At 39.3% G+C, this 113,723-nt stretch overlaps 4 protein-coding genes across 8 annotated transcripts; 2 read left to right on the top strand and 2 right to left on the bottom strand.

The window, feature by feature from the left end:
- Positions 1-637: 637 nt before the first annotated feature.
- On the bottom strand, positions 638-46,311 carry greb1l (GREB1 like retinoic acid receptor coactivator). 4 transcript variants are annotated; one of them, XM_068339940.1, is made up of 34 exons: positions 46,213-46,311; positions 26,269-26,377; positions 22,155-22,302; positions 20,709-20,882; positions 19,700-19,876; positions 19,397-19,573; positions 19,164-19,286; positions 18,224-18,346; positions 16,797-16,937; positions 16,549-16,674; positions 15,584-15,718; positions 14,824-15,009; positions 14,340-14,639; positions 14,082-14,210; positions 13,277-13,411; positions 12,725-12,922; positions 12,381-12,561; positions 11,684-11,873; positions 11,103-11,239; positions 10,552-10,894; positions 10,092-10,207; positions 9,713-9,945; positions 8,918-9,483; positions 7,293-7,398; positions 7,031-7,177; positions 6,817-6,956; positions 6,532-6,693; positions 6,171-6,375; positions 5,168-5,330; positions 4,821-5,048; positions 4,590-4,731; positions 4,301-4,501; positions 3,099-3,237; positions 638-3,007 (listed from the first exon to the last, which is right to left on the bottom strand). In XM_068339940.1, the coding sequence occupies exons 3-34, from the start codon at positions 22,297-22,299 to the stop codon at positions 2,844-2,846; spliced, it is 5,832 nt and encodes a 1,943-aa protein (XP_068196041.1). In that variant the 5' UTR covers positions 22,300-22,302; positions 26,269-26,377; positions 46,213-46,311; the 3' UTR covers positions 638-2,843. The 4 variants fall into 4 exon arrangements, with proteins under 4 accessions (XP_068196041.1, XP_068196044.1, XP_068196043.1 ...); XM_068339943.1 differs by having other exon boundaries at positions 11,103-11,236; XM_068339942.1 differs by lacking the exon at positions 46,213-46,311 and adding an exon at positions 29,607-29,789.
- A 2,032-nt stretch (positions 46,312-48,343) lies between these two features.
- rock1 (Rho-associated, coiled-coil containing protein kinase 1) lies at positions 48,344-83,283 on the top strand. Of its 2 annotated transcripts, none has more exons than XM_068340418.1 (33): positions 48,344-49,172; positions 62,629-62,710; positions 66,428-66,528; positions 66,682-66,819; positions 67,387-67,562; positions 68,215-68,299; positions 68,491-68,635; positions 68,724-68,862; positions 69,492-69,583; positions 70,455-70,614; positions 71,845-71,920; positions 72,032-72,120; positions 72,397-72,445; positions 72,630-72,765; positions 73,167-73,258; positions 73,351-73,597; positions 73,928-74,034; positions 74,174-74,324; positions 74,885-75,045; positions 75,138-75,322; positions 75,941-76,010; positions 76,135-76,238; positions 76,388-76,553; positions 76,646-76,739; positions 76,825-76,913; positions 77,009-77,200; positions 77,294-77,459; positions 79,056-79,126; positions 79,260-79,348; positions 79,441-79,519; positions 79,672-79,933; positions 80,402-80,609; positions 80,814-83,283. In XM_068340418.1, exons 1-33 carry the CDS (start codon positions 49,080-49,082, stop codon positions 80,863-80,865), a joined length of 4,146 nt encoding a protein of 1,381 aa, XP_068196519.1. In that variant the 5' UTR covers positions 48,344-49,079; the 3' UTR covers positions 80,866-83,283. The 2 variants fall into 2 exon arrangements, with proteins under 2 accessions (XP_068196519.1, XP_068196520.1); XM_068340419.1 differs by having other exon boundaries at positions 81,300-83,277.
- A 3,917-nt stretch (positions 83,284-87,200) lies between these two features.
- usp14 (ubiquitin specific peptidase 14 (tRNA-guanine transglycosylase)) lies at positions 87,201-94,707 on the top strand. Its single transcript, XM_068340661.1, has 16 exons — positions 87,201-87,354; positions 88,135-88,280; positions 88,657-88,689; positions 88,785-88,889; positions 89,823-89,926; positions 90,057-90,115; positions 90,205-90,335; positions 90,824-90,904; positions 90,998-91,077; positions 91,253-91,367; positions 91,641-91,706; positions 91,804-91,896; positions 91,981-92,109; positions 92,795-92,855; positions 93,533-93,640; positions 93,755-94,707. The coding sequence occupies exons 1-16, from the start codon at positions 87,339-87,341 to the stop codon at positions 93,898-93,900; spliced, it is 1,473 nt and encodes a 490-aa protein (XP_068196762.1). The 5' UTR covers positions 87,201-87,338; the 3' UTR covers positions 93,901-94,707.
- Positions 94,708-94,743: 36 nt separating this feature from the next.
- Positions 94,744-103,208, bottom strand: thoc1 (THO complex 1). Its single transcript, XM_068340466.1, has 21 exons — positions 103,123-103,208; positions 102,822-102,895; positions 102,653-102,713; positions 102,478-102,547; positions 100,114-100,232; positions 99,978-100,026; positions 99,781-99,876; positions 99,059-99,141; positions 98,903-98,976; positions 98,682-98,790; positions 98,460-98,594; positions 98,107-98,207; positions 97,947-98,013; positions 97,715-97,765; positions 97,531-97,601; positions 97,343-97,438; positions 97,186-97,251; positions 95,719-95,802; positions 95,484-95,631; positions 95,303-95,390; positions 94,744-95,156 (listed from the first exon to the last, which is right to left on the bottom strand). Exons 1-21 carry the CDS (start codon positions 103,168-103,170, stop codon positions 94,879-94,881), a joined length of 1,968 nt encoding a protein of 655 aa, XP_068196567.1. The 5' UTR covers positions 103,171-103,208; the 3' UTR covers positions 94,744-94,878.
- Positions 103,209-113,723: the final 10,515 nt, after the last annotated feature.

The following is a 113,723-nucleotide window of genomic DNA, read 5'->3' as shown; positions in this document are numbered from 1 at the left end:
TGTTATATTGTCAAATGTCTTGAGTAGGCCTGGAGGGAGTTTTTCAAAATTTGATGACGTGAGAAATATTGTTTGTGCTTGAAACTAAATTTCAAATGTTCAGTCTCTGCTTCGTAGGTAAGTTGTCACCTATTTCTATATGCCACCAAGGACAAGAGAGGGGTCTCAAAGGGGGAACTTGAAATGCAAGTAATATTATAGATTCATTTCACCTTTAAAATAAAAAAAAATTAATCTGTGTTTCTTAGCATGGTATGAAATTTGTCATGAGGGAGCAGAATAAGAAACAGCTGAGTTGCATTCACGTAATAAACTTGTCTATTTCCCCTTACATAGTCAAACTGAAGTAAGTAAAATCACCTAAATTAATTTTCTTGCATATCTCTACACAATTTGATGGTTAGCGTGAAATATTCTATTTTCCACCAAATGAATCAAATTTCATTCCTCTGCATATTTTAGTACAAGCATCTGACGACAGAAATTTAGAAATTCTGCAAGAGATATCCAAATTATGAAAGTCTTTTTTTCCCAGTGCCAAACGAAATTTGCACTGTTATTGTCATACTGTCATGTTTGAGGGTCCCAGGTGAAAACTGCAAAACATCAGAATAAAACAAAAACAAAAACAGACAAATGATTTTTGTAGTCTTGTTTTACATTCATACAATTTCAACAACAACAGCATGACTCTGTCATATATTCACAGCCTGCAACCATAATGATAAACATGAGGTAGATCACCCGGACACCAAAGCTACCAGTGGGCTGTACATGGTTATTAAACACTTCAGTGAGGATTGTGAGAGCAAGTTGCATATTACATGTTAAATTATTTTAAGAAAGACATTCTCTGGGCTATTGGAGATTAAGGTACAGTTGGTCACTTGTCATATGTTTGGACTTCTTTTGGGGTTCCTTTAATAGTGAGAAATATTATCTTTCTGCTGGCAACTTGAATAGTGCAAGTTCACTTTTCCTACCCCAATGACATTCAGTAGATCTAAGAATCATTTGTTTGGATCTTGTGCAAAGCCGTCATGAACGTTTAGAAGGGGACACACTTCCTCTGTTTAAGCGAGCTTAGCATGCAATCAAATACTACACTTTACTATGATTATCAGTTCCAAATGCTTATCAAATAAATAATAATCCCTCATGGACCTGATTTTCATTTTCAACAAAAAAATCCAACACAAGAACAGGAGGGAATACAGACATATACGGACACATCTAGGTAGATTCTTCTTGCCTTTGCGACATCACATAGAATGCAGAAAGACATCATGACCAAAATATACTGTTAAGAGTTACACAAGATTAAAATAATACCTGTTACCCTCAGCGGTTAAAGGGGTGATATAATATATTACTAATGTAAACAAAGTTTTCAACAGTACAGTAGTCTAAAATCCAATTATTTCATTTTTCAGACAAAATACAAGTTTCACCTCACAGTTAAATGGTTTTCTTCATTCTTATTGGTCAAAATGACTCGGGCAGTGACTATATGACACATCACTTAAGGCATATTCTTTGGATGACCCTGTGCAGAAACATACAAAAACATTCTAATTTCAAGTACAGTATATGAAATGATCTGGCCAGCTGCTTCTGTCAGTGTCTAACTTCTTCCATTATTAATTAGCTGTCAAAAGATGGCGGATTCTAACTCTAACGTGTGGATAGTAACTCAAATCATTGGACAATCAGCCTCAGAGCGTCACAACAGGTCAAGTCCTAGGCACACAGCGTAGCAGGATATTTGGCAGTGATTATTATGGAGCATTTACTAACAATGTGATTATGTTTAAAATACCCAACGCTAAAGTCTGTAGATGCCTGAATAGAAAACACTTCATTTCTTGGATGTCTGATTGGCATTACACAATAAAAGATGGCTGAAACCCTGTTGCATGTCAGGTGGGTCTGTCCTGCACCACAGACACACTCCATATACATTCAAGCCATTATAGCAATCTTTCTTGAAATGTACTTTTCTTTGGTTGTGAACTAAAACTTTGGATAAATCGACATTTGTAATCGAAAGACTGCAAGCTCTTTGTCATACGGATTATCGATGCCACAAAATAAATGTTTAAGAAGCACAACAGAAAAGAGATTCCCATTTATATTTATCTAAATGTGCTCAATTAGCCCCCTACTGATTGAGTCACAATGGCATTATTATAGAATTTGACACTTAGTGATAGAAAGTCAATATATGCTATATTTTTCTATGTCTTATGGTAGTCAACTGTCTATTAGCTTCAAGGAATTTGAGAGGCATAGCATGATAAGAAGGAAAGTGGAGGTAAAAAGCTACTGATGAAGTCTTTGGTGCCAACTTGGGATAAAAAAAAAACAGCAAACAAAAAAACGTATTACCCTAATGCTAACCCCTAACCCTTCGATCCAACTTTAAAACCCTGAGATAAACAAAATATGTCCAGAAAGAGACATATTATCAAAGTCTATGTTAATATACAATCTTCATTTAGTCACATCATTCATAGGAGAACCTCCATTTCTGAAAAGAAAAAAAAAAGTTCAGTTTAAGATTTGCTTTCTTCCACAGCCATTTTGTTTCTGTCAACAGAGTACAAGTTCAAGTGGAGACAAGCTCAGCAAAGAGCAAAACTTAAAACAAGTCAGCCCTCAGAATCATAGTGCACTGTGGTGGTTCTGAAATAGGGAAAACCATATTTGGTGACCATGCGAGGAAAGATGTCCGAACTTCCATTGGAATGGCGGGAATTGCGATGGCTGGCTGGTTTTGAATCAACTGTATCTTCATTTCTGATTGCGTTTCAGCAGCACACTTGACCCACGATGTCTCTGATTCAGACGTGGCGGCCAGTCAGAAAGTAGAGAGGCCGGTCCTCGCTGCAGTTGGCCGTCTGGAATTCATCACGAAGGCGGAACTGCCACTCGTCTTCCAGCTCCAGTCTGACGATGGTCTGACGCAGGGAACTTCGATCCTGGCTGATCACACAGAGTGTGGCACCTGTGATGACAAGATCAGAACTGGACTATTAATTCCTAAAGTCCTATCCAGCATAAAATTGTTCACAGTTGCATATGCCCACACAATGTACCTTTGAGAAAGCGGAATTTTTTGAGGAGTCCGGAGGCGACGAATGAGTCACAGAGGTAAAGTAGAAGGCCACTGAACAGCAAGCCTTGGTGGTTCAGGTTGATGGAGTGTGGGCGAGAGTTGATGTAGCACACAGGGATCTGTGTCACAACATGCAATAAAACGCACTGCATAAATAACTCTCAATAAAGCAAAATAAAAGAAACATGATGTTCATAATTACATACCGCTTCAAAGCGGTAATGTATTGTAATTGTCAGCGTTTGTTGTGTTCGTTCATTCGTTCGTTAGTCCACCAAATATCTTTGCAACCGTTGCAGATAGAAACAAAAACCACATTACTCAGGCAGCAAAGAGGATAAAAATGAGATGATGACCTTGACTTTGAGAAAACTAGATCAAGGTCAAATTTTAACTTTTGTACACTCAGAAACTGGATAAGATAGAAAGACGAGGGAAAGGCCAGCGTTGAGTAAGACCGTAGATCAAAGCTACTGCTTCGATCTAGGAAAGTAGGTCAGGGTAAAATTCTAAATTAACGGGTGTCGTGGGATGTTGCTGTCTCTGACTGCATTGGTTTTTGTTTTTGTCTCGCAATTTGTCAAACAATATTGAGCTTGAGGGGCTCCTTTCTGGCCAAAGATGAATCTGCTGCATTTTCTGCAACAGTGCTCATAAAAGCAGAAAATGGGCAAGAAATGTGCTGAGTTGTACAATTAAGAAGCTGTGCAGTGAGAATGGACAGTTACGAGGTCATATGCACAAATGTACAGCATGAATATGCACTAATAGCATTCATTGTATCTTTGAAAACAGGTCAGAATGTTCTGAGTAAAACAGATGGGAGAAATAGAGCAGGAGGTGTATCTGATCTACAATCATTTTTGTTATGACTGTACAAAGTCAACAGGGTTTTTGTAAAGTTAAGTTATTCCCTCAGACACTGTACAAATATATTTAAAAAAAACAACAAAATCACGATTTCAGATATTCCTCTGTTAGTACCACATTGGGGTACTAACAGTATAGTCATGAAGAAGTGTCGGGCCACTGCATCTCGTTTGTGTGCCACCACTTAAGTGGTGGAGACGAGTAAGTGGACGGGTCGTTTTAGTTCACAAACGAGGTTAACCATTAAGTAGAAGGTTGGATGGTAACTGTTTCCACTCCAAATTTCAGCTACAACATCCCGTGAGCTCTCACCTCCGGGCTGATGTTGAGGTAGCTGTCGATGGAGAGAACTGGGTTGTTTCTGTTCTGAACAGCCTTCGGGAAGAGTCTGTGGCTGCAGTTTTGTAGGAACCTCTCCAAAAGAAACTGAGCCGGGGCATCCAGAAGGGTCTGCTCGCTGTCTGGGGCACAAACATACTGGGATGGGCTAATAGGAGCTGTGTTTTCTATTTCCTAAAGAAAGAAGAAATCAGTTAAGTGTGTAACAGAGTGTTTCACTCATTAGAGACACACAAAAATGTTTAATTACCACGTCACCCACCATAAGTTTAGGTTTGACCTGGAAGTCTTCACTTCCCCCAACTGGAATGTATTTCTTCATGAGACTGAAGTAGTTAAAGCGGCACAGCAGCAGACCACTGCTGTTCACCCTCAGATTGAAGTCCACCTCCTCACAGCTATACCTACAAAAAAAAAAAACCACAGCAATGCCAGAACATCAGGACACCAGATAAATTAATAGGATGACAGATACAATCTTCTACTAACTTACCGATTGAGATCATATTGAACGTTCTGCGTCAGGTCCACATTAAGCATGACTAAGTCGTGGAGATGACACCGACTGAAAGGTTGGCTGACAGATCTACGTGCCAGGCCGCTGCTCCACTTGCGTGTACCACAGAGAGCATACAAGGAGATCTTAGGTGTGGTTTCCATATGCTGCAGGATCATCTTTAGAGACACGTCGGACTGGGTCGAGCTTCCATCTGACATCTCACTGAGGCAAAAAACAACAACAACAACAACAACATGAGAATGCTTTGATAAAGCAACAATCAGCGAATAATTATAACAATAAATATCTTCACAGCAGATTTTATAAATCAAAACAATTACCTGCTGTCTGCTGATGGGTGGCTGTTCCACAGCACACAGGAATCGTCCATCATGACAATGAAGGGCCATACATCTTGCCTCTTGACACCCTGCTCCTCCAGCCGGTTTCTCTCTAGTTCAAGGTTGTGGTATGACAACTCTTTGATCATGAAGCGGGCGGCGCCTTAAACAGACAGGAGCACTTTTTCATGTCACGCTTTCTCAAAAGTGTTACACTTACAATGTCAAAATGTTTCAGCACAGTGCTGGAGGAAGCTATTAAGATTTCGGGCCAAACAAAAAATTTGTATAAAAGGTATAGGCATTATGTATATAAGCAAACCTTTAAAAATCTTAGAATGCACGATCCACATACAGAACAATGATCTGAACAGATATATTGGTTGCTATGCTGACAGTGGTGCAGTGAGACAAAATGGGCAAAAGGGTAAATAGCTACTTTAAATGAATGCTGACTGCTGCCATCTTCCCTTATTTCAAAAGGCTTATTCACCTGATTTGCTCACGTACATATCAAACTATGGTGTTATGCTTATTTTAATACGACGTCGCTCTCTCATTGTCGGATGGTTATGCACAAAGAAGGGTAATAACATCACACAGCCAAATACAAAAAGAAAGATAATTTTATAAATAATGCAAGATGGACTTTGTGAATGGAAACAGGTTGTGTGTATCCTTGATACTTTCAATCACATCCACTGGTATACATAATGAATGTTACTATGAAACACTGAATGTTATCATAACCTGCTTTCAGGAAATCATCACACGGCACCTTCAACCTCGTTTAAGTCCAACATTAGATAAATCGCTAAACCACTGGGGATATGCTGTTATTTAATTACCTACACAAGCCTTTCTCTAACTCGATTGAAGCACCAATGCAATTATAGCACCTTTCAATTGATCCTAATAGTTAAAGGCTGTTGGCTGTGGTAAAATTAGACTATCTATCCACAATTAAAAAATTACAGTTTAATTAATCCAATAAACTGCTCACCAACTCCTGCATTGTTGAACATGGCAGGCAAGACAAGCAGAATGTGGTTAGGCCAGTATTTCCTGTAGTGTGGCATCTCAAATTGTTTCACCACCAGAATGTGCAAATGGGTGGCGCCCTCTGTAGCATGGAAAATATTTAGCAGGCCATGCTCTTGGCGTCCAGTTGTTGGGGTGAAAATTGGACTCTTTATCAGTGTAGGCTCCTGGAGACAAACAGAACAACAAATGAAGAACGTTTAAAACGTTTATTTGGGATTTAAAGTTCAGCAGGAATAAAAGAGCAAACCCATCGTCTCTCCATTCATAAACGCATGGACACAAAAAACACATGTATTCCTTTATGTATAGACTTAACCAACCTTAGTGGAGACCAGGGGCAACCGCATGCTCTCCAGGTGGTTCCCCTGCTGACTGAAGACAAAGTGCTGCTCCTTTGTTTTGGGAATGACAAATTGAAGCTGGACCTCCTCTCCCAGCATAGATGAGCAGAAGGTGAAAGCATGGATTATGCAGTCCGTCAGCTGCAACACACATGCATAGATGCATGCATTATTAATCAAGACAGATCCCCATTAAGCCCAACTGTAAAGCAAGGAGTCAGCAGAATAGAAAAATTATATTATGAGCCTCTTTGCTGCACTCACCTGTGTGGCAGAGTTTGCTTCACAGTAGTGGTGACACTGCTCACAATGGTGAAAGGCATTGTGTGCAGCAAACTTGCTCAGACGTATGGACATGGTCTCTCTTTTGGCCGGTGTTTCACTCTCTCCTTCTTGCTTGAAATCTGCACATAACAAAGACAGCAGATTAGAACCTCTAGTCGTGCCGATGTTGTACATTTTGCATGCTTCTGCTGACCTTTAAAGTACTTTGGCATCTTGTCAGTGTAAACAGGGCTGGCCTTCCTGAACTTAGGGTCACGGGGGTGAGGGTCAAAGGGCAGCTTTCGAATTTCTTCAATGTCAGGCCACTGGGAATTTGCTGGAACTGTAAACTCTGATATTTCTGAAGACGACAGGATCAGAAGATGTTCTTCGTTAGTTTCTCATTACACCAATGATGTATTGGTGGTGTGTTAGAGATCATGAGATCAAAACAGATGAGTCTCATTGATTTTCACCTTCATCCTCTTCCTCATCCTCGTCATACACATCTACCTCCAATAGTCTGATGAGCATTCGAAAGAGAATACGAAGGAACTGCAGATAAGCACCAGTCTTTCCCACCTAGCACAATTAGACAAAAAAAAATCCCTTGTATATCAAGACACATTTTATGACATTATTCTCAGTTAAAAACAAATGAAAATAGTTGGTGTTAATATTCCACTCAGGAAAAATGTGAAAACTATCCAGACAGGCCTTTTTTAATTAGTCTTGCAACTGCACATACTTGCAGTGGTCATTTGTTATTGCAGTGTGGAAAACCTCGGTGTGGTCAAAATAGGATCTGAGGATGATTATTTGTTTGACTGCATGGTGCCTGTGTGTGCAGCATTGGAAATGACAGCGCGGTATGTTTGTGGGGTGTCACAGTAACAAGCAGCTACACTGAGGGGATACTACGGATACTACAGTGTAAATGAAACTGCACTGACGAAAAAGTGAGGTGAGTAGAGAAGTGAAGCAAGGTGAGCCAAGACCACCTGTGCAAAAGGGCCATAATATTGCCCTATCAACATGCAGTAAAAGAAGCTTGATAGTCTTATTTCTCAATATTATTTAAGAAAATATTACTGATAAATAGTAGCTGCCACAACCCAATGTTTTTTTTCCCCCAGCAGTGAACTCAGTATTTGACTCTTCTGTTGTGGCTTTCTTCCAGCTCAATCAGCCAAACCCTGAGATCTTCCTTTTGGCACTACAAACATAACTGATAACCTGAACGAGAAACCTTGGAGATCTGTCCTCCAATGTTACGTACGCTGCCCGGAATCTGAGTGTGATCTTCGTCTTGTGTTTTTAATATGAAAATCTCCAAAGAACTAGTAATGCTTTGGAAAAATGGAAAAAATGTTTTACAAAGCAGACCTTGTAAAAGTTCATGCTCATTTTGCAATGTCTGGATTGTTGGAACTTCTCAAGGCAATCTCCTGTTTGCTGACTCCTAACAGATTCTGCCAGACCAGACCATACACCATGACTCCAATCTTCACAACGCAAAACTGGTCTACCATGCAGAATGGATTTTAAACCTTTACTTATAAGATTGAAAGAACTACATGGCCTAGACCAGACTTCCTTCAGCCTGACTCACTATGAAAGAAACTCAGGCATTTTCCATTCAACTCTCCATCTGAGGAAATCAGATATGCAAAGTCATTTCCTTCTGTGAAGTCACTACTTAATTATTAGAAAGACTTTATAAACAGTTGCTAGCCCACTTTAATATTATTACATGCAATGATAACAAACTCAATTTCTATTGAGTAAGGTTTATCAGGTTGTCTTCATTTATGTTGATTGGGTACATTATTCTTTGAGTGGTTATTTTAGGCTGTTTGTCTTATTTACTTCTCTGTGTTTATAACCTTGTTTTGAAAAATGCCACACAAATTTAAATTCACCTTGACAACTTCTGTGTTTTTTCCTGCTTCGGAAAAAACCTACATTTGATGGACTGCTGGCTCTAAATTGCTTGTAGCTGTGAGTGTGATTGGTTGTTTGACACTCTATGTGTGTCCCTCTCGTCTCTCGCCCAGTGTCAGTTGGGACAGACGTTGATGCACTTCTAAGTGTATGTCACCTGTGGGGGGCCACTCAGGAGCAGACGTCGTGGATGTGGCACAAAAGGAGCTTCATAATCAGCGTGATGTTGCCTGGCGATGGTCCACTGGCGATAATAGGTGCTCTGCTCTGCCCCCTGCAGGTTTTCAGTGACAAGGGGTCTTAGTGGGCTGCTCCAGGCCACATCTGCATGAGGCAGCAGGGAGAAGGAGCTCAGCGGACACCCTGACTCAAATGCGAGCAAGCTGTATGCCGCCCGTGACATAATGACTGTCCGCGGTGAGACCCGGATGGGCTTTGGCTCTCGACCGCACTGTGTGGACTGGCTGGGCTTCTGGGTGGAGGATGAAGATGGAGAGGGGGAGGAAGAGGCTGAACTGGAGTAAAGAGAAGGAGGGGCCTTGGAATCTTTAGAGGGATTGGCAGAGAGGCGGTTTCCAAAGAAATCACACTCCTGCTTGAATCCTTGTGTTAGTGTGCCCATGTCTGAGGTAGTGGTGCCATCAGGGGGACAGTTTGAGGTAGAGGGCTTCTGGACAGAATCAGCAACATCAGATGAACTGACACCATTCTCTGCTACAGAACCTGAGCAGAGACACAAATAAATACATACAAAATATTTTGTTACAATACTTTCCAAGCAGTACTCTTATTATTAAAAGGCACAAATGAATAACAATAATAGCCGTTAATTATGTCATGACTCATTTCAATTATTCAAAAGTGTCCCTTTTCTAGTTTTTGCATTGTCTTTAAACACCGTCAATTACATTCAACTGACAAGTTACGAGTCAGACAGAAGCCCAGGACTCACCAGAGGTTCTGGTTGCTGCGCTTCCATTGCTCTGAGGTCTTTCCAGGTCTTCTCTATCATTCAAGACAATGGCGACCTTCTCCCCATCTGATTCCCGAGGAGCCATTGCCTTGTTGGGCTCCTGAATGATGCCCATGGACACATAAGTGCAGGCCAAGCCCACCTCCTGCTCCAGAGCTGTACGAGTCAGGTAGCTGGAGTCAATCAAACGCAGGTCACTGTATTTTAGAGACCTAGAAGGGTTAAAAAAAGAGGATTATTGCTGAGGTGATATATGTGAATTTCAATGTCCTTCTAGATTACGATTTTTGAAAATTAATTCTAAGCCAGTATGATTTATTTGTAAATTGGGTGAAAGAATAATGCAAGATCATCTCACCTGGGGAATGTTTCTCCGAGAGGATCCTTTCCTGTAAGGATCACAATGCAAGGCAGCCCTTCCAGATCCTCATAGGTGTGAGGTGCCCAGTCTTCATTCTCACAGCCTCTCCACGCCTACAGAAGAGCAGTCTCATTTGTTTATCATCATGTCAACTAGAACTTGATCAGCAGCGAAAGACTGGACTTAAACAGGATTTACGTCAAATTCAGAGATAAAGTCAGTCTCTGCTGCACTATAGATATAACTCTATTAAACTATTTTCCAAAATTTCTTATTTTGACATATTGGTTGAAAACATATTTTTTATTTAACTTAAAGGAGATTATGAAGTACCTCATGTCTGTGTAAATAAGGCATGAAGTCAATTTAAATCAAATATCTTTGATTTAGCAACTCTGCAAACATAGAAACACAATTGAAAGTGACTTGTATGACATTCTTTGGGAGTCATTCTCACCCTGAGGCGGTTGATGAAATTTCTGGGCAGGCTGAGTTCGGTGGCTGGGCTTCCGAGCAGTACGGCAAAACAAAGCCCCAGTCCCAGTTTGTCCCTCACATCCTCTAGTCGTTCCCGGGCCAGCATTGCCAACTGCAGCGACGGCACCCGAACAAGTAGCATGTGGCCCCGGCCCTGGGAGCCCTCTCTGCTAGGGGCGTTGATCAGGTCCTCTACCATGGCCAGGGTCTCTGGGGTTATGTGGTCTCTCAAGGATGGGGAGGAGGTCAAGGCCATCATGGCCTCAGTATACTGCTGAATCAGGAGGTAGCTGCGGATCACCATACTGTGCAAGTGTGGATGCCTGGGACATCAAACAGAAGAAGATATAAGTGTTTGTGATGCTTTTCTTTTTATCAAAGTAGACACATTTTTAACATGCATGTGTTTTTCAGGTTGGAATTTTGTTGGTGCAAGTAATTTGAGAAAGACAAGCAGACACTCCTCACATATATAATGGATGATAGTGAACTTCTCTTTTGGTGGTTCATGAGTGATGTTACCGTACTGACCTTTCTAGCAGAGTATGGACCATCTTCTCAAATGCATCATCATAGCGCAGAATGGGACTGGCCACTCCCCACTGCAAGGAGTTGCTGTAGTCCCTCAAGCCAAAGTACACCAGATCACCGGGAGCCTGCTCCCCCTGCTGGAGGAAAGTACACCTGACTGAGGGTGGCTAGGTAACATTTAGAATAAATTCTGTTAAATGTTTGTGTGTATTTTTCTGTTAAATGTTTGTGTGTATTTTTTTATCCCTCTGTAATACTGTCAGATTAAGTCAAAAATGGCAAAAAAGTATCTTAATATCTCAAAAGATAAGATTGAAGTCCTCCTCAATGTTAGTGCTCTTTAGGTCCAGCAGATGGAACCATTAAACCAGAACTGGAGGCTGCATATATCATTAAGTTGAAAATGAATAGCTCAAATGTCAAATAATGGCTGTATAATTTTCATTAAATTAATGCCATGTTTCTCTATAGAGATGTGTTGTTTTCGCACAATGACTACACTGTACGACAACCTGTAACAGTTTTTTTTTTTATTTCTTCAGAATGGAGGGGGGGGGTGTCTGGCTTTCAGAAATACTCACCAGACTTTGACCGGAAGGCCAGTGAACTTCATTGTGGATGCTGATTCGGGATTGGCGGGTCTGTAGTGTGTATGGAAAGCAGCTGACCTGCAGGACCAAGAGGTTCATGGCATCTAGGACTTCCTGGCAGTTCACCACCCGGTCAGCCAAACCCTGTAGCTCCCCATGGCAAACAGAACCGGACAGTGCACTGTAGAGGGAGTGTAGAAGAATGTTTGAAACCTGTGACTGGTAATCTAAACTACACAGGTGTTGTGGGAAAGCTAATGACGGACATGTTTTGGGGATGATTTTGCTGCACTAATGTCAAAAATGCTCTCTGGAAAACAGGAAATGATTTATTCCATGTGGTGCCAGTGACAGCAGCAGTTTTCTTAGGATAGCCAAAAGATCTGGGCAGCTGTATTTAGTGTTTAACATTTAGAACCATTTTTGAATACTAAAAAGAGAAAATAAAAAACCCCAAAAAACAAACAAAAACAGTAACTCAACGTTCTCGGCTTACATTTAACAAAATTCAAGGTAATAGATATTCAATTGTTTTTCAGTTGCTTGCAGCTGTTCTCTGTCCATTCTCCACTAACTGGTGAACTGAAAAGGTCAAGGCTAAAGTTACAGCCACAACAACTCATGTTTTCAATCACTTTTAGATTATCAATAACGCAAAACAGAGTCAGTGTTCCTGATGCCGTTTTACCTTGTGAGGTCGACGTGTGAGTTGTCGTGTATGAGAACAAACAGGGTGTAAGGGTTCTGCCGGACTTTCTTCATGAAGGCTTCCACCTTGGTGTGAACGTCACTGTCCAAGCGCACCACATACTTGTCTGATTTCTGGTGGGCTGAGGGATTGTCTTCTAATCCCAGATCCACAAGTACCCCTGAGCAACATAAAGCATAGATTTAGCATAAAAATGCATAAAAAATAGCATATGTGCATAAACCCCCCCCCCCCATAATATTAGAGTCAGCATCTGCTGAAAAAGTCTGTACATGGTTTCCATCCATGAATCTCTGTTGATGAACGTGCCATCAGACACAAACCTGATTGTCGGATTCGCTGAGCTGTCTGGTGCACCAGAATGTGAGATGGAGGGACCAAGACAAGAAAATCCACTTTACAAAAGCGTCCCAAATCAAGATTCTGGGTCCCTGAGTCAGCAATGGAACAGACTTGAGAGAGGAGGCTACGAGCCACGCTCAGCTGGGTCGGATAGATCTGAAAGACCTTATGCAACATTTCTTAAGAGGGACAAAGCAAAATATATGCATCAACAAAATTGTTGGATGAATGTGGAAGAAAATAGTAATAACCTATATAATGACATTTTAAAAATAAACACTATTATTATCAATGGCAAATACTGTAATTTATAGACAGAGAGAAAGTCCACGAAAGGAGATCAACTGCTACAAAGCGCTGGCAGCAAATGAGTTAACACTGTCATGCCAGTAAAAACAGAGTACTCATGATTCAGCAAATAGCTGAAAAGCATATTAATTTAAAATACATGTAGACTAGTCATTGTTGTGGTTGGCCCTACACAGGTGAGCCCTTTTAGTTTAGCCAGTGAGACAAACTGAGAGCAGTCTAACCTCTGTCTGAGGGCGCTGACATGCTGGCAGCCTCCTGGGAGTTAATGTAGTCCGTGACATCTCCCTGAAAGGGCTGGATGACCTGTCCCTTTCTCCTGCGCTGGTATCTCACCAGCTGTTTGTCCAGATTGTCCCCTAAAAACAACCAATCACCATAGTCACACAACAACACAGAGCCAGGCCGTTGCAACACACAGTTGTGCACAAATATTGCTGAACACACAATGTAATTATTTTTTATTAACATCTGAATCATTTAAAATCAAGAACCAATGCAGTCACAGACTGCAACATCCCGCGACACCCCTGAATTCAAAATTTTACCCTGACTTACTTGCATAGGTCAAAGATCAAAGCTAGTGCTCTGACCTACTTTCATAGATCAAATCACTAGCTTTGATCTACGGTCTTACTTACACTGGCCTTCTCCCTCGTCTTTCTATCTTATCCGCTTCCTGAGTGAAAAAAAGTTGAAATTTGACCTTGACCTAGTTTTCTCAGGGTCAAGGTCATCATCACATTTCCATCCCCTTTGCTGCCCGAGTAATGTGCTTTTTTGTTTCATCTTTTTATCTGCAACGGTTGCGAAGATATTTGGCGGACTGACTGACGGACAGACGGACAAACACACAAACGCTGACCATTACAATACATCACTGCTTTGAAGCTGGATTTAACTAATATATCCTTGAATATTTATAAAGTAAAATATTTGTTTCCAATCAATCTAAGGACACGTACTGTATAGACTTCAGATAATTGACATTCTTTTTGTTGGTTATTTTGAACAGTTGGAACCACTCACCTAGTGACGTTGTTTTGAAATGAGAAGCCAAGACGCTGACTTTTCCTGTGATGAGTTCATAGCTGATTTCCTTCAGAAATTCATTAGTTGTAAGCATGCCTTCTGCTAAGGCCCGTGCCTGGTACTTTCCTGTGTCCAAAACAGAAATCCAGATTAGATTATTGAAAATTTAACAAACATAATGTGCAGACTCATCAATGTAAAAACTAGTTTCAATTGTTTCCAGAGACTGAGGTAAGACTTAATTACATCACTCACCCAAAACAAGCACACAGAACTCATTGCCACTCATTTTAGAGGTGCATATAATGACAACATAGTTGGGCAAGCACTGCTGGTGTTGAGGACCCTCACTGAGAGAACGTAGGGACTCAGAGATGCCTTCTCCCAAAGAGTTATGGGTAACCACAACTTGGACACTGCCTCCAGAGACGCTGGCCTCCAGCCGAGTCAACCAGGGAAGCTGGGATGGGGAGATGGAAGGAACCCCCGGACAACAGAGCATGGCTTTCAAAACAATCTGCTCCAGCTCTTCCCTCAGAGGAATCTGCTCTGAGCCTGCAAGGAATTTAAAAATGAAACATCATGTCTTAAAAATGTAAACTCTAGTTAATCTTAGCCATGATGAATGTGCAGAGTTTTTATAAGAAGCTATGAAACTTTTGTATGTTTGACCCAAGCATCTCACTCAATACATCAGTGAGGTTTTATTTGAATGTCCAAGCTTATGATAGCTGCTTACCTAAACGTGCAAGATATTGTAAAGTGAGCAGAATCATCGTCTCCACTGAGAGGAGCTGGCTCCTGTTGATGCCCAAAATCCCCAGAGTTTTGTCTGTCAGCTGGCTGCTCTTATAGCAGCTGACCAGCAGGGGGCTCACCACTATATCACCAACGTTGCCGTAAAAATATGGTAAAGTGCCATGTCCTGAAATAAGGTCATCATTAGACAAAATTAAAAAATGTGTGGTATTTAAAAAGTACAAGATGCAGAACAAATTCATGTTTGCTTACAGATGAATGGTAACACGGAGAATTAGCTTTTTAGACTTTGTATTTCCATAATTGCAGCGAACTGTGATAAAGGATGTTCAAAGTGAGATGAATCACATTTTTTTTTTCAAAAAATATTTGCAGAAATACAAAAAAAAAAGGAAATTGGAAAACTGGGTATGTGCTTACAAGACTGATTTTCTATTTACATTGTGTTACATTTGAAAAATATTTTTTGACAGGCCTGTCTAATTAAGTGGTACCTACCATGAAGTGTTACCAAGACTAGCATTTATCATTTGAAAAAGTGCATTTTTTTGTATTTATTCTAAAAAATATCTGCTGTTTCACTTGTTTCTTTTTACATGTTTTATTCTTCTGATGATAAAACAGGCCCTGATTGAGTTTCTCTGTTCACGATTAATATTATTCTGACATTCCTTAAGGGTTGATACTTAATTTGCAGTATGAAGAAGGCTTGGATCACTAAAAAAACAACAAATTTGTACCAATTAGGATGACAGGCCGAACTCCCGAGTAGTTGAGCAGGTTGTCAGGTACGATGACTGTTTCTCCAGCGCTGACAGGTTGGGGCTGAATGACTCCTGTGACAGGTGGATGAGGGGAGGACCTTAACACAGAACCTGGAGGGAAACACATTACATATAGATGTAAATATTGGGTGTCTGCAGCTATATTATAATATGAGGTCAACTTTAAACAGTTAGTGTTTTAAATTTGTTTTATTCAAGTTCATGCATGTGTGCTCAATTTAGACTGGATAATTCTTCATCAGATTTGGGATATTTGCCAAGTGTGAACACTGGTTTAGTCATGTAGTCATCCCCGTTAAAAAAGAACTTATTTTTATTCCAACTCATAATATCTATATTGACAAATTTCCATGTTGTTTTTATTTTTTATTTCAGGTAACTCAAATATTTGTGACATCTTCATTCTGGATAACTTGTAGTTCACTATAATAGCTTGGTTTTAACATCATATTAGCTAGTAATACCTGTAAGTGCACAAACCACATTGCTGGTACAAATGAAAAAAAAAAAGTCAAGGGACACAGTTTATTTTAAATGAAGGCAGTATACAGTATGTACCACAATTACGTGATGTGGCTGAAATCTTCCTCAATCATGCAATTTTTAAAATCACTTCTGTAATAAATACACAGCTCTATCTCCATGGCAATACTGTGCGAGTCATTCTTAACAAACAGAGGATGTCAGGGAAGGGGTATACCAATCCCTGATCCGGAGGGAGGACAGGCTTATAAACATCTTTCAACCTATGTTAACACAAAGCAGAGACACACACTTTTTTTGCACACAGGGTTTGACACACATATGCACACAAATTTTAATTTGCAACAGAAAAATCGTGATAGAGGGTCAACTTCCAAACCAACTTATGTCAAGTAGATCATACACTGTTTCAAGGAGGTGTCCTACGAAGAACTGACCTGGAGAACAAACTATAGGCCGAATAGCAGGTACAGGGACGGCTGTCAGTGGGACGGGTACTACTGTGTTGGGATGCCAGCTTCGGTGGCGCTTCTTTGGAGGACCGGAGTTCATGACAGTGGATACTGATCATCAAAAACAGATACAGAGAACAGTTTCAAGACTGAATAAAATGATAGTGCTTATAAAACATATGCAGTTCTAAAAATACATGACTTTTCCTGTATCTTTGGAGAGAAAGACCCACCGGGGCTGTCTCCTAAGTCAGGAGTGCGATATCCCTGACCTTGGGCCCCTAAAGACACCTGGGAGGAGGGGCTCAGTAAGGGAGGGTGCCCATCAATACCCAGACCATTAGCTGGACCATTCACCCTCAGCGCTGTGGGTACTAGAGACACATATGTACACACATAACTACAGACTGTAATGCACATAAAATTTTAGTACTTAACATGTTGTAGATTTTGCTGATTCACCAATTGTAGAAACAGTACAGGCAGCTGTAGCAGCTAGTTGATACTGTACGTGTTAACAGGCTAGCATCAGCATGCTTACTTGCTCACAGTGACAACACTAATAGATGGTGAATACACTGTCGTAATTGTAGTCTGTTATAATAATCACACACGTTTTTTTATAATTAAAAAACAGCATGGATGAGGCTGACAGGAATATAAAGTAACTTAATCTTTTTTAATAATACATAAATTCAATCAAGTGTAGCTTTTATTTGAAATGAATAATGAAATTATATTATGATTATTGTTTTGTTGCTTTTTTGGATTGATGGTGACACTCCTCGTCTTCTATTATATTTAGTCTATTTGTTGCCCGTCTTTGGACTCTACCTTTGCCTTGTATTGAACTGTTTGCTTGTCTCTTACCTGTGTCCCAGCCGAACTATGATTTTTATCTACAAGCCCAGCGTCAACACTGGAGCTTTTGATGCCTGTTTCCTTATGGTTTTGACCAATGGCCCTTGAAGAGAATTCATCTTCAGGGGACTAGGTATCAAGAACTCAATCAAAATTCAAACTATTACTTATTAAGATATTTTCGTCTGACCAGTGATTGCATCTTGACAGCCCCTTTAGAATTAGCAACTATTATAAAGGTAAAACGTAAACATAAAAAAATGTCACTGCCTGACAAGGTTGACCAACACATAACATGAATCAGTTGGAAGAGAGGTTTATTGATTTCCTATGCATGAAAACCTCGCCAATGGCTGCATTGGACTTCTTCCGATCTTACATCCACTAGGCTTTCAATACGGTAAAACATTGATTGTATGAATAGCCTTTTCTTGTCAATAACTCAACCTTGTAAAAGGGATAATGGATAGAAAAGCCTTAAAAAGTCATTACAGCATTCTTTTCTTCAAAAATGATTTGTGTGCACATGCAAGTGCACACGCATGTATTTATTTGCAGATGTGCTCTTGGGTTCATAGCAGTGGCTTTATTTTATTAAACCATTTACAAAAGGCAACCTGAAAAGGCAAATGGTTCCTAAGCACCTTGGATGCAAGAGGAATGTGATTAAGATGTGTGTGCTGCATGCTACTGCTGAATTAATCCTAAATATAAGATAAATTATGCAGCCAAAGAAAATGAGGTAAAATAAACCAACAAGGTAAAAAACTGATGAGGTGTAATGGAACAAGAGCTTTACCTATTGGTAGAGTCTTGTTTCCAGGTGTGGAGGCCAGAGGTTTGAGGAAACTGTAGTCTCTCCCAAGATCCTGGCTCCCGAAAAAGACTGAGGATGCTTGTGTCATTCTAGTGGGTGGAGAGTCTGGAGAAAACATTTTTGAATTTATCGTTAAAATATATGTACCAACCATCGGTGATGCTGGTGCTTAACTGATGTCCACCAATGAGCTACACATTTTTCAATTAAAACAGAACTAACTACCTAATTGCCTTTGCCTTTGATCAAATAAACATAAACTGACTGCTCCCATTTCTCTATCAAATACCTGTTGCACAATATAAACAAATCATAGCTCCCCTTTTCATGACCCATGCCAGGATAAACTCTTATTCAGAGGTCAGAGATGTATGCTGTCAACCTTTTTTGGGAGCAGGATGTACCTGACTGTCACAGTCAGGAGATTTTAAACAAGAGTAACATCAATGAGCCCCACAACTCGCATTAATGTGTGTGATCTGTGCTGAAAGGCTGTTTACAGGTTTAGAACAAATCAATACAATAAGCCCAGGAGCCTTTTTTCAATCAAAATGGGAACAGGCACTCTTGTAGTGAGAGATCACGTAAAAACAACTGCCAAGGGGGAGGCAGGTTCTGCCATTTATGGGTTTATTTGAAGAAAATAATACAGTCTTTTATTTTATTATATTTTTGTAATTTTTATTTGAATTTAGTTGATCAAAAGTGATCATGTATGTGTTGTCTGCTTCGATCTATGTATTTTTTAAGCTAAAAAAACACTTGTTACACTGATTGTTGCAAAAATAATGGAATGGAAAGGTTATTTTCCCTGATGGCAAGTAGTTAGAGTAAATAAATTAAACCAAAACAGCCCCACAAATATACTTCTATGTACATATAATCATCATGCACTTGTCTATCTGTGCTGTTCAAGTCTAACCTGAGAGGGAAAAAGGCGAGGAGCTGTGTCCACTGGTGCCTCCATTTTCTTTACTACTCAGAGAGGAGGATGAGCTGGGCTTGGATGTTGGTGCACTGCAGGAGAACTGACGAGTTTTACAGTCTATGGAGACACAGAGAATAATGACAGTCTCGATGAGCAAATCCGCAGAGTGTAAAATGGAAATATGTGAATACAGAACTGAAAACCTGCTGTTTCTGTGGTGTTATTACCTTTCCAGCAGATGAAGGATCCTTTAGACAGAGCACCCTGAGAATTCTTCACCAGGTAGTATTTTAAGTGCTTCTGCTTCTTAGGCTGGGTGGACAACTTCAGGTTGATGTGGTTGGAAAATTCAGTGAAGTATCTGAAACCCTTCTCCCCACAGCCCACACAATTTCCTGAAAAACCTGAAAGTAAGAATAAATATAGAATAATCCTACACTTTACAATGTTTTCAGCTTATGACCAGCAAAAGCTAACAGCAGCATATCCGTCTCCTTCATTCTTATCTCCTGCTGCCAGAACACACTCACCTAAAAGTGCATTTTTCCCATTCTCGTCAGGCAAAAAACGGCGGTCCACAGCACACACAAGGATGTGTTCAGGGACACTGGGGGACTTGGCGCCTACCAGCTCAAAGCCTGCTGGGACTTCAATTGGCTCTGTTGCTATGGAGACCAGGCGGATATCCTTGCCGGCTTGACAGAATCCTGTTAGAAAGGTAAAAACAGATGTATATGCAAATAATAACAAATAAAGGACTTTTGTTTTGTATATTATGTGGAGAAAATGAAGAAATGATGTTCTCCAAAAGCTGTTTTAAGTCAATCCACTGGACGTTAAGAAAGTTCTTGAAGACGTTTCGTCTCTCATCCAAGAGATTTGTTCAGTTCTGAACTGAAGAAGACGAAACGTCTTCAAGAACTTTCTTAATGTCCAGTGGATGGACTTGAACAGCTTTTAGATAACCATGACCTGGATAACTGAGAACCTACACAGACATCATGAAGAAATGATGCTGTAATCTGATCATCTGAATTACCCCACCCACTGGGGGGTGCACAACCAAGTAGTGGTTGTTTCCACTGGTGTTATTTTGCTGGTAGGACTACACAAATACCACAAGACAGACTTTCCTGTAACCCGATAGAATGGTTGGACGCGGATTAAGGAAAAGGAGTGGACCCTGATAAAGCAGCACAGGAATTATTTTTCCGCTTTTATCAAACACTGCAAGACAAGGCTTTAAGTGACTTGATGGACAACTATAAAATTGGTGGAAGATTAGGACTTATGCAACGGAAGAAAAAAAAATTAAACCAATCTAACTACATGAAGGACAGCTTATGCATTTCTTTCACAAACAGATAAATTACTTGATGTTTTTGTTCATGAAAACTGATGCACATATATTTCCAAAATAGGGATTAGGTTTTAATTTCATCATTTGGGAGTGTTAGGGTTAAGAAGGTGCACTATTCTGATTGGTTTGCTGGTTATAAATGTGTTTTTGAAATAAAAAATGTTTGGTATGTGAGTTACCATCCAGTGTGCAGCAGCCATCAGGTGCTGGGGCCTGCAGGTAGGGAAGTGGAGGGCTGCTGCTGTCTGAATCATCATCTTCCTCCAGCTCCTCCAGATCATTGGACGAGTGGCCATTCATAAGCTCGTGGCCTGGCGGTTCCCTACCATGGAGGTCTCGTTTGGACTTCATGTCTGATAGATATTTTAAAAATCAAAATTGTCATGAGGGCCGGATTAGAAACATTTATTTGCAAATTCCACAGAAAAGTTTAGAAATACTTCTGAAAAGAATCGTCATCTGATGCTAATTATGGTGAAAGAGTCTTTAAGTCACTTCAGCAGGTCAGCTGAATATCACATGTGTATAAAGGTACAAGCTATACAACTACAGTGATACCTCTACTTACGAATGTCTCTACTTACGAAATTTTCTACTTATGAAATTTCTCAGCAGGAAAATGTTGCCTCTACTTACGAAAGAAATGTCGACTTACGTAATGTAAAAACACAGTATTGGCTGATACTCGAATCTCCCACAGGTTCCCGAACGCAACATTCTCATAGCTGCTCTGCCATTGGTTATTACCTATTACGTATCTTCCTGGCATCCCATTGGCTAAGACGGATGCCACTCCACCTCTGTGTGGAGCTAGATTGGTGCTTATGGAGTGCCTCGGCATTCGGCACTCGACCCGTGAGGTGTTCTGATAGTTTTGCGCAAATATAATAACTTTTTGAGTATGTATTCACTATGGACCCCTAGAAAGTGACGGAGAAAAGAGGAAATGAAAGACAAAGAAAAGAGTTTTTTGTCTGTACAAACAAAGCAAGAGATCATAGAAAAGCATGAGAAAGGTATGCGTTTGGTTGAACTCGCAAAAGAATATGGCCAAAATGCATTTACAATCACCACGTTATTAAAACAAAAGGAAGTTTAAGGAGTTTAAGGCATCGCGTGGGTGGTTGGAGAAGTTCAAAAGGAGGTCTGGAATTCACTCTGTTGTTCGGCATCGTGAGATAGGTAGCGCATGAACCAAAGAGGGCAAAAAACAATGGGGGCAGCAGTTAAAAGGTAAATGACCCTCATTATTATTCTTTACTCTATTCTTTGTTTTTTACATTATGCACAACTCTCATTTATTGTGTAATAATCTAATCGTAACATGTATTTGTTACATGTTTTGATGCATTTTTATGCTTTATAAAACATTTATGTCAGCATTTTTTGGGGCTTGGAATGGATTAGGGCATTTGCATGGAAAACGCGTCTCTACCTACATAAATTTCTACTTACGTAATTTCTTCCGGAACCAATTAATTTCGTAAGTAGAGGTACCACTGTACGCATTAATTAAAAATAAATAAAATGGTAAACTAATATTAAAGTATGTCTGCTTTAACCTTGCTGGATTTCTGTCATGTTAACATCAAACAATCAAGTTGTAGCATATTATAGCATATTACCAGGATATGTCTCTGGCTCAAGGTAGAGCTGTGTGAAGATGGGCTGTGGATCTCCACTGCTCGAGCGTAGTGACGCCTCAATAGAGTTGTGAAGAGCCTCTTCAAATCGAGCAGACTTGAGCTGCCCGGCATATGAATTCCCCATTATCTGTAGGAACAGAGAGAAAATGGCAAAATGCAAGGTCACTGTTCTCACAATCTCCACTTATTGATTAGCTTGTTACGTTATCAAAAACTGCAAATCCAAAAACAGATTTTCAAATGAACTCAATTATTTCATTCCAATGATTAGGTCTATAATTCGATATCAAGTACTTATTGAAAGTTGTTTGAATAATTACTGAATAAGCAACAGCTCAGTGATTGACTATTATAGCAAAAGATTTAACCTTTTAATCGCTGTTACATCGATGCAACACTAAATGCATGTGCTCACTTACAGGGATTGCTATGCATTTAAAGAAGAGGTAATCATGCTTCATGGCTTGTAAAGATCAGTGGGTTTCCCAGTGGGTTTGCTTCTACATAGGGGAGTAAGATCCTGAAGTACATGTACACAAATTTCCCCACTGTGGGACAATAAAGGTTTTATTATTATTATTATTATTATGTTTGCCCTATATTTATGAAAAAGAGAACTATCTGTGCACAAGTGCACAAAATAAAACATATATGCCCAATTTTTGAAAGCAACAGCACCTCATACAAGTCCGTGGTACTGAAGATGACACATCAAATAAAATATTGAACCATCTCTTGTCTCAAGTGTGCAACCTGAAAGGATTTGTCAGGGGATAATAAAGTGGATCAATGAGAAGTTTTACAGCTACAACAGCTCAAATGTGCTTTATTCAGTTTCCAAGAGCTGTCAAGTATTTCTGCTTTTCCTTGACAGATACGATAGAAGATGGAACATCTTAAGGTCTCAGATATTTGGACTGTTGATCAGACAAAACAATTGTTTTAGAGACACCACATTGAGCTTTGGGTACTCCTAGTGGGCCATTTTTATAGACTAAACTATTAATCAGTAAGACAGAGTAAAGAGCTGAGAATGCATTTTTTGGTTATTTGTCCTTTACTGCCTAATTGAAAAAAAAAAAAAGAAAAGAAAAAGGGAGGTGCTTCTGGTGAGCATGGAGGCAAAAACAAGTCAAAGGGCGCATCAAAAATCCACAGTGCCTGGAACACATGGAACGACACCTAGGTGCTAGCATTTAAAACAAACGAAGCTGAACGATTAAACCATTGAAAGCAAAGCTTTAATTATTTAGCCCATTGAATACAGCATTTACAGACTTTACTTTAAATCGGCACACATGCAGTTTGCAACTCCCTCCCTCACCGACAGAAGACTCCCTTTCTCTTTTAAACACTTTGATTTATGTATGCCCAGTACTGTATAAGGAACTTCAAATTAAATCACGAGTGAAAGGACAAACACAATGCCCAAGGCCAATGACTTTTTCCATTTTTGTTTCCTCTCCTTCTGTGCCCTTATGCCCCCTCCAACCCAATGTCCACTTCTGGACATCTGCAGGGGTCGGCTGTGTGGGCCTGAGGTTGGCTGGCTCTCTAATGGCAGGTGGCAGCTGGTCAGAGGACTAAGCATGTTGTCTCAATGAAGAGTGCAAAGAAAGAAGCAGAGGGAGAAAGAAAGATTAAGAGAGAAAGAAAAAGTCAGAAGGTGGTGAAAAGGCAGGCCTGCACTGAACCGAGTCTATTTTCTAAACCATACAGCTTCATACTTAAAATATTCTTTTTTCAGACTGTCACAACATTTCACTGGATCTGCTTTTAACACCAAACCAGTCATCAGGAGTGTTCAAACTGTATGGGGTGAGAAGGCTGAAAAAGAAAATGGGAGTTTTAGCTCAGTTTGACCTGAATTGCCTTCCATGTTTGTCCTTGGACTAAATTCAACTGCTGCAGACCACTGTTATGGTTCATAAACACTAGAGCAGCCAAGTAGGGGCCAGGTTGAACACTTCAGATGTTTTGGAACAGCTCAAACTCCTCATTCTGGTCTAAGAAAGATCCTACACAGCTGTTACATGAAGGTTTAGTTTAAACAATAGTTAGATGTTGAACCGAACTAAACCTGAATTCAGGGATATGTAGTGATTAATAATTGCATCAGACCTGACATTCAGATTGTGTTTTTCAACACAGCAAGAGCCCTGTGAATATGTTTTGTATGCACGAGTTCTGGTCAGGCAGTTCTTGGTCAGAAATGCAAACTTGTGTGTGTAAATTTTGTGAGGGACAAAGAAGCAAAAGGGACTGAATAAATACTTAACCACACCAAAATTATTAAATTAAATGTAAACATGATACAAAACCTTTATAAATACCAAATTAATGTAAGTGAATGAGAATTAAACATATGAGAGATGACACAAACATGCACCAAAAACAATGCAAACACTATAGACATTTCACTCTACCCATGCCTAACTAGGCCTTTTTATTTTTTTTTATTTCTATGCCTATTTATGATTTTCTATTTGTATATTCTTGATGGGTTATTTATTACTCTTTCTATTTGGTGTTGGTACTACTTTGTATGTGCTGGTGATTTCTGTGTGCTTTTTCTGTGTTTTGTGCACTCACTGTGCTGTGTGCAACGGAGAAATTAATTTCCCTGATGGAACCTCCTTAAGGATAAATAAAGTTATACTCTACTCTCTCTACTCTAACTAAAAACCAACCATGTGTCAGAGGTTTGTAAACAAAAAAACTACTATTTAAAATGAATTTAAGTTACGACGGGACAATTAATTTTAGTAGGAATATATCTTTACAATATTTTATTGAACATACCATGTTGTTTAGTCTATGAAATATAAAAAAGCAGTGAAAACTCTAATACTCCAAAGATGTTCAGTTTTCTACTACACGTGTGAGGATGGCAGCAAAGCTTTATATGTCAGTGAAAATTTGAGTCCCTTGCTCAAAAACGACTGTAACTTTCATTCGGGACTAATACATAGTTGTCAGTTTACCTCCCACTTATCCAAAAGTTTGTCAAAATGATTCACCAACCCATGTATTGTATGTACAAAACTGATGAATACACTTGATAGGCAAAGTCCAAATTATGTGCAATGAGCCACATCTTAATGGTAACTCAATAAAATACACTTCTTGCTTACCCAAGACTGTAAAAATGCTTGCGCACTGTAAAAACTATGCACCACAGACTTAAATATGTACGTGGTTCACAGTGGATTCTTGCCAAATAGCTACTCTGAGCAGTATTATTTTGTTAATAATGGCCACTGCAGGAATGAAGTGAAGGCTCGTTTTGTCCCTACCCAGATACGTTTTATTCCCCTTGTTTACTGAACAATCTTCCTTGGAGGGAATCTGACAACCCGAACAAAAGACATTAACAGTGCCTGACTGTGTCATAGAGATAAGAGGCTTAGCTGAGTGAAGCTACAGTATTTCTTGCTTAACTGATGGAGGAAGGTTCCTGCCCCAAGAACGAAAGACAAAAATGCCAGAGGGGATTTTTTAAGCAGTGCCTGTTTGATTGGTAAGTCACAGGAAGCTTTTGAGACCTCTTTAGCTGGCTGACCCTCAAGCTTCGGTGGACAGATTTGTCATTAACCTCATACAAGCCGGAGGTGGACACAGACACGACCTTTTGTCAACTGCACAACTTGAAACAAAGTGTGACCATGGCAGAGGTCGCTTAACGGGTCTTTCGGGGGAATGACTCAGGTGGTTGCTAAGGTCAGCTGCAGTGGATGGGAGGTGTTGGGGGGGGGGGTATTTGAGGTGAGTCCATGGTTGCAGTTGTCTTGATGGATGGTCAAACACTATGAATGAACTCTACTGTGGAGAAGCAGCTTGATGTGAAGAGACTGAGCAAAAAGGATGCTTTCATGTCACTTAGTGGTGACTTATAAATTGCTTTTCAGCCAGTAAGATGGTCAGCCAGTGCCATTGCTCGGCTCCTCTGTGGCATCAACAGATTGTATGAATGTGACCTGAGGTCAAAAGCTAGTCTGGTCTCCACTCGGTTAATTTGAGACAGAGGAAATATGAGAACACAAACCAGAACAATTGAATTGAACACTGAAGCATTAAAAACAAGGTGACTCACGTTGACAGATTGTTCCCAGCTGTGAAGGGACTTCACCTCTGCTACATGCTGGATTGCTACCCTTCAGTGGAAACTTTGAGCAATGACATTTCACTCAGCGCCCCGAGACCTGAGGGAGAGAAGGAAGATCTTTACAGTAAAAGACAAACATTTTTCATCTTTTGAAATATAAGCTGCAGCATACTGACGTACCTCAGTAAGTTTCTATTATCAGTCTGATACATTTCATGACCGTGTTAATTACTGTACATATGGAACAGTAATTACTGTACATTTGTGGAACAGTTTGCCTGAGGACCTGAGGAAAACAGTCTGTGGACATTTTTAAAAGCAAACTCAAGACCCACTTTTTTAACTTGGCTTTTAACTGAAAATGTATTTATCTTTTTATGTATTTATGTATTTATTTATTTTTACTTTAAAGTAATACTTTTAACCTTTTAGTCTACCTTGTGTGTGTTGGGGATGAGGGGGGGATTTTACCTGTATAAACTGTTTTTATATTGTTTTTATGTAAAGCACTTTGGGCTACACACTTTGTATGAAAAGCGCTTTATAAATAAAGTTTGATTGATTGACATTTCATTTCTAACCTTTGTTTAACCAGGAAAAAAATATTAAAATCTTTTCTCAAATGCTCTTGATTAATTCAGTATAAGCTCTGAGACAGAGAGTAAGAATAAGTCCTACGAGAGAACACAGTAATTTCCTCCCTTTTTTTTAATGATGTAAATCTGGAGACAGGAAGGAAGAAGACCAATAATAGCTTTGTAAACAAGAACATGCCAAGGGTTATTCCATGGGTGGGCAATGATGACCATCCAACTACAGTGGACAGTAAAAAGTGGTGGGTTAGGGCTTAAAATTTAGTATGCGTCTGAATGCTCTGTACGTAAGTATCCAGTGTGTATAAGCATTGCAAAAAAGACATTAATTATAATTTCAGAAAATGAGACACAAACGAAAGACAATCTTCCGTTATGAAAACTATATTCTTGAGTCGACACACTAATTCGATTACAGAGCCCCTAAAGGTAGTGATGGGTTTAAGGTCAATAGGTTCTTGATTGCCTCGAAGAACATTAGTTATTTTTTGCCGGTATTTTAAAACATTTTTTAGTTGTACATGCTGTTATTGTACAGTATTAAGTGCTGACTGTAGCTGAAAAAGAGCTTCATTTTTTTGTTAATGCGGCACCATGAACACTATCATCTGCAAAAGTGGAACCTCAATGGCAACATTTAAAAAAAACTACTACTACAACAAGATGAATAGTCCCAAAATTCTTGTCTGGTGTACACTCTTAGGTATAATAAGGGAGCTGAATGTACACACTGAGATCTATCTGTTTGTGTGTTTGCTTATTTGACAACATCCAGGCACATTGTGCTGGCAAGACAGGGTTATCGCAAAAAAAAGAGCTGCACAATATCACTTGTTGTTTCAAGATTCTATAAGATCATTTACTACCTTTAATGCAGTGTGAGCAACACAAGTCAAAATCACAAAGTCAATTCATAAAATGAATTAGGGAACTTATGCCCATGCAAACATTAACCACAATGTATGTGCTCAATATTACAAAGTAAAATAGGTTGTTATATGATCCTGAGGCCCTGGGGATATTTTCGGAAAACACAATTGGTATCTTAGTTTGCAGTTGTCGTCACTACACACAAGCACTGAATGGCTCTGCCACCTACTTTGACCTTTCTGATAAAGTGTTGCTTAGCAACACAGTCTCTAATTTAACATATGTAAAGTTCTTGTTAAAACCCCAACAATATACTGTATATCATCATCTTTAAACATGTGGTGCTGTTATGTAAGAAAAAAGCTGGGGTCCAAGTCCTGCAAATAGCAAGTGTACATAAACTGTTTCAGCTTGTATTCACTCACCACACTAGACCCTATTTTGTAGATTATTAGCCAGTATGACACAGCCACTCCAAGTTAAGAATTAAAAATGTCAACGTGCAACAACTGAACTGCACAGATTATGAAAAATCTTCAACTTTCACAAAACAAGTTCAATGAGAAAACTGGGTTTTCTTATATACAGTATACAAGAATTTCAACCAAAGGTCTCTCATTATGCTAAATACTCAAAGAGCACAGTCTTGAAATATCTTATCCTTATCTGGTCATGATGGATAGACAAGACAGACAGCATACTATATTTGCAAGTCAAGATGCTTAATAGGGTCCTGTTTTTCCAGTAATGACACCTTAGCAAATGTTTAGACTGTCATAATGTTTAGTTTCTCAGCCATGTCAGATTCAACAGGGTAAAATAGACAAACAGTCTCTCACACAAGTGTAAATGCAATAATAAGACTTCATCACTATATGTGGGGGCATCATTGAGATTTTCTGATGAAAACTATCATTAATAAGCCCATTTTTTAAATTATTTGCTTCTTATATTAATTTTGAAATTCCTAAAAACAAACATAAAAATTATATTTGAATGTCCTATCCTATACTTACTGAGAAAAGTAAAAACCCAAAACTAGATACAGTATCTTCCATGTATGTTCCTGAATTAGTATGTATTTATTCATTATCAAGTTTACTTTTATTATTATTGCTATTTTTATTAATACTACCACTACTAGTGCAGACCTGGTTTGGGTAAAGTGATTAAAATCTTTACTTTGATTATTTCAGCCTGAATCTTATATTTAGTTCTTGTCAGTCTTATATCAATTTTTAGCAAAACTTCTTTCTCTCCGTTGCTTTACAACTGTATCATTAGATTACAGAGTTCACAATAGAAGCAGAAAGCCAAGATTACACTTATGTCTCCCTTTTTATTGCTGCCTTTCAAAGTCAATGTCAGTATATTTCAAAACGTGTGAAGTCCATTCTTTATTTAAATCACATTAAAAATCAGTGAAATTGTGGCAGGAAAAAACTGTCCATTAAGTTAAAATTTACACTTAGGTATTGGATGAAAGCAGCTGACTAGTATTGAATACTAGAACATTTACTTAAATCCATTACTATTTTTTTGTATTTTGTATATGCTGTTAGTGAAAATTTACAAATCTTCTGAATTTTTTCCACCTGATTATTATGTTTAAAGTTTAAAACTCCATACCAATTGCTGAAATGTGGCAAAATCGTCAACATGCTACTAATAGTTGAAAAGATGTGGATGACAGGCACTGCCTATCAGATAAGAGGAAAAAAAGGAGGATGGGTTAAGAAACAAGGGGAAAAAGATATACATCTCCCCACGCCCTCTAAATTAGGTGCTAAATGGCATCTCACTAATGCTACACTGGGGTCACTGACAACAAATGGCAAGCAGTTTAAAAGAATTTCTCTGTACCTTCCATGAAAGCTTTACTGGTGCATCTTCTAATCCAAATGAAATGCCGTTAATCCCAAACGTTAAGGTTGTTTTTTTTCTTCAAACATAGTCCATATTTGATAATGAATCCTTGTGGGGAAAAAATGCTGACATCCAGGCTTCATATGGGGTTTCACAGTCCTCTGGTATGTGTCAAGTCACCTATGTCATGATAGGAAGAAATGAAAATTCAACTTCTCCCCTCAGTACAGCAGATACCCACTGTTCGCCCCTCTCTCCCTCTCTCTCTCTCTCTCTCATGCAAACAAACAGCACACACACAACTAAACCCCTCCCCCTAGTCCCCTATGCCCTCCACCGGCCCATGCCATTTGCCAAAGAGGGAGGGAATACACCGGGGGCTCATTCATCTCAGCCCTGCTGACCCCCTATGGTGACAGATGTTCTTGGAGGCCTGCAGAGCTGTGGGATGAAATTGAGGGGGGGGGCTAAGAAGAATCCATAGTATTTCCCCGCAACTACGCATCAATAGCGCCCTGCCACGCGTGACCTCCAGCATGCCAAGACATCTGCTCTGGTGGTGTCAGGTTGAAGTTGTGAATTTTTTGGCTCGAGTGTTAGTGGAGGGTTTTTTTGTTTGTTTTTGTTTTGTTTTGTTTTGGGGTTTTTTTGGGGGGGGGGCAAACTCTGCTAAAACTTATTAACACTTAAAAAAAAAACAACAACAACTTGATTCAGTCCAGAAAAGTCAAAATGCTGAAATAAACTTCATACAGCATGTCTTTGCAGTCCAGCCTACACTGGCCCCACACTGGGGTTTTACTCCTGTTATAAATACCAGAGGCTCATCTGGTCAAAATAAATAAACAAAAATGCACCGCAAATCCACAGGCACAGGCAGATGTTAGGGGTGGTGCATCTCATAGGCTGGTGCAAATGTAGAGGGTACTGGGAAACAACCATCAGGTTTGAGAATGATTATACTGTATGGATGTGCTAAATTATGCGCATCTACACTTAAGTTCAGTCCGTAACTTTAAAATTTTAGATCATTTTCCATATTGAACCTCTTTTCTCATAATGTTTGCATTACATTTTAAAACATTTTTTAAATAAAAAATCTTGAATGGTATGGCCAGGATATTGTTTAGACTAAAGATTTATATTTCTGACATGAATATAAAAAATATCACACGCATCTTTTACTGTGCTCTTCCACATGAGACGTTACGTATGAATTGTGCGGCATACCTCTATTTCCTGGATGAATAATTAACGTCAAATAGTCAGCAAGAATTTGTCAGGTAAATAGTAGGTCTGGGTAAACTCACATGTACTTGATGGTAGGAAAGATGCATTCACCATTTGCCTCTCCAGCGCTTCAGGTCTGATAGATTTAATTAAAAGGTTAAAAATAATTAAAAATGTCTGGGAATGTGGTGCTGATTTTACAGAAAATTCTTAAAGCTTTTAATTCTAATTTTATTGTTCACAAATATTAATGAATGATTACAAGAAATATCAAGTTTCCTTAAAATCTGGTTAACTTGGCTGAGGTTTCCTACTTTAAGAAGCTGTGTGAGTGATGTTCCAGTTCATTACCACAGACACAGTCTATAGTTGTTTTAATCAAGTTGTGTGCAGTTCTTCACACCTCTCCTCCAATGGTTATATTATAGCAACAATCAATGTGACGGCCGTTATAAACCACTGCATGACCCAGTCAGGACCTCCATTCGTCCTTCTTGTAATCATTTCTACCATTCAGGCACATCTGTCAAAGTGATGGGCTCAAATTTGACTACAAAATCTGTCCAGTTATTTTTTATTTCAATGACACACAACAGTGTGTCAAGCAGCGTCAAAATTTGTTAATTAACAGTAATGATCTCCACAAAGACTCAGCAGTATGGCCACAAGTTCAACTAAGGAAAAGAGCCATCATGTGTTTTACCTCTGAGCCACTGACTTTGACACGGCTCATCTTCAATAGCCTATGTAAAATAGAGCTAATGAGTAAACCCAGCATTTTCTTTAGTCTCAAAGCACACTGCAAAAAAACAAAAAAACAAAAAACAAAAGAATGTGGATTGAATGCTTGCCCGCCCCTGAGCCCATCCCTCACCACTGCATTGAGCTCCAGCCTAAGTCTCTGACAAAAGGGAAGTATTCTTACCACCACCACCTGAGGAAAGACACATTATCAGCTGAAGGGGGGGGGGTGTTCTTGAGCCGAGGGTTCTTAAATGGAAGGGGAGAGAGGTCCATAGGATTCCCAGAGGAGAACCACAGCTTTGGGTGAGCTGACTCATCCAAAAGTAACAGCTACAAGGAATGAGGATGACTTCTTCTCATTACTCAAAATGGCAAAGTGAAGACTGGGTTGTGTGTCTGCTGAGCCTGCACAGTCATGCTTTCAATTATTTCGGTGACATCTGTACTGCTGAACTGTCAGTCACCATCGCTCTACCACAAAATGATAAAATGCTTGAGGTGTGTCCTATTTGGAACTGGGGTTGAAGTTATTGATTACTAATACCCAGACACAGCTGAGGCGCTGATGTTTCAAGAAAGAAGTTCAAATGAAAGGTGTAACATGGAAAGAAAAAGCTCAAGGTGCTCATTCTTTTAATACGAAAACAATCCTACAGCTGAAATGTTAAAAAACAATGCAGAAAAAGAATAAGCAACACAGTTATGTGAAAATTCCCGCAACAGAATCTCCTTTTCCATCTACCTTATGTGGGCTACCTGACACCATGGGTGTCAGGAGTCGCACTGTTATTTACTATCCGGGTGGCAGTCTTCAGCTCTAATTTCCTTATAAAAGCCCCACAACCTACTTTAACAACACCCCACCCACCCACCCAATCCTCACCCCCCGTTGGTGACCTGCTGGGCCCTGAAGTGCAAATCGGAGCTAGTGAGGATAGCAGAGGAGCTAAGATCATTCATGGCTTTCCAGCTGAATGCCATTGCTGAAGTCGGCAGTAACAGAGAGAGGCAAGAAAGAGACAGCAAGGCTCAGAGGAGATAATGGCTTGAGGTGTGTGTGTGTGTGTGTGTGTGTGTGTGTGTGTGTGTGTGTGTGTGTGTGTGTGTGTGTGTGTGTGTGTGTGTGTGTGTGTGTGTGTGTGTGTGTGTGTGTGTGTGTGTTCTAGAGGATTATCTGTGGAACTATAAAGTGGGGTGAACCAGGGTTTAAGACCTGGTGTGACCAGAGGGAACGGGGGCAGGGCCCAGGCTCTTAGGAGCAGTGGACAAAAGGAGCATTTGGGCAGATGAAGAAGTCATCATCATTAAGCCACTGGAAGTTTACTGTCCAGTTATAAAACTCATTTCAAAATTAGAGGCTAGGGGGTGCGTGTGAAAGGGCATAGAGGCTGGGAATGCCCATGAGGGGCTGAAGGGCATAGCAACTCACCCAGGAACTGTAGCGTTAATTCATTAGATCACAAGCAGCCTTTGTGTTAACACAAGGCTGATGGGTGTGGTGACCTTGCCACACACTCTGTCCCATCGGATGAGTTTAAGGGCAAGGTGTTTAACCTTAAACTAAATCGCAGCCACGGACAAAGGCCAGCCGCATTTAACGGCACCGCGCTCATCGAACATATGAGTGATGTAGCACCAACAGAACACAAGCTTTTCTAAAAGGTAAGGAATTACACGATTAAGGCAGGAAAGTGAAAATATAAGTCCAGTATTTTACATCTTAAGATTGCATTCCTTATTTTTTTTTCTAAATAAGAAATCATCTACTCCTGCACATTTCCACTCAGGAAGCATCAGTAAATACAGAATTTAAAATAACAAATTAAAATCAGCCCTGAGTTCACAATAGATATGCCTGTTTAAATAAAGAAATTACCCATAAAGTGCTGAAGCTGATTCTTCTGTTCTTCAAAAAAACAAAGATGTGAAACTCAAAATAATTTCACATAACTCCTATTTTTGTCTGACCAATTATCAAGTTCAGCTAACTAACATGCATGACATTAACTTCCTGCCCAAGTAAACTAAAACAAAAGAAATGGACAATATTATTCAAATACTTTACTTTTTAAAAAAAAAATTATTATTATTTTTTTAATCAATATCATCCATAAATATACATTTTCAACCAATTTCATCAGCCAATAGTATTTTTAAATGCTATTCCTTGGGCCATCTTGGCCTGAAATTACAATTTTGTCTTTTCAAACAATAGAATTGTTTGTTTATGAGAAATCGGTTCTCAGGGCTTACGGCCCCAACAGAATTAGTGAATGAACGTGGAGAACAAGTAACCATTTACAATGCTGTTCATGACTGTGCAATAAAATGGAGGCCTGTCAGTGAAATCTATCTGCATTTTACAATGCTGTCGGGTTGAACACCAGTTCACACAATTTGAAAAAAACAGTGAGGGACCCAGGAGCCTAATGCATTTATAGACTTTTTCAGGGAAGCCACACTGAATAGCACAACAATGAGTTCTATTTCATACTGTAAAGCTGTCACTGGCAGTGGTCAAACATCGGTCAATGGTAAAGGGCAAGAAAAGGGAAGGGAAGGAAAACTCAGCTGAAACTTCATTTGTTAGAATAATGTTTACCCTTGCAGGGGATGTATCTCAGAGGTAGAATGCTTCACATGCCTGCTGCCCGGGGTTCAATCCCTGGCATTTGCAGCCCTACAGGGGCACAAGCCAGTGTCAACTGTAGACCGGTCCCAAGCCCAGATAAATCCAGAGGGTTGGGGTGGGAAGAGCATCTGGTGTGAAAAAACTTTGCCAAACAAAAATGAGTGTTCGTGCAAAATGGACAAAGGGTGACATGCGATGGCAACCCTTAACAGGACAAGTTGGAAGGAAACTTGTAATTTAATAAAATTATTTAATTCAATTATATAGTTGCATTTCATTTTATTTTGAGAAAGACATTTATTATCCAACATCACTGTAGTTTTCTCAAACATCTGGTCTTCACCTAATGACTCATCTCAGCATAGATCTTTGATGATGGCTTACCAGGCCTTGTTTGGGCCATAAACTGTTGTTTAGACAGGCCTATTTGTTATGGGGTGTAAAAAGAGAACCATGGATCATGGTGAGGGGGTCAACTCTATCAAAACATTGAGTCTTATCAAATGACAGAATGAGCAAAGGGGTCAGGTCTTGTTTCCAGGAGCTGCCTTGAGCTGCACTCCACCTTTGCACTGCATCACACTGATAATGATGGAACATGAGAAATGAGCATCAAAACATCAAAACTTTTAGCTATGGAAAAAAAGCTCCAGTTCAATACAACAACAGCAACGAAAACAGTAAAACATTTCCCCCCAAAACCTCCTATTACCTTTCCTAAAACAAAAACAAGTTGTCAAATAAATCAAACTACCAAAAGTCATATATGAATAAGAAAACAACTTGAAAAGAATGAATAGACAAATATGACCAGATTGAGTGTTACATTTTTGTTTCAAACCGTTAATACATTCAGCACTATAAACACAATAGGAAAGATGTATGTATGAGCCAATTAACAAATGGAAAATCAACAACTCTTCTGATAATTACAATTTTAAGTATCATTGATTATTCTATTTTCAAGTGCTGACTTCACAAATAAATTTGAAAGAAAGAAGCTGAGAAAAGTCTTTTTTCATTATTATTTGACAATTTGGAGACATCTAGAGATATACTAAAAAAAATTAATAATAATAATAAAGAAAACATCCATTAGTTGGAGACCTTCCCTGCTCTACAAATTGCAAATGCTGAAAAACATTTTAAAGGTAAATGCTTTGAACAGTTTGAAAGAGAAGTGATCCACTCAAAGTTCTGTTGAAGCGTTTTCCTGAAAAGGTTCCCACAACGAACACACTAACTCAATTTAAGCACACAGGATCACTCATGGAGAGGACATAAGAAAGAGGTCTGTTGTGTTTATCAGGCATCCAGAGAGACATCCACCTTTCACAGTTGGATCCCTCTTTTCTTTTCCTCCCTGAAAAAAGTCTTAGCCACCTTGAATCCATTTGAGTGACACCGTGACAAAGAGGCTTTTTAACGTCCCGACGAAGGAGCCTCCTCCCCTTTCCCTCGAAACTTCCTTACCAGGCGATCAGCTGTATCCATCATGCCCCGTCTTCTTGACCCCAGGTGGCACTGCTGCATCATCAGCACTCCACCCCCGTCACTCTCTCACCATATCTCTCCATCACCCCCTGCTCTCTGGATTAATAAGCACCAGGTTGCCGTCGGTGACAGGACCCACACTTAAATCCCATCAGTCCTCCATACAGTGGAAAGACCCATGGCATCAGCAGGACTCTTTTTGTCTTAATGGGACAATGGAAGCAGGGCCATTCTTTGTTGGGGGCTTGACCCCACACACAAACACTGCTGATGAAAAAGAAGTGACAGCAAACCTATTCAGGTCCAGTGCACTTCATCCAGCGCTGATCCCCCTGAGAGATGAGATACTTGTCCAAATGGCAGATGTGATAGTTAACACAAGACCCAGTGGACAGGGTAGTGAAGTAGAACAAATTAATGGATAACAGAAAGAATAAATTCTGAACAAAAATCCACAAGAAAATATTAGGTTGGTCCAATACTACCTCCAGTATCAGGAAATACCAGTTTGTACAATATCAACATGATGATAAGGACCTTCATCAAGAACTCAATGATAATGTTGAAAACAACCCCAGAGGCCATTATTAATCCAAATGCCCAAGGTAATGTCAAGTGCAATATATCAGATGCACTGTCACTACCGATATTCTGCATAGGCTTGAAACTCTGTCAAACAGATCATCACAAAGAGTGGCTACGGACAATAATGGAACCTACAAGGAGGCCACAAGGAGGTGAATCACAGCCAAATACCACCAAAGAGTAAGGCAAGTTCTGACAGGTCAGCTGATTGGTCAGAACAAGGTCTGAGCCAGTAACCTGTATGCCATGCCAGTCATCAGATACCTGACTGGGATCATAATGTGGTCAAAGGAGGAGACATAAATCAAGACAAAAAAAACCCCCTTCTCATCATACATGGTGAGTTTCACTCCCAACTCCTGTACCCTGACATTGTACATGAGGTGGAATAATAGGCCCAGGACATCAGAGCATCAGGTCCTCAGTCTGGGATGAAACATCAAAAGTCAAACAGAACATCAAAAAAGGTGGTTCCACAGGATGAACTGCTGAGTGAATGCCTCAGGAAGCAGAACCCTGAACAGTGTGAAGACAAACAGGAGCAGGCAACATGTAGGGCCAAGCCCTTACATGGCATGTAACACTGTCGGATAGAGGAAGGGGCTGATATCTAGAAGACATACCAGTGGCTGAAAACAAACTAACAAACAAAAAAACAAACAGCAAAGAGACCTTAATCGTGGCAGCACAAAAACCGACCCTAAGCACAAATGCCATGGAGGCCAGGATCTACCAGAGTAGATCATACCCAAGATGCAGGCTGTGCAAAGACACCCCTGAGATGATGGTCCAATACATTGTAGCTGGGTGTAAGATGTTAATATAAATCAATTTCCTTTCATTCCATATATTTGAGAAAATGCTACTGCTGGGCCGCACGGTGGCGCAGTGAATAACGCTGTTGCTGCACAGCACAGCGGTTCCCAGTGTCAGTCCCGCTCTGTGCGGAGTTTGCATGTTTTCCCGGTGTCTGCGTGGGTTCTCTCCGGGTTCTCCGGCTTCCTCCCACCTTCAAAAAACATGCACTTTAGGCGAATTGGTCGGTTTCCAATTACCCGTAGGTGTGAGTGTGCGCACGAGTAGATGTCTACATGTGGCTCTGCAGTGCACTGGCATCGCGCCTGGAGGGTATCCTGCCTAACACTCCCAGTAAACTGGGATAGGCTCCAGTACCCCACGAAAGTGGAAGAAGTGGATATAGATAATGATGGATGGCCTACCCTGCTGACCATCTGTTGCAATTCTCGTCAGGGTGGCTAGTATAATCTTTATTCTTTTTAATGAATCTAAATAGCTTCAAAAAAGAGCTGCAGTTTTGCTTAGAAGTAAGCACTGGTGTCTCATAGCTTGAACCCTTGGTTCAAATCCAGTGCATCGAGCCTGTGCAGTGGCTTTGTGACTCTAAAAATCCACAGCCTTAAACATGCAAAATGGTACATGAACTGCTCACTTGGTATTTCCAATAGGTGCGAATGGGTGAGTCAATTTGATGCAGTTGGTATTATTAATTCTAACAAGTTAACGTTATAGGTATTGAAGGTACTTACAATTTTTTTTAAAGTTAAATTTATTTGAGTTAATAAACTTCAAAGAAAAACTAAAGTTAGACAAACGGTATCAGTTGAATTTCCTCACCAGGTATAATAGTGTAGAGCTCGTCAATTACTCTGAGCTTTTAGAAACAAATGGGCTTCAGTTTCTACTATGTTCTTTAATCAATTTTTAGTACAGCATAACAGCAACCAAACATACGTTCACTCATTGCATTTGACTCATCACAACCCTATAAAACAGAAGTATGCAGCAGTTACATACACCTTGAAGAATTGTCAGCATTGCTGCAAGTGAAACCAACTGCTAGAGCAATGGTAGTTCATTTTATTTCAGGAACAATCTAAAATAGTGAAGTACAAATATTTAAAATGGAATGTACTTAATGCACCAGATCTTATTAAACTGGCATGTAAATGAGTATCATAAATTCAAAGGTATAGATGACCTTCTGGGTCTTTTTTTGGGGCGGGGTTCATTTTGTTGCCGGAAGGTAAATGAGAAGATCCATATCAATCCTGTATAAGCCTGTTCAATAAGGCTCCTGCCTGTAGCCAATTAGCTTACCAGGGGGGTCAGAAAGCCTGGCTCTAATCATAAATAACAAATCTCCCTACAAACGCCTCCGAAGCTCTTCAATTTCTTATCTCATTTGTTTAGTCTTCAGAAAAAAGCAATGTGTAAAATTGACAAATCATCATTTTAAGGGAAGAAAATATTTAATGTCCTTCAGTCCACAAAGCACATTAAAACAGGATAATTTAGTGTGTTTCCCCACTCATATTCAATTTCCTGTCATTTTCATGACATCTTGCAGAAAGGACTACTGTAAATGTAAATAAAAGTCTGTGTTGCCAACTCATATATCCTGTTCTGTTTGTGCTGGGTCTGTAAATGTGCAGAGAGAGAGAGACTGAAAAGATGTAATAGACAGCACGCCCCCCCACCCCCCACCCCCCCACCCCTTTAAAAAAACAGAGGAACGCTGAGTCCTAGCAGCAGAGGGCCGGGTCTTGGTCACCGTATCCTTGGACAATCTGTGACAGCCTATGGAAAAGCCTTCTGCAACAATACCCTCTCCCCCACAAACATTGGCAGCATCAACTCAAGCTGACCTTGTGTTCCAATATGATGACGGTAGGAGGGTGAGAGAGACTGAATGTTCTTGGTTTGTGTGTGTGTGTGTGTGTGTGTGTGTGTGTGTGTGTGTGTGTGTGTGTGTGTGTGTGTGTGTGTGTGTGTGTGTGTGTTTGTGTGTGTGTGTGTGTTGCTGTGTGTGCAAAAGCTATACTAATATTATTGGACAAAAGATGCTGTTGAAGGTAAAGATGGTGCTCTACTGATGTCAGAAATATGGCTTCTTGCCCGAGTGTTTCCAGCTGTTGTTAGAATATGTCCAGCTCCTTCATAGCAACATATCACACACATAATTCAAAATGAACAGCCAGTATATACAGCCAGTATATACAGCAATCAAATTATGTGTTTATGAAGCCACCTTACCAAGAGCAACATTTTCTATGATGAAAATGAAAATCAATCCAGACACAAATGCAAATTATTTCCCTTTTGTGATAACAATAAAAACTAAACACTTTAGGCCTTTGATTAAAAAAAAGGTTGGACAAACTGTGCAAAATGCAAGCAAATAAATAATATTGCATTGACTTGGAATACCATTACACTGTGTGGTGTTTAACAACCTACAGAGCATCACTACAAAGTTAAGTCCTGCACAGGTTACAAGTAACATAACACTGCACCAGTGTGTCTAGCTATCATGTTAAATCAGGAGAGACAAAACCCAAAACTGTGATAAAGACTCATTCATCTGTTTTATCTTTCTAAAACAACAGATGCTTGAAACAAAGGTCACAACAATGAAATTCAAAGCATAAACTATTTACTTTCCTTCAACCTGTTGATGGTTCAGTCTGTGGTATGGAACATACTGTACTCTTTTAAAAGAACATATAAACTGCAAAACATCAATGCTGGCCGCAGGTACTGTTCCGCAGAGGTTGGCATCTGAGCTCAGGGTGGAAAACACAGAAGTACACTCAGTGCGAACACTCTATTCCATAACAGTACAGTGCAAGATGGGATTCTCAACTGGGTGCCTTCCAGGTTTCAATCAATGGAAAGAATGAGGATATATCATTACTAAGTGCTCTCTGTGGAGCAACATGCACACTTTAAGCTTCATGAGTTCACATTGAAGTAGAGCCCACAAAGAATCCAAAACATTGAAAAAGGAAAAGAGATTGGGCAGCGCCGTGTTTCTGCTGTGATGCTATTCAGGATGCAGTGACTCTGGCATCAAGGTCATCTGTTTATTGTGGTTGAACGAGTTCAAATCAAAGTCTGAAAAACTGAAATTCATCCTTCACCTTGACATGCCATCAGAGTCCTGCAAAGGCGCAAATGTATTTGGAGAAAAGTCAGTGGGTTGCCGTCAGTTACAGACAGATAAATTCCATTTATTTGTCGCCAAGCCTTTTCAGCTTTGATCTGGGGGTGTTCAGAGAAGAAAATAAGAATCTTTCAGCTTCTCAGAGCTATTTTGGTTTTTCATGAAGATGCATATACAAATAAAAACTATTACAACTATTACAACTATTATTACAAATAAAAATAAAAGTAATAGTGCCTTAAAAAGACTGTTGTTATCCAATAGAGACAGAAGGCTTAGATACACAGGGAACTGGGTTCTCAGTCAACCAGAAGATCCAGCAGTGCCAGATAAGAACTTGTCCTGCATGTAAGAATCAGAAATAACAGGAAGTGCCATCTAGCGGGGTCATGTTCCACACACACAGACACACAGACACACAGACACACAGACACACAGACACACAGACACACACACACACACACACACACACACACACACACACACACACACACACACACAACTTCCCTGCAACAAAGACCAGGATGTTCAGCCCATTTTATTTGGCTGTACTCCTACATGTTGTATGTCACACCTTCCTGACTGTAGGTTCCTTTCATTCATCACCTGTAGCCATCATGAGGCTGTTAAACAGACGGGCATTATTTATTTTTGCAGTGGAATTTCATCCTTGTAACTTCATGGTCAGACAGGACACAGATTGCTCTAGAATTATGTCATGTTCATGTGGATGGGTGTGGACCAAACACATGCTGGTAAAACAACATCAAGGAGCAAAAGGAATTTTGGGTGAATATGAAACTGATTTAAGTAAAGGAGAAGAAATAAATGTTAATTACCAGTAAACCACTACAGGCAAATTAGTAAGCAGAATTATTAAACTCCATATGTTCTCACGGAAGGAAAAATAAAATACATAATGATAGTCAGTGATTAAACTGGAATATGAATGAATTAGACCATAACACTTGATCAAAGGAGGTGTGCAAAAAAAGAGAATAAATAATCAGTTTTGTTGAGCTTTAACATCCAGCATAGCAATGTCCACAATTGCAACTTAACTTGTTTTTCCTGTTATGAGCAGCTCAATCATTTACTCCCAATGGGAATGTGACTACCTCATTTTAAAATCTCATCCATTGGCCTGCATTGCTTTCTCCATTAATCATTCAGTTTGTGAGACATCAATATCGATTTTCTGGAGGCCACGTTGACTGACTTGTTAACCATAATTCAAAAACTGGAAATATTTCCACTGCTATTCACAGAATATCCAAAAAAAAATTAAAAACAAAATCTTTTTTTCTTGCAATTTTTGCTCAAACGATTTCCTTAAATGATTTGTCTTTTAACGCAATCAACAATGAGCTTTTTTTCTTTTTTGACAGGAAAACTTAAATGATCATTTTAGGGTTGAATCAATAATATTAATAAAAAAACAAAAAAACAAAGCATGTCCCTGACAGGCATAGTGACATGGAGAATATTCCTGACTGTCATGTTTTCAGAAGTCATCAAACAATAAAACTAGCACAGGGCGCACAGAACAAAATAAATCAAAAATTAAATGATTGCCATTTCCTGCAGGTGAAACTAAGACGTAACAGCTGACAGCAGTGGGCTTTGAGGGAGGAAGCCCCACCCCCACCAGAGGGATCAATGCACATAAATGGAAGAGGTCAGAGACCTTTGACATCTCCTTTCAACCGGGGGAAGGGAACGGGTCTTTGTGAGATTGGCTTAAATGATCCAATTGTCGACTGCGTGCACCTTTATACAGTATGTTCAGTCACATTTGTTTATATTTATTCCACAGATGGTTTAATTAAACCATTCATTCACAAGTGTGGGGTTTACATTAAAAATCAAAATAAAATTGAACTGTATCTTGCTTTCTGTATGCATTCAGCTGCTTTGTTTCACTCGTCATTACTCCCACATCTATGTTAACCTCCTTTCCCCTCACTTTCCGTCCTGAGACTCTCCTGCTCATCCTCAGTCCTTATCTGGCAATTCCTCCCTCCTCTTTCATGCTACATTTTTTGAAGAGGGGTTGTTCGCATAAAAGGCCGAGGCAAGAGAAGATGATTGCATTTTAAGATCCTTTGATGCATTTTGCAATGTAGAAATTATGTGCATGAGAAAACAAGACACATACCATAATATTACTGTTTTGGATTTATGACTACACTGTTAAAATAAAAGATTAAAAATAACAGCTTTTTTGAATTTGATCACATACAAGAGTGACTTCATGCTATACAGCAGCGGAAACACTTCCAATCCTGTCTTAGAATATTTATCTCTTTTACAAAACCTCCAAATGAACACAGTGTTCCTTGTGTTCGTAGCCTCCAATAAAACAAGAACAGGTTAAAAGTTTAAAAGCATTCAAGCACAAAACATCTGGCTTTTGCAGATTGGTAGATCGGAGATGTTCCTTACACTCTATAACCAAATGATTCCGAATTCCACTGTACACTGATAAATAAAATCTGATAAATTAAATAAAATCAACTTGTAATGTCATTTAATTCAGTTTTTTTATACATAAAATAAATCCTTTTGTTCTGACTGTGGTGAAATATGCCCAGTAGATTCATTCAACTACTGCGCTAGAAGGATATTTCTTTGGTAACTAATACTTTACTTGAGCATTCTTATTTAATACTACTTCATATCTCTAGTTTACTAGAGATATAATTACATGTATTAGCCATGTAATTATGTTTTAATTACTAATTCCTTGACTACAATTATCAGATATAGTCATGAGACACTTATGACATACCTATTATACAGACAAAATGCATTCATGCTTTATATTAAATCTGATGCCTTACAAAAAAATACTAAAGCATGTAAAATTGGTTTTACTTAAAAGAAAAATCATTATAACAAAAATGTGAGTACCTATATAATAACATCTTCATATCTTCAGTATATTTGCTGATGTTGTGTATTAGCTATTTCATACTTTTACTTGTCATTTTGTTTTATTTACATGATTATATTGCTATGTTATCTTGCTTACACAACAGGTGTTTCATTGTGTATTTTCATATCTTACAGCATGTTTTAATGACACAATGTGTAAACGTAAAAAGTACAAAAAAATGCTGCAAATATGGTCTTGACTTCTTCGGGCTGACCAGTTTGGTGAATAATGGTTATTTTGAGGACCACCTATTCTTGTTTTGTGGGTCCTGTCACACATCACGCTCAAACAGTGTGAAACAATACAGGTGATCTCTTTAAGTTTTGTCGCTGGTTCCATCTGTGCTCTGGAATATAGAGGCCTCGAATAACTGAGAAATACCTCTGAAAGGGGAAGCATCTGCCTGCCTCATGCACTGGTCCCAAAGGTGTTTTTGTGATCTAAACTTGTATGACAAATGATTTCAGAGGATGTTTTACACAACAGATTTTTCCTCATTGATCAATTTAAAAATGAGATGTTTGCAGACCTGGCTGAAACTGAAGTGTCATTGTTGCTGACTGGAATGGTAATCAATAGTAATGCTTGCCCTTTTGTTATGACTACAAGTACAGATCTGAATGATCTGTCACACACTCACTGTCATAACATTGAGTAATTATCACATGTCATGTGAATGAAAAATGAATCGATTCTGAATGAACATGTATAGTCTGTTTTTCTCCCAGAAAAATAACATGAACTACAGAGGAGAAGCTGAGAAAATGAGACATTAACAGCAGAAGAGATGCCCTGATGTGCTTCAAATGACAGTGAGGGAATAATGACTGAAAAAAAAATCAATCTGTTACCTTGACGACAATTCCTTATGTACAAATTGATATGAAATAGTTACCCTGCTTGAGCCTTTTCATACGAGAAATGACTTGTTGCATTTTTTTGAAAACCTCTTTGCCTCACAGCAGGTCTTACACACAGAAACAACTGTGAATGAGAACTCAGGCAGAAAATTGAAAGGAGGCCATTATCATAACAAGATAAAAGAGTATTTTGAAAAGTATTTTAAAAATTATTATTTTAAAGAGGACATCTTCTCAGGGTCATGCCACTTTCTTTTGTATTTCACTTAATTTGATTTGATAAAAACTTTTTTTCCTAACAAGGCCAGAACCGGCATATTTGTATTGTTCATTAATGTGGATGGAATTTGCCATTTTCTACATTTATAACAAATGTTCTAAAGGGAAACAACGAAATGTGATGAAAGTCAAACAAAAAACAAAAAAAAAACAACCTTTGGTTTTCAAAATTATATTCATGTCATTGTTGGTTTACCTAGAGGGAACTTCATTTTTGTTTGAGAATTGAAAGGTCAACATGCAACAGTCACACAAAGAAAATGCCGACTCCCAAATATCAACAGCTCACAGCCCTCACAAAACAACATGGTACTGAGATGTCTCCTTCAAGTCTACAGAGGGAAACCTGTCCTAGTGCAGGAGTCGTGCCATGGGGGCCTTACTTGTCTCCTCCCAGATTAAGTCCCAATTGTTCACCAGAAACAAAGGCAGGCAGTGAGGAAACCAACCCCCCAAGGCCAGATGGTCAGCGTTCAGAGCCCCCTGACCCCTCTAGACCTTGCCCTCTCTGACAGTCCTACGCGTGCTCTAAGCAAGACAGGCCACTCAACAAATACGCAATCCGCATTGCTCGTGTAGTGCATGTCTTGACGTGATCCTATACCACCAAATGGAAACTATTTACTATAGATCGTTCAATGGATGTCAAGCTGCAGAGGATGAGGATGAATGACAGATAAATCTACGGCTAATGACAAGTTTTTAGTCAATATTTCAAATGATGCTGACAGGTATTTAAAAGCAAATATGGGTCTGGGCTAGGAAAGGGTTCAATTTATTAAAATCCTGCTTTAACATTAGGTGATGCGTCTTCATTTCAATTTGGAATATGGTTGGAAAAAAACGAGTCTACCAGGCTGCAGTTGTAATGATCTTCCTTTAAGGTGCATGCAATTGTCTTTCAGTCTCATGACATTCTGGAAATACAGATGGGGGTAGAGAAGACATGAGAAATGCAACCTTTGAGACATGAAACACAAGGAATGGCAGATTAGATGTAGTCAAGACAGACTGGTTTACCTGTAATTACAATGACAAACCACCAAATACATCTCCAGGTCATGCTTATCTGATATGGCTTAATCTAAGCAGCGGCAGGCTTTTTCAATACCAAGCCTTAGGCAACTGCAACAGCAGTCAACAAACAGATAAATGAGTGGCTTGATTACAGATATACTTGGCATGACTTTATCATCAGCTGGACTGACATTTTCAGAGGTGAAACACATTTTATTGTCTAGATTGAAAAATTGAAAAATGATATTGAAAAAAAAAAACGACTGCCAGTAAATTAATTTATTGACTTTGGTGGTGAGTTTTCTAAGGATTCATTGGCTTTTTTTTTTTTTTTGTATGCTATAGTCTTCACAAACCCTAAAGCACCAAAACTGACACGTACAGGATTACATCATACGTTGATTTAACAGTTCATTAGGCTGTTCACGTGTAAGTCAGCTTCACAGATGCTTGGCCCAGCATCACCAGAAACAACAAGGAAAATGAATGAGAAAATGAATGCAAATAAAAAGAAAATGAAGACGAAAAAAGGTTTTAATCATAATCGGGCAATTTTACCCAGCATTCAAACAGACTTTCTGTCTTGAGTCATGAACAGATCATAACCCCAGCCTTAACACCTTATTATCACATTTCACAGTCACATATTTTAGTCAGCAGGAGTTTAGATACCAAATGAAATCCAGTTAAACTTTATACATTTGTCTCAGCCTCTATCACGGACCGACAGCAATCTCCACAGCGACCATCCTTCGCACAGCGTTAGAACAATTTCCTTGTTTTTCATATGTGACACGTTTTCCTTCTAAAATGAATCTAAGTGAGATGTAAGATTTAGGGAAAATACATCGTATGCCTACCTCTGTTCACATGAAAGCGCGTCTGTGGCCAAAGTCGCGTCCTGGTTCTGAAAACACCGCCGTCGCTTCTTCTGCTCAGGTCGCTCTGCTCTGCCACAGCTGATCTGCGCAGCGCGTGGGAGCCGCCGTGTGACGTCATGACATTACTGTACGTGGGCCATCAGAGGCAGGGAAAGTAACTCGAATTCCCTCTAGTTATCTATTTACCTGAGAAGGATATTTTTGTATAGTTTAACATTAAATATATAGTGATGATCATTTGACTTTTTTTTTTTAAATTGCAAGACAATATATCAAACAACTTATAACGTAAATAATGTGTGTAACAAAAACGATATAAGAATTAAAGATATCATACACAAGAAAACCAGAAAAAATTGTGGAAGGTATAGGTCAAGTGCTTTTTTTTTTTTGGTGTCTAGTCCATGAAGACTTATATTATGTCGATGGATAAAAATATAATAAAAACAGGGTATAAAATAAAAGGAAACAGAATAAACAAATCGAAACGTGCAATAATCATATGATGGATGTGGATCAATAATAGTAAGCATGTTGAATTTTATTAGACACATTGACCTCTTTGACAATAACAGCTTACCGTGCCGCGTGAAATTTGAAAAAGGTACCGGACAAGTTAGGAAAACAAAAGAGGTAAGGATTACGGATCAGCAATCTATATATATTTAATAAATGCGTAAAGTTTCTAACCATGTCGTTCACATGATAAAAGTGATAGAACACCGCCCTCTATCGGTAACACCCCGCATAAAGAAGAACAGAAGGAACCACAGGGCATTCTGCCTACTGTAGAGTCAAGTGTTGGGTCTAGGCCCTATACCCACACTACCTTTAATTCAATTACAACGTACTCCAAACAGGTGCCATCACGGTTTTATTAAAGTACGTGTGAAAAATATAAAGATGTAGGCCAACATTCATTGTAAAATTTGGTGTGACACACACACACACACACACACACACACACACACACACACACACACACACACACAAACCAAGAACATTCAGTCTCTCTCACCCTCCTACCGTCGTCATATTGTTTAGTTTAGTAACAGTTTAGGGGTCAATGCCCTGATACCTACTACAATGAAGAACACATTGTTTGTTTTTGACCTTCCACATCTGTTCCAGCTGTTTTTTCAATTCTTGGTACGAGGTGCTCAACCATATTGTGTTCCCTCTTCCTGATGTTGGTATCCCCACATTGATCATTACTGCCAATCTCCAGCTCTTTGTCCATCGCCACTATGTCTGGTAAGTTAGCCAGGAGCTGCTTGTCAGCCTGGAAGCTGAAGTTCTATAGCACAAACCTATTCGGATTTTTCAGATAATTCTATGAAAAGTATGACATCAACCCACTTATGAATAGTAATGACTCTTAATGAGACTCATTGTCTTGTGCTTTTGGGAAATTGTTTGTTTTCTGCTCCAACAGGAGAATTTACCAGTCAGAACTGAAGACGCCTCTTAGATGAGAGGTGAAACGTCTTCAGCCAACCTAAAACCTCAAGTTTATGTGTTTGTACTCTTGATGTGCAACGTCATTCACACCACTGCTTTGTTTCAATGTGTGTGTGTGTGTGTGTGTGTGTGTGTGTGTGTGTCAGGGTAATCAGGCATCTAAATGCACATGTCCCTTCATAAAACAACAAGACACAGAATCTTTAATCGACAGGCAAGTTCACAAAAACAGGTAATCAGTACAAACAAGCAAACAAATCCAAAATGGAGCAGGCAAAAGGCAAAATGCAAGAATAAGGAAGAGTCAACACAGGCGACACAATCAACAGGGTCTACAAGTGGCTGCAGCAACACAGGTGAGTGCATATAGACTATCTACTGCAGTTATTATTAACAGCCAAAAGAATTTTAACCTAAATGACTGAATAAAATAGAATAAAATATTGGAACTACTAGAAACCTTAGGAAAAAATAAGAATAATTCTTCTTTCAATGTTTTATCTCCCTCTCAGGGTGGCTTTTGAAAGTGATGCTATGGGAGGCGGTGGCACATGATTGAACAGCAACATGTTGCCGTCAAGCAACTCCCTGAACGCGTCTCGACACCGCGCATGCGCAGTACTTGACATTTTGAAGTCGCTTCTTCGGGGTGTTTGAACAGGAAGGCGGACATGTTGATTATGCAGTGGAAGAAAATCGGGCATAGTCTTCTTTTTTTCCCCATCAGCAAACTTAACACACATTGGAAGATGGATCATATGTCTTTGAACTGAGAGATAAAGCCATTTGGAAGGGAAACAGTCGGCAGTCAATGACAGTGCAAGGGATGCATTGGAAGGACCGCCGTTAAAACCTACGGACTCCGCGTTTAAACTGATCGAAATTCGGAAGAAGCAGAAGTTTTTTCCTACCACTTCTACTTATGGGCTGTCAGAGCACTTATTCGGTTTTTGTTTTACAAACGCCTGTCACAGATGTGGGAACAGGCCTGGACGAATAATCTGACAAGTTGTGACTGAAATAGAAATTACACTTGAGTTTTAATTCCCTTTTGTTTGGATGCACAAACATTTAAGCCCTTACCCTCAGTGGCATCCTGCGGAGGCTGACTAATCTCCTACATTTATTTTGCAGACTCAGACTGGGAATAACGTCTTCCGATTTCGAAAATGTGGCTTTTGTATATTCAACGTAACCTTAAGCGTTTCATCGTGTGTGAGGGCCCGATGAGAACAATGTATTTTCTTTGAAGTGTGGTGTGAAGTTCAAAAGAAGAAAGGAACATTTGGCTAGCTAGCTACAGCTAAAGCTAGCTAGCCAGCCATCTGAATCGCCAGTGAGTTGTTCATAACCGAATAATCCGGACTGATTTTAACATTTAAAAAATGTCTGCCGGTGAGAGTATGGAGGTTCGATTTGAAAAAATCGATGCCATGTTGAAGGACCCGAAGTCAGAAGTAAACACGGATTGTCTACTGGTAAGTTTCTAGCTAGCTAGCTGGCCGGGCATCTAGCGAATCAAACCATTCGGGGTCAGTCTACTCCTTGGAGCAGAAATTCTTTCCGAGACGACAAGCCATCACAATTGTCACTGAAGGAATGTGCAAATGACAGGAAAGTTTGGCTTGTGCTCTAAATCAAGTTCATAAACGTGCGTGTATGCTCATAAATGCTTTAAGAAAACTAATTTCAAACTAGAGTGTCCTCGTGGTAAGAGACTGTATAAACACGCAGCCAAAACGACGAAGACTCTTATTTCTTGTACTAACATTTTTATTACATTGGACAAGTCATGTGCTGTCAGTGTTAATCCAGCAAGTCTTGTTTCTTTTCTCCTTCATATGTAGTACACTTTATATTATTTTTAGCAGAGCCAGTTGAAACCATCGGTGCTGCTCAAACAAGGGAGGGAATTGTTTTCAAAATGCTGAAGCCCACCACCCAGGTCCATTCAGATTCAGCAATCACTCCGTAGTAGATGTTCTTTGTTCCGGATATTTCATAGTCACTATTTACCATTATATTACCGATCGTGATGTCTTACACGTTTGGTTTTTATGATACTCACTGTCAAGTGTCATATGATGTCACTGCCTGTTTTTATTTCGATCATTGAGAAATGGCTGGTCGGATGTGCTATGTCAAAATATGATATTGAGTTTGCAAGCCTGAATTACCTGCAGACATCAGTACAGTACACCTGTTGGCACAAGGTGTCCTTCCTGTTTCCTGTCTGGATTACAAATCATCAAACTACTCCCTCAGTTTGAGAAAAATACAGTTGCTGCAATGTGCTTAACTATAAAACAACATTCATTTTGTTATTTCAATGCAGAAATCACAGGAACTTGCTTACCTTAGCCTGGATGCCAAGGAATATTGTTGTGTCAGGTGTTTGTTTACATCAGAAGCTTTTTGTCATGTCTGACATTCACTTGGTGTTTTCACTGGGATTTGCCTTGTAGTCAATCATGGATGCAGTTGCGCTCAGAGGTACTGTGTGGACTGAAATCCCATGTGGGAAATTCCATATAACATTATAGTCTGGATTTCCATGCACTGCTGTTGGCACTAGCTTAAGTGTTGGTTTGCTCACCTGAAAATATGCCTTTTTTTAATCATATCGAGCGGTACATTTTGGTGGTTCTGACTTCCTATAGATGAGTTTCATTCTAACTTGTTAGATGTTCACAGACACAAAACCTCCAATGATCTTTTTAAATTGCGTGGTATGGAATGTTTTCGCAGCTAAATCAACTTTTGATGCTAAATAAAAAATTAGGCAAACTGCCCTGAAACCTCAACCAGCCACAACTTCAGGAGTGTTTAAGAATGCTGTTAATGGTTATATTTTGAAAGGTTGTAGTCTTTATGACCTCCCATTCTGTTGCAGAAAGAGGCAAATAAACTCACCTAAAAGTGCACAGACTCTGCATTTTTAATGGCAGAAAACTATGGGGACTGTTCCTGCTGGCAGTCACACACACACACGAGGGTGTTGTTTCTTTTTCCTCCCTTTTGCAATTTTGCTTGATCAATGAATGGAAGCCTTTTGCTGAGGCTCTTTCTGACACCATGCAACTCCACCCACAGCTTAATAAAATTCCATGCTAATCAAATAACCTCTTGTCTTTGACTGGCCTGGAGTTCCCTATTTGTCCCAAAGATATTCTTTGAGTCTGGAGAGACTTGAGAGCAGCAGGCAGCGCTGAGGTAGCTGGGTGTGGGCTTTGCTCTATGCCCATAAACCAAAATTATGTGGAGTGAACACTCATGTTTCTGAATGCCATGAATCAAGACATTTAACTCATTAAGCTTACGGCATGCTTGGTTATGAGTAAGGGGTTCTACCAGAATGCACAATGCGCCCCTCTTACTGGCCATGTTTCTGTACCTGCTTTTTGAGCTGGTTTTTCTTTCTAACACATTGGTCACTTTGGGTCACATATTTCCTCCCATAGAAGTGAAGACTGTGTTGTGTGATAGTGACATCTGGCCTGCACCTCACCACTCAGGCCTGGTCTGGCCCATTGAGCACAGTATTCCAACACTGTCGTCCTTATCTTTATCCCCTAAATAAATCCTGTGAGAAGAGTGCCTTATCTGGATTGTTTGCCGCTCAACCTCCAGTCATTGTGCTTTAGGCATTTCTCTAACATCCAGTCTGAACAAATAGAATTCTTGTCATTGTCATGTGAAAGCTCATTAACATTAAGGATCATTGGCAATTATGTGAAAGCACACTTTTTTTTCTCGTTGCAACAACAATCAGTTGTTTTGAAAAATAGTATGTTTGAATTCAACATACTCTCCTTAGTTGAAATCTAAAACTTTGCTTGTCAACCCGAGAAACTGTAGTAATGCTGTTTTTTTTGTTTTTTTTTACTTCAACTCTCACTAGTGGAGTCTGCTCATCATTTGAAAAATCAGAAAGGTACAATTGATATGTTGGAACTTGTTGTGCCTCTGTTTGAGATATCTGGAGGCCTCCTGGCACAGCCTTAGCTCTTTCTTTGACACTTAGGATGTATTAGTTTCTGTTTGATCTCCTTTCATCTGTAATATGAGTTAAATACAGGTTTTATTAAACATCTTGTGTGGTTCAGTTTTTCGTGAATCTGCATAGTTGTGTAATATATGTCCTGTAGTGTCAGTGTTTTTATCTATGTGTTTATCCTGTATTTATTTGTTTGCATTTATATCTGCTGTGCTGTCTTGTGGAATGTGCAGATTTATAAGTGTGTGTGAATGTAAAAGGGCTTGTTCAGACTTGTCACCAAAATCAGATTTTTAGCCCATCCAGATTGATATCGGATGTCTCTTTTGTAGTCTGAACAGTCACATATCACATGAAATCCAATTTTTGCGGGATGGATTGAAACCAAATTCGGGAGTTAGTTTCATATTGTACATGGACAGATGCACCTCAGTTTGAACAGCTCCAAACGCACTGATCGGATATGGTGGTCCGTGACGTCACTGTACGTGATGCGAGAGCAAGGCGCTAGAAGGAAGAGCATCGCGCATTAATGAGCGGTATAAAATGGAAGAAGTTGACAATTTCTGGTGCGTCTGAGGCCCCGTCCACACGATGACGGATTTTTTAAAAACGCAACTTTTTAAAAAGCGTCAAACAATTCGCGTCCACACGACTGCGTTTTCAAAAAAATCTCTGTGACGTCACAGGTTTTCATCGCAGGCAAGACGTCAGCGTTTTATAAGTTGCGGATACACATCCGCCATCATGTGGACGGGGCCTGAGATTTTCTCTGCCTCTACCAAACAGTGATGCCGCCAATACTTTAAACAGGGGTCTCCAAACTTTTTCCTGTGAGGGCCACATAAGTTTTCCTTTTTCTGATGGGGGGCCAGGGTCAGTTTGTAACAGAAATGTGACGATACCAGGGGTGCCTAAATGCAAACATTTATGGTTTTCCAGAACCAAATATTAATAACCCTTTCCGGTTATTATGTCGTTTGGGGACGGCACAGAAGTCAGTGAGACTGTCGGGCTTGAATGCACAGTTCTGTAACTTGGCCAACTCAAACTGATAAGAAGGCTTGACTTCATCGATGTCGGCACGAAAGGGATTTTGGAAAAGACAGACTTCTTTTGCATTAACATGTAGTTCATGGAATCACACACCAAACTCCGCCTTCAGCATTTCCAGTGCTTCCAAACACCTTTCAGCTGGGAACACGACCGCTGGGTTCTCAGCAGAGAGGTTTTAGGTAGCAGGAAGATGGATGAAGTTGTGCTTTTTCACTGGTTCCAAAACCAGCACTAGTTTCACCTCATATTATTTTAAGTGGGAATACATGTCGCAAATCAGTTCCCCCTGGCCTCGTAGCTACTAGTCACAGCTATTCAGCATTTTTGTCACATCTGTTAAAGATGAAAGGTGTCATTTCCACTCCGGATCGATCAGCTGTGGAACCATTATGTCAAGGGGGGGCAGTTTTCTGGTACTGTTCAGGGGGCCGTGCCAATTGTGGAGCCGGACTGCATCTGGCCCGCGGGCCTTAGTTTGGGGACCACTGCCCTAACGTAACCAGCCTCCATATTCATCTTTGTTGTTGTTGCCACTGTCGCAATTACGGTATTTTCTGCACTATAAGGCGCACCTGACTAATAAGGCGCACCCTCAATAATTTGTTTGTTTTGTAATTTATTTCATATATAAGGCGCACCGGATTATAATGCGCATACAATAAAAAAATAATTATTTGATATACTGTAGTTGCGCAATCCGTCCACTAGATAGAGCCGCGCTGCTCAGGCAGTCATGATTGCTTTCATGACTTCCTGACTACCTTTGAATAGCCCCTATTGTTATGTCAATAAGCCATTCTGAGCCTCATCAAGGAAACCTGATCACTTGATCACTTTGCCACCTTAGAAAGAAGTCAACACGCATATTAAACCTGACATTAAAAACTGGTTAAATTCATTAGGAGTGCAGTCAGTGCGAACAGAGCAGATTATTTCCTGATCTGAAGTTCGAAGCAGATATTTAAGCTCCGACGTTCGTCTTCATTTATTAATTAAATATTGCTTCGATCAATTGGTAGTCCAGTCGGAGGTGAGGTGCAGCTATTTGCTGTTGTGTCCTAAACAATTGTTTAACTAGTTTTTAATGTCAGGCTGCTAATTTACTGGCAAATATGACACTGTTTTACTCCTAGAACTGACTTTATCGTCGGTGTCTCACCGTTGTGAATCTCACAGCATATCGCTGCAGACAGAATACACAAGACTGAATTTGCCCCTCCACCGCCCGCCCAGAGCTATCAACTACATTTGTAAATCATTTGCAGCACACCAGACCACTTTGTCTAGCAGTGACTCTGCTCTTGAAATTTCAGAAAAGACTGGAAGTTCAGCTTTGAGGGTCTTTCATTCACCTTTATGCCAGTTTCTCCGTGTGTTTCCACAGACTAATAGAATGGACCGTCACTAGATTCCAGATGACAGCACAATGGCATTTTTAAGACCAATTAAGTTTAAAGTGGGTTATTTACGACGCCAAATAGTTAGGAAATACTGAGATCAGTCAGTCAGTCAAACTTTATTAATAGAATTGTTGAAAGTTCCTTATGTTTTGCTACATAATCACTGGTGCTCCTACAGTCTGCTCTACCGTCTGAGAGCAGCTCAGTCAGAGCCGGGACTTCGGCACTCTGGCGTAGGCCGGCGGTGTGCAGCATGACTGGCTGCCGGCTTTTTTTCAGCGATCATGTTTTTAACCAATATTAATATGAATATTAATCCATATATAAAATGCACCGGATTATAAGGCGCACTACGGGTTTATGAGAAAATTGTAGGATTTTAGGTGCGCCTTATAGTGCGGAAATTACGGTATATGACCTCACACATTACAAGCTCTGAACGACGCCTCCGCCGCAACATCGTTGCTACGGCAACCTGTCAGATAATATAGCCCAGTCTGATAATATATCTTACTCTGAGAGTAAGATCGCATTTGGACACATTCGGATGTGAAAGGAAATTGATTGGTATCCGATTTGCCTGAGGTCTTAAGGCAGCCTAAGAACAGTGGTACTACACAATTTCCTCCAGATTAATCAAGTATTGATCTATCAATCTAGGACATTCTCAGATAACACCTTTGCTTTATTAAATGAATAACAATAAATACCTTGGAATCAGATTTGCAGCTTCAAATCCGCCAGTTTTTTTTTTTACTATAATCTGAGCAAGTAAAGTTTGTATCTAATGATCAACAGTACTGTGTAGCAAAGAAGCTATGAAATTAAATTGTTAGGTTTTTTTAAAAAGAATATTTGTTCTTTTCTAATAATGGTGCTATTACCACCATCAGAATGCTTCACATTTTCCATACAATTCAGGTTCTGTACTTTGGGCATTTAAAGGAAATTATCACATATAAAGAGAGTCAACTAAATACTGATAAACCCCTTTTACCTTCTTTCATTAACCTTCAAATTTTCAATACTCTCCCTTTTCTGTGCTTTTGTTGGTCTATTCATCTTCGGTCGCAGCCAGAGTTTCTGTCCTTGTTGTAGCGACCTTCATCTTAATGGACAATCCTTACCTGGAAGGTGTTGTAAGAACTATTAATGCACATTTAATCTGTATTTGGATTCTTGAATCATGAATCTGCATTTTATCATTGTTCTGAAAAATAGGTATTTTAGCCTGAGGTTCTGGTAAGCTTTTGATCCATGTCTGTCAGAAATGTTCATGACTCTCCATTGAAAACTGCTCTCATCTGCTGTTCAACAATGGGAACAACAATTGTTTGAGCTATTTGTAGCTCTGCATTCCTTCAACTGACTATCTGAAGGAATTCACACTTAAATTTTAGAAGTCTTTTAACAAAAGATCCTTTTACCCTTGATTCACCTATCAAACCTTAGATTCTTATTTTCTGTCAAATATTCTTTCTCCAGGCTTACATTAGATTAGCCATTAGATTGGCCCACTTACAGAAGACCATGGGAACCATGTCTTGTTAAGATGGTTGATGTATAATAAGGTGGTTATTTGTCAGGATGAGGTCAGATATTTTGGACAGAGCAAGCATGGCATGAGTTATTTTCCCTTTCTTAAGAATCCAGAACACGTGAGTGCTCTCCATTGTTAGAATAGCTGAATTATATTTTGACATGAAAGTGTTTGACATTGATTCTTGTTCAGCAGGACCTCATAAGGAAATGGAATGCCCTTGTTTTGCCACTTCTGCTTTTATTGTGCAGTCTCTTTTTGGTGAGTGGGATTTCCTGTCAGTAGATATTAAGGTTAGCAAGAGTATGGAGAATGAGTTTGGTTGACAAAACGTGCATTTCTGCATTGGGTTTAAAATCTTTAACATTTAGAAAACCCAAATCAGATAAATACTATCAGATTCAAAGCATGGATCTCGATGTTTGAATAGGGCAGCATGGTGGCGCAGTGGGTAGCGCTGTTGCCACACAGCAAGGCAGTTCCAGGTTCGCGCTCACTCTGCCTAGTTTGCATGTTCTCCCTGTGTGCGTGGGTTCTCTCCGGGTTGTCCGGCATCCTCCCACCTCCAAAATACATGCACTTCAGGTGAATTGGCAGGTCCAAAATTGCCCTTAGGTGTGAGGGTGTGCGTGAGTGTTTGTCTGTTTCTATGTGTGGCTCCACAGTACACTGCCGTTGAGCCAGGAGTGTACCCTGCCTCACAACCCCAATCAGCTGGGATAGGCTCCAGCAACCCGCGACGGCGGATTAAATGGTTTGAAGATGAATGAGTAATTATGCAATCATAAAACTAAAGTTTTCTTTTTATTATAAACCTTTAATACCCTTAAATGTTAATAATTCATCACTACTGCCAGGAGGTAGCAGCGGTACACCTGCATTCTGTTTGCAACTGCTTTAAAAAAAAGAATGCAATATTACCAGAGGGCAGATGACAAACATGGTGCAGCTGCCAAAGTCTAGCATGGAATTCCATGTCCTGAAGTGCAATCTCTGCCAAGTAAAAGTATGTTATCACATGTCCAAGAAAAGCAGCAGCAGTAAAAAAAATTAATCCATTAACAGTTCATGCAAAGTCTATTTGATACTAAATATGACAAACACACAGTTATATTTTCACGTATGACAGCTGAAGACGTGCATCCCATCAGTCTTATTGAAGGTGGTGGATTAGAAATTTAAGACTTTACACTGCTATTTAGAGAAATGTACCACTTATCAGTGAGCAGAATTAGTAGGTAGGTTGTTGCGTAAAATGCTAATCTATTAGATTTCCACTGTTTTTTATGTGCCTGTACCTGTGTTTTTAACAGTATGGTATTTATTACGTGCTTAGAATAGCTTCACTGACTTGCTGGGGTTGCACTAGCCATTATGGAAAAAAGGCTAAAACAACTTTTTCGATCGCTAGCGCCGTTCACTAGCGCCGCTCGCTAGCGCCGCTATTTCCGCATGCCGACGGAAATAGCCGAAATGACCCAAAGGCTCCCGATTATTAAATATGCACTCGAGTCATGACCTCCTGTCGTCCAATGAAAAACAAAATGATTCTATTCTATTTTTACAAGCTAAACCTGCAAATTTGGTGTACGACAAGGCGAGGAAAATCGATCGAAAGAAATTAAGAATCCAGTGTTTTATAGTAGATTTTGCGTTAAAATTCTAATTGAACAACAAATGGTGAATGCTGAGAGGGGGTAGGAGTGGTGACAGACCGATCAGAGGGTAAATGAAAGATATTATCAATACTTTTTTGTAGTCTTAGACTTTTAATCCCTATGACCGGCAGGAATAACCATCGATGTATGTAATTGTGTATTCACCTCATTTGCTATTTTTCATGCCTTTTTAAATTGAAATGAAAAATCTTATCGAATTTAAAAAAAACTAAACTAAACTATGGCATACCAATGGTTTTGGTGGTGGTCAAAGTTAAAAGTCTTCTAGTCTAAGTAAAACTTACAAGTAAACATTGAGTAATATTTTGTATATCTGTATCTTCAAATAGTGAATGCAAGTTTTCAATTGTTGAATCTCACATTTATACTTGCATAAAGTACAATAGAAATAAAGATAGTTGAGCTTGAACTGTTGACTTTAGTGTATTTTTGTTGGTAAACTGAACAGCAGATTTTGCCCTCAGAATGCAGGAAAACAACCCTATTTTCTAAAAAATTTCCAGGGGAGGCCCCCCGTACCCGCCCTGTGGGGGGGGGTATCCCCCATACGCTCGCCCCCCGCGACAAGCATTGGTTGTCAGTACGCTGCGCCACTGTCTTGGACATAGAGTGTGGCTTTTGTGGCTTACTCAATTCTTTTACGCTGAGCCACAGTGGCTTGGTCATACTACTTCCTAGTGCAAGCCCAGACTTGTATGGTCACATTTGTGTTTACAGTCAAAGTGCCTTCATTTTCAAGGCAAACTGAATGACTGGCTATACAGTTGCTCACATGTGGAAAGTATACTGTCTTGGAGAGGTGGCAGAAAAGGAAGTGAGAAGTTGGGCTCGCGTTATGTCAGTCCACATGCCTTGTGCTGGCATGCAGAAAGGGATGATGTGGCTGAGTCTCCCATGGAAACTTCAACTCAGACTTTAATGTCTGGAAAAGAGCTCTTGTGTTGTTTTGTGTGTGTCTGTGTATGTGTGGACTTAACTTTCCTAAAGCTAAATAATTGCCATATGTAATGTCAACCACTGACTTTTGCTTTTTGTCAAACTATACTCTTTTTAAATATTATCATCGTGTTACATTAATAGTGTAATTTGTAGTAATCCTCAGGATGTGTCACCCTCTAGCTGAAGCAGCATCAGCAGAAACAGGATAACATGGAGTCCTAAGAGGTCTTGGCTTGTTGTCCCACCATTTTTTCCACATACGTACTGTTACATAGGGTAACTTGACCTGTTGCTGCTCACCACCCAATGATTGTCACACTGAGACAAATGTTTGCTTTTGTTCCTCTATTTCTAGTAATGTGGATAATTGTGTGTGGCATATTTGAATGCCGCATATTTCATCAATATTTTCACTGTACTGTATTGCTATTTATGTGCAGCATTCTTTGCAGTCTGTTTCTTACCTGTGGTACTCTTTTCCTCTACTAGATTAAAAATGCCTCAGCCTATAGGAATTTCAGAGCTGCAAGTAGTGGTAGAAGAGTTTCACCTTTTTGAAATTGCTAGCTAAGAAAGAGCTTTGTCATTAATCCTGAGCCTTCAGTGTTTTGTTGCCGTTATTGGCTGTTCCATTTGTACCAGTCGTTTTTTTTGTAGTTTGTGCATAGTTATATACACAAACATTTGTCTGTTCATTGAGCTCTGCCCAAGTTAAATCCTATTTTTGGATTAAGATTCTTCCTCCACCACCAGTGCAAACACATACTTCAGTTGTTAAACAGTAATAGGTACACCATCAATTTATCTTGTTTTATTTCATTCATTGTTATTGAAAATAAAAACCTGTTAAATCAATTCTATATCAATACGATAACCAGATCTCAGGAAAGGTCTAAAATGAACTTGATGTTCGAATGGAAAGATATTGTTTGAGAGAGATAATAATTTTTTAACAAATAATGCGTTTCAGGAACCACATGCGAATAACGAATTCCGTGACATAGCGACAAACTATTATTTATGGTAATTTAAACATTTATGACCCTCCCCATACTGATATAAACTACCATCTATCTGTATTACCATTTCCCACAGTCTTATTGATTGTTTAAAGCACTTTTGTGTCTCACAAGTCCGAGACTCACGGAACGCCTACCAAAAATCCGCAATGAGGTGACGTCACAAGTTTTGATGCGCAAGGGCGCACTGTATCTTTTTTTTCATTCTGAAATTTTTTCAAACAGGAAATGTACATGTTTATTATTATTATTATTATCTCAAGAGAGACATCTGTGTTCACACTTTCACTTCGCAAATCCATTATAATGAACCTGTAATTCATTCCTTTATGGGTCATTGTAAGGTATTATTGTATTGAAATGCTGTTTTATTTTCTGTGAACATGCTCCAACCACCCCATATCCCAGCTAAATCAAAATATCAATACTTTGAAGATACCGCATCTTTAAAAAAATACAATATTGACATTTGACATATTTAGAATTTTTGTTTTATTGTAATATCGGAAGAGAGTTTAAGTATTTTTTTAATTCTTATTGAAGGATCTATTTCAATAATTCAAACCTGGAACACCTGTTGCTCACACAGCGCTACACCCTCATACTGCTTCAAATTACTAGTATTAAATATTGAACAGTTTTTAAAAAAAATTATTTAGCAATTACTGTATGTTCTTTTCTATGCAGTATGTTTTTATAACACCTCACTAGTCATGGCCGTCTTTGTTTTTTACTTTTTTACTTTCTGTTGGGTGACCAGCCAGCTCTATATTCACCAGATTCCCACCTCCCTCCTCTCCCTTATACTGTAAACTGGTGCAGACTGAAAAAAAGGGTGCATTATGCGACTCTGCACTTAGGATGCCCCCCCCCCCTTCCTTTACTTTTTGTTGGGAACTTGTTTGGCCACATACCTAAAATAGCTCTCTGACGTGTACAGTCCTGTTAAGGAATGCTACTGTGGCTGTCCAGAGTGCTCTGTGGCAGGAAGTTATGCAAACGTGCATTGCTGAGTACAGAGCCTTGTGATTAGGGTCCTGAAGGACTCAGTTCTTCAGCTTTTTTCCAGTGCAGGCTGGCTGGGTACTTTGTCGCCAACAAGACTCTTTTCTCTCCCAGCCCATGGTCTGTTTTGTAAAGTCTCCTTTCTAAAAGTGACTTCTGAAAGTTTTAAGTTCAGTAGACGATGGCTTTCATGGCAGACATGTGCATCAATCACATGTTCTGTTCTTGTGAACATCTATGGTTCTTTTGTTCTTCATAGCAGCCATTCTGCACCTCCTGTTTTTTTTCCTTTTCCCCTCCCAGGGAACTTTTTCCTCTCTTCCAACCATTCCACAGGGTGCTTGCCTATTTTATGCCTCATGGAAGGAGTATAGTGCTGACCTCAACTGCTGAGCAGAAGCAGAAAAATTACTTAAGAGGATTTCTTACCTCATCTAAACTGCTGATTCACCATGTGCCATTGTTTTGTTCAGAGATTCAAATAAAACTGTCATAATTTAACATGAGATCATTTGTGATTCAGGAAAGAACAGATTGTAGGTGACGGTGAGCTCAGAGATCATGTCTTTCTCAGGGCTCTTATCTGCAATTTTCCCTGAGTCCATTTAACTGAAATAAATAAATACAAAAATCTGTGGCGCACAGACAAAACAATACTTCCTTGAAAGAGACATCACATCTTGTAAATCAAATGTAAAAAATTTACTGATTTTAAAACTGAAAATATGTTACTGCTGTGTAATGCTCAGTTGCCTTAGGCTAACCCTGATATTTGATGGTGTCTCATCTTTTTTACAAGTTCATCAATGTTTGGGGTCAGGCTCTGAGCTGAGGAAATCCTCATGATTGAGTAAAGGTGTTTATCACTCAGACGGCTCCTGTCTGATGTTTTGTTCAGCTTCATCAGAGAGAACAATTGTTCACATAGATCTGTGCTGCTAAACAGATAGAGCGTCCCAGCAGTTTAGACGTACAGCTGTGGCATTGTGTCGGAGATGAAACGTGCAAACTCAGCAGAAGACATGCAGGTTTACCTTTTACTTTGACTCCCACTGGGTTTGAAACCCCCTGCTTTCAGTGTCCACCTTCCCATTAGCCATTTTTGAGGAGAGTAGCTAAATTCAACCTCCACTCTGACAGCTGATATTCATTGAAACATAAGCCCGCTTGCTACGCTGAAGTGACATCCGCTACTGTTGCATTGTGGGAAAAGTGGTGTTGGTGCGTGCAAAACACCAGCGGGCGGATTTTGCCTGCAGGCCGGTTCTAATAGTTATTAAAACAAATGCTAACTGAGTTCAACAGTTTGTGAGGAACTTTCAGTGTGTAGCTCTGAGCTAGGACATGACCACACAATGCTACAGTAGCCTGAACGAACTCCCCCTTAGGTGATCGCTCTCCAAGCACAAACAACAGCTTATGTTTTCTCTGGAGGGTCTAACTAACTTCTTGCTCTCACTGCTGTGTGTAAAACGAGCAGACGTTCTGTTGCCGTCACAGGTGAGTCTTGTGACGACAAATTCACGCGAGTTTCTCACGCGAAATCAAAATATAATGGCGAATTCCGGGTTCGGCATTTAAGTGGAGAAATGGAAAATTGTAAATACTGTGTTTTGTCGAATGGAAGTGCATTTAAAACTTGCGTCCCCGGGATGCACGCTGTCTGACGATCGTGCAGCCCTGTCAAAAAATCAGAGACACAAGGATGCACGCAAACGAGAACACTGGGAGAGCATTGGCTATTCAGCCTTTTATATATTAAAAAAAAAATCAAGCATGGTTTTGCTCTCAAGGACTGCTCCCATTTTACTAAGAAATAAGACTGCAAACATTGATACTAAACACGTCTATTTTCAAAAAGGCAAATTTTGCTCATATTTCATATTAAGTGTAAATATGAGCAAAAAGTTGCCTTTTTGCAAAGGGAACTCTAATTACAACTAGTGACATACTGGGAATATATGCCATTGTAACCCAACTAATATCCTTTCTTAGAATGTATATACTCAGATGAAAATGTGCATTTAAAAACCCGAAGAGCATAAATTAATAATTTATCAGTGTTTAAATAAAATTTAAACTGAGCATTGTACTATCTAGAGCAAGACCTATTCTGAGATGCCTTTTGTTATTACTCAATTTTCAAAGCTGAAGGTTTATAGTGGTACTAAAATCTGGATATCTGAAATAATATAAACCATTCATTCAGCATCCTGATGGGACTTGCTTGCATTTTTGAAGTTGTTCTATTTAACTAAAGCTGTTTGCTTGTGCATTAACCCTTCTACTCTGTCCTCAGGATGGCCTGGACGCTCTGGTGTATGACCTTGACTTTCCTGCCTTGAGGAAAAACAAGAGCATTGACAACTTTTTGAATAGATGTAAGTAGCTCACATCAAGCTTTTTCCCTGATAGCCCCCCTTTTAAAGATGATCTGACCTCATTTGAACCAGTTGTGTTTGTCGGCCCTGTTAGATATGGGTATGAGCCAAAGCCCAGAAAAGAAGGCTGTTTTTGGGTCACTGCCTTTATGCAGGCCTGGAAACAATAGGTGTCTGCTGCTTCGCGTCCCCAACAAACGGGCTCTAATAAATAGCTGGTGACCCACATGATGCATTTAATGATGGATTCTCTTTTTCTAAGCACAGAGTGGGGAACCTCCATAGCCATGCTTTACAAAACACCACAAAATTACAATGCCGATAGTGAGACATAATTTATCCCTCCTTAGCAAATCTTATAACTGCCTAAATTGTGGCATTAACATGCCAAGGAAATAGCAGCTGCCATGTGAGAATATTTGCCCCAGTACAGACAGTAACCAACTTACAAGCACAATAGGTTCTGAGAGAGTGTTGGTAAGCTGAATTGCCCATGAGTTGTTATATATGTAGTTCTACTTACTGCCGTAACCCCTGCTGCGCATCACCGTTCTTCTATATGTGCATTTCCAACACTCGCCTCCCTCGCTCATCTCCCCCTCAGTTTGTTTGCACAATTACAGAATGAACTTTAATTTATAACGACTTGCAAACAATTCAGCTTATGAAACGACCTCTTGGAACCTATAGTGTTTATAAGTCTGCATATTAAATTTCAATCTAGACAGGTAGTTCTCATCTCCCATTGAGCAGCATTACTGCGTTTCGTGCATCTCCAGCACTCAGCTCCCCCTCTTGTTCTTGTTTGTTGTTGTCTCTGTGAGCATCTCAGAGGGTCACACTTCGTACTTTGGATAATTTACATTTTATCATGGATGATCAAGCAAGAGGGTAATGAAGATAGCAGTAGTTGTGACAATCTGTCAGATGACAACTCTGCCTCTCACCAACAATAATTACCCCTCCTCCTCTTTGTCTTTTGCTCTAAAGGTGATCTATATGCTATAGCACCGTACAGTGGATCGTTAACATCAACAGCTGGCTCTGGGTTAAATACACATAACATTGAAATCTACTAACATTTTTCACGTGCAGTTATTTGAACTATAAACGAAATGCAGAAATTACTTTTATCAGTCATTAAAAGAACTTAGAAATTGTAAAAATGTTTATTCCTTATTTGTGAAAAAAGATTAACAAAACTTTTGTGACCACTGTAACATCCTGCTTTTTTTTTTTTCAACAAACCTTTCACAAGCCATTCTGTGATGAATGGGTGAAAGACTGATCTATCATGAATCAATACATTTGTGTATTGTGCAATCACTGCCACTGACTTAGCGGCATCGAAATGGCTAGCATGCAAAACTGGTAGCATTCTGTAGACATTCATCTGTAAAATATATATATATTTCAGTATTTGGGGTTAACAAAGTTTAGTTATTGGGCTTACCATAACTTACTGACAATAAAAGAAAGACATAATTTTGATTAATCAAATCGAGATGAGGTGCTCCTGGCTGTTAGTCAGGATTGACCGAGGAGGAGATGGTGGCACACAAACAAACATGCTGCTCTCTCAGCTTGACCAACCCAGCCAAACTGGGTAATGGAAGCTATAGAAACTGTTTTCAACGCCATGGAGTCTGAAACTTGAGCACGAAATTTAGTTTGTTTAGTTTGTTATTGGTTCCGATGGAACCTGATGCCCAAACTTAACTGTTCCCTTCATTGTTTTGCAGGGGTACATGGGTATATGTATCTTGTATTTTGGCTTTTGATAGGTTTAAAGCTTTTCCTTACCTTGTTATGTGTATGAATAATACATTTACATTTTTCAGTAAGTAATCAACCCAAGCTACTGTAACTAAAACTGCCTTGGGGAGTTTCCTCAATTAGTCTTGGTACAGTTCTTTTATGTGTAGCAGTCCAGTGTTGAAAATACATTGATGGACTAATGGACAAGCTATCTTAGCAGCATGCTTTGCCCAAAGGGCTTTTTGCCCTAAATGCTACCCACCATGGAGTGTGCTTTGCACACAGAGCATCTCAGCTGATTTCTTTCCTCTGTATACTAGGATCTACTGGAAATAATCATCCTCCCCCCACAAACATGCATATATAGACTGTGTTGTGACTACAACATAAAATTCTATTTTTTGTCTCTTCTAGAATGACAAGGGATAATAGTCAGAAGAACCAATGTACAGTTTTTAATTCTAATAAAAGTCAGGCCTTGATTTTAATTTTTAGTTCACTTAAACTTGGATACCCTCACACCCCGTTTCCATTTGCTCCTGTACCAGTTATGACCCATGTAAATTTAAAATTATCCCTGCAGTTCATCTATTACCAAATTTGGCTTACTGTGTAAACTCTCTCCCTTAGGAGCCCTAAAATTGTTGCTTACTGAGAATTGGCCTGTTCTTGTTGTAACAGACTTTTCCTGAAGGAATCTCAGCTGTTCACTCTAATGCGTTTTCTGATATTTCTTTTCTGTTTGCTAATAGTCCGGTCACTCCTCTGCAAACCAGCTCCTGTTTTGTGTGATATTCTGCGGCAGTAAAGTGATGTTAGATAGTAGAAACCTGGGCTTGCACTAGGAGGTAGTATGACTAAGCCACTGTGGCTCAGTGTAAAAGAATTGAGTAAGCCACAAAAAGCCACATTCTGTGTCCAAGACAGCAGCGCACTGCACCGACGAACGAGATAAAGAAAATGGGGTTGTTTTCCTGCATTCTGAGGGCCAAATCTTCTGTTCAGTTTACGTACAAAAATACACTAAAGTCAACAGTTCAAGCTGAACTATCTTTATTTCTATCCTACTTTATGCAGGTATAAATGTGAGATTCAACAATTGAAAACTTGCATTCACTATGTGAAGATACAGTCATACAAAATATTAATGTTTACTTGTAAGTTTTACTTCATCTAGAAGACATTTTAACTGTAACTTAGACACTTTGATTTCAATAATTTTGATTCTTGGCAAGATATGAGCCATAACACAAATTAAAAGTCTGAATTTAAAAAGTCAAGTGAGGTGAATACACATTTACATGCATCGCCGGTTATTCCTGCCAGTCATAGGGATCAAAAGTCTAAGACTACAAAAAAGTATTGATAATATCTTTACCATTCCTACCCCCTCTCAGCATTCACCATTTGTTGTTCAATTAGAATTTTAGCACAAAGTCTACTATAAAACACCCTATTCTCATTTTCTTTCGATCGATCGTCCTCTCCTTGTCGCACACCAATTCACGGCTTTAGCTTGTAAAAATAGAATCCTTTGTTTTTATTGGACGAGAGGAGGTCATGATCGAGTGCACATGTAATGATTGGGAGCGTTTGGGTCACTTTGGCTATTTGCATCGGCATTTGCGCCGCCTGGCGAGAGAAAAAGTTTGTTTTCTTATGTTATCGCTCAGGGATTTTCACGAGTCTACAAAAGTTGTAAGTTTTAGCTTTCTTTTCCTGAAAATAAGCTAAAACTTATTTTTAGAAAGTAGCATTGAGAAGATCTTTCATTTAAAATGTAATCACTTGAAACTGTATTTTACACACACACACACACACACACACACACACACACACACACACACACACACACACACACACACACACACACACACACACACACACACACACACACAAAATTTAGGGTTTTGTGTAACTAATTTTTTCCGAACATCTGTCTTGTTTTCCCTCCCCCAGATAAGGACACCATTAGTAAAATACGTGATCTACGCATGAAAGCAGTCGACTATGAGGTTGTTAAAGTTATTGGAAGGGGAGCATTTGGAGAGGTGCAGTTGGTAAGAAAAACATGTTGATAGAGCATGAATATATTTCCTATATTGTCAGTATTTTTTTTATATTTTTTTAAATTTTTTTAGAAGGAAAATTACTTGCTAGTGTGTAAGTGTTTCTTATGTTTGTCTCTAATCTGATCACATTAATTTTTTCAGGTGAGACACAAAGCCACAAGCAAGGTATATGCCATGAAGCTGCTGAGCAAGTTCGAGATGATCAAGAGATCAGATTCTGCTTTCTTTTGGGAGGAGAGAGACATAATGGCTTTTGCCAACAGCTCCTGGGTTGTTCAGGTATTAAAAGTTGAATATTAAGGCTATAACAATTACCCCTAAGGGTAATTACCCTTAGGGCTAATTACCCTTAGGGGTAATTATCTGTTATTAGTCCTCATTATATGTATATGTATATGGTATTGGCCCGAAACGCGCACACAAACACAAGGGGCCGGTAGTATGCAAATGATGATGAGAGATAGAGTGGCAGACAGTTCGTGGGGTGCCAAGTGAGCAGCTTACAAAGGGGACAGTGCCTTGCTCAAGGGAACCTCGGCAGAACTCAGGTGCTGAACTGGAACATCTCCACTGCCAGTTCACACTCTGAATTCTTTTGCTTGATCTGTGTCTTGAACCAGCCACCTTCCGGTCCCCAGCCCAAGACTAGTGGACTGAGCTACTGCCGCCCAAATGATATGATGTGATCGGAAAGAAAAAAAAGCATCTCAAAGCAAATTTTTTATCTCTAGCCTTGTGTGTGAGCAACTAGTTCTCAAAAGATTTGCTCATTTTTCATTGTCCTTTATTTTTCGTTTTATTCATTTTAAGTAGACATTATTATTTCATAATGTTTCTGTTCCACAGCTCTTTTTCGCTTTCCAAGATGATCGTTACCTCTACATGGTGATGGAATATATGCCTGGTGGCGACTTAGTGAACTTGATGAGCAACTATGATGTCCCAGAGAAGTGGGCCCGCTTTTACACAGCTGAGGTGGTGCTAGCTTTGGATGGAATCCACTCCATGGGCTTCATTCACAGGTCAAAACCAAAACTGTTTTCTTGTCATCATTTATAGGGGTCCTATTATGAAGAACATGATTTTTTTTTAAATCTCTCTGCATATATATATATATATATATATATATATATGAATATATATACACATACACATATGTGTGTTTGTGTGTGTATACAGTATATATACATGTATGCAGAGAGATTAAAAAAAAAACATGTTCATTCCTAACCCTACCAACTCCTACAATCTGGAAGCAAGGGGGTCCTGTATCGACTGTACAGCAAACAAACTCGACTGATACTACAGAATGGTTCTGCACTTTTAACTAACCCTGAAACCTATTGCTTCAAGTGGCTTCATTTAGCTCTCATCTTGAATTTTTAGGTAGAATGACTAATCCACTGTGGCTCAGTTTAAAAGAGCTGAATAAGCCACAAAAAGCCACATTCTGTGTCGAAGCAGATGAACAACGCTCGTTGTGTGTGTAGCCTTTTTCCCCCACTAAAAATAAGAACGCCAGTGTGGCTACACAGGCTTAAAAACCATGTAGCCACTCTGGAATTTACTTCGCCTATGGCATAGTGGCGATTGGCTAGCGCAAGCCCAGCTCCTGTTTTGTTGTCATATGTTCAAATTGAATGCGTAATTTATATGTGACTTCTCCTCTTCTAGGGACGTGAAACCTGACAACATGCTGCTAGATAAAGTAGGCCACTTAAAACTGGCAGACTTTGGGACCTGCATGAAGATGAATAAGGTATCCCACTCAGAATAAAAAAACCTACATCAAAACCTTAAATTTGTTACTATTTATTTAAAAATATTTATTTTGTGTGTTGATAATTGCTATGGTCCCCAAAAACTATGCTATGCTTTTTGTGTTTTGGATTATTTTTAGGGTAACAGTTTTGAAAATGCAATAACACTGGAAATGTTGATCCTCTCTAGGACGGTATGGTACGATGTGACACAGCAGTGGGAACTCCAGACTATATTTCACCTGAGGTACTGAAATCCCAGGGAGGAGATGGCTATTATGGCAGAGAGTGTGACTGGTGGTCAGTGGGAGTGTTTCTGTATGAGATGCTAGTTGGTGAGTACATACTTGAAAGTCAACTGGTTAACATTCATTCTGTTATATTTTTGTGTCCTCTGACTCTTGTTCTTGTCTCGTGCATCAGGTGACACTCCCTTCTATGCAGACTCCCTGGTGGGTACCTACAGCAAAATTATGAACCACAAGAATGCCCTGACCTTCCCTGATGACAGCGATATCTCCAATGATGCCAAGAATCTCATCTGTGCTTTCCTGACTGACAGGTTAGATTACAGCAGACTGAGCATTGGATATTTGAAGTGTGCTCTTATCGCGAGACAACTATTTCCTTTTTTAGCATTGATTGTTTTCCGCCTTTGGTGACATTCAGTGGAAACAGTGCTCATTGAACTATACTTATGCCCTATAATCTTGGGATATTCAAGAAATGGTTGTTCTTTAGCTGCGTTATATTGGAAAATACAACACTGTAATACTTAAATCTCTGAGACATAAAGTTTATTACAATCAGTTTATGGTAAATGTTCCCCGTATGTTTTTTTTTTTTTTTAAAACAAATCCTCTTATCGTCCTTGGATAACTGGTGGTTTATGTCTTGGACACTACCCACTGTAATTTTCACATATGCAACTATGACAGTGGCATCAATACGAGTGGAGTGAAATTTTTTAGGGAAAAAAACCCCCCGCGTGTTAAACATTTACCTGTGTGGATCATTTGTTATATACATGTGATCTACCATTTCTAGTGATGTTAAAATTTGAGCTAAATTGATTTGGTAGAAGAGAAACACTTGGTGCAGACTTGCTTCTTTTGGCATTATTATAATCATGCGTATAATTTTTAACATTATCACGGATCAAGGTAAACATGCCCTCACCGACTCTTACAGGGATGTTCGACTTGGCCGCAACGGTGTAGACGAGATCAAGAGGCATCCTTTCTTCAAGAACGACCAGTGGACATGGGATAACATCAGAGAGAGTAAGAACTTCTAGCTCTTCTTAGTTCACATCTTTCATGCCTTTTGTTATGGTCTGCTCACTTGTTACTGCAATCATTCAGCCAACAATCATATTTTCCATTTAACCTACTACGGACAGTCACAGGAAATTCTTGTAGAGAAGCCATTCATTCGGTATCCTTTCCAGGACCAAACACGATTCCTGTTCAGAGACAACGCAGCATTTTCTTTAGACCGAGTGGAGAAGTGGTCAATTACAAATGTTACTGTGGATTTGGATAGAGGAGCAAAGGGAGATTAGACATATGAGCAACTTCCATAAGTTTTGTCAGTCATTTAGTTCCTTTATTTTTCAGTTATCACAAGACTTAAGGCAGCAGCGCTTGAGTTTTGGCCACTACTGTTGCTCTGCTGGCTGACCAGCTCAACTTACTGGCTTGTTTCTCCTGTTTTAAAGTAAATAATGTGCTGTGTTTGAAGTTTGTGTTTCTTTGTCTACCTTGAAGTTAATGTACCTCATACTGTTACCCTGTGGCTTTTAACATACAGAAAGTGTTAAAAAATAAAGGCAGCAGGACAAAAACGTAATGTTTTGGGGATTTGTGTTAACTTTTTAAGACTAAGACATCTTAAGACTTAATGTGAGTTTATGAAATGTCAGATTTATCAGTATACATAATAAGTGATGGTAATTTAGGATATTGATTTGAGGCCTGAACTGCCATTCAAGGCTTATATTGCTATGTTCAGTGAAATAATAGCAATGATGAATTTAATGTTCCCCTGTGCTCAAAGGCTTGCAGGTCATTTTTAGAGTGTATCATGATTGTGTCTTTAACACACAGCGACTTGTTATATGTGACTAATTGTTGTTCCATGTTTTTTCTGCAGCGGCTGCCCCAGTTGTGCCCGAATTGAGCAGTGACGTTGACACGAGTAACTTTGATGACATTGAGGAGGATCGGGGGGAGGAGGAGACCTTCCCCATACCAAAGGCCTTTGTTGGCAACCAGCTCCCATTTGTAGGCTTCACTTACTACAGCAATCAACAGTAAGTTTGCCAGTCATTGTTTCTTCAAGGGTTTATTATCGCCATTCTCTTTTCATGTCAAACTGTCCATTTACTGCATGGATGACATGATATACATATAAATCCACTGTTTTCATGTTAGAATTGGTCCTCTAGTTATTCGCAACATGTGTATAATACATTAATTGCAAAGTAATAAGTAATATGTCAATGATAATAATAATAATAATAATAATAACAATAATCAACCCTTGATTCAATCCCCATAGGGGAATCAAGTCGAACTTTTTTGGTTCATGTGGGTCTTGAAGCAGTCACCCTCCGGTCCCTAGCCCAAGACCCAGTGGACTGAACTACTGCTGACCCATTTACGTTTTTTCATCCTCAATATCAAATGCTGCTTTTTACTGATTGCTGCTGTCTCCAAAGTTTTGAACAGCATGGCATCACCCTTAAATCACACAAATCAGATGTTGTGTAAGAACACTTATGTGGCCTTCAAAGTTGTAATAACTATCTAAAAAAAGGCTCAAAAATTTTGTGACACAATATTGTTGTGAATGGAGTGATGAAACAAAATTGGAGGAGAATACTCGAACCAAGCAGTAGCTTGGTAATGCTCTGTGACAGCTTTACTCCTTAGGCTCTGGAACCCAGCAGTATCTGGCGGTCGAGATAGATTCCATCATGTTTCAGGAAATCCTAGATGAAAGCATCTCACTATCTGAGGAAGCTGAAACTTGGCCCTCATTAAACATGAGCAAAAGGCTCAGGAAAAGGATCACATGCATACTTTTAGGTCCAATAAGCCTTTGTATTAGAGGACATCCTGGACTGCTGCAGATGCCAACAGTTGGTCACCATCTTAAAAAGTTTTCTCCGAATCCATTGACAAAGTAGATTTCATTTTCTGGATTGTGAGGGTGTGTTATTGATTGATTAATCTTGGAAAATTATTGCTGAAAAATAATTTTGAACAAATTTTCCTGACAAAGCCCATTGATTATAAAAAAAACATGAGAAACAGTCAAGATGTGGTGGTGGATATTGAAACAACAACAATAATAACACCTAATCACTGGATTGTTATAGTCCTGTTTCTGATATTACACCACGTTAGGTTGATTTACAAAAAATTATCACTTCTGACTTTAATTATTTTTTCTATATAAAAAGACCAAAGGCAAACAGTTTTGTTTTGGTACTGAATCACTAATTATCACTAATTAAAAATGCGTGCTCTTTTTTCAGCCCTTTGCGTAAATCCACCCCCGCCTCAAAGACCAGTGACAAACGGAGCAGCTCCACAAAGGAAGACAAGAGTCATGTAAGCAGACTGCTACAGTATTAAAGAAGAATTTCTGTGAATATAGAATATTTGAACATCACTTTGAACTGATTTAGCTTTATCGTATTTTTCTTGCTTGTTTCATTACAGTTGGAGAACTTGCAAAAAAGAATTTACCAGCTGGAGGAGCAGCTCCATGGCGAGATGCAGCTCAAGGATGAGTTGGAGCAGAAATGCAGGTGTGGAAACACTTCATGCTAGTTTTGAAATGTAAATTATTTAGTCTCAGCATTAATGAGAGGGTTTTTATAGTTGACATATGCATTACATCTTGTTAAATGTTCAGATTTGTAAAAGCAAACTGAACATTCTAAGTTATTATGATATGGAGACTTGCATACGGCCTTAATTATTCATAGACTTTTGTTGCGACAAATGTAAAGGAGCTTTGTATTTTTCTTCATTTATTTATTCAGTATTTACAAAGTTAATATTTTTTTTCTACAATTCAACAGGACTTCTAACAACAAGATTGACAAGATCATAAAAGAACTGGACGATGAGGTTAGATTCTGACACTGTTTACTTGCTCCACATTCTTCTAAACGACAAATGACAATATGTCATGATTTGTTCTCAAAATTTATGACATGATGTTGCATTGCATTAGCAGATTTTGTTTTGGTATTATAAGTGTGATGTTCCAAATCAAAATGCCACGTTGCATTCTATTCTGTTCTTGCCTCAGGCCAATCTGAGGAAGAGTGCTGAGGCCAACATGTCTCTCCTGGAGAAAGACAAGATCATGCTGCAACACAGATTCACTGAGTACCAAAGAAAAGCTGATCAGGAGGCGGAAAAGAGGCGTAATTTGGAGAATGAGGGTGAAGATGATAAGCTGCTGATATTTGATGCAGAAGCTTTTTTTTTTTTTGTCAACGTGTAGTTGCAAAAAGAGATTGGGGTGCAGTCAGTAATTAAACATAGCTTTTCTGCATATAATGTCCTGATCATGTCAGGATCATTTGATTTGTATGAGACATAAGCCCTAAAAGGATTACTTGGTGTCCTGTGTGTGATCTTCATCTTGCACAGTGTTGACTTCTGGTCTTGAACATTGCCATTCTTTTCTTACTGACTGCTCCACCAATTTGCCACAGAAGATATTAAGATACGGGTTAATGATGTTTGATGTGTGTAATTTCTTGCAATTTTAAACCAGAATTTTTTTTGCCATTTTAGATAAAGCTTTATCCAATTAATTTCAATGTGGTGTCTTTCCTAGTGTCAACTTTAAAAGAGCAGCTTGAAGATTTGAGGAAGATCAGCCATAACTCTCAGGCTTCAAATGACAAGATTATGCAGCTGCAGAATCAGGTATGCTGCATACACATTGATAAAATGTTGAATGAGGACGGAGTTAGTGCGTTAAAAGTCATGTTCATGCACCTGTCTCGTTTGATTGACAGATGGAAGAGGCCAATGAACTTCTGCGTTCAGAGTCAGACACAGCAGCGAGGCTGCGGAAAAGCCACACAGAGATGGCCAAGTCCATGAGCCAGCTGGAGAGCTTGAACCGCGAGCTTCAGGAAAGGACCCGTGCAACAGATGGGGAAAAGGCCCAACTGGAGAAGGAACTCCTGCTTCTTCAGAGTACACTTGATTCTGAGAGGAGGAACTACTTCCAGGGCTCTGAGGAGATCCGAGAACTGCAAGGTTACCGAAAAATCAAGGAAGAAATTCAATACAAAAATTCTAAAATCACAGCACATTTTAAAATCACAGCTTGTTGTGGGTTATATATTTTATTTTTGTAGATTATCCTTTTCTGAAAAGAAATTCTTTGCAATAAGGAATGTATGTAAAAATATCAGCATGCTTCTAACTGACTTATTGAAATAGGTAGTCTCACCTGCATCCTGACAGGTATTTAAGCTAAAGATTTAGTGCAAAGAAACAGTGTAATAGGGCATAAAATCTTTTTCTAGAAATCAGACGATGCTGTTTTCAACGAGATAACTGACTTATATCATAATCTGTGCTCAGCGAGAATGGCGGGGCTGCAAGAGGACAACAAAAACTTGAAACTCAGCCTCTCAAAAGTGGAGGGAGAACGCAAACAGGCCCAGGAGAGGAGCAATAATCTTGAGAAGGTATACACAGCCTGTCCTAAGAGTATGCTGTATGTGCACTGATGAGCTGTTAATTGGTGTATTTTTAATTGGATAATATGACAGTGGTGTATTCAACACATTTCATGTCGTTCACACTATCGTGATCGTTTCCCTGTAGGAAAAGAACAACCTGGAGATAGATCTGAACTACAAACTGAAGACCTTGCAGCAGCGACTGGAACAGGAACAGACTGAACACAGGGTGACTCGTGCGCAGCTTACTGACAAATACGAGTCGATTGAAGAGGCCAAATCAGCTGCTATGAATGGTATGCCCGTCCTGTGTTGGAGCATGCCCTCCTGTCCTGTTTTCTTCTGTGCTCCTTCTTTAAGTTCCTTTTCTTCCCTTTATCTTTTAATCAATATTTTCCTCTATGGCCTCTTTTAACTTTCTGTCTTCATTTTTTATTATCTGATCATACCTACCTGAGGGGATCTTTGCATATTAAACTTGAACTCTGAAGCTAGGCTCCAGACTCTTTTTTGTGAGACTCGCCATTGTCTGTTTCATCAAAAGCATCCTCTTTTTTTTCTCCAAAGAGTTTGAAGCCATTTTTATCTGTCTTGTTTGTTCACATTCATCCACTTTTTTTCTCTGTGTCCACCTTTTGAGACGTGCTGTTTATGGTACATTACAGAACACAAGTCTCCTGTGAACAAAATGAGTATCTGCTTTTTCGTAGAAAAAGAGGATATTGAAAGCAAGTGTTTCAGTCTGAATTTGGAGATAACAAAGTGACTAAAACACTAAAAATATCCTGCAAAGTTAATAGGGAGCCATGCTCTCTAAAACAAAGAGTTGAGTCTTACATTCACTGTCTTACTTCAGCTGTACAACAGAAAATGTCTGAAGAGAACGGAGCGCGGATGCGAGCAGAGAGCCGGGTAGTGGAGGTTGAGAAGCAGTGTTCAATGTTAGAGTTTGACCTCAAGCAGTCTGTGCAGAAGATGGAGCAGCTGATGAAGCAAAAGGAAAGGCTAGAAGATGAGGTGAGCGGTTTCTCTGTCCGGTTACATCAAGTAAAAGTGGCCATCATACCACGTTTGTGCTATCTCAAATCGCCCACATCTTCTTTGTCCAGGTAAAGAGTCTGAGGATACAGGGAGAACAGGAGCTGAACAAACGTGTTGTGGCTCAGACCGACCTGAAGGGTCGTTTGCAGGAGGTGGATCGCCTCAGGTGTTCAGAGAAGCAGCTCAAACAGGAGATCAACACAGCGCTAGAGAGCAAGCGCTCACTAGAGTTTCAACTGGCGCAGCTGACAAAGTAAGTGGTCTTCCTGTTGGTTTGTTTCATAAAATGCTCCTTATTATCTCCATAAACTGATCATATTGCTTGTGATATTATCTCTGAAAGAAGGCAAGATGTGTTGAATAATGAACAGATGTCTTAGTACAAGAAGATGGAGATTTAATGTCACGTAGGCCTTTGCTGTGGATATTAGTACCTATTAGTTACTAGTACCTACAGAACATAGCAGTAGCTCTAGCTGGGAGGGCAACGTTTGTTACTGCATCACAGTAATGCTCTTTTGAAGTCAGAGTGTTAATTGCCCTACAACTGCTTGTTATTTTCAAATAAGTGCTATTATTCCAGTTTAGAGGGTAAGCTGTTTGCCACATGAAAGGATTAGGGTTTACTCGGGGTCCAGCTTCATCCACGCTGTTGCTAATCCTCTGGCTAGCGCTGCAGCCGTAGCTGCTGGATGTGGTTTTAGTTACATTTTACTACAGGGGGAGATTTAGTGGCTGGCACTATTTCCCTTACTTAAGAGGGTTATTTAGAAAGCACTCAAAGTTGTGACTGTAGCCGATTAGCTGCAGTAATAAATACCTGAAGAGTGAAATAAAAAGCTTCTCATTCAATTTGGTGATGGGTTCACAGACAGTACAGAGGCAATGAAGGACAGATGAGGGAACTTCAGGACCAACTTGAGGCCGAACAGTATTTTTCTGTAAGTGCGAGTTTCAGTATCCTACTGTCCATTTATGTATTTACATACATACTTATTAATTTACTTTTTTTTCACTTTCTTGCTGTTGAAGCCAATGTTTAACGGCTTATCTGTCTTTCTTCAGACGCTTTACAAAACTCAGGTCAAGGAACTAAAAGAGGAGATTGAAGAAAAGAATCGGCAGGTACAAGAGGCTCAAAAAAAGGTGCAAGAGTTATGCACTGAAAGGTAAAAATGATTTAAACACCTACTTATTGATCATCTGCTCATGGTTTTATGCCTTATCGCGGTATTGACTGATTTTTGTTGAGGTCTGATGGTTTAAAAAAACTGATTAAACATGACTAAATAACAACTTTCCTTCACATTGGACAAAGGGACTCCCTGTCTGCCCAGCTGGATCTGACAGTAACAAAGGCTGAATCAGAGCAGCTTGCCCGGGCGCTTCAGGAGGAACAGTACTTTGAGCTCAGCCAGGAGAACAAGAAGGCAGGGACGAGACATAAGCAGGAGATGGTCGAGAAAGAAGCGACTATTACACGGGTGAGCAACATATATTAGTTTGCAGCAACTGGTATGATGCAATTTTTTTCATTTTGAATGGAAATCATGAACATTTTGAAATTCCTGTTCAGCTTGAGGAATCCAACAAAACTTTGACCAAAGATGCAGAGCTTCTCAGTAAGGAGGCAGCTGAGTTAAGTGAGAAGCTTCGAGCTCAGGAGGAAGGTAGTGCTCCTTCATTTGCCTTTTATGACGCTAGACTTTGTTGTCATTGCTTTGTGGCACAAGCTGGGTCTGTTTGTCTTTACAGAATATGCAGCACAAAAACAAGAAATTGCAAATACAATCAAAGCCAACTATGAGAAAGTCCTCAACACGGAGCGCACATTAAAGACCCAGGTCAAAAATCAACTAGCACTACATTTGCAATCAGATGTAAGAAGAGAGTGGTTGCTGATGGTTTTTGATTATTTACCTTTTTTTTTTTTTTTCAGGCGGTGAACAAGCTGGCAGAGATCATGAACCGCAAGGACATGAAGCTGGACCAGAAGAAGAAGGGCAGTACCGCCGACCTCCGGAAGAAGGAGAAGGAGAACCGCAAGCTTCAGCTGGAACTTAACCAGGAGAAGGAGAAGTTTAACCACATGGCCATCAAGTACCAGAAGGAACTGAGCGAAATGCAGGCGGTAGGAGAAAAAAAAGAAAAGAAAAGGTTTTGGGGTACTAGGGCACAGTAATTAAACATTTTTAAGTCAAATCTCTGGCTCCTTTACCAACAGCAACTGGCAGAAGAATGCACGTATCGCAACGAGCTGCAAATGCAGCTGGACAGCAAGGAGAGTGACATCGAGCAGCTTCGAGAGAAACTGAATGACTTGCAACAGCGCATGGATAACTCCAGCGTCACCAGCCTGCAGACTGATGAGACGGACAGCAACATTGCAGGTAGGGACACTGGACACCAGACAGTCTTTTTCTATGCGTAAAAGCCTGGAGGCCCAATGCTGTTTTTTTAGTTGGAAATCAGAAATTAATTTTAAAATGGATTTTTACGGCATGTAAATACAGCATTTGAAAGTTTTTTTTTTTTTTTAAACTATTTACGGCAGAGACCCTGTCCCTGTGCCTGTCCAAGTCTAGGTGTTTTGGTATTTTATTTTAGGCATTTATTAGTATTTATCTAAAAATGTCAGTTATCAGTTTAGTTATTTCATTTGTGGAATGGTCAGTCTCTTTTTTTAAAGTTAAAGTAGTGGTTCAGCGTGTATAATACATGATAGCAGGTAATTTTACAAACTTCAAAAGATGATGGTGGGCTTCGGTTGTGTACTTAAGGAGAGGAAATCCTCCTTTCTTTTTTATATTGCTATAGTTATTGTGGTACGAAGTATAAGAATTATTCACAATTCAACCAGGGAAACTAATACATCTTAATTTACATATACAGTTTGTTTTCATATATGGTGATGTCTGTGGTTACCTAATTCTCTCTTTATTTCCCTCATGTCCAGCTGGTTCTCCTTGCTCTTATCTTTGTAACTTCTATTCCTTTCCCTCTGTGAGTAACTGAGTGGACAAGTCTCATTTGCCTGGCCTGTGCAGCTGCTCATGTTTTTGATCCCTGATTTCAATTTTTTTTTCTTTTTTTTCTTTTTTGCTAGAGTTACGATTGAGTTCAGAAGATTTGGGACACTTTTGAAAGTAGACCAAAAGAGTGAAGTGAAAAAAATATGCTTACAAATTGTCAGAAAGCTTGTGTAGCACAATCTATTCTGAAGGAAAGATACTGATAGTAAAAATGCTTTCAGTCACCATGACAACGCGTACACTTATAACTTCACCCCATCAGATCTGATGTTGCCATCATACTCTACTACATCCTGTTTGTGTATTGTCACCTCACCCTTACCACCTTTCAAAATGTGTCTTAAAACACACAAAAAATCATTTCATTTTATTAATAGCATCAGTGCCTGAAAGACTTATTTGTTTTTGCATCTTATTTCTTCATTTATTGGCATGTTCACCTCTAAGGACTGCTTATTTAGAACTCCCTCACTATGTCACATAATAGATTAGCTCCTCTTAGCTCACTGTTCCCATGTAAATTTTTTGTTTTCATGATGCATATATTGGGGTCCACATATTTTATGTAATCTTTAATAAACAGGGTTGTTTTTATTAGAGAAGTGACAGTCAAGACCAATTCCTGCTGCAAAACATTTGTAAAGGAGGCTTGAATTTTAAACCTAAGGACTAATCTGTTTTTTTTTTAAATGTTCAACTGCATGTCAAGTGTGCAGTAGCAGCAAAGGGATCTCAGCTCATGTGGTCGCACCTAACTAATATTACCTTAACACTGGCAGAACTTCTTCAATGCTTCAGTTGTTGTTTTGAAACTGTTATCTTTGTTGTTATTTAACTTTTACTTTTTCCCCACAGTTGAGTTGAGGATTTAAACACTGCATGTCCATTTTTATGCAGTGCCTTTAAATTACTGCATAGATTTGCTAACAAACAAAAAAAAAAATCTCCTCTCAGAATCCAGATTGGAGGGTTGGCTGTCCATTCCTAACCGTGCTAATATCAAGCGGTATGGATGGAAGAAGCAGGTATGTTGTGTTTATTTGGCATTTCCTGCCTTTGCCCCCATTGTGTTGCAGCCTGTTCTGGATTGTTGAGAATGCCGCTGACCCCTCAAGGACAATAACCGCCGTCCTCTCATTGTGTTTTCAAAATTTGCAGTATGTGGTCGTGAGCAGTAAAAAGATTCTGTTCTACAATGATGAGCAGGATAAAGAGCAGTCCAACCCTTCAATGGTACTAGATATTGAGTGAGTATTTTTTCCATTCCTTTCTGTCCACAAAGGTCTATTTTCAGGGTTGTCAGTTTGTGTCATTGCTAATCTTGTGCCTTTGCATGTAGCAAATTGTTTCACGTGAGGCCTGTCACACAAGGAGATGTTTATCGAGCTGAGACTGAGGAGATTCCAAGGATATTCCAGGTTTGAAGTTGCACTGATTTCTATAGTGTTGTTAACTGTTTGTTAGTAACTTGAACATTTGATGTTAGAATTCAATTAAGCGAGCGCCTCTAAAATGCTAATGTTGGTGAAATGTGGTTTTTGACATCTCTCTGTCCATATGTTATCTTCAGATTCTGTATGCCAATGAGGGGGAGTGTAGGAAGGAGGCAGACATGGAGACAGTCCCTCAGGGTGACAAGACCAACTGTCTCCCACATAAAGGTCACGAGTTCATCCCTACGCTATATCACTTCCCTTCCAACTGTGAGGCCTGTGCCAAGCCTCTGTGGAATGTGTTCAAGCCCCCTCCAGCCTTGGAGTGTCGTCGCTGCCACGTCAAGTGCCACAAGGACCACCTCGACAAAAAGGAGGATGTTATTGCTCCTTGCAAAGGTAAAGTTACTTCCAGAAGATGAGGTATCATTTGGCATGTTTTTCAAAAAAGAATATAACGTTAGTTGACTAAATCGAGGGATTTGTAATTTAAGGATCCTAGGATTTGCTTTTAGGCAAACAAATGTTTGTTGTTGTTGTTTTCAACTAATCAAGGCACATAGTGCCAGTCAACATCTTCTCAGCCTATATTTGTTGTCACTGTCACCACCTGCTGATGTGTGGAACAGTGTGTAACTGTCAGCATCTCCTGAGTGGCAGATAAGCCAAATGTTGAAAAATTAACTATCTTGCAAAATAAGGAAAGGAAAAAGAATCGTGGATGTGCCTATCAGGATAAGCACCTCTATATACTGCGGATCAGTTTTTACAGTTTTGGGACCAGTCTTAGTTGTGGATTTGATTTGTTCTAGCTTATTTTTTAGAGTCAACTTTTGACCTTCAAACACCTTATTCCATCCCTAACAGTAAACTACGATGTGACCTCTGCCCGGGACATGCTCCTGTTGGCCCTGACTCAAGATGAGCAGAAGAAATGGATTGGCCATCTTGGAAAGAAAATCCCCAAGACCCCACCATCCACATTTTCAAGAGCTTCACCTCGTTCCATGTCCACTCGTTCCGGACCAAACCAGTCCTTTCGCAAGAATCCTAAAAGCAATACAGGAAAGTTGAGGTAAATTGACTGTTTGACAGATGTCTAGGTTTTTAAGAGATTTTATAATTAGATAATTACGTGAAATATTATAAGGTACTGTAATATTCTTTTAGGTAGTAAGTGAGGGCGTGCTGCAGTCAGAAGTCATATTTTACCCCAATTGGTGGGCTGGGATGTGGTCAAGTCAGTCGCGTGACCTGCTGTTTGTCTCCTGTGTTGTAGCAGAGCGCAGTCCAGCCTCCAAGCAGCAGACACAACATCCAGCACTTGTTGACAGGAAGTTCTTCAGAAAGTGTTGATGCTTACCGTATTTAGACTTTTCTCTACGGCTGTAAACGTATTTATTGAATGTGTTACTGGGTGTTTCTAACGTGAGACACTTCCTGGTTGGTTGGTTGGTTGGTTGGTTGGTTGTGTTTTGACTACCTGGGCTTCTTTCAGTTGACACGTGGGATTTTTCTAATTAGCACTAATATGATGTTGGGCTCGGAAACTAACTTGGAGACTATTAAACAACCTTTGTGAGCATTGTCCACTGTCCACAATGAATTTTTACATGTCCTGTCAAACATGATTCAAATCTGTTAACACAGTTAAATTGTCTGTAAACTAGCTTTGCGGATGTACGTTGACTTATATTGAGTTACTAATGAAAGTAAAGATATTGTTTGTTGCTTTCATTAGACATTTGTCTCTGCTCTCTTTCAGCTAACCATGTCAACTGTTTGGACTTTTTCTGGACTCTAAATTTTCCCTCCTTCCTCATCCTCAAAAACGGAAAAACCTGTATTAAGTAAAAATTCACTGAAAACAAAGAAAAAAATCTACAAAAATCGTTGCTGGATAATTACAACACACCGGACGCAAGGCATCTTGGACGTTTAGAGGCTTGATGTGTATCTGTAACACATTCTAGAGATCATCATTGACCATCATCAAACTTTACAAAATTGCAACTGTTCATTTCTACCAGAAGATGGCATGCTAGTCTCGAAGTCAAAATGGACAGTTAACCAATGTCATGGCGATATCCTGTGTTGATAAAAAGGTTAAAGGGGGTTTTGCTGGGAGTCCTGCCCGTATGTGATCAGTTTAAGGTACTGTCATACAAGGATTGCAGATCTGCAATAAGCGTTTGTATCTCAGGGGTGGGAAAGGAATATCTGCTTTCAAAGTTCTTCATCCACCTCACAAATGTTCAATCATACTTCTCTTTCTAGCTAAGAACGAGTGAAGCCTTTGTCTAATTTTTTTTGTTTTGTTTTTGTTTTTTTTGCCTTTTTGACTTTACTCTTAATACTCTGCAAATCACATATCAGGTTTGGGACAGAGTATCAGAACATGACTATTAGATATTTTGAGAATTGAGTGAGGAGTATGCAAGATCATCATTTAAGTCTATGCATTATTTTTATTATAATTATTTTTATTGCTCCAAGCCATAAGGAAAATTCAATTGTAATGGCACACAGGAGTCCTAAAACTTAAATGATTTTTTTTTCTGTTTATGTGGTACATTGTTTCTGTAATATTTTCTTCTTGTTTATTTTTTGTAATGTATTGCCTTACATTGATTCGTAGATAAATTGTTCAAAAGGAAAACATTAAGTTAACAAATGTAAAACTGCACTGTTTGAATTGTAAATTATTTGTAGAAGACTAAACAGGTGTAGCATTTGGCCCACCTAGTGCCTTAATGTTTGAGTATTGATTTTACTGCCATATCTATGTCTTTTTTTTCTTCAAAACAAGACAAATCATAACTCTTCCATTTTTCATTTTTTTAAGAAAATGCCACATTTGTGGTTTTATCTGAATTTCTTCCTCTGGTATATAAACATATATTTTAGATGAACTCTTTACGGACACATTGCAATAGACTTAGTCTGACAAAAAAATTCCCGTGGCATATTCATATCACATGAAAAATTTCGGGATGGTTTACCTAAAGTGAGCCTACTTTTGTCAATGATGATGTCCTTGTTATTAATTGCAAGTTTCTCTAACACAGTTAACGTCTGTTAATGCAAAACCCCCCAGTGTATATAATGAGTGACATAAGGATTGGAATACCTCTGCAATCTTTTTATTTATAACTTTTTGTTCAGTTATAAAAAAAAGCACTGGAACTATGATCTACTCTTGTCTTGGATAATTTGCATGGTTGATTGCATTCGAGTCAGCACTGATGGATATGTCAATAAACATATCTTTATCATTTATTGTTCACTAGTTTTCACTGCAGATCACAAGTCGTCTCTGTTCTTGTGTTTTTCGGAACCCAAAACTTGATTACCAGGTATGTAAGGTTTCCTAAAAGGTGCTGAATATGTCTTTGCCAACATGCTAATATAACTGAGAATATGATGGAAAATATGTATCAGAAGCACAGTAGTTCATTTTTACAGGCTTTCTAGTATCTTGTCTAATTTGTAAACCCTATTTAGAAAGGTTCTGTGTCAAAATGTAGTGCTGAGACCTTCCATCATTAGTTTTGTTTACATATTACAGATTATCAGTGGTTGAAATTAGTCTAAATACTACATTTTTAAAAAAAAAAGTATGAATAAGAGAGAAAATGTGGGGTCATTAACATACATTGCTATTGGTTTACCCCTCCATGTACTTGATAGCAACTGGCTTAGATTAATCATATAAAATGATAAAGTAACATTTACCAATTCTAGTGATGTGACGTTCCATATGATGATGACGTCCGAAGCCTTGCATCCCGGCTGATACCACGTGACTGATTCAGGAAGTGGTATGGATTCTACCCGGCTATTTCCTGCGGGATTATTAAAGTATCTATCTATGTTGTCACTGATAGACAATAAACCCCTTCATTCAAAATGTGGTTGTTTGATAGAGAGTTGCTCAGTGAGAGTCTGGGTAAAGTTGGAGATCGTTTGGAAAGAGGTTTTTAAATAAAAACCAATGATCTGTCCCTTAAATGTGTCATTGGCCATACCTCAACCACCCTTGCCTCACTGTAAATGATCATTTCCATATCTGTCCATCAATCATTCTTCAACCGCTTATCTGGGGCCGAGTCGCGGGGGCAACAGTCTCAGGAGGGATGCCCATATTTCCCAGACACCTCTTCCAGCTCCTCTGGGGGGGATCCCAAGGCGTTCCCAGGCTAGCCAAGAAACAGTCTCTCCAGCGTGTCCTAGGTCTTCCCCGAGGTTTCCTCCCAATAGGACATGCCCGGAACACTTCCCCAGGGAAGCGTCCAGGAGGCATCTGGAACACATGCCCGAGCCACCTCAGCTGGCTCTGCTGGAAGTGGAGGAGCAGCGATGCTGAGGATACCAAGGGCTAAGGACTGTGACGTCCCCGGTTTGGTGCGACCAGGGCCCCACACTGGAGTCAGGCCTGGGGTTGGGGCTTGTATGCGAGCGCCTGGTGGCTGGGCCTCTGCCCACAGGGCACGCCGGGCTGACGTGGGCCCAACCTCCAGTGGACTCCCCATCCGCCGAGGACACCATAGGGGACGAGTGCAGTTTGGATTGGGTGGCAGTCATCAGCATGGGGCTCGATAACCCAATCCCCGGACAAAGAGTCTAGCTCATATACATCCATCCATTTTCTGCCGCTGTATCCACTGTAGCGGGTCACTGGGAGCTGGAGCTTATCCCAGCAGGGATAAGCTCCAGCTCCCAGTTTAGTTAAGAAGAAGTGGGACACTGAGAGGACTGAGGAGAGAAGACAGGAGTACAGGGAGAGGCAGTGTAAGGTGAAAGTAGAGGTACCAAAGGCCAAACAAGGGACGTCTGATGACTTGTATCCTAGGTTGTACAGTAAGGAGGGAGACACTGATCTATACAGGTTGGCAAGAGAGAGACAGATGAGAAGGACGTGCAGCAGGTTAGGGTGATTAAGGATAGGGATGAAAGTGTGTTGACAGGGGCCATTAGTGTGATGGGAAGATGGAAAGAGTACTTTGAAGAGTTGATGAACGTAGAAAATCAGAACAAAGACTAGCATGGTGGCTGTTGTGGACCAGGAAGTAGCAAGGATTAGTCAGGATGAAGTGAGAAGAGCATTGAAGAGGATGAAGGCAGTCGGTCCTGATGATATACCTGTAGAGGTTTGGAAGTATCTAGGAGAGGTGGCAGTAGAGTTTCTGACTGGGTTATTCAACAGGATTTGGTAGTGAGAAGATGCCTGAGGAATGGAGAAGTGTGCTGCTGCCCATTTTTAAGAACAAAGGAGATTTGCAGAGTTGTGGCAACTACAGAGGAATAAAGCAGATGAGCCTTACAATGAAGTTATGGGAAAGAGTAGTGGAAGCTAGGCTAAGGGCAGAAGTGAGCATTTGTGAGCAGCAGTATGGTTTCATGCCAAAAAAGAGTACTACAGATGCAGTATTTGCTTTTAGGATGTTGATAGAGAAGTACAGAGAAGGCCAAACGGAGCTGCATTATGTTTTTGTAGATCTGGAGAAAGCTTATGACAGGGTGCCCAAAGTGGAATTGTGGTATTGTATGAGGAAGTCTGGAGTAGTAGAGAAGTTTGTTAGAAGGGTGCAGGGCATGTATGAGGACTGTAAGACAATGGTGAGGTGTGCTGTAGGTGTGACAGAGGAGTTCAAGGTGGAGGTGGGACTGCATCACAGATCAGCTCTGAGCCCCTTCTTGTTAGTAATGGTGATGGATAGGCTGACAGACGAAGTTAGACAGGACTCTCCATGGACTATGATGTTTGCAGATGACATTGTGGTCTGCGTGGGTTCTCTCCGGGTTCTCCGGCTTCTTCCCACCTCCAAAAGCATGCACTCCAGGTTGATTGGCCGGTCCCAAATTGACTGTAGGAGTGATGTGTGTGTGTGTGTGTGTGTGTGTGTGTGTGTGTGTGTGTGTGTGTGTGTGTGTGTGTGTGTGTGTGTGTGTGTGTGTGTGTGTGTGTGTGTGTGTGTGTGTGTGTGTGTGTGTGAATGATTGTTTCTATGTGGCTCCACGGTACACTGGCGTCGTGCCCGGAGTGTCCCCCGCCTCACGCCCTGAGACTGCCGGGATAGGCACCGGCTCCCCCTCGACCTGCGTTAGCGGATTAAGCTGGTTAGAAGATGAATGAATTGTGATCTGCAGTGAGAGCAGGGAACAGGTGGATGAGAAGCTAGAGAGGTGGATGTTTGTCCTGGAAAGGAGAGGAATGAAGGTTAGCCTCAGTAAGACAGAGTACATGTGTGTGAATGAGAGGGACCCAAGTGGAAGAATGAGGTTACAGGGAGAAGAGATCAAGAAGGTGGAGGATTTTAAGTACTTAGGGTCAACAGTCCAGAGCAATAGAGAGTGTGGAAAAGAGGTGAAGAAGCGTGTACAGGCAGGATGGAACGGATGGAGAAAAGTGTCAGGTGTGATAGAAGAGTTTCAGCTTAAATGAAAGGATGTACTAAGATGTACAAAACTGGTGAGACCAGCGATGTTGTTTCACAGTGTCACTGAGAAAAAGACAGGAGGCAGAGCTGGAGTAGCAGAGATGAAGATGCTGAGGTTCTCTTTGGGAGTGACCAGGATGGATAGGATCAGGAATGAGTACATCAGAGGCACAGCACATGTTAGAGATTTTGGAGATAAAGTCAGAGAGGCCAGACTGAGATGGCTTGGACATGTCCAGAGGAGAGATAGTGAATATATTGGTAGAAGGATGCTGAGTTTTGAACTGCTAGGCAGGAGGCCTAGAGGAAGACCAAAGAGGAGGTTTATGGATGTAGTGAAAGAGGACATGAAGGTAGTTGGTGTGAGAGAAGAGGACGCAGAAGACAGGGTTAGATGGAGGCAACTGATTCGCTGTGGAGACCCCTGAAGGGAAAAGCCGAAAGGAAAAGAAGAACAAAAAGTGGGAGGCACATGTAGAAACTGTTGTAAATCCTACACCGTTAACCTGATTGATTTGGATGCAAATACCCTCAAATTAAAGCTGTAAGTCTGCACTTAAAGGATGTCCTCTTTGAGTCATTTCAAATCCATGGTGGTGGTGTACAAGGCCAAAAAGATTAAAATAGTGTTGATGTCCCAATATTTATGGACCTGACTGTATGTATGTACTGTATGTATATATATATATATATATATATATATATATATATATATATGTGTGTGTGTGTGTGTGTGTATAAACTGTATATATATATGTGTGTGTATATACTGTATATATATACTGTATATATGTATGTATATATATACATATACACACACACACACACACACACACACACACACACACACACACACATATATATATATATATATATATATATATATATATATATATATATATATACATACATACACACAGTATATATATACACACATTTATACATACACACATATATGTATGTACATATTTTTTCATCACAGTAGATGTCCTACAGCAAATAAAACCTCAAGAAGCTTAGAGCTGGAATGACCAACTGGATGAAAGGCTTCAAAGCTTCATGAAGCTCCATCGGCACATCAGTAGCTAATACGTAATAAAGGAGAGAAACGACAGCAATGGTAATACACTATTGGGAAGACGGTGGACTTGCTGTCTACGTAGACCACTAGGGTGTGTGTACTCGTAGGAAGCAGCAGGTTGGCTAGTAGATCTCGGAACGCATCGATAACTTCCCAGCATGTTGTTGCAGCGTCATTCCGTTTGAATGAAGTTCTGACTCGGAACTAGCCAACTCTTCATTCGCGCCCCAGTGGAACGAAATACAAAAAAAGAAGGCGTTAAGGAGGTATACGTTTGCCAAATATGCCGGTGTTTACAGGTATGATTTGACTTAAATATATTAAAATTAACTGCAATTGAGAATGGAGTAAAATCACGAACTCTTACACGTGTGTTTGAGCCCCAACGTAAATTACATTTAGCCTGTTAGCTTAGCTAGCTTTAGCATGATTTGCATTTACCATGCTAACAGTAGTTGTCAGTGTCTGAACTTCGTTAGGCCACTGGTAGAGTTTTTCTACGAAGACATTTTAGACATTAGAAGACCTAAAAGAGCTACACTGCTTTAGTCACGATAAGGATTTGGTAGAGTTTACAAGTTGTTGGGTGAAGCTTACTTCGCTAATGGAAAACTGAGAAGCGAGTGAATAGCTACGTTAGCTAAATGACTAAGGTTGAGTCTGTGTTTTGATCAGTTATTCAAAGCCGTGTTTCTTAGCACAGTGGGACCACGTTAGGTTTATTTTAGCTATTTTAATTCATGCACATATTTAAAATGCTATTAGCAGGAAACGTTCAGTTCTCACATGTAGCCTTGCTCCTCAGGTTAGCCAAATCATGAATGCACACTGTGTAAGCTTTTTGTTTGTAGGTGACCAATAATGTTCCATATGGAGCATTTTAACACCAAATTACAGGCATGGATTATTGAAAATGTCCAGTTATGTTTTGACTCACGACTTGGGAACTCAAGTATAGCTCGATAGTCGGGTTGATGGGTGCAATATTTGCTTGATGCTTAGTCAGAAATGGAGATAATTCACCAAAGTTGTAATGTTTACTTTCACTGAGGTTTTACCAATCTACTGTATTTTTGCAGTTAATGTGAAATGGGGCAAAGAGAAGTTCGATGCCGTAGAGCTGAACACCGAGGAACCGCCTATGGTTTTCAAAGCCCAACTCTTTGCACTGACAGGAGTTCAGCCAGATAGACAGAAGGTCATGGTGAAGGGAGGCACTCTCAAGGTATGGATACAGGCATCTAGTTCTGAGGTGTATGTGATAAATGATGCAAGGTGGTTGGGGTTTTTTTTTCTGATTATAAAATATAAGGCGATATTGTTGTCAACAAATCTCATTAAAAGACCTTTTTACTATTAAACCACTTATAACGAATGGGTCCACCCATAACTTATTAGAGATCTTTTTTCGGAGCATTATAACACACCAGTGACCATACATGCACCATACTTACATACATTCACTCTCTTGCTGTGATGAAAAGAAGTCAAGAGTTTGATTAAATTTTTTCTATCTGAAATTGAGAATTGAAAACACAACAGGTCTCTCTGTGTAGCTTGTTAGTCGACGTAAGTTAATCAATGTCTTGTCCTTATTTCAGGATGATGAGTGGGGGAACATCAAACTGAAAAATGTGAGTATCGAAGCTTTACTGGAATACATTTCAACGATTTTTCCCACAAAACCAACAAAATCATTCTGTAAGAAATGTTTGTGTTGTATTTGTAGGGCATGACTCTGCTTATGATGGGCTCAGCTGAGGCCCTTCCTGAGGAACCTGCGGTCCGGCCCATGTTTGTGGAGGACATGAGCGAGGAGCAGCTTGCCTCAGCAGTGAGTAAGCCTGAAAATTACCAGTATGGCTGAGAAAATATTGCTGATTGCCATTTTCTGCACTGCTGTGGTCAATTAATTTTTGTCTCTCAATGTGATGTTCATCAAGTAGAGAACTTAATAAGCATACCGTATAAGTCAGTTTCTGAAAATAATAATCTCATGGTGTTGATTCCTTCTGCAACAGGAAAAGTGCAACTGATTATTATCTCTGACAATGTCACTAGTTTATTGGCACAAACATAAATATATCATGCAGAATGGGTGTAACTGAAACAGTAATTGAATAGAGTTATTTAAAAACACTATTTTAACATATCATGAAATTAAAAATGAAAAATCAAATTGAACTTAGAAGTACAATGTGCCCTTGTTCCTCGCTGTTAATGCGTTCCAGGAACCACACGCGATTAACTAATTCCGCGACAGAGTGGTGAACTATTTATCCCATTATTCACGGTAATTTAAATGTTTATGAACCCTCCCCACACTGATATTAAACCACCTTCTATCTGTATTACCTTTTCCCACACTCTGATGGACTGTTTAAAGCACTTTTGTGTGACGTAAGTCCGAGATTCACGGAACGGAGCGCACTTCCGGACACTGTCAGCCAATAGAATGTGCATACGGTATCACGTGACTGCCTACCAAAAATCGGCGATGAGGTGAAGTAGCGAGCGTTGATGCACAAATGCTTGAGGACACACTGTATAACAAAGATACTGGCATCAAACTGCATGCTTTGCAAATCATGTCTTCATAGTTTTCCACATGTGGTTAAGGACTGACATCTATATTACCTAATGTGGATGGGATTAATAGATAATTTTACATCCCCATCAAAACATCTGTCTGCATTAAAATTAAAATTTTACAGGAACTACCAGGATGAATTAACTCAGTGGAATGTATTCTGTTCTTTTTGTTTAGATGGAGTTGCCATGTGGGCTGACGAACTTGGGTAACACCTGTTACATGAATGCAACAGTTCAATGTCTACGCTCTGTGCCAGAACTCAAATCTGCTCTCAGAAGGTTGGTTTTCTATTATTTCATGCAGAAATCCTTCATAAGACATGAGACGCAGATGGCATGCTGTTTTGAAATTGTTAGCGTGTTTGATTTTTGTGGCTCTGCTCTAGTTGAAACATCTGTCTCCCTTTAGGTATTCAGGTGCTCTGAGATCATCAGGGGCAAATGCATCATCACAATACATCACAGCTGGTATGAGGCATAGATTAATGTCCAGGTAAGGACGTCTCAGCACAATAAATTAATAGAAAATTAAGATGTTTTTTTTTATGTGTCATCAGCCCTTCGTGACTTGTATGAAACCATGGACAAGACTTCATCAAGCCTCCCACCCATTATTTTGCTGCAATTCCTTCACATGGCCTTTCCACAATTTGCTGAGAAGGGCGACCAGGGTCAGTACCTTCAGCAGGTGAGAAACTCACTTACAGTTACATAACAAGAACCAAGGCAGTCACAGACTGCGGACGAACGAATGAACACTGACTATTACAATACATCACCGCTTAGAAGTGGGATGTAATTAACCGCCACAGCTGTGCCTCAGCTTGTAATCACACTCTCAACACAAAGGGAAATACATTTTAATTTATAAGTGCAGGAGAGCGCACAGTGCTTCAGAAGGAAATCTCTTCAGTGGAAATCACATCCACATAATTCATATCTTTAACATCAGTTGTTTCAGAAGCATTAAATAAAACCTGAAATTGGATGAGGATTCTCAGCTGAATTGTAACGTCTGTTCTTGAAAGAGGACATGAAGGTAGTTGGTGTGAGACAAGAGGATGAAGAAGACAGGGTTAGATAGAAGCAACTGATTCGCTGTGGTGACCCCTGAAGGGAAAATCCGAAAGGGGGAGAAGAACACAATGCTATTTACTTGTGTTTTTTTTTCTTCAGGATGCCAACGAGTGCTGGCTCCAGATGATGAGAGTTCTTCAACAAAAATTGGAACCACAACAGCCGGAGACTCCCATGGAGGTGAGAACATTTTATTAGGATGGATGTGTAGTTAATAATTAAGGACAATTGAGTAATGTCTTACATTCTTCTATTTTGTCTTTCAATCCATAGACAGACTCAGAGAGCGGCGCTGCCTCTGCTACAACAAAGAACTTCATTGACCAGTATTTTGGTGTAGAATTTGAAACTACGTATCCTTGCTGTGTGCCGATGTTATCTTAAGTATTTTAGCTCATGCTAGTTCAGTCGGGTTTCACTCTGAATGTGTGTAGTGACACAGTTGTGTGGTGAAGTGAGAACCCAGCAAAGGTCTCCCAGCTTTGTGACATTTCTTCGTTGGCTTTTTTTCTTAACCCTGCTTTTCAGCATGAAATGTACAGAGTCTGAGGAAGAGGAGCCAATCAAAGGCAAAGAAAGCCAGCTTCAGCTCAGCTGCTTCATCAACCAAGAAGTCAAATACCTTGCAACAGGATTGAGGCTGGTATGTGTCAGCATCTGAAACAGTAAAACTGTCTTTTTTTTAATTTTATTTTTTTATTTGAAATAAAGGCCAGATTTTTCTGGCTAGAGAAGTTTTATAATTTAGAGGTGCTTTGAGTAACCTGGATAATTAAAATTAAGGTTTTGTGTTTGTTCAGGTTGAGCCAGAGTTAAAAACATATTAAGACACCCTGTAAGGATGAAACTGGTACATAGTCTGTTTGTCTCCAAGGTAACATGAATCACGTCATGTTTTTGCCAATTTTCTCTCCAGAGACTGCAGGAAGATATCACAAAAATGTCTACATCCTTGGAAAGAAATGCCCTTTATACAAAATCGGTAAGTTTAGCCTTATCCTGTTAAATGAACGTTATTAATGCCTGTTGTTATGTTTGAAATACAGTTACCATCCGCATCCCTCCTTTTTAACTTCTAGTCAAAACTCAGCCGGATCCCTGCCTACTTGACTGTTCAAATGGTGCGATTTTTCTATAAGGAGAAGGAGTCTGTCAACGCAAAAGTTCTCAAGGTTTGTATCCAGTCACATATAATAGGTATCCTTATAACTGATCATTTGGCAAGAGGTTTAAAATTAAGGTCTTGTCTTTTATAGGATGTCAAGTTCCCTCTGATGCTGGATGTCTATGAGCTGTGTACTCCTGAACTCCAGGAGAAAATGCTTCCGCTCAGATCTAAATTTAAGGAGGTTGAGGACAAGAAGCTAGAGAAACAGCAACAAAAAGTAAGGCAGATCTACTGGACAAATGCCAAACTGAATGAAACATTTTTTTACATCCCGCTTCAAAGCAGTGATGTATTGTAATTGTCAGCGTTTGTGTGTCGTCCATTTATCCGTCCGTCCGTCTTTGTCCACCACATATCTTCACAACCATTCCAGATAGAAAGATGAAACAAAAAGCACATTACTCGGGCGGCACAGGGGATGAAAATGAGATGATGACCTTGACCTTGAGAAAACTAAGTCAAGGTCAAATTTTTACTTTTGTACACGATGAATTAAGTCCTACTCTACTCAGGAATTGGATAAGATAGAAAGGCGAGGGAGAAGGCCAGTGTGAGTAAGACCAATGAAAGTAGTTCAGAGGACTACTGTAGCTTTGATTTTTGACATATGCAAGTAGGTCAAAATTCAGGGTGTCGCGGGATGTTGCAGTCTCTGACTGCATTGTTGTCATTGTTTATACTGAATTTAAAAAATCCTTGTGGAAAGTCAGCATGACAACTCAACAAATTGAGTTAATTGAATTGAATTGCAGATGCTACAACTTCCCTCAGTGACGGTGTAGTTTTTGTTGCCTTTCTGGCCTGTTGTGAATTGATAGCAGAGCAGTATCCACTTGAACTACACAGTGCAATTACCTATTCTGTTCAGCATCTCTGCTTTTTTTTTTGCTTTTTTCTATTAGTTGATGAAGAAACCAGGTGCTGCAAAAGAGGTGAAGCATGAGCCCTTCTCATTCCCTGATGGTATGTGAGGACACAACACACGCACCTTTTTTTTTCCATTTTTTAGTTGGGGAATCAACTCTCTAAGCACATCAGCAGCATCTCTTCATAGTACAGTCATTCGCTCAAATGAAGATCTGACCCTCTTTGCATGTGGTTCCCCACACATTCACATTTCCAATCCACCTGATCTGTTCTTAGCCAATCACAGCCGCAAATCCTTGACTGTAGGTCTATTCGGGAGCATTCAGTCTGTCATTCCTGCAGTGCACCAGTCTATATAGAAATACCAGATACTTTTCATACAAAGTGTAGCTTTGTCTGTGCCTTTTCAGGTACTCAGGTGGATAATAAAGTGAGTTTCATTTTTTATAAATATTGGCGCATCCTTTATGAAAATACACCAATGGATATACACATTTCAGCTTCGAATGACGATGTTTCTATGATCAGATTGTCTGTTTTAGCATTTACCTCTGAACCCACAGTTACCGCTGTCTTACTGGGCTCATTTCCTGCCATTGTGGACTGACTCTTAAGGGCACAGCTAAATGTCACGTCTGTAGAGGGTTAAAATCTCCGCAATGCAATGTCAGTTTTCCTAATACTGTATTAGAAATCATGTCATACACAGAACGGCCATACCACTCTGAAATTTAGTCAATTATTATGTAAAATTAACTGTGTTTCTCCTTCAGATATCGGTTCCAATAACAGTGGCTACTATGACCTGCAGGCCGTTCTGACTCACCAAGGTCGCTCCAGCTCATCAGGTCACTATGTGGGATGGGTGAAGAGGAAAGAAGGTAATCATGGGGGTTTTATCATGAGTGTTAATGTAGATGAAAGCAATTCTATGGTTACAGATGTTCAGGAACCTGATGTTTTCCTCTCTTTCTTGTGATGTGTGCCTCTGATAGATGAGTGGTTCAAGTTCGATGATGATAAAGTCAGTGTGGTGTCTCCAGAGGATATCTTACGACTGTCTGGAGGTGGAGACTGGCATATAGCATATGTTCTACTGTATGGTCCCCGGCGACTGGAAATACTTGAAGAGGAACAGTAGCTGTGGAACATTTCTAGGAGACAAAGACAACATCCAAACAAATTGCAATTTCCAAGCACTCTGCCTACATGTGCAGTAAAACTGGTGTTTTGATTTCATGACCTTAATTTTTTTGTAACCAGATGCTTGTAATAAAAATTATGTCAGATATTCAACCATCACAGGCTTTGAGAAGGGAGATGAGAGGGAATCTGTGGACTGCTTGAAAGCGGTTTTGAAATATAGCCCTGCGGTTTCATTAAATGTTTTGTATACATTGTATATTTTTATGCCTATGATGAGGTGCTCATATCATAAAAGCAAACTATTTCTCTTTAGTCAATGAACTTGTACATTGAACTTGTCCAGCTAAACTGTTGTCTAGATCTTCTGAGATGTGTTATGGAGATTTACACAATACTTAAGACTTGACCTTGCTCACTTGTTGCCCTCTGGGAAATTTGGGTTCAATCTCAGGTCTGAAGTGCTTGGCTTGTATCATCTCCTGGAATTGTTCAGATGCATTGATGGGTTCTCTGCCAAATCTCACTAATTGCTTTTTTTTTTTTGAACTGCGTGGAACAGGTTTAGAACGGGCTGCCCTTTCTGTGAACTGTATGCAGTTGAAGATTTGAGGTTTAACTGTGATGGCTAATCGATTGAATATTCTTGCAGACACTGATTTCCAATCTGTCCTTTCAAAAAAAATGCCTCACTTTGTCCTTCCAGGTTCCCTGATTACCCTGAAACAAGTGTAAGACATAACCATCACCTCTGTAATAAGTTATTGACTGATTGCTTTCTTAGGTGGTGACAATAAAATATTATACCAGAATGAGAGCATTGGATTATTGAACAGTTCGATTTTTTTCTTCTATAAAACATTTATTGGACTTCATAAAGTGAAAAAAACTTTCAGCTTACATTTCATACAAAAACAGTCTCCAGCTGTTCTTGATAAAACATGCTGCAACGGTATGAAGGTAATGACTGATCTACTTAAGCCTCAGCGAGGCCGTCTGCAATCTGGGAGAAGCCGGCAGCATTCAGAGCTATCACCAGGTTATCCACAGTAGCTTGTGTTCCCTCTCTGTCTTGCCAGGTGACAAGCAGCAGTTTAGCCTGCATGTCGATATCTTCACTGTCAGTTTCAATCTCTCGCAGCTCAGCAGCCTTCATCTCTAAATGAGTCGCAAGAATCTTCCACTGAGCACCGAGTTTGGCAGCTACGTCATCCATCTGCTGGTTTGTCACCATCTTGCTTTGCATGCTTGGACCTGGAGGAAGAGGAAAAAAACTTTGTGAAGGATAAGATGATTTAATAATTAAACACAATAAATTAAAACCACACATCAAGCTGGGACAATGTTAAATCAGTGGATGAAATTTAGTAAAAGGACATAGCACAATACAAGGTACTTACTGTCATTGCTGTCTTTGAGGAGATTGTCTCCGTTGTCGTCGTCGTCGTCATCCTCTCCTGTCTTTATCTCTTCAGAGGGGATATCCTTCTACATGTATGGAAGGAGAGTTAGGATCAACACGCATCCAGTTTTATGCCATTATGCAGTTTTTTTATATTAGAAAGTTAAATAAATCCTCACCGGTAGTTCTTTGGCCAGTTTGCTAACCATGCTGTCCAAGTAGTCTGCCAGGCTCTTGAACTTCTGGTTAGTTGGTTGAAAGAAGTGTGGGCTCCGCCTGGACAGCAGCCTCAGGGCACGCCATCCATAGTTTGGGTTCCGCACCACCCTGCAATAACAGAGAGAAAACCTGGAATGAAGCAAACTGTTCCACTAGGTTTATTTATAGATTTGCAAACTGACTTTAAAAACTTACTTGTACTCATCTTCCACCATGTTCGCAGGGTCAGCTTGTTCAATGGCCTCTGCAAAGAATTCATCCAGTGATGGCATGAATTCCCTGAATAAAAGACGTCAAATGTTAAAGAAATTAACAGTATTTTGTCTGTGTCTCAGAAACTTGGATAAATGGTAACCCAAATAAACAAAATGGAACCGTGATGTTTATAAGAAGAAAATGTTTAAATGATACCAAAGTCAAATGACTTAGACTTCAGAAAAAAAAATCCATAAAAAATGATCAAACTGGACTGACTGGTGGGACTAGACACACAGGCCTGTTATTTCCAGCCTTGTTCAATCAGATCATCACTGAAAGAGACCATTTTCAAAAGAGGGTTGGGATTGGGCCTCACTAGTAAGACAATCGGAAAAAATTGTTAAAAAATCAGAAGTGCTGAAGTCTGAAAGCTTGCAAAGCTCCGCAGAGCGACACATTATCTGTAAATGGAAAGGACATTGCAATAGTGACTTATCGTAATTGAGGTAAACATGAATTCTGCTTCATCAGAAATTTCTAACGCAGACTGTCATCATTATGAGTCGCTCAAATACAACTCAGTCATGCAACAAATCAAGGATCAAACATAAAACTATGTCTAACTCTGATTGGCACTTCAAAATCTGGGTCTGAACACAAAATGCAGCTTTTAAATGATCATCCCATTCAACGAAGGTCAGAAATTACTCAAAACTTACATCCCCAATCTGAAAAAGTAACTTCCCCCTAAAACTAATAACCCATTTTGTTCCGCTGTGGCAGCAACAACCCCAATCAAATGTTTGGCGGAACTGGCAGCCTTTCATTTCACTGTGGAGGAATATGACCTACTCTTTGGACAATTTTTTTGGACTGCCTGTTTAATGTCATGCCACAACATCTCAGTCGGAACCAAGTCCAGACTTTGTCTCAGCCACTCCAAAATCTTAATTCTATTTTGTTTTGTCCCATTCGGAGCTATGATTGTTCTGCTGCATAACCCAAGTGCGCTTGGGCATGAGGTCATAAATTGACGGTCAGATATTCTTCCTTAAGATTTTCTGGTCAATAGCAGAATTCATATTCACATCAAATCACAGCAAATCGTCCCAGTCCTTCAGCAGCTTCGGACCATCAAACCACCACCTTGTTTACCTGCTACGATGTTGTTTTTATGGGACGCAGTGTTAATTTTACACCAGCCGTAACTTGAAACACACCTTCAAAAAAGTTCCACTCTTGTTTCCTAAATCCACAGAATATTTTTCCAATAAGTCATGAGGATCATCAAGACGCTTTTTTGGAAAGTATTACATGAGCCTGTGTGGTCCTTTTTGTATATTGAACTATACCAATGACTTTTTTCCTCATTTATTCTTGAGTTCCTTTAGATTGTGATTGGAAAGGGAAGTCTGAAAAAAAAAATTAAAGTGAATGTCGAAGGAAGATTTCCGAAACCCTTACCTAGCTTCTGACTGACAGGCATCCATGTTGTCGTGGTTCAGGTTCCACAGCCGAGTCAACTCATCACTAAAAAACAAACACCAAAAGTTTAAATTAAAACTCTCTTCATTCCTCTTTAGTGTCATGTTAGAAATTTTGCACCTGTGAGTTTACATACTTTCCCATAAAAATCTTGCGGTCAGGCCCTTTTCCAAGGAAGTCCTCTGGTGCTTGTCTTTTCCTGGTGGGTCTTTTGGGTTTGTCATCAACTACCCTGTTAAAGAGTAAACAATTGGGAGAAAATGAAATTCATCACACACATACACACACACCAAATTCCTGTATTGTAAAAACAAATCCCAATACCTTTCTTTTACAAAGCTTGGGCATCCTTCATTTTTCCAGCCATTCCAGTTCTCCTCTGTGGTGAGGATATGCTGTCAAAAGATGTCAAATGTGTGGAGAGCTCCAATGAAACTCTTATCTGAACAGGAGCGGACATATGAAACATAATATATGTATTCATCAGCATTCCCAGAGAATGACTTACCTCAACCATAGTAGCAAACTTATCTCCATCAGGAGGGATCTCTCTTAAAAGCTAGTCACAGATAATACAGGTCAATTTAATCCAAGCAAATTTAGAATTGTCATACAAATGCAAAAAATCAAACTGAAGGCATTAAGAAGGCTGATAACACAGAACATGTTGAATAAAAAATGACTTATGGATGCCACCAACAACCAGCATATATACTCAGTCTGTGTCACTGAGAACATACCTGATAAACCAGTTGAGTTGTCTCTTCAATCCACGTAGTCTGATCATCATTGAGAACACATCCGGAGCTGTACAATGACAAATAAATACAAAACATGAGCAACCGCCAACCAGCAATAACAACCTTTTTGTTGGTGCATATTGGAACAGACATATTTCACCTTTTAAACTTGACCTGACCCTTTAGGTACTGGAAAAGGATGAGGTACTGCAGCAGAATGTGCCGTCTGAAATTACTGTCGCTGAGCTGCAGGTCCATGAGCTGGAGATGAGGAGGAAAGAAGAGTAATTTACAACTCCTCACTAGATAGGCGATCATTCTTAAAATACTTAAAAGCAAATACATATTCAGCATGAACGCCAGCAATGAAGACATTTATACACACCTATAGTGTGTTTTTAGATTTGACCCTTTTTGCCAGTGTTTCCCAAAAGGAAAATCTCACCCCATTAAACAGACTCAAAACTGAGAACTGTGAACCTCTGATTATTCCGGAGTAAAAAGTTTTTGCACCTTCTCGCTTGTTAAAAACTTGGCAAAGTAAACATGCTCTCCTCCAGAAGCTCTGAGGTCCTCCAGCTTTCTCTTTGAGGCCTGCATGTCGTCCAACTTGTAGCTCTTGAATACTGCCAAAGTCTCATCAGAGTACTGTGCGAACCAAAGATGAATTTAAATTAACAGCATATCATTGTTAATGATGTGAAACCTCCTTGCTTTTATGCTCTGTTGATTTACCTTAAGGAAAGTCATCCAAGAAAATTTATCGTAACACTGTACAGGGTTTCTGAAGTAGTCCTGCAGCGTCCAGAACTTCCTGTAGAGGTTGTAGTCGATCGGGATAGAACTGAAAGTACAGTTAGATGTAGTTTTTACAATGTTAAGTTTGATGCATGAGACTAAAAAACAGACAAAAAAACAACACACATTTTGTTACTGGGAACATGACCTCAACATACCATGGTGCCGGAGCATCCTCCTCTTCCATTTCTCCTTCCTCCACCTCCATGCCATCCTCCTTTTGTTCTGCATGCTATAAAGATGGAACCGTTGATTATAATTACACTGCTAAAACATTTTAAAATCACAATGAGAATCAGGCGCCAATACTTCACCTTCTGGCCGAGTGTGCTTTCTTGTTCGTTTTTATTGAACACTGTTACATTGTCCAAATTAAACTGGCTCTGGAGATTGAGACCTAGAGAAAATGCATGGTAAAAAAGAAATGTGTGCAAACAGGTGAAACTATTTTCATCTCATGTATCTCTAGATGATGGATATGAAAAATGCAATTCACTTGAATTGAAAATGTGATTTTTATTTGTAAAATTCTCAAAAATGTTCAATATTCACTTGATCAATTTTTATTTTAGAGTAGTAATCTATATCTGTTTTGATCATACAGTAATCCCTCGTTAATCCAGGACCACCTGTGAAAAACTAAATCCCACGGTATAGCGACAAACTATTTTATTATTATACATTATTATTTATTATTATACAGTCATGTAAACGTTTATGACCCTCCCCATACTGATATTAAACCACTTTATATATCTGTATTACCTTTTCCTACACTTTTATAGTGAAACACAAACCACTTTTGTGTTTCACGGAAGTGCACACGGATCCTGTCAGCCAATAGCATGCGCGAATCACGTGGCTGCCTAATAAAAATCCGCGATGTAGTGAAGCCGTGCATCTTGAAGTGCAAATGAGCGAAGGATTACTGAATTTCTCTGACTTGGAATACTACTTGCAAAGACTGTGTTGTAGTTTATATTTAGTAACAGAGTATTTAAGAAACAATAAAATAATGCACAAACACTATTCTTACCTGATTTTTCAGACAAGGGGAAGAGACGTGCTAAGAAAAGCTGGATGCGTCCACAGAATACGGTATTCTGAGACTTGGACAGCCTCCTTAAAAGATCTGCACAGATTTAGAAGCATTATAATAAGTTATTACCTTTAGTTATTACCTTTAGACATACAGGTGTTGTTCATCACTGATGATAGAAATATTATATATACCATTGCACATCCTCAACAAGTAGTTCTTCCCAGCAGTATAGAAAGAGTTCTAGAAAAGACAACAAGAGTAAAATGTTTTACAATATGATGAAGAAATACTTCAGCTGGCTTTACTAAGAAATCGTGGATTACTTACAGATTTCCAAGTGGACACATTCTCCTCGACGAATGAGAATATTTTGTCACACTGGTCAAGGGGGAGACAGTCAAGTATGTCTCCAAGTAGGACAAAAGGAGTTGTGGCAGAACAGATTCCTACATGAAGAGAACACAACAAGGTGGAGAAGCTTGAATGTGACAATGTTGGTGAAAGATTATAAAGCTTCCTCTAAACATTTAAGAATACCCCTTATGACTGAAAACACACTTAGAAAGTCATATGATGCAGCTTTCATTTGAAATCCAACTGATCTGGCCCTGGAAATCTGCAAAAGCACCACAGCTGAGGCAGCATAACTAGAATCTTGCCACTGGTACACAAGAGCAGGAATATTTTGAAGACGAGTCACAAGGGCAATGAATCATGACCATTACACAAGTATGTCTCATGATCAGCATTTGCTGGGAAAAGGAACAACAACAGGAACCCTGGTATGACATGTGTAATCACCCAAATTCTGGATTGGCGTAAACCACCTGCTACAGTGGAGGAGGCAGATCATTGCAATCAGTGCTGATGGCGGAAGCACTAAGTACAGATTGTGTAAAATTTTGTATTCTCCAGTTGTGTCACTTGAGAAATGTATTTTGCTTATGGTTAGATCTGTCTTTTTTTGTTACTCATAAATTCAAATGTCGCTATCTCTCTAACTCATACCCAGACTGACTCTCACTTATTCTCTGCAAAATGACGAAAGGAAAGGAAAATCGGAGGATACTAAAGACCAGATGGTCTCTATGAAAGAATTAAGAGTGAGTTAAAGAGCAACTTTGATAAGTTGGGGAGTGACTTTGATAAAAAGTTGGAAGAAAAGCTAAAACCGGTGCTAGACGCCTTGGAAGAAATGAAGGTCGAAATGAAGAAAATGCAGAAAGACATGGAGGACAAAGACCGAAGAATTGTTGTCTTGGAACAGGGACAAAAAAGAATGGATGATTTGGAACAAAGCATTCGTATAAATGATGTGATCATCACTGGAATCGAAATTAAGCCGAGGAATTACAGAAATGCTGTGGCTAGCGCTGACATCGAATCTCTGGAGCAACAAGTGAGTTCTCAACTGAGGGATCTGGAGATACCTATAGATCCGGACCAGATTGAGACATGTTACCCATTACCATCTGAAGGTAGGAGACCACCTGCATTGCTGATAAAATTCAACAATAGTAAACACAAAATTGCTCTTCTGAAACAAGGCTTCAAACTTAAAGGAAAAAATGTCTACATTAATGACAATCTTACTAAAAAGAATGCTGATATTGCTAAAAAAGCTCGGCAACTAAAGAAGAACGGACTGATGGACAACACCTGGACGAACAACTGCAGGATCTTCATCAAAACAAAGGGGCTTTCTCTGGACCAGATGAAAACAATGGTGATCAGGAGTGCAGAGGAGTTGGTGAAATATGAGCAATAAAGACGTACAAGAATTGTTACTACGCCAAACATCAATACAACGGAGTCACTTCAATATTGGAAGCTCTACAATTTGGACATGTCAAGTATTAAATGGAACAGATTAAAAAAAATCAACATCATCATCATAATGAACAAAACAAAAAAACAAAAAAAAGCCCAATAAAAAAACAAAACAAAAAAACATGTATTTGTGATAACACGGGATAACATTAACTTTGAGACCTTAAAGAGCATATTGATATCTTTTGACAATATTTATACCATGTAAAACTATTAAGGTGTCTGCAACAAACCGGTTAATTTTTGTATAAACACTGTCTGCTCAAAGAGGTGAAGGTGATCATTGTATTCTTGAGGAGATCACTGGCAAGGCCAGCTTCTTGTTTTGACTATCCATGATGTTAACAAACTTTGTGTTCCTCGGAAAAATGTAAACATTGTTATACTCTAGGGTAAAAAGCTAATATCTGGAAGTGGATAAGGGTATGAATGTCTGTCAAAATTCAATGTATGAGCTGGTAGAAAACTTTTAATGTCTGAGTTTGTTAATTACATATTCTAATGAGAGAGATGTTTGTTGATTTCCGGGGACGGGACTTTCACAAGTCTATTGGCTTCTACCCGTAAGCCCTTTTTTTCAGATGTTGTTGTTGATGTTGTAAATGTGATGAAGGTGTGAAGTCTGCTATATTAACATGTCCGAAAAAAATAACCAAATAAACAAATAAATAAATGATCATTAAACACTACTAAGAGACAAATTAAGGATTGTTATTTTGACAGAGAAAATCTGCATAATTGGCATTTTTATGTTCCTTGAATTTATAATCAGGGCAATAATCACGCAGTAGAATGGAGAGTGCACACCTTATATTATCACGGTCTTTATTGTCACTTTCCCAATCAAAAGGTACAGCCTACCGTCTGTTACTGCATCGATACTCAGGTAGATGAGAGACAAGCAGTCATCACAGCTCGCCTTCTGCTCAACCTGCAGACCGAACACAACAATATCAGATTTAGATAAACAGCACACAAACAATAACGCCTTCACCCAATTAAGTAATTTAGAGCAGTTGGCTAGAAATTCACTTACAATCTGATCACCGAGAACACCCCTTAGAGCCTGGTCAAGAGTGGTCTTCTTCTCTGCCTCGCTGTAACAAACACGACGAATTAATACAGTTGTAACAACTCACATTGTATTTTTAACCAAAGTGATCTGTATTTATAAGATGTATGGAGGCTAAATCAACATTACTTACTTCCCGTGGATGAGGTTGAAAGCATTTACCAAATGCTTGCCGGTTTTAACAGCTAGGGCGTGTTTAGCAGAAGTCTGTATGTGTGTGAGTGAAGTACAAAACATTCATGATGGAAAATGATTCAACTGGATTTCGTTTTTGTTAGCTTAGAATGCATCTGCTAAACGATGTGTGCTCTGAGAACACTGACAGAACAAAAACAGCAGCCTGTGGTACCAAGTTCAACATCTAGGTATGACTTAAATAACCGAATATAATTCAACTGAATCTGATAAAGTAGAGAAAATATGCGTTTTCTCACCACAAATTTGTCTTTAGCGTCGACAAAATTGAACAGCGACGGCGACATCTTTAAGGTTTTTACAACCGGAACTGACGTAAAAGTCCTTCTGGTTTCGTCAGCAGAGTGATGCGTTCAGGGATCCCCTGAAAATACTTATCTATACTAATATCGTTTAACTAAACTAAACTTAAACTAAACTAAACTAAACTAAACTAAACTAAAATAAAATAAAATAAAATAAAATAAAATAAAATAAAATAAAATAAAATAAAATAAAATAAAATCATCGTCACTCTATCACTATGTAAATACTTATTAAATTTTGCCTGTATAGAAACATCGGTGCCACGTATTGTTAATATTATTTGAAATACTGTACTAACATGAGAAGGTCGAATCGTGTCCCTGTGTGTGGGTGTATGTTTTCATGCAACTGCAGTGAGCCTTTTCTGTGGACCAACCTTTGGGTGGCATTGTTGCACACTTTTCTATCCAAAGCGTTGTATCATGCACTTCTCTGCTGTTGCGTGTGTGTGTGTGTGTGTGTGTGTGTGTGTGTGTGTGTGTGTGTGTGTGTGTGTGTGTGTGTGTGTGTGTGTGTGTGTGTGTGTGTGTGTGTGTGTGTGTGTGTGTAATCATTGATGTGTTATGGGCATACTACTGAGCAGCAGGGTTTCTAATGGGTTTTCATTCTTCACCAAGGTCACACAAGACATTAGAACCAGTGGTGCATTACACTCTGACATCATTCATTAAAGTAAAAGTAGAAAAGCCTAACCAGGGACAGGGGCCCCAAGTTTTTAGCTTTGGCTAAAAACTTTACGTGCAGGATATCAGTTTTATCACAATGTTGTGTTGCAGTGCCTTTGGCAAATTAGCATATAAATAAAAACATGAGGTAGGCTGATTATTCTTTCATGGGTTTCGTTATAATCCTTTTAACATTAGTCACTCTTCATTCTCCAAGTATGATTTAAGTAATTTGTATGTTGTATTTACATTCATGAAGGGAGCATAGATTTAACTACACCAAAGAAAACTAGTGTACCCTGGATTGGGTCACTGAGTCTCAGTCTGTGCTTTGTGGTGAAAGGATGAAGGCTTTTGATTTACATATAATTTAATTCTCTTTCTTTAACGCAGATTAAATGGATACTGCAGCCCCTTCTTATCTGTGTTTACCAAGCAGTTTAACAGGTCAGGACCTCCAAAGTAGCTCGTAGGGGTTCACCTTCTGCTCCATCTGACAAGTGTTTATAGCTGGCAGTTAACTGAGCCTGACGACATTGAGCTGACGCTTGAAATAAACAACTGAATCGCAGCTGAAGCAGAAAACCGTAGTTCTCTAGCGAGCTAGCTGTGTCACCCCATACTTTTTGACGTGCATTTTTTGAACAGATGCAAAGAGATGATGAAAAACAGAAAGGGAGTGAGCATGGTGAGTAACTCTGGATTGCAGATAAGAGAATAACATCAGTCAGAATGTGGAGATTGGGTGAAGAGGGTTGAGAGGAGGGCTTAAGGGTAATGGCAAACAGTCCTTGAGCTGGAGATATTCTGCTACAAGAGCAATCCAAGGAAACTGGCATATGTCGATCTGAATGCAAACATGACTTTATTTCTTTCATTACAACAAAAATTTTTGCAAAAAGCCATAAATAAATAAAAATACATACAGTATGTTGACATCCCAAGTTTATCATATGCCTCTCATCAAAATGCACATGGCCTTCAGTGTCTTTCTGCTGCAAACCTTTTAATCTAATTTTAATTTTATAAACTGTTCCCAGAAAGGAAATTAAGAATGCACACTCTAATATATGATAGTCAATCATAAAAGTGATTGACTAACATATTAATTTTTTAACAAGTAGTTAACATCTAACTGATTTCACCTCAAAAACTTTACTGTTAGGTATGACAAATGATCCAAACGTCAGTCTGATAACCATGTAAGTAACCTGCATCTCATCTTGAACTCCCTGATTTATGAAAAAATTAAAACAGATCAGTTGTACATTGGTTCTGATCATCTGATATTCATGTAGATGTAATTGCAGAGGTACATAAAATGTTCTTTCTATGAAGCTGGCTCTTTAATCAATCTGTGTGACCTGGCCCTGACAGTGATCCTTCTTTAGTTAAATCTTGAAGAATAGGTATCAAATATATAGAGACATTAAAAAAACTCCATAATGAATGCAATTTACTGCTCTACTGACTATGTCTGCAATGTAATCTTGTATATGGGGCTTAAGAAAATAAGAAACTACTGGACTCTTGTGTCTCTCCAAGAGTTTTAAACAAATGCTGAAATCTGTAGTTAAGATGAAGTGGTGGATTCAACATTGTGCTTATTATTAGGATTATTCATTACAGTAGTGTGTGTGTGTGTGTGTGTGTGTGTGTGTGTGTGTGTGTGTGCGTGCGTGCGTGCGTGTGTGCATGTGTGTGTGTGAGATATGTTATATGAAAGCATAACCTCCGCAGAGAGGTTATGCTTTCACATATTAGTTTGTTTACTTGTGTTTGTTGTATAATGTTTTGGCACCTCAGATGCTTTTTCTTCATTGTCGTTAACGTATAGACATGATGTTTTTCACAAGTGTGGTAAACATACTCAACGGATTTCCACAAAACCTGGCAGAAGGATGGAGTATGAGTCCGACAAAAACAGATGAAAGTTTGCTGTAATTTATGAAAGAGGGATAACTCTCCTTGGATTTGTTTTTACACTTTCACTGAATGCTCAGGAAGCAATCCATGAATCCAACAATTAAAATAGAAGTAAACATATTTATACCAATGAAGTATTGTGGTGTTGGATAAATTCTAGATAAAATACAAATCCATCCATCCATCCATTTTCTTGATGTTCGCAATTGTCTTGTCTTCAGCTATTCATCCACCTTGCAGGTCTGCTGTAACATATCTCAGCTGGCTACGGGCAAAAGTCAGGATACTTCTCCGGATAAGATGCCAGCTGGTTGTGAGGAAGACATCGATCTACAAGGCTAAAAACTTACAGCTATTACCGTTGTGCAACTGAGATAATGGGTTTTTAATAGTGTCCAACATTTTAAGGAATACATCCAGATTAATAGATTATTTATTTTATGACTTTTGGTGTTGATCCAGATCTGATTTATGTAAGACATGGAGGATTGCTGGGTTTTGGCAGAGGTGTGAACTCTACTGAGTGCCATGCTTATTTGTATGGGTTTTGAGTCAGGAAACATTGAGAACATTCAAGATGTTTAGATAAGGCATGCTGTTGACTTGAATATTACAAATTATAAAGTTGACTGGACTCCAGTTGAATAAATTGAATTCCAATTGAATAAAGTCCAGTTGACTGTATTCAACACAGAGGTACATTTAGGAATGAGGATAGAAATTAATTTAAGTTGAACAGTGTGTTGTTCAATCCAAAAATATGGCCCATATGGCCTTAATCTGCCATGACCTAGATGGCTGAGACTCCCCTTAGACTTCATTAACAAATGTTTATTTTGTAAAGATAATGACTAAAAGACCACTGAACACTCTCTCATGCCAAGCTTAAAATGAGAGCCAAATATTTTCATGACAGTCTCAGACAAAAATGGTTGAGCTGCAACAAAAAGATCATTGTCCATGTTGTTGAGGACAATTTCAAAACAAGAGGCTAAACACAATGCTTTGACCTCTGAGGTTACGAAAACAAAGGAATGAGATTTTAGCTTGGCCACCATCAAGTGACTATCCTCTGAAATTCCCCCATGAGAATTATATGAGAAAGTGTCAGGACATATAAATGAGATGGACCCTTCAGCACAAACATATTTCATAGATTTATACTCAAAAGCACGGTATCCTTCAGTAGGTGTGTAAGAAACCAAACTGACAGAGTTACGATAACATTCACGAGAGCAGAATAATATTCTCCCTTCAAGGGAGGAATGTTATAAAGAATCATATATATGTCTATTGAAATTACATAAACGCTAGTAAAATTAGATATAATGAAATGTGCTGACAGGTCTGCGCATTAAATATTGCATTTTAATAATTCTCTTGCTTGCCTATTTGCTGCCTTTGTACTACATATCTGATTTTCCATCAGATTTTCTATCTTACATATTTCTGTAATATGTAAGACCTTGGTTTCACAATGCAGCAGCTTCTACAATTCAACTCCTTCACAGGACTTAATAAAATCATTTTGGATGCAGAGGTTTTTGTCAATGGGCCATCTCACACAGGGCAGAATAATGGTAATACTTATCGAAAGGATGTGCATACATTGGCAGCAGTTATTGTTCCCCTGATTGTTTCTTAAACTGAAAATAACTTGCATCTACCTAAACAACCTTGGCTAGCATGTCCTCAGACTGAATTTATATTGATAAATGCTCAACTTTGGAGTTTAAAGTCATTCAGTGATTAGTGCAGGGTGTGGGGATCACAAGCTATAAAACTTGTGACAGTGGATTTGTGTAAAAGTTGAGAAAGAGCTTTCTTCACACACATCCAAACAGGAAGTCTCAAGGATTGTCACATCTTGTTTAATCAAGCCTTTTTACCTATGAATAACATGCCTTTTTTTCTTTAAATATGCAATTATCTGATGCACATCCTTGTTTTACTACACAGAAAGGTCTGGGAATGTTGCCAAACACTTTGAAAAGAATGCTGTATACATTATGAGATGGTTATGAGCAATGAATCAAGCAGATCTATATGTACATGGTTAGCTGCATAATGTAAATAAGGATATATTGACCTTATGCTGAACTTTACAAATTATAATCCTTTTAATAGAAAACTGGGCCCAACTAGTTGAAAAACAACCCTTAATGTAATATCACCAATTAAAAAATACATACATGATAAAATGAGCTACTAGACACTTGAAAATGAAAGTATACCATAGGTTGTGTCTACATTGTTGCATGTTTATCTGTGTTGTAGCCTCTGGCTATACTGTTTTCTTCTCGAGTTATTTCAACTGCATTGTTTTCATCTTCTGGATCATTAAGCAGGACATTTCTGCGTTGGCTGAAGGTTCACGTCCAGCGACACATAAGAAAATCATAGACATAAGCTACAGATATGAACTCCTGCTCTACAATTCTTGTAACTAAATGGTAATCTTACAGCGCAATGAAATTTTCAAGGTGTGTTTTGTATATTCATGAATTTAATTACGAAAGGACTTGGGGTAATATAGTATAGCCTATAGTTGTTCCTATAGTTATTTTTTGCGTATAATGAGTTAAATGCCCACTACACCCACTGCACAAACAAGTCAATCTGTGGGGAGATTTCAGGAAAGTTGAGAAAGAGCTTTCTTCAGACACATCCAAACAGCCACAGTTGAGCAAATCTCAATGGTTTCTATGATATTTACTTTCATAGTTGCAAAGTTTCACCCTGTAAGGGCTGAATGGTGGTGCAGTGGGTAGTCATGGTGCCTCACAGCACACACTCTGAATGTCACTCTTTGTTTTTCTATGTAAAGCCTTGCGGTTGTACAAGGTGCACCCCACCTCATGCCAAATTCAGCAGGGATAGGCTGCAGCACCCCCCGTGACCCTACACAGGACAATGGACTATACAGAATGAATGAATGAATGAATGAATGAATGGATGAATGGATGAATGGATGAATGGATGAATGGATGAATGAATGAATGAATGACCACTGGGTTCAATCCATGTTTGTTACCACACAACTCTTAGAAGATATCAACACCTATATATTAAAATAAAACTTGTGCATTTAATTTGTATTAACAAAATAAAACAGCAATTTCCTTATCATGCATTTCATAGAACCATGAATCATGCCGTGAGAAAACATGTTGAAATGGGAAACATGTTAAAAAACATAAATGACAAAAATCTCCAGATCATGACCAGCTAATGACCTGACTGGAGCTGTTATTCAAAATCCTTGTGGTTTAGTTTCTTGATGGCTGCTAAACTAATGCTAGCTCCACCCTTTGGATAGTATTTGAATGACAGAGAAAGACTGTGGCAAAGACATAGATTTGGTTCCACCAGTGGCCCAATTAAAAATACTTGTCGCACACTGGTGTGTGACAAGTATTTATCAAGTGTGTGGCTTCAAAAATAGAACAATACAATAAGGCTTTATTGGAAACAGATGAGAGACCTGCTTTAAAGTGGCAAATATGACCTCCACCTCTCCTGTTCTGCTCAGCACTCTTCTACTTTTCTTCTACAAGGCAGAGCTGCTTTTATTAAAGACAGACACAGTTTGATGTGAAAGAAAATGAAAATTAACTTCTTTTTACTCATCAATTATTCCATTCAAAACACTGAAGGAAATTTAAACATTATGCATTGTAAAAATATTGAATGTATTATCAGTAATTTGACTTATCTCCAGGAGTTGTGGAATGAGGAACATTTTGCACGGCAACACTTTTTTTTTTTTTTTGTAAACCTATGGAGATGGCATCCCCATCTTTCAGTCTTCTTATTCTATTCTGAGAAAGTGTCATACAGGGCCAGCTGTATTTAAGCTAACATCAGTCATGGGCTGCTGTGCAGAAAAAGGGTCCTTTTGAATTCACATCAAGGAGACCCAGCCTCCCGTTCTGGTCTCCTGAGTGAAGGGATGGACAGGTTAAAAGGTCACTCTGCTTCTTGTCTTTTTGTCAGTGTAGAAAATGAAAGCATTCCCTCTAGCTGGAGCAACAAATCTCCTTTTCATGGAAAAAAAAGAAAAGAAAAATCACTCTTGTCCAGATATTTTTTCTATGCAATTCATTTATATTAGGTCTCAAATCCAGAAGCTGTTTCGATTCCGTCAGAGATTTAAATGTAATTTCCCCGAGGGGATCAGTAAAGTATACCTTCTTCTTCTTCTTCTCAATGGAAGCTGCTTTCAGAGTTTTTTGTTTAAAGTTGGCTCTACAGGTACATTTCATTTTTTAACATGTAATATTAATATCTATGCTGTGCGTTTAGGGGAAGATAAGTAATTTATAAGCAAATGGAAGAGAAGTACTGGAAGTAACTACACATGTTAAAGAAAATCGAGATACTAGGGAAGAGGGATCATGATGTCAAATGAGGTTTGACAGTTTTGCTGTCCTTCTGGACAGGAGCTTTTCTGTGGATCATCAAACTGTCCAGCTGATCCACAGTTTTTGTGTGAGGGTGTGTTTTTGTGTGTGTGTGTGTGTGTGTGTGTGTGTGTGTGTGTGTGTGTGTGTGTGTGTGTGTGTGTGTGTGTGTGTGTGTGTGTGTGTGTGTGGGCGGGGTCGCTTTTGTGCTGACATTGGGGTGAATGGGGGTAACTCACATGGGGTTAAGTGGAGTGAAAGAAAACTTGCTCTTTCTAATATTTATTTACTTTGGCGCTTCTCTTACAAGAATGTAGGAATTGTAAAGGCCAGAGATACATATTGTCATCCCACAGAGGGTGGAGTACTAAGGCTACTGGCATAAAGAATTTGCGTAAATGCAATTCAATAAATAATCACCTCAAAAAGGTTTTTCTTTTAAGTAAGGCCTTGTATAGCTGGGCCACTGACAAAACTGGTTTAAATGAAGAAGAATAACAGTTCTTGAAGCACAACTCCTGCTAACATGTCCAGATGCGGAGATGTTTCTGACTAAATAATTGGCCTGACAGCAGGATGGCCTTCTAATAACTGGTATTTCCTGTAGTTAAAGACAATTTTATAATCTTTCTGGTTTTGATCCTTTTCCAGTGGGAACACCTCATGGTGTGTGTCCTCCACTCCCAAATGATGTCTTCACAAGCATGGTCGTCAGGAGTCACTAAAAACACCAGGGACTTCTAAAAGTATTTATAATATGGTCTGATATGAGAGTTGAATCCTGAATTCACAGATTATTGGATGGAAACAAAATAGAATTCAACCAAATAGAAACAAGAACAACTCATGTATATAATCACTATGGATGATGATGATGATGATGAATATTATTATTATATTATTATTAATAATATATTATTATTAATATTATGAACAACAACAACAATAATAAGAACCAATGTAGTCAGAGACTACAACATCCCGCAACACCCCTTAATTCAAAATTTTACCCTGACTTACTTGCATAGGTCAAAGATCAAAGCTAGTGCTTTGACCTACTTTCTACTTTCTACTTACTCACACTAGCCTTTCTCATCCTTCTATCTTATCCAGTTCCTGAGTGTATTTCTTTTCCTTTCGGGTTTTCCCTTCAGGGGTCGCCACAGCGAATCAGTTGCCTCCATCTAACCCTGTCTTCTGCATCCTCTTCTTTCACACCAACTACCTTCATGTCCTCTTTCACTACATCCATAAACCTCCTCTTTGGTCTTCCTCTAGGCCTCCTGCCTGGCAGGTCAAAAACAAAGTTATTCACTAGCTTTGACCATAGATTAAAGCTAGTGCATAGGTACATCAAAGCACTAGCTTTGATCTACGTATGTTCTTACACTGGCCTCATCTCATCTCCCTCATCTTTCTATCATATTCGTTGAAATTTGACCTTCGCCTAGTTTTCTGAAGGTCAAGGTCATCATCTCATTTTCATTCCCATTGCTGCCTGAGTAATATGGTTTTTGTTTCATCTTTCTATCTGCAACGGTTGTGAAGATATTTGGCGGACTAACTAACGGACGAACGGACAAATGAACGGACAAACGGACGAACACACGAACACTAACATTTACAATACATCACTGCTTTGAAGTGGAATGTAGTAATAATGTATTCAACAGTTTTCCATCACAATTGGATGGATATGTCTCTTAATCATCAGCATCCTGACACAAAGTCTGTATGTAAGACCCCTTATTCTGTCCATCCAGTCAGTTCAATCCACAAAAATACTTCTACTAAGCTCTAAAAGATTTCTCTATATTTTCCCAGAAACATGGGAAAACAGCATATCTAATTAAAAAAATAAACAAAACAACCCAATATCATTTACAAATTGAGATGCACAGAAAATCTTTACTTTATTTTGTATTACATAACTCATACAAAACACAAGCCAATGAAGCCATCCAAACCTTTTGAACAAGCACTTCTTTTCCCTCTATGAAGTCAAACTGTCTCTCCCTAAATGATAGCCCATTGGCTGACACTTTGGAATTGCTCCTCTGCTGTTATATTCTGTCCAGGTGGTGTTGCAATATTTTTAATGGTTGACTGCCCTGCACTTTTTGATCTGAATCTGTTCTCAAACACTGAATCCAAATAGAACACACAAATGATTCATACACAATATTTTAGAATGGATTTAAGCTTTTGTACAATGCTGTTCAGCCCTTTGGCCGACAAGACCTTCCTCGACGAGCTTTCTAAAGACCTTTAATGACAGTTAACATCCTGCTCATTGTTATTTGATTTGACTAATCTGAGGCTGGGTGATGGAACAAAATCTCACAATGGGTTCCAAAAACATAGTAACATACATTTAGTCAGTCAGTCATTTTCTTAACCCACTTAATCCACTTACGCAGGTCGCGGGGGAGCCGGTGCCTGTCCTGGCAGTCTCAGGGCGGAAGGCGGGGGACACCCTGGGCACGATGCCAGTGTACCGTGGAGCCACATAGAGACAAACAATCACTCACACACACATTCAGTCCTACGGTCAATTTGGGACTGGCCAATCAACCTGAAGCACATGCTTTTGGAGGTGGGAGGAAGCCGGAGAACCCGGAGAGAACCCACGCAGACATGGGGAGAGCATGCGAACTCCGCACAGAGCGGGACTCGAACCCGGACCCACCGTGTTGTGAGGCGACAGCGCTACCCACTGCGCCACACAACATACATTTAGTTTTTCAGAAATTAGCAACATGGCATCAAAATTCAGCAACAGGAGGAAATTTTTTATTACCTAATGCCTTTATATCACAATGTAATTTAAAACCTTGATTATTTTAGTGTACATTCTATTTGTACTAAAAAAATCAGTATTGTATAGTTTAGAGCACATGTGTTAAACTCAGGGCCCGATGGCGCAAGGTGGCCCGCAACATCATTTTATGTGGCCCACGAGAGCATAAAGGGTCAGTGTCTAAAAATAAAAAGGTCAAAAGTATGCTTTGAGCAAACTACATTTCAATGCAGTAATTAAGTTCATTTTAACATTAACAAAAACGTATTGAAGAAAGTTAATGTCCTAACTTGTGTTTGATGTTATTTGTCTTTATTCACTTGGATAGTTTGATCCTTGATTGATGGGTTTCATAACCTGAAAAATTGAAAGGATTTATGTTATAACAGAGAAACACAAATTTTTTTCGGTGCAACTGTAACTTGCTTGAGTAATAAATTAAGTTATTTAACATTAAGGAGTAGTTACATTTATTTTATATTAAATGTAGTTACATTTATAAGTTACATCTGGCCTTTTGAGGACAGTCATTATGCTGATATGGCCCTCGGTAAAAATGAGTTTGACATCCCTGGTTTCTCAGAGGCTCTGCAGCTATGAAGTGACATGGTGCATGTATAATGCACAGCAGGCGGGCTGGTAGAAGAGGCCCAACACCAAGTCTTTATCTTGTGGCCCCCTTTAGGTTGATGAATTGATGAGTTATTTTGTACAACCCTTATACTAGAACTCCAATTTTC

This window comes from Antennarius striatus, chromosome 18, assembly GCF_040054535.1.
Source record: "Antennarius striatus isolate MH-2024 chromosome 18, ASM4005453v1, whole genome shotgun sequence".
In the NCBI taxonomy this organism is placed as follows: domain Eukaryota; kingdom Metazoa; phylum Chordata; class Actinopteri; order Lophiiformes; family Antennariidae; genus Antennarius; species Antennarius striatus.
Note: the sequence above shows the minus strand (reverse complement) of the source record. Positions and strands in the feature narration are given on the sequence as shown.

Bases quoted from the DNA above. Each gene is read 5' to 3' on its own strand.
- usp14 (XM_068340661.1), top strand. The intron at 91,368-91,640 runs GTATGTGTCAGC...TTTTCTCTCCAG, and splicing joins TTGCAACAGGATTGAGGCTG to AGACTGCAGGAAGATATCAC. The intron at 92,856-93,532 runs GTATGTGAGGAC...TTTCTCCTTCAG, and splicing joins GCCCTTCTCATTCCCTGATG to ATATCGGTTCCAATAACAGT.
- thoc1 (XM_068340466.1), bottom strand. From the start codon at position 103,170: ATGTCGCCGTCGCTGTTCAATTTTGTCGACGCTAAAGACAAATTTGTG. The intron at 99,877-99,977 runs GTATATATAATA...AAATCTGTGCAG, and splicing joins CTTGTTGAGGATGTGCAATG to ATCTTTTAAGGAGGCTGTCC. The intron at 95,803-97,185 runs GTAAGGGTTTCG...TCTTTTATTCAG, and splicing joins GCCTGTCAGTCAGAAGCTAG to GGAATTCATGCCATCACTGG.
- rock1 (XM_068340418.1), top strand. From the start codon at position 49,080: ATGTCTGCCGGTGAGAGTATGGAGGTTCGATTTGAAAAAATCGATGCC. The intron at 73,259-73,350 runs GTATGCTGCATA...TTTGATTGACAG, and splicing joins TTATGCAGCTGCAGAATCAG to ATGGAAGAGGCCAATGAACT. The intron at 79,520-79,671 runs GTTTGAAGTTGC...TGTTATCTTCAG, and splicing joins AGATTCCAAGGATATTCCAG to ATTCTGTATGCCAATGAGGG.
- greb1l (XM_068339940.1), bottom strand. From the start codon at position 22,299: ATGGGGAATTCATATGCCGGGCAGCTCAAGTCTGCTCGATTTGAAGAG. The intron at 9,946-10,091 runs GTGAGATGATCT...TAACCCTTCTAG, and splicing joins CTCGGAGAAACATTCCCCAG to GTCTCTAAAATACAGTGACC. The intron at 6,376-6,531 runs GTTGGTTAAGTC...GTTTGTCTCCAG, and splicing joins TGCCCCTGGTCTCCACTAAG to GAGCCTACACTGATAAAGAG.